The sequence below is a fragment of the Vicugna pacos genome, unplaced genomic scaffold (genome assembly GCF_048564905.1).
Source record: "Vicugna pacos unplaced genomic scaffold, VicPac4 scaffold_20, whole genome shotgun sequence".
Classification (NCBI taxonomy): domain Eukaryota; kingdom Metazoa; phylum Chordata; class Mammalia; order Artiodactyla; family Camelidae; genus Vicugna; species Vicugna pacos.
Window position 1 is genome coordinate 55,302,464 of NW_027328741.1, and position 144,179 is coordinate 55,446,642.

Consider the following 144,179-nt stretch of genomic DNA (forward strand, 5'->3'; position numbering starts at 1 on the left):
ACAACTCAGAAACGCATGTTTCTCGAATCCGTCATGCATGTATCATGTACGGAACCCGGAATGCCATGTTGATGGAATTCATGTAAATTATATATCTATTAGGTTGAATACACTCCAGAAGTTTTCTTCTGTGAAAAATGAACGAATTCGAAACTTGTGTTAGGGAAAGCTTGTGAAAATGTGTACACGAGTCTATATGAAATTATTCCTTTTATAGAGGATGAAAAATCAGTAATCCACTTGCTCACAACTCAGGAATGCATGTATGTCGAATCCGTCATGCATGTAACATGTACGGAACACGGAATATCATATTGAAGGAATCTATTCAAATTACATATCTCTAGGGTAGAATTCGCTCCAAGAGGGTTTTCCTGGGATCAAAGTGTGATTCTTGAAACTGGTGATAGGAGAAGCAACGAAGTCCAAGGAACTATTTCAAAGTGCATAAGTAACTTGTTTGGTGGTTGAAACATCTGTCATGCGCATGTTCACAGCTCAGAAATGCATGTTTGAGGAATCCGTGATGTATGAGACATGTTCGGAATACGGAATGCCATGGTTATGTAAACAATGTAAATTACATGTGTATTGGTGAGAATTCGCTCAAAGAGTGTTTTCCACTGCCAAATGTCCGAATTTAGAACCTGGTGATACAAAAAACTTATGAAGTAAGAGTAAATATTTCAAAGTGTAATATATGCCTTCTTTGGTGGATGAAAGTTCACTAATCCACATGCTCACAACTCAGAAACGCATGTTTCTCGAATCCGTCATGCATGTATCATGTACGGAACCCGGAATACCATGTTGATGGAATTCATGTAAATTATATATCTATTAGGTAGAATACACTCCAGAAGTATTCTTCTGTGAAAAATGAACGAATTCGAAACTTGTGTTAGGGAAAGCTTGTGAAAATGTGTACACGAGTCTATATGAAATTATTCCTTTTATAGAGGATGAAAAATCAGTAATCCACATGCTCACAACTCAGGAATGCATGTATGTCGAATCCGTCATGCATGTAACATGTACGGAACACGGAATATCATGTTGAAGGAATCTATTCAAATTACATATCTCTAGGGTAGAATTCACTCCAAGAGGGTTTTCCTCTGAACAAAGTGTGATTCTTGAAACTGGTGATAGGAGAAGCAACGAAGTCCAAGGAACTATTTCAAAGTGCATAAGTAACTTGTTTGGTGGTTGAAACATCTGTCATGCGCATGTTCACAGCTCAGAAATGCATGTTTGAGGAATCCGTGATGCATGAAACATGTTCGGAATACGGAATGCCATGGTTATGTAAACAATGTAAATTACATGTGTATTGGTGAGAATTCGCTCAAAGAGTGTTTTCCACTGCCAAATGTCCGATTTTAGAACCTGGTGATACAAAAAACTTATGAAGTCAGAGTAAATATTTCAAAGTGTAATATATGCCTTCTTTGGTGGATGAAAGTTCACTAATCCACATGCTCACAACTCAGAAACGCATGTTTCTCGAATCCGTCATGCATGTATCATGTACGGAACCCGGAATGCCATGTTGATGGAATTCATGTAAATTATATATCTATTAGGTTGAATACACTCCAGAAGTATTCTTCGGTGAAAAATGAACGAATTCGAAAATTGTGTTAGGGAAAGCTTGTGAAAATGTGTACACGAGTCTATATGAAATTATTCCTTTTATAGAGGTTGAAAAATCAGTAATCCACATGCTCACAACTCAGGAATGCATGTATGTCGAATCCGTCATGCATGTAACATGTACGGAACACGGAATATCATGTTGAAGGAATGTATTCAAATTACATATCTCAAGGGTAGAATTCGCTCCAAGAGGGTTTTCCTGTGATCAAAGTGTGATTCTTGAAACTGGTGATAGGGGAAGCAACGAAGTCCAAGGAACTATTTCAAAGTGCATAAGTAACATGTTTGGTGGTTGAAACATCTGTCATGTGCATGTTCACAGCTCAGAAATGCATGTTTGAGGAATCCGTGATGCATGAAACATGTTCGGAATACGGAATGCCATGGTTATGTAAACAATGTAAATTACATGTGTATTGCTGAGAATTCGCTCAAAGAGTGTTTTCCACTGCCAAATGTCCGATTTTAGAACCTGGTGATACAAAAAACTTATGAAGTCAGAGTAAATATTTCAAAGTGTAATATATGCCTTCTTTGGTGGATGAAAGTTCACTAATCCACATGCTCACAACTCAGAAACGCATGTTTCTCGAATCCGTCATGCATGTATCATGTACGGAACCCGGAATGCCATGTTGATGGAATTCATGTAAATTATACATCTATTAGGTTGAATACACTCCAGAAGTATTCTTCTGTGAAAAATGAACGAATTCGAAACTTGTGTTAGGGAAAGCTTGTGAAAATGTGTACACGAGTCTATATGAAATTATTCCTTTTATAGAGGATGAAAAATCAGTAATCCACATGCTCACAACTCAGGAATGCATGTATGTCGAATCCGTCATGCATGTAACATGTACGGAACACGGAATGTCATGTTGAAGGAATCTATTCAAATTACATATCTCTAGGGTAGAATTCACTCCAAGAGGGTTTTCCTGGGATCAAAGTGTGATTCTTGAAACTGGTGATAGGAGAAGCAACGAAGTCCAAGGAACTATTTCAAAGTGCATAAGTAACTTGTTTGGTGGTTGAAACATCTGTCATGCGCATGTTCACAGCTCAGAAATGCATGTTTGAGGAATCCGTGATGCATGAAACATGTTCGGAATACGGAATGCCATGGTTATGTAAACAATGTAAATTACATGTGTATTGCTGAGAATTCGCTCAAAGAGAGTTTTCTACTGCCAAATGTCCGATTTTAGAACCTGGTGATACAAAAAACTTATGAAGTCAGAGTAAATATTTCAAAGTGTAATATATGCCTTCTTTGGTGGATGAAAGTTCACTAATCCACATGCTCACAACTCAGAAACGCATGTTTCTCGAATCCATCATGCATGTATCATGTACGGAACCCGGAATGCCATGTTGATGGAATTCATGTAAATTATATATCTATTAGGTTGAATACACTCCAGAAGTATTCTTCTGTGAAAAATGAATGAATTCGAAACTTGTGTTAGGGAAAGCTTGTGAAAATGTGTACACGAGTCTATATGAAATTATTCCTTTTATAGAGGATGAAAAATCAGTAATCCACATGCTCACAACTCAGGAATGCATGTATGTCGAATCCGTCATGCATGTAACATGTACGGAACACGGAATATCATGTTGAAGGAATCTATTCAAATTACATATCTCTAGGGTAGAATTCACTCCAAGAGGGTTTTCCTGGGATCAAAGTGTGATTCTTGAAACTGGTGATAGGAGAAGCAACGAAGTCCAAGGAACTATTTCAAAGTGCATAAGTAACTTGTTTGGTGGTTGAAACATCTGTCATGCGCATGTTCACAGCTCAGAAATGCATGTTTGAGGAATCCGTGATGCATGAAACATGTTCGGAATACGGAATGCCATGGTTATGTAAACAATGTAAATTACATGTGTATCGGTGAGAATTCGCTCAAAGAGAGTTTTCTACTGCCAAATGTCCGATTTTAGAACCTGGTGATACAAAAAACTTATGAAGTCAGAGTAAATATTTCAAAGTGTAATATATGCCTTCTTTGGTGGATGAAAGTTCACTAATCCACATGCTCACAACTCAGAAACGCATGTTTCTCGAATCCGTCATGCATGTATCATGTACGGAACCCGGAATGCCATGTTGATGGAATTCATGTAAATTATATATCTATTAGGTTGAATACACTCCAGTAGTATTGTTCTGTGAAAAATGAACGAATTCGAAACTTGTGTTAGGGAAAGCTTGTGAAAATGTGTACACGAGTCTATATGAAATTATTCCTTTTATACAGGTTGAAAAATCAGTAATCCACATGCTCACAACTCAGGAATGCATGTATGTCGAATGCGTCATGCATGTAACATGTACGGAACACGGAATATCATGTTGAAGGAATCTATTCAAATTACATATCTCTAGGGTAGAATTCGCTCCAAGAGGGTTTTCCTGGGATCAAAGTGTGATTCTTGAAACTGGTGATAGGAGAAGCAACGAAGTCCAAGGAACTATTTCAAAGTGCATAAGTAACTTGTTTGGTGGTTGAAACATCTGTCATGCGCATGTTCACAGCTCAGAAATGCATGTTTGAGGAATCCGTGATGCATGAAACTTGTTCGGAATACGGAAAGCCATGGTTATGTAAACAATGTAAATTAAATGTGTACTGCTGAGAATTCGCTCAAAGAGTGTTTTCTACTGCCAAATGACCGATTTTAGAACCTGGTGATACAAAAAACTTATGAAGTCAGAGTAAATATTTCAAAGTGTAATATATGCCTTCTTTGGAGGATGAAAGTTCACTAATCCACATGCTCACAACTCAGAAACGCATGTTTCTCGAATCTGTCATGCATGTATCATGTACGGAACCCGGAATGCCATGTTGATGGAATTCATGTAAATTATATATCTATTAGGTTGAATACACTCCAGAAGTATTGTTCTGTGAAAAATGAATGAATTCGAAACTTGTGTTAGGGAAAGCTTGTGAAAATGTGTACACGAGTCTATATGAAATTATTCCTTTTATAGAGGATGAAAAATCAGTAATCCACATGCTCACAACTCAGGAATGCATGTATGTCGAATCCGTCATGCATGTAACATGTACGGAACACGGAATATCATGTTGAAGGAATCTATTCAAATTACATATGTCTAGGGTAGAATTCGCTCCAAGAGGGTTTTCCTTTGATCAAAGTGTGATTCTTGAAACTGGTGATAGGAGAAGCAACGAAGTCCAAGGAACTATTTCAAAGTGCATAAGTAACTTGTCTGGTGGTTGAAACATCTGTCATGCGCATGTTCACAGCTCAGAAATGCATGTTTGAGGAATCCGTGATGCATGAAACATGTTCGGAATACGGAATGCCATGGTTATGTAAACAATGTAAATTACGTGTGTATTGGTGAGAATTCGCTCAAAGAGAGTTTTCTACTGCCAAATGTCCGATTTTAGAACCTGGTGATACAAAAAACTTATGAAGTCAGAGTAAATATTTCAAAGTGTAATATATGCCTTCTTTGGTGGATGAAAGTTCACTAATCCACATGCTCACAACTCAGAAACGCATGTTTCTCGAATCCGTCATGCATGTATCATGTACGGAACCCGGAATGCCATGTTGATGGAATTCATGTAAATTATATATCTATTAGGTTGAATACACTCCAGAAGTATTCTTCTGTGAAAAATGAACGAATTCGAAACTTGTGTTAGGGAAAGCTTGTGAAAATGTGTACACGAGTCTATATGAAATTATTCCTTTTATAGAGGATGAAAAATCAGTAATCCACTTGCTCACAACTCAGGAATGCATGTATGTCGAATCCGTCATGCATGTAACATGTACGGAACACGGAATATCATGTTGAAGGGATCAATTCAAATTACATATCTCTAGGGTAGAATTCGCTCCAAGAGGGTTTTTCTGTGATCAAAGTGTGATTCTTGAAACTGGTGATAGGAGAAGCAACGAAGTCCAAGGAACTATTTCAAAGTGCATAAGTAATATGTTTGGTGGTTGAAACATCTGTCATGTGCATGTTCACAGCTCAGAAATGCATGTTTGAGGAATCCGTGATGCATGAAACATGTTCGGAATACGGAATGCCATGGTTATGTAAACAATGTAAATTACATGTGTATTGGTGAGAATTCGCTCAAAGAGTGTTTTCCACTGCCAAATGTCCGATTTTAGAACCTGGTGATACAAAAAACTTATGAAGTCAGAGTAAATATTTCAAAGTGTAATATATGCCTTCTTTGGTGGATGAAAGTTCACTAATCCACATGCTCACAACTCAGAAACGCATGTTTCTCGAATCCATCATGCATGAATCATGTACGGAACCCGGAATGCCATGTTGATGGAATTCATGTAAATTATATATCTATTAGGTTGAATACACTCCAGAAGTATTCTTCTGTGAAAAATGAACGAATTCGAAACTTGTGTTAGGGAAAGCTTGTGAAAATGTGTACACGAGTCTATATGAAATTATTCCTTTTATAGAGGTTGAAAAATCAGTAATCCACATGCTCACAACTCAGGAATGCATGTATGTCGAATCCGTCATGCATGTAACATGTACGGAACACGGAATATCATGTTGAAGGAATCTATTCAAATTACATATCTCTAGGGTAGAATTCGCTCCAAGAGGGTTTTCCTGGGATCAAAGTGTGATTCTTGAAACTGGTGATAGGAGAAGCAACGAAGTCCAAGGAACTATTTCAAAGTGCATAAGTTACTTGTTTGGTGGTTGAAACATCTGTCATGTGCATGTTCACAGCTCAGAAATGCATGTTTGAGGAATCCGTGATGCATGAAACATGTTCGGAATACGGAATGCCATGGTTATGTAAACAATGTAAATTACATGTGTATTGGTGAGAATTCGCTCAAAGAGAGTTTTCTACTGCCAAATGTCCGATTTTAGAACCTGGTGATACAAAAAACTTATGAAGTCAGAGTAAATATTTCAAAGTGTAATATATGCCTTCTTTGGTGGATGAAAGTTCACTAATCCACATGCTCACAACTCAGAAACGCATGTTTCTCGAATCCGTCATGCATGTATCATGTACGGAACCCGGAATGCCATGTTGATGGAATTCATGTAAATTATATATCTATTAGGTTGAATACACTCCAGAAGTATTCTTCTGTGAAAAATGAACGAATTCGAAACTTGTGTTAGGGAAAGCTTGTGAAAATGTGTACACGAGTCTATATGAAATTATTCCTTTTATAGAGGATGAAAATCAGTAATCCACATGCTCACAACTCAGGAATGCATGTATGTCGAATCCGTCATGCATGTAACATGTACGGATTACGGAATATCATGTTGAAGGAATCTATTCAAATTACATATCTCTAGGGTAGAATTCGCTCCAAGAGGGTTTTCCTGGGATCAAAGTGTGATTCTTGAAACTGGTGATAGGAGAAGCAACGAAGTCCAAGGAACTAATTCAAAGTGCATAAGTAACTTGTTTGGTGGTTGAAACATCTGTCATGCGCATGTTCACAGCTCAGAAATGCATGTTTGAGGAATCCGTGATGCATGAAACATGTTCGGAATACGGAATGCCATGGTTATGTAAACAATGTAAATTACATGTGTATTGGTGAGAATTCGCTCAAAGAGTGTTTTCCACTGCCAAATGTCCGATTTTAGAACCTGGTGATACAAAAAACTTATGAAGTCAGAGTAAATATTTCAAAGTGTAATATATGCCTTCTTTGGTGGATGAAAGTTCACTAATCCACATGCTCACAACTCAGAAACGCATGTTTCTCGAATCCGTCATGCATGTATCATGTACGGAACCCGGAATGCCATGTTGATGGAATTCATGTAAATTATACATCTATTAGGTTGAATACACTCCAGAAGTATTCTTCTGTGAAAAATGAACAAATTCGAAACTTGTGTTAGGGAAAGCTTGTGAAAATGTGTACACGAGTCTATATGAAATTATTCCTTTTATAGAGGATGAAAAATCAGTAATCCACATGCTCACAACTCAGGAATGCATGTATGTCGAATCCGTCATGCATGTAACATGTACGGAACACGGAATGTCATGTTGAAGGAATCTATTCAAATTACATATCTCTAGGGTAGAATTCACTCCAAGAGGGTTTTCCTGGGATCAAAGTGTGATTCTTGAAACTGGTGATAGGAGAAGCAACGAAGTCCAAGGAACTATTTCAAAGTGCATAAGTAACTTGTTTGGTGGTTGAAACATCTGTCATGCGCATGTTCACAGCTCAGAAATGCATGTTTGAGGAATCCGTGATGCATGAAACATGTTCGGAATACGGAATGCCATGGTTATGTAAACAATGTAAATTACATGTGTATTGCTGAGAATTCGCTCAAAGAGAGTTTTCTACTGCCAAATGTCCGATTTTAGAACCTGGTGATACAAAAAACTTATGAAGTCAGAGTAAATATTTCAAAGTGTAATATATGCCTTCTTTGGTGGATGAAAGTTCACTAATCCACATGCTCACAACTCAGAAACGCATGTTTCTCGAATCCGTCATGCATGTATCATGTACGGAACCCGGAATGCCATGTTGATGGAATTCATGTAAATTATATATCTATTAGGTTGAATACACTCCAGAAGTATTCTTCTGTGAAAAATGAACGAATTCGAAACTTGTGTTAGGGAAAGCTTGTGAAAATGTGTACACGAGTCTATATGAAATTATTCCTTTTATAGAGGATGAAAAATCAGTAATCCACATGCTCACAACTCAGGAATGCATGTATGTCGAATCCGTCATGCATGTAACATGTACGGAACACGGAATATCATGTTGAAGGAATCTATTCAAATTACATATCTCTAGGGTAGAATTCGCTCCAAGAGGGTTTTTCTGGGATCAAAGTGTGATTCTTGAAACTGGTGATAGGAGAAGCAACGAAGTCCAAGGAACTAATTCAAAGTGCATAAGTAACTTGTTTGGTGGTTGAAACATCTGTCATGCGCATGTTCACAGCTCAGAAATGCATGTTTGAGGAATCCGTGATGCATGAAACATGTTCGGAATACGGAATGCCATGGTTATGTAAACAATGTAAATTACATGTGTATTGCTGAGAATTCGCTCAAAGAGTGTTTTCCACTGCCAAATGTCCGATTTTAGAACCTGGTGATACAAAAAACTTATGAAGTCAGAGTAAATATTTCAAAGTGTAATATATGCCTTCTTTGGTGGATGAAAGTTCACTAATCCACATGCTCACAACTCAGAAACGCATGTTTCTCGAATCCGTCATGCATGTATCATGTACGGAACCCGGAATGCCATGTTGATGGAATTCATGTAAATTATACATCTATTAGGTTGAATACACTCCAGAAGTATTCTTCTGTGAAAAATGAACGAATTCGAAACTTGTGTTAGGGAAAGCTTGTGAAAATGTGTACACGAGTCTATATGAAATTATTCCTTTTATAGAGGATGAAAAATCAGTAATCCACATGCTCACAACTCAGGAATGCATGTATGTCGAATCCGTCATGCATGTAACATGTACGGAACACGGAATGTCATGTTGAAGGAATCTATTCAAATTACATATCTCTAGGGTAGAATTCACTCCAAGAGGGTTTTCCTGGGATCAAAGTGTGATTCTTGAAACTGGTGATAGGAGAAGCAACGAAGTCCAAGGAACTATTTCAAAGTGCATAAGTAACTTGTTTGGTGGTTGAAACATCTGTCATGCGCATGTTCACAGCTCAGAAATGCATGTTTGAGGAATCCGTGATGCATGAAACATGTTCGGAATACGGAATGCCATGGTTATGTAAACAATGTAAATTACATGTGTATTGCTGAGAATTCGCTCAAAGAGAGTTTTCTACTGCCAAATGTCCGATTTTAGAACCTGGTGATACAAAAAACTTATGAAGTCAGAGTAAATATTTCAAAGTGTAATATATGCCTTCTTTGGTGGATGAAAGTTCACTAATCCACATGCTCACAACTCAGAAACGCATGTTTCTCGAATCCGTCATGCATGTATCATGTACGGAACCCGGAATGCCATGTTGATGGAATTCATGTAAATTATATATCTATTAGGTTGAATACACTCCAGAAGTATTCTTCTGTGAAAAATGAACGAATTCGAAACTTGTGTTAGGGAAAGCTTGTGAAAATGTGTACACGAGTCTATATGAAATTATTCCTTTTATAGAGGATGAAAAATCAGTAATCCACATGCTCACAACTCAGGAATGCATGTATGTCGAATCCGTCATGCATGTAACATGTACGGAACACGGAATATCATGTTGAAGGAATCTATTCAAATTACATATCTCTAGGGTAGAATTCGCTCCAAGAGGGTTTTTCTGGGATCAAAGTGTGATTCTTGAAACTGGTGATAGGAGAAGCAACGAAGTCCAAGGAACTAATTCAAAGTGCATAAGTAACTTGTTTGGTGGTTGAAACATCTGTCATGCGCATGTTCACAGCTCAGAAATGCATGTTTGAGGAATCCGTGATGCATGAAACATGTTCGGAATACGGAATGCCATGGTTATGTAAACAATGTAAATTACATGTGTATTGCTGAGAATTCGCTCAAAGAGTGTTTTCCACTGCCAAATGTCCGATTTTAGAACCTGGTGATACAAAAAACTTATGAAGTCAGAGTAAATATTTCAAAGTGTAATATATGCCTTCTTTGGTGGATGAAAGTTCACTAATCCACATGCTCACAACTCAGAAACGCATGTTTCTCGAATCCGTCATGCATGTATCATGTACGGAACCCGGAATGCCATGTTGATGGAATTCATGTAAATTATACATCTATTAGGTTGAATACACTCCAGAAGTATTCTTCTGTGAAAAATGAACGAATTCGAAACTTGTGTTAGGGAAAGCTTGTGAAAATGTGTACACGAGTCTATATGAAATTATTCCTTTTATAGAGGATGAAAAATCAGTAATCCACATGCTCACAACTCAGGAATGCATGTATGTCGAATCCGTCATGCATGTAACATGTACGGAACACGGAATGTCATGTTGAAGGAATCTATTCAAATTACATATCTCTAGGGTAGAATTCACTCCAAGAGGGTTTTCCTGGGATCAAAGTGTGATTCTTGAAACTGGTGATAGGAGAAGCAACGAAGTCCAAGGAACTATTTCAAAGTGCATAAGTAACTTGTTTGGTGGTTGAAACATCTGTCATGCGCATGTTCACAGCTCAGAAATGCATGTTTGAGGAATCCGTGATGCATGAAACATGTTCGGAATACGGAATGCCATGGTTATGTAAACAATGTAAATTACATGTGTATTGCTGAGAATTCGCTCAAAGAGAGTTTTCTACTGCCAAATGTCCGATTTTAGAACCTGGTGATACAAAAAACTTATGAAGTCAGAGTAAATATTTCAAAGTGTAATATATGCCTTCTTTGGTGGATGAAAGTTCACTAATCCACATGCTCACAACTCAGAAACGCATGTTTCTCGAATCCGTCATGCATGTATCATGTACGGAACCCGGAATGCCATGTTGATGGAATTCATGTAAATTATATATCTATTAGGTTGAATACACTCCAGAAGTATTCTTCTGTGAAAAATGAACGAATTCGAAACTTGTGTTAGGGAAAGCTTGTGAAAATGTGTACACGAGTCTATATGAAATTATTCCTTTTATAGAGGATGAAAAATCAGTAATCCACATGCTCACAACTCAGGAATGCATGTATGTCGAATCCGTCATGCATGTAACATGTACGGAACACGGAATATCATGTTGAAGGAATCTATTCAAATTACATATCTCTAGGGTAGAATTCGCTCCAAGAGGGTTTTTCTGGGATCAAAGTGTGATTCTTGAAACTCGTGATAGGAGAAGCAACGAAGTCCAAGGAACTATTTCAAAGTGCATAAGTAACTTGTTTGGTGGTTGAAACATCTGTCATGCGCATGTTCACAGCTCAGAAATGCATGTTTGAGGAATCCGTGATGCATGAAACATGTTCGGAATACGGAATGCCATGGTTATGTAAACAATGTAAATTACATGTGTATTGGAGAGAATTCGCTCAAAGAGTGTTTTCCACTGCCAAATGTCTGATTTTAGAACCTGGTGATACAAAAAACTTATGAAGTCAGAGTAAATATTCCAAGTGTAATATATGCCGTCTTTGGTGGATGAAAGTTCACTAATCCACATGCTCACAACTCAGAAACGCATGTTTCTCGAATCCGTCATGCATGTATCATGAACGCAACCCGGAATGCCATGTTGATGGAATTCATGTAAATTATATATCTATTAGGTTGAATACACTCCAGAAGTATTCTTCTGTGAAAAATGAACGAATTCGAAACTTCTGTTAGGGAAAGCTTGTGAAAATGTGTACACGAGTCTATATGAAATTATTCCTTTTATAGAGGATGAAAAATCAGTAATCCACTTGCTCACAACTCAGGAATGCATGTATGTCGAATCCGTCATGCATGTAACATGTACGGAACACGGAATATCATGTTGAAGGAATCTATTCAAATTACATATCTCTAGGGTAGAATTCGCTCCAAGAGGGTTTTTCTGGGATCAAATTGTGATTCTTGAAACTGGTGATAGGAGAAGCAACGAAGTCCAAGGAAATATTTCAAAGTGCATAAGTAACTTGTTTGGTGGTTGAAACATCTGTCATGCGCATGTTCACAGCTCAGAAATGCATGTTTGAGGAATCCGTGATGCATGAAACATGTCCGGAATACGGAATGCCATGGTTATGTAAACAATGTAAATTACATGTGTATTGGTGAGAATTCGCTCAAAGAGAGTTTTCTACTGCCAAATGTCCGATTTTAGAACCTGGTGATACAAAAAACTTATGAAGTCAGAGTAAATATTTCAAAGTGTAATATATGCCTTCTTTGGTGGATGAAAGTTCACTAATCCACATGCTCACAACTCAGAAACGCATGTTTCTCGAATCCATCATGCATGTATCATGTACGGAACCCGGAATGCCATGTTGATGGAATTCATGTAAATTATATATCTATTAGGTTGAATACACTCCAGAAGTTTTCTTCTGTGAAAAATGAACGAATTCGAAACTTGTGTTAGGGAAAGCTTGTGAAAATGTGTACACGAGTCTATATGAAATTATTCCTTTTATAGAGGATGAAAAATCAGTAATCCACTTGCTCACAACTCAGGAATGCATGTATGTCGAATCCGTCATGCATGTAACATGTACGGAACACGGAATATCATGTTGAAGGAATCTATTCAAATTACATATCTCTAGGGTAGAATTCGCTCCAAGAGGGTTTTCCTGGGATCAAAGTGTGATTCTTGAAACTGGTGATAGGAGAAGCAACGAAGTCCAAGGAACTATTTCAAAGTGCATAAGTAACTTGTTTGGTGGTTGAAACATCTGTCATGCGCATGTTCACAGCTCAGAAATGCATGTTTGAGGAATCCGTGATGTATGAGACATGTTCGGAATACGGAATGCCATGGTTATGTAAACAATGTAAATTACATGTGTATTGGTGAGAATTCGCTCAAAGAGTGTTTTCCACTGCCAAATGTCCGAATTTAGAACCTGGTGATACAAAAAACTTATGAAGTCAGAGTAAATATTTCAAAGTGTAATATATGCCTTCTTTGGTGGATGAAAGTTCACTAATCCACATGCTCACAACTCAGAAACGCATGTTTCTCGAATCCGTCATGCATGTATCATGAACGCAACCCGGAATGCCATGTTGATGGAATTCATGTAAATTATATATCTATTAGGTTGAATACACTCCAGAAGTATTCTTCTGTGAAAAATGAACGAATTCGAAACTTCTGTTAGGGAAAGCTTGTGAAAATGTGTACACGAGTCTATATGAAATTATTCCTTTTATAGAGGATGAAAAATCAGTAATCCACTTGCTCACAACTCAGGAATGCATGTATGTCGAATCCGTCATGCATGTAACATGTACGGAACACGGAATATCATGTTGAAGGAATCTATTCAAATTACATATCTCTAGGGTAGAATTCGCTCCAAGAGGGTTTTCCTGGGATCAAAGTGTGATTCTTGAAACTGGTGATAGGAGAAGCAACGAAGTCCAAGGAACTATTTCAAAGTGCATAAGTAACTTGTTTGGTGGTTGAAACATCTGTCATGCGCATGTTCACAGCTCAGAAATGCATGTTTGAGGAATCCGTGATGCATGAAACATGTCCGGAATACGGAATGCCATGGTTATGTAAACAATGTAAATTACATGTGTATTGGTGAGAATTCGCTCAAAGAGAGTTTTCTACTGCCAAATGTCCGATTTTAGAACCTGGTGATACAAAAAACTTATGAAGTCAGAGTAAATATTTCAAAGTGTAATATATGCCTTCTTTGGTGGATGAAAGTTCACTAATCCACATGCTCACAACTCAGAAACGCATGTTTCTCGAATCCATCATGCATGTATCATGTACGGAACCCGGAATGCCATGTTGATGGAATTCATGTTAATTATATATCTATTAGGTTGAATACACTCCAGAAGTATTCTTCTGTCAAAAATGAACGAATTCGAAACTTGTGTTAGGGAAAGCTTGTGAAAATGTGTACACGAGTCTATATGAAATTATTCCTTTTATAGAGGATGAAAAATCAGTAATCCACTTGCTCACAACTCAGGAATGCATGTATGTCGAATCCGTCATGCATGTAACATGTACGGAACACGGAATATCATGTTGAAGGAATCTATTCAAATTACATATCTCTAGGGTAGAATTCGCTCCAAGAGGGTTTTTCTGGGATCAAAGTGTGATTCTTGAAACTGGTGATAGGAGAAGCAACGAAGTCCAAGGAACTATTTCAAAGTGCATAAGTAACTTGTTTGGTGGTTGAAACATCTGTCATGCGCATGTTCACAGCTCAGAAATGCATGTTTGAGGAATCCGTGATGCATGAAACATGTTCGGAATACGGAATGCCATGGTTATGTAAACAATGTAAATTACATGTGTATTGGTGAGAATTCGCTTAAAGAGTGTTTTCCACTGCCAAATGTCCGATTTTAGAACCTGGTGATACAAAAAACTTATGAAGTCAGAGTAAATATTTCAAAGTGTAATATATGCCTTCTTTGGTGGATGAAAGTTCACTAATCCACATGCTCACAACTCAGAAACGCATGTTTCTCGAATCCGTCATGCATGTATCATGTACGGAACCCGGAATGCCATGTTGATGGAATTCATGTAAATTATATATCTATTAGGTTGAATACACTCCAGAAGTATTCTTCTGTGAAAAATGAACGAATTCGAAACTTGTGTTAGGGAAAGCTTGTGAAAATGTGTACACGAGTCTATATGAAATTATTCCTTTTATAGAGGATGAAAAATCAGTAATCCACTTGCTCACAACTCAGGAATGCATGTATGTCGAATCCGTCATGCATGTAACATGTACGGAACACGGAATATCATGTTGAAGGAATCTATTCAAATTACATATCTCTAGGGTAGAATTCGCTCCAAGAGGGTTTTCCTGGGATCAAAGTGTGATTCTTGAAACTGGTGATAGGAGAAGCAACGAAGTCCAAGGAACTATTTCAAAGTGCATAAGTAACTTGTTTGGTGGTTGAAACATCTGTCATGCGCATGTTCACAGCTCAGAAATGCATGTTTGAGGAATCTGTGATGCATCAAACATGTTCGGAATACGGAATGCCATGGTTATGTAAACAATGTAAATTACATGTGTATTGGTGAGAATTCGCTCAAAGAGTGTTTTCCACTGCCAAATGTCCGATTTTAGAACCTGGTGATACAAAAAACTTATGAAGTCAGAGTAAATATTTCAAAGTGTAATATATGCCTTCTTTGGTGGATGAAAGTTCACTAATCCACATGCTCACAACTCAGAAACGCATGTTTCTCGAATCCGTCATGCATGTATCATGTACGGAACCCGGAATGCCATGTTGATGGAATTCATGTAAATTATATATCTATTAGGTTGAATACACTCCAGAAGTATTCTTCTGTGAAAAATGAACGAATTAGAAACTTGTGTTAGGGAAAGCTTGTGAAAATGTGTACACGAGTCTATATGAAATTATTCCTTTTATAGAGGATGAAAAATCAGTAATCCACTTGCTCACAACTCAGGAATGCATGTATGTCGCATCCGTCATGCATGTAACATGTACGGAACACGGAATATCATGTTGAAGGAATCTATTCAAATTACATATCTCTAGGGTAGAATTCGCTCCAAGAGGGTTTTCCTGTGATCAAAGTGTGATTCTTGAAACTGGTGATAGGAGAAGCAACGAAGTCCAAGGAACTATTTCAAAGTGCATAAGTAACTTGTTTGGTGGTTGAAACATCTGTCATGCACATGTTCACCGCTCAGAAATGCATGTTTGAGGAATCCTTGATGCATGAAACATGTTCGGAATACGGAATGCCATGGTTATGTAAACAATGTAAATTACATGTGTTTTGCTGAGAATTCGCTCAAAGAGTGTTTTCCACTGCCAAATGTCCGATTTTAGAACCTGGTGATACAAAAAACTTATGAAGTCAGAGTAAATATTTCAAAGTGTAATATATGCCTTCTTTGGTGGATGAAAGTTCACTAATCCACATGCTCACAACTCAGAAACGCATGTTTCTCGAATCCGTCATGCATGTATCATGTACGGAACCCGGAATGCCATGTTGATGGAATTCATGTAAATTATATATCTATTAGGTTGAATACACTCCAGAAGTTTTCTTCTGTGAAAAATGAACGAATTCGAAACTTGTGTTAGGGAAAGCTTGTGAAAATGTGTACACGAGTCTATATGAAATTATTCCTTTTATAGAGGATGAAAAATCAGTAATCCACTTGCTCACAACTCAGGAATGCATGTATGTCGAATCCGTCATGCATGTAACATGTACGGAACACGGAATATCATATTGAAGGAATCTATTCAAATTACATATCTCTAGGGTAGAATTCGCTCCAAGAGGGTTTTCCTGGGATCAAAGTGTGATTCTTGAAACTGGTGATAGGAGAAGCAACGAAGTCCAAGGAACTATTTCAAAGTGCATAAGTAACTTGTTTGGTGGTTGAAACATCTGTCATGCGCATGTTCACAGCTCAGAAATGCATGTTTGAGGAATCCGTGATGTATGAGACATGTTCGGAATACGGAATGCCATGGTTATGTAAACAATGTAAATTACATGTGTATTGGTGAGAATTCGCTCAAAGAGTGTTTTCCACTGCCAAATGTCCGAATTTAGAACCTGGTGATACAAAAAACTTATGAAGTAAGAGTAAATATTTCAAAGTGTAATATATGCCTTCTTTGGTGGATGAAAGTTCACTAATCCACATGCTCACAACTCAGAAATGCATGTTTCTCGAATCCGTCATGCATGTATCATGTACGGAACCCGGAATACCATGTTGATGGAATTCATGTAAATTATATATCTATTAGGTAGAACACACTCCAGAAGTATTCTTCTGTGAAAAATGAACGAATTCGAAACTTGTGTTAGGGAAAGCTTGTGAAAATGTGTACACGAGTCTATATGAAATTATTCCTTTTATAGAGGATGAAAAATCAGTAATCCACATGCTCACAACTCAGGAATGCATGTATGTCGAATCCGTCATGCATGTAACATGTACGGAACACGGAATATCATGTTGAAGGAATCTATTCAAATTACATATCTCTAGGGTAGAATTCACTCCAAGAGGGTTTTCCTCTGATCAAAGTGTGATTCTTGAAACTGGTGATAGGAGAAGCAACGAAGTCCAAGGAACTATTTCAAAGTGCATAAGTAACTTGTTTGGTGGTTGAAACATCTGTCATGCGCATGTTCACAGCTCAGAAATGCATGTTTGAGGAATCCGTGATGCATGAAACATGTTCGGAATACGGAATGCCATGGTTATGTAAACAATGTAAATTACATGTGTATTGGTGAGAATTCGCTCAAAGAGTGTTTTCCACTGCCAAATGTCCGATTTTAGAACCTGGTGATACAAAAAACTTATGAAGTCAGAGTAAATATTTCAAAGTGTAATATATGCCTTCTTTGGTGGATGAAAGTTCACTAATCCACATGCTCACAACTCAGAAACGCATGTTTCTCGAATCCGTCATGCATGTATCATGTACGGAACCCGGAATGCCATGTTGATGGAATTCATGTAAATTATATATCTATTAGGTTGAATACACTCCAGAAGTATTCTTCGGTGAAAAATGAACGAATTCGAAAATTGTGTTAGGGAAAGCTTGTGAAAATGTGTACACGAGTCTATATGAAATTATTCCTTTTATAGAGGTTGAAAAATCAGTAATCCACATGCTCACAACTCAGGAATGCATGTATGTCGAATCCGTCATGCATGTAACATGTACGGAACACGGAATATCATGTTGAAGGAATCTATTCAAATTACATATCTCAAGGGTAGAATTCGCTCCAAGAGGGTTTTCCTGTGATCAAAGTGTGATTCTTGAAACTGGTGATAGGGGAAGCAACGAAGTCCAAGGATCTATTTCAAAGTGCATAAGTAACATGTTTGGTGGTTGAAACATCTGTCATGTGCATGTTCACAGCTCAGAAATGCATGTTTGAGGAATCCGTGATGCATGAAACATGTTCGGAATACGGAATGCCATGGTTATGTAAACAATGTAAATTACATGTGTATTGCTGAGAATTCGCTCAAAGAGAGTTTTCCACTGCCAAATGTCCGATTTTAGAACCTGGTGATACAAAAAACTTATGAAGTCAGAGTAAATATTTCAAAGTGTAATATATGCCTTCTTTGGTGGATGAAAGTTCACTAATCCACATGCTCACAACTCAGAAACGCATGTTTCTCGAATCCGTCATGCATGTATCATGTACGGAACCCGGAATGCCATGTTGATGGAATTCATGTAAATTATACATCTATTAGGTTGAATACACTCCAGAAGTATTCTTCTGTGAAAAATGAACGAATTCGAAACTTGTGTTAGGGAAAGCTTGTGAAAATGTGTACACGAGTCTATATGAAATTATTCCTTTTATAGAGGATGAAAAATCAGTAATCCACATGCTCACAACTCAGGAATGCATGTATGTCGAATCCGTCATGCATGTAACATGTACGGAACACGGAATGTCATGTTGAAGGAATCTATTCAAATTACATATCTCTAGGGTAGAATTCGCTCCAAGAGGGTTTTCCTGGGATCAAAGTGTGATTCTTGAAACTGGTGATAGGAGAAGCAACGAAGTCCAAGGAACTATTTCAAAGTGCATAAGTAACTTGTTTGGTGGTTGAAACATCTGTCATGCGCATGTTCACAGCTCAGAAATGCATGTTTGAGGAATCCGTGATGCATGAAACTTGTTCGGAATACGGAAAGCCATGGTTATGTAAACAATGTAAATTAAATGTGTACTGCTGAGAATTCGCTCAAAGAGTGTTTTCTACTGCCAAATGACCGATTTTAGAACCTGGTGATACAAAAAACTTATGAAGTCAGAGTAAATATTTCAAAGTGTAATATATGCCTTCTTTGGAGGATGAAAGTTCACTAATCCACATGCTCACAACTCAGAAACGCATGTTTCTCGAATCTGTCATGCATGTATCATGTACGGAACCCGGAATGCCATGTTGATGGAATTCATGTAAATTATATATCTATTAGGTTGAATACACTCCAGAAGTATTGTTCTGTGAAAAATGAATGAATTCGAAACTTGTGTTAGGGAAAGCTTGTGAAAATGTGTACACGAGTCTATATGAAATTATTCCTTTTATAGAGGATGAAAAATCAGTAATCCACATGCTCACAACTCAGGAATGCATGTATGTCGAATCCGTCATGCATGTAACATGTACGGAACACGGAATATCATGTTGAAGGAATCTATTCAAATTACATATGTCTAGGGTAGAATTCGCTCCAAGAGGGTTTTCCTTTGATCAAAGTGTGATTCTTGAAACTGGTGATAGGAGAAGCAACGAAGTCCAAGGAACTATTTCATAGTGCATAAGTAACTTGTCTGGTGGTTGAAACATCTGTCATGCGCATGTTCACAGCTCAGAAATGCATGTTTGAGGAATCCGTGATGCATGAAACATGTTCGGAATACGGAATGCCATGGTTATGTAAACAATGTAAATTACATGTGTTTTGCTGAGAATTCGCTCAAAGAGAGTTTTCTACTGCCAAATGTCCGATTTTAGAACCTGGTGATACAAAAAACTTATGAAGTCAGAGTAAATATTTCAAAGTGTAATATATGCCTTCTTTGGTGGATGAAAGTTCACTAATCCACATGCTCACAACTCAGAAACGCATGTTTCTCGAATCCGTCATGCATGTATCATGTACGGAACCCGGAATGCCATGTTGATGGAATTCATGTAAATTATATATCTATTAGGTTGAATAAACTCCAGAAGTATTCTTCTGTGAAAAATGAACGAATTCGAAACTTGTGTTAGGGAAAGCTTGTGAAAATGTGTACACGAGTCTATATGAAATTATTCCTTTTATAGAGGATGAAAAATCAGTAATCCACTTGCTCACAACTCAGGAATGCATGTATGTCGAATCCGTCATGCATGTAACATGTACGGAACACGGAATATCATGTTGAAGGGATCAATTCAAATTACATATCTCTAGGGTAGAATTCGCTCCAAGAGGGTTTTTCTGTGATCAAAGTGTGATTCTTGAAACTGGTGATAGGAGAAGCAACGAAGTCCAAGGAACTATTTCAAAGTGCATAAGTAATATGTTTGGTGGTTGAAACATCTGTCATGTGCATGTTCACAGCTCAGAAATGCATGTTTGAGGAATCCGTGATGCATGAAACATGTTCGGAATACGGAATGCCATGGTTATGTAAACAATGTAAATTACATGTGTATTGGTGAGAATTCGCTCAAAGAGTGTTTTCCACTGCCAAATGTCCGATTTTAGAACCTGGTGATACAAAAAACTTATGAAGTCAGAGTAAATATTTCAAAGTGTAATATATGCCTTCTTTGGTGGATGAAAGTTCACTAATCCACATGCTCACAACTCAGAAACGCATGTTTCTCGAATCCATCATGCATGAATCATGTACGGAACCCGGAATGCCATGTTGATGGAATTCATGTAAATTATATATCTATTAGGTTGAATACACTCCAGAAGTATTCTTCTGTGAAAAATGAACGAATTCGAAACTTGTGTTAGGGAAAGCTTGTGAAAATGTGTACACGAGTCTATATGAAATTATTCCTTTTATAGAGGTTGAAAAATCAGTAATCCACATGCTCACAACTCAGGAATGCATGTATGTCGAATCCGTCATGCATGTAACATGTACGGAACACGGAATATCATGTTGAAGGAATCTATTCAAATTACATATCTCTAGGGTAGAATTCGCTCCAAGAGGGTTTTCCTGGGATCAAAGTGTGATTCTTGAAACTGGTGATAGGAGAAGCAACGAAGTCCAAGGAACTAATTCAAAGTGCATAAGTAACTTGTTTGGTGGTTGAAACATCTGTCATGCGCATGTTCACAGCTCAGAAATGCATGTTTGAGGAATCCGTGATGCATGAAACATGTTCGGAATACGGAATGCCATGGTTATGTAAACAATGTAAATTACATGTGTATTGGTGAGAATTCGCTCAAAGAGTGTTTTCCACTGCCAAATGTCCGATTTTAGAACCTGGTGATACAAAAAACTTATGAAGTCAGAGTAAATATTTCAAAGTGTAATATATGCCTTCTTTGGTGGATGAAAGTTCACTAATCCACATGCTCACAACTCAGAAACGCATGTTTCTCGAATCCGTCATGCATGTATCATGTACGGAACCCGGAATGCCATGTTGATGGAATTCATGTAAATTATATATCTATTAGGTTGAATACACTCCAGAAGTATTCTTCTGTGAAAAATGAACGAATTCGAAACTTGTGTTAGGGAAAGCTTGTGAAAATGTGTACACGAGTCTATATGAAATTATTCCTTTTATAGAGGATGAAAATCAGTAATCCACATGCTCACAACTCAGGAATGCATGTATGTCGAATCCGTCATGCATGTAACATGTAGGGATTACGGAATATCATGTTGAAGGAATCTATTCAAATTACATATCTCTAGGGTAGAATTCGCTCCAAGAGGGTTTTCCTGGGATCAAAGTGTGATTCTTGAAACTGGTGATAGGAGAAGCAACGAAGTCCAAGGAACTAATTCAAAGTGCATAAGTAACTTGTTTGGTGGTTGAAACATCTGTCATGCGCATGTTCACAGCTCAGAAATGCATGTTTGAGGAATCCGTGATGCATGAAACATGTTCGGAATACGGAATGCCATGGTTATGTAAACAATGTAAATTACATGTGTATTGGTGAGAATTCGCTCAAAGAGTGTTTTCCACTGCCAAATGTCCGATTTTAGAACCTGGTGATACAAAAAACTTATGAAGTCAGAGTAAATATTTCAAAGTGTAATATATGCCTTCTTTGGTGGATGAAAGTTCACTAATCCACATGCTCACAACTCAGAAACGCATGTTTCTCGAATCCGTCATGCATGTATCATGTACGGAACCCGGAATGCCATGTTGATGGAATTCATGTAAATTATACATCTATTAGGTTGAATACACTCCAGAAGTATTCTTCTGTGAAAAATGAACGAATTCGAAACTTGTGTTAGGGAAAGCTTGTGAAAATGTGTACACGAGTCTATATGAAATTATTCCTTTTATAGAGGATGAAAAATCAGTAATCCACATGCTCACAACTCAGGAATGCATGTATGTCGAATCCGTCATGCATGTAACATGTACGGAACACGGAATGTCATGTTGAAGGTATCTATTCAAATTACATATCTCTAGGGTAGAATTCACTCCAAGAGGGTTTTCCTGGGATCAAAGTGTGATTCTTGAAACTGGTGATAGGAGAAGCAACGAAGTCCAAGGAACTATTTCAAAGTGCATAAGTAACTTGTTTGGTGGTTGAAACATCTGTCATGCGCATGTTCACAGCTCAGAAATGCATGTTTGAGGAATCCGTGATGCATGAAACATGTTCGGAATACGGAATGCCATGGTTATGTAAACAATGTAAATTACATGTGTATTGCTGAGAATTCGCTCAAAGAGAGTTTTCTACTGCCAAATGTCCGATTTTAGAACCTGGTGATACAAAAAACTTATGAAGTCAGAGTAAATATTTCAAAGTGTAATATATGCCTTCTTTGGTGGATGAAAGTTCACTAATCCACATGCTCACAACTCAGAAACGCATGTTTCTCGAATCCGTCATGCATGTATCATGTACGGAACCCGGAATGCCATGTTGATGGAATTCATGTAAATTATATATCTATTAGGTTGAATACACTCCAGAAGTATTCTTCTGTGAAAAATGAACGAATTCGAAACTTGTGTTAGGGAAAGCTTGTGAAAATGTGTACACGAGTCTATATGAAATTATTCCTTTTATAGAGGATGAAAAATCAGTAATCCACATGCTCACAACTCAGGAATGCATGTATGTCGAATCCGTCATGCATGTAACATGTACGGAACACGGAATATCATGTTGAAGGAATCTATTCAAATTACATATCTCTAGGGTAGAATTCGCTCCAAGAGGGTTTTTCTGTGATCAAAGTGTGATTCTTGAAACTCGTGATAGGAGAAGCAATGAAGTCCAAGGAACTATTTCAAAGTGCATAAGTAATATGTTTGGTGGTTGAAACATCTGTCATGTGCATGTTCACAGCTCAGAAATGCATGTTTGAGGAATCCGTGATGCATGAAACATGTTCGGAATACGGAATGCCATGGTTATGTAAACAATGTAAATTACATGTGTATTGGTGAGAATTCGCTCAAAGAGTGTTTTCCACTGCCAAATGTCCGATTTTAGAACCTGGTGATACAAAAAACTTATGAAGTCAGAGTAAATATTTCAAAGTGTAATATATGCCTTCTTTGGTGGATGAAAGTTCACTAATCCACATGCTCACAACTCAGAAACGCATGTTTCTCGAATCCGTCATGCATGTATCATGTACGGAACCCGGAATGCCATGTTGATGGAATTCATGTAAATTATACATCTATTAGGTTGAATACACTCCAGAAGTATTCTTCTGTGAAAAATGAACGAATTCGAAACTTGTGTTAGGGAAAGCTTGTGAAAATGTGTACACGAGTCTATATGAAATTATTCCTTTTATAGAGGATGAAAAATCAGTAATCCACATGCTCACAACTCAGGAATGCATGTATGTCGAATCCGTCATGCATGTAACATGTACGGAACACGGAATGTCATGTTGAAGGAATCTATTCAAATTACATATCTCTAGGGTAGAATTCACTCCAAGAGGGTTTTCCTGGGATCAAAGTGTGATTCTTGAAACTGGTGATAGGAGAAGCAACGAAGTCCAAGGAACTATTTCAAAGTGCATAAGTAACTTGTTTGGTGGTTGAAACATCTGTCATGCGCATGTTCACAGCTCAGAAATGCATGTTTGAGGAATCCGTGATGCATGAAACATGTTCGGAATACGGAATGCCATGGTTATGTAAACAATGTAAATTACATGTGTATTGCTGAGAATTCGCTCAAAGAGAGTTTTCTACTGCCAAATGTCCGATTTTAGAACCTGGTGATACAAAAAACTTATGAAGTCAGAGTAAATATTTCAAAGTGTAATATATGCCTTATTTGGTGGATGAAAGTTCACTAATCCACATGCTCACAACTCAGAAACGCATGTTTCTCGAATCCGTCATGCATGTATCATGTACGGAACCCGGAATGCCATGTTGATGGAATTCATGTAAATTATATATCTATTAGGTTGAATACACTCCAGAAGTATTCTTCTGTGAAAAATGAACGAATTCGAAACTTGTGTTAGGGAAAGCTTGTGAAAATGTGTACACGAGTCTATATGAAATTATTCCTTTTATAGAGGATGAAAAATCAGTAATCCACATGCTCACAACTCAGGAATGCATGTATGTCGAATCCGTCATGCATGTAACATGTACGGAACACGGAATATCATGTTGAAGGAATCTATTCAAATTACATATCTCTAGGGTAGAATTCGCTCCAAGAGGGTTTTTCTGTGATCAAAGTGTGATTCTTGAAACTCGTGATAGGAGAAGCAATGAAGTCCAAGGAACTATTTCAAAGTGCATAAGTAATATGTTTGGTGGTTGAAACATCTGTCATGCGCATGTTCACAGCTCAGAAATGCATGTTTGAGGAATCCGTGATGCATGAAACATGTTCGGAATACGGAATGCCATGGTTATGTAAACAATGTAAATTACATGTGTATTGGTGAGAATTCGCTCAAAGAGTGTTTTCCACTGCCAAATGTCCGATTTTAGAACCTGGTGATACAAAAAACTTATGAAGTCAGAGTAAATATTTCAAAGTGTAATATATGCCTTCTTTGGTGGATGAAAGTTCACTAATCCACATGCTCACAACTCAGAAACGCATGTTTCTCGAATCCGTCATGCATGAATCATGTACGGAACCCGGAATGCCATGTTGATGGAATTCATGTAAATTATATATCTATTAGGTTGAATACACTCCAGAAGTATTCTTCTGTGAAAAATGAACGAATTCGAAACTTGTGTTAGGGAAAGCTTGTGAAAATGTGTACACGAGTCTATATGAAATTATTCCTTTTATAGAGGTTGAAAAATCAGTAATCCACATGCTCACAACTCAGGAATGCATGTATGTCGAATCCGTCATGCATGTAACATGTACGGAACACGGAATATCATGTTGAAGGAATCTATTCAAATTACATATCTCTAGGGTAGAATTCGCTCCAAGAGGGTTTTCCTGGGATCAAAGTGTGATTCTTGAAACTGGTGATAGGAGAAGCAACGAAGTCCAAGGAACTATTTCAAAGTGCATAAGTAACTTGTTTGGTGGTTGAAACATCTGTCATGCGCATGTTCACAGCTCAGAAATGCATGTTTGAGGAATCCGTGATGCATGAAACATGTTCGGAATACGGAATGCCATGGTTATGTAAACAATGTAAATTACATGTGTATTGGTGAGAATTCGCTCAAAGAGTGTTTTCCACTGCCAAATGTCCGATTTTAGAACCTGGTGATACAAAAAACTTATGAAGTCAGAGTAAATATTTCAAAGTGTAATATATGCCTTCTTTGGTGGATGAAAGTTCACTAATCCACATGCTCACAACTCAGAAACGCATGTTTCTCGAATCCGTCATGCATGTATCATGTACGGAACCCGGAATGCCATGTTGATGGAATTCATGTAAATTATATATCTATTAGGTTGAATACACTCCAGAAGTATTGTTCTGTGAAAAATGAACAAATTCAAAACTTGTGTTAGGGAAAGCTTGTGAAAATGTGTACACGAGTCTATATGAAATTATTCCTTATATAGAGGATGAAAAATCAGTAATCCACATGCTCACAACTCAGGAATGCATGTATGTCGAATCCGTCATGCATGTAACATGTACGGAACACGGAATATCATGTTGAAGGAATCTATTCAAATTACATATCTCTAGGGTAGAATTCGCTCCAAGAGGGTTTTCCTGGGATCAAAGTGTGATTCTTGAAACTGGTGATAGGAGAAGCAACGAAGTCCAAGGAACTATTTCAAAGTGCATAAGTAACATGTTTGGTGGTTGAAACATCTGTCATGTGCATGTTCACAGCTCAGAAATGCATGTTTGAGGAATCCGTGATGCATGAAACATGTTCGGAATACGGAATGCCATGGTTATGTAAACAATGTAAATTACATGTGTATTGGTGAGAATTCGCTCAAAGAGAGTTTTCTACTGCCAAATGTCCGATTTTAGAACCTGGTGATACAAAAAACTTATGAAGTCAGAGTAAATATTTCAAAGTGTAATATATGCCTTCTTTGATGGATGAAAGTTCACTAATCCACATGCTCACAACTCAGAAACGCATGTTTCTCGAATCCGTCATGCATGTATCATGTACGGAACCCGGAATGCCATGTTGATGGAATTCATGTAAATTATATATCTATTAGGTTGAATACACTCCAGAAGTATTCTTCTGTGAAAAATGAACGAATTCGAAACTTCTGTTAGGGAAAGCTTGTGAAAATGTGTACACGAGTCTATATGAAATTATTCCTTTTATAGAGGATGAAAAATCAGTAATCCACTTGCTCACAACTCAGGAATGCATGTATGTCGAATCCGTCATGCATGTAACATGTACGGAACACGGAATATCATGTTGAAGGAATCTATTCAAATTACATATCTCTAGGGTAGAATTCGCTCCAAGAGGGTTTTCCTGGGATCAAAGTGTGATTCTTGAAACTGGTGATAGGAGAAGCAACGAAGTCCAAGGAACTATTTCAAAGTGCATAAGTAACTTGTTTGGTGGTTGAAACATCTGTCATGCGCATGTTCACAGCTCAGAAATGCATGTTTGAGGAATCCGTGATGCATGAAACATGTTCGGAATACGGAATGCCATGGTTATGTAAACAATGTAAATTACATGTGTATTGGTGAGAATTCGCTCAAAGAGTGTTTTCCACTGCCAAATGTCCGATTTTAGAACCTGGTGATACAAAAAACTTATGAAGTCAGAGTAAATATTTCAAAGTGTAATATATGCCTTCTTTGGTGGATGAAAGTTCACTAATCCACATGCTCACAACTCAGAAACGCATGTTTCTCGAATCCGTCATGCATGTATCATGTACGGAACCCGGAATGCAATGTTGATGGAATTCATGTAAATTATATATCTATTAGGTTGAATACACTCCAGAAGTATTGTTCTGTGAAAAATGAACAAATTCAAAACTTGTGTTAGGGAAAGCTTGTGAAAATGTGTACACGAGTCTATATGAAATTATTCCTTTTATAGAGGATGAAAAATCAGTAATCCACATGCTCACAACTCAGGAATGCATGTATGTCGAATCCGTCATGCATGTAACATGTACGGAACACGGAATATCATGTTGAAGGAATCTATTCAAATTACATATCTCTAGGGTAGAATTCGCTCCAAGAGGGTTTTCCTGGGATCAAAGTGTGATTCTTGAAACTGGTGATAGGAGAAGCAACGAAGTCCAAGGAACTATTTCAAAGTGCATAAGTAACATGTTTGGTGGTTGAAACATCTGTCATGTGCATGTTCACAGCTCAGAAATGCATGTTTGAGGAATCCGTGATGCATGAAACATGTTCGGAATACGGAATGCCATGGTTATGTAAACAATGTAAATTACATGTGTATTGGTGAGAATTCGCTCAAAGAGAGTTTTCTACTGCCAAATGTCCGATTTTAGAACCTGGTGATACAAAAAACTTATGAAGTCAGAGTAAATATTTCAAAGTGTAATATATGCCTTCTTTGATGGATGAAAGTTCACTAATCCACATGCTCACAACTCAGAAACGCATGTTTCTCGAATCCGTCATGCATGTATCATGTACGGAACCCGGAATGCCATGTTGATGGAATTCATGTAAATTATATATCTATTAGGTTGAATACACTCCAGAAGTATTCTTCTGTGAAAAATGAACGAATTCGAAACTTCTGTTAGGGAAAGCTTGTGAAAATGTGTACACGAGTCTATATGAAATTATTCCTTTTATAGAGGATGAAAAATCAGTAATCCACTTGCTCACAACTCAGGAATGCATGTATGTCGAATCCGTCATGCATGTAACATGTACGGAACACGGAATATCATGTTGAAGGAATCTATTCAAATTACATATCTCTAGGGTAGAATTCGCTCCAAGAGGGTTTTTCTGGGATCAAAGTGTGATTCTTGAAACTGGTGATAGGAGAAGCAACGAAGTCCAAGGAAATATTTCAAAGTGCATAAGTAACTTGTTTGGTGGTTGAAACATCTGTCATGCGCATGTTCACAGCTCAGAAATGCATGTTTGAGGAATCCGTGATGCATCAAACATGTCCGGAATACGGAATGCCATGGTTATGTAAACAATGTAAATTACATGTGTATTGGTGAGAATTCGCTCAAAGAGAGTTTTCTACTGCCAAATGTCCGATTTTAGAACCTGGTGATACAAAAAACTTATGAAGTCAGAGTAAATATTTCAAAGTGTAATATATGCCTTCTTTGGTGGATGAAAGTTCACTAATCCACATGCTCACAACTCAGAAACGCATGTTTCTCGAATCCATCATGCATGTATCATGTACGGAACCCGGAATGCCATGTTGATGGAATTCATGTAAATTATATATCTATTATGTTGAATACACTCCAGAAGTATTCTTCTGTGAAACATGAACGAATTCGAAACTTGTGTTAGGGAAAGCTTGTGAAAATGTGTACACGAGTCTATATGAAATTATTCCTTTTATAGAGGATGAAAAATCAGTAATCCACTTGCTCACAACTCAGGAATGCATGTATGTCGAATCCGTCATGCATGTAACATGTACGGAACACGGAATATCATGTTGAAGGAATCTATTCAAATTACATATCTCTAGGGTAGAATTCGCTCCAAGAAGGTTTTCCTGGGATCAAAGTGTGATTCTTGAAACTGGTGATAGGAGAAGCAACGAAGTCCAAGGAACTATTTCAAAGTGCATAAGTAACTTGTTTGGTGGTTGAAACATCTGTCATGCGCATGTTCACATCTCAGAAATGCATGTTTGAGGAATCTGTGATGCATCAAACATGTTCGGAATACGGAATGCCATGGTTATGTAAACAATGTAAATTACATGTGTATTGGTGAGAATTCGCTCAAAGAGTGTTTTCCACTGCCAAATGTCCGATTTTAGAACCTGGTGATACAAAAAACTTATGAAGTCAGAGTAAATATTTCAAAGTGTAATATATGCCTTCTTTGGTGGATGAAAGTTCACTAATCCACATGCTCACAACTCAGAAACGCATGTTTCTCGAATCCGTCATGCATGTATCATGTACGGAACCCGGAATGCCATGTTGATGGAATTCATGTAAATTATATATCTATTAGGTTGAATACACTCCAGAAGTATTCTTCTGTGAAAAATGAACGAATTAGAAACTTGTGTTAGGGAAAGCTTGTGAAAATGTGTACACGAGTCTATATGAAATTATTCCTTTTATAGAGGATGAAAAATCAGTAATCCACTTGCTCACAACTCAGGAATGCATGTATGTCGAATCCGTCATGCATGTAACATGTACGGAACACGGAATATCATGTTGAAGGAATCTATTCAAATTACATATCTCTAGGGTAGAATTCGCTCCAAGAGGGTTTTCCTGTGATCAAAGTGTGATTCTTGAAACTGGTGATAGGAGAAGCAACGAAGTCCAAGGAACTATTTCAAAGTGCATAAGTAACTTGTTTGGTGGTTGAAACATCTGTCATGCACATGTTCACAGCTCAGAAATGCATGTTTGAGGAATCCGTGATGCATGAAACATGTTCGGAATACGGAATGCCATGGTTATGTAAACAATGTAAATTACATGTGTATTGCTGAGAATTCGCTCAAAGAGTGTTTTCCACTGTCAAATGTCCGATTTTAGAACCTGGTGATACAAAAAACTTATGAAGTCAGAGTAAATATTTCAAAGTGTAATATATGCCTTCTTTGGTGGATGAAAGTTCACTAATCCACATGCTCACAACTCAGAAACGCATGTTTCTCGAATCCATCATGCATGTATCATGTACGGAACCCGGAATGCCATGTTGATGGAATTCATGTAAATTATATATCTATTAGGTTGAATACACTCCAGAAGTTTTCTTCTGTGAAAAATGAACGAATTCGAAACTTGTGTTAGGGAAAGCTTGTGAAAATGTGTACACGAGTCTATATGAAATTATTCCTTTTATAGAGGATGAAAAATCAGTAATCCACTTGCTCACAACTCAGGAATGCATGTATGTCGAATCCGTCATGCATGTAACATGTACGGAACACGGAATATCATGTTGAAGGAATCTATTCAAATTACATATCTCTAGGGTAGAATTCGCTCCAAGAGGGTTTTCCTGGGATCAAAGTGTGATTCTTGAAACTGGTGATAGGAGAAGCAACGAAGTCCAAGGAACTATTTCAAAGTGCATAAGTAACTTGTTTGGTGGTTGAAACATCTGTCATGCGCATGTTCACAGCTCAGAAATGCATGTTTGAGGAATCCGTGATGTATGAGACATGTTCGGAATACGGAATGCCATGGTTATGTAAACAATGTAAATTACATGTGTATTGGTGAGAATTCGCTCAAAGAGTGTTTTCCACTGCCAAATGTCCGAATTTAGAACCTGGTGATACAAAAAACTTATGAAGTCAGAGTAAATATTTCAAAGTGTAATATATGCCTTCTTTGGTGGATGAAAGTTCACTAATCCACATGCTCACAACTCAGAAACGCATGTTTCTCGAATCCGTCATGCATGTATCATGAACGCAACCCGGAATGCCATGTTGATGGAATTCATGTAAATTATATATCTATTAGGTTGAATACACTCCAGAAGTATTCTTCTGTGAAAAATGAACGAATTCGAAACTTCTGTTAGGGAAAGCTTGTGAAAATGTGTACACGAGTCTATATGAAATTATTCCTTTTATAGAGGATGAAAAATCAGTAATCCACTTGCTCACAACTCAGGAATGCATGTATGTCGAATCCGTCATGCATGTAACATGTACGGAACACGGAATATCATGTTGAAGGAATCTATTCAAATTACATATCTCTAGGGTAGAATTCGCTCCAAGAGGGTTTTCCTGGGATCAAAGTGTGATTCTTGAAACTGGTGATAGGAGAAGCAACGAAGTCCAAGGAACTATTTCAAAGTGCATAAGTAACTTGTTTGGTGGTTGAAACATCTGTCATGCGCATGTTCACAGCTCAGAAATGCATGTTTGAGGAATCCGTGATGCATGAAACATGTCCGGAATACGGAATGCCATGGTTATGTAAACAATGTAAATTACATGTGTATTGGTGAGAATTCGCTCAAAGAGAGTTTTCTACTGCCAAATGTCCGATTTTAGAACCTGGTGATACAAAAAACTTATGAAGTCAGAGTAAATATTTCAAAGTGTAATATATGCCTTCTTTGGTGGATGAAAGTTCACTAATCCACATGCTCACAACTCAGAAACGCATGTTTCTCGAATCCATCATGCATGTATCATGTACGGAACCCGGAATGCCATGTTGATGGAATTCATGTTAATTATATATCTATTAGGTTGAATACACTCCAGAAGTATTCTTCTGTCAAAAATGAACGAATTCGAAACTTGTGTTAGGGAAAGCTTGTGAAAATGTGTACACGAGTCTATATGAAATTATTCCTTTTATAGAGGATGAAAAATCAGTAATCCACTTGCTCACAACTCAGGAATGCATGTATGTCGAATCCGTCATGCATGTAACATGTACGGAACACGGAATATCATGTTGAAGGAATCTATTCAAATTACATATCTCTAGGGTAGAATTCGCTCCAAGAGGGTTTTTCTGGGATCAAAGTGTGATTCTTGAAACTGGTGATAGGAGAAGCAACGAAGTCCAAGGAACTATTTCAAAGTGCATAAGTAACTTGTTTGGTGGTTGAAACATCTGTCATGCGCATGTTCACAGCTCAGAAATGCATGTTTGAGGAATCCGTGATGCATGAAACATGTTCGGAATACGGAATGCCATGGTTATGTAAACAATGTAAATTACATGTGTATTGGTGAGAATTCGCTTAAAGAGTGTTTTCCACTGCCAAATGTCCGATTTTAGAACCTGGTGATACAAAAAACTTATGAAGTCAGAGTAAATATTTCAAAGTGTAATATATGCCTTCTTTGGTGGATGAAAGTTCACTAATCCACATGCTCACAACTCAGAAACGCATGTTTCTCGAATCCGTCATGCATGTATCATGTACGGAACCCGAAATGCCATGTTGATGGAATTCATGTAAATTATATATCTATTAGGTTGAATACACTCCAGAAGTATTCTTCTGTGAAAAATGAACGAATTCGAAACTTGTGTTAGGGAAAGCTTGTGAAAATGTGTACACGAGTCTATATGAAATTATTCCTTTTATAGAGGATGAAAAATCAGTAATCCACTTGCTCACAACTCAGGAATGCATGTATGTCGAATCCGTCATGCATGTAACATGTACGGAACACGGAATATCATGTTGAAGGAATCTATTCAAATTACATATCTCTAGGGTAGAATTCGCTCCAAGAGGGTTTTCCTGGGATCAAAGTGTGATTCTTGAAACTGGTGATAGGAGAAGCAACGAAGTCCAAGGAACTATTTCAAAGTGCATAAGTAACTTGTTTGGTGGTTGAAACATCTGTCATGCGCATGTTCACAGCTCAGAAATGCATGTTTGAGGAATCTGTGATGCATCAAACATGTTCGGAATACGGAATGCCATGGTTATGTAAACAATGTAAATTACATGTGTATTGGTGAGAATTCGCTCAAAGAGTGTTTTCCACTGCCAAATGTCCGATTTTAGAACCTGGTGATACAAAAAACTTATGAAGTCAGAGTAAATATTTCAAAGTGTAATATATGCCTTCTTTGGTGGATGAAAGTTCACTAATCCACATGCTCACAACTCAGAAACGCATGTTTCTCGAATCCGTCATGCATGTATCATGTACGGAACCCGGAATGCCATGTTGATGGAATTCATGTAAATTATATATCTATTAGGTTGAATACACTCCAGAAGTATTCTTCTGTGAAAAATGAACGAATTAGAAACTTGTGTTAGGGAAAGCTTGTGAAAATGTGTACACGAGTCTATATGAAATTATTCCTTTTATAGAGGATGAAAAATCAGTAATCCACATGCTCACAACTCAGGAATGCATGTATGTCGAATCCGTCATGCATGTAACATGTACGGAACACGGAATATCATGTTGAAGGAATCTATTCAAATTACATATCTCTAGGGTAGAATTCGCTCCAAGAGGGTTTTCCTGTGATCAAAGTGTGATTCTTGAAACTGGTGATAGGAGAAGCAACGAAGTCCAAGGAACTATTTCAAAGTGCATAAGTAACTTGTTTGGTGGTTGAAACATCTGTCATGCACATGTTCACCGCTCAGAAATGCATGTTTGAGGAATCCTTGATGCATGAAACATGTTCGGAATACGGAATGCCATGGTTATGTAAACAATGTAAATTACATGTGTTTTGCTGAGAATTCGCTCAAAGAGTGTTTTCCACTGCCAAATGTCCGATTTTAGAACCTGGTGATACAAAAAACTTATGAAGTCAGAGTAAATATTTCAAAGTGTAATATATGCCTTCTTTGGTGGATGAAAGTTCACTAATCCACATGCTCACAACTCAGAAACGCATGTTTCTCGAATCCGTCATGCATGTATCATGTACGGAACCCGGAATGCCATGTTGATGGAATTCATGTAAATTATATATCTATTAGGTTGAATACACTCCAGAAGTTTTCTTCTGTGAAAAATGAACGAATTCGAAACTTGTGTTAGGGAAAGCTTGTGAAAATGTGTACACGAGTCTATATGAAATTATTCCTTTTATAGAGGATGAAAAATCAGTAATCCACTTGCTCACAACTCAGGAATGCATGTATGTCGAATCCGTCATGCATGTAACATGTACGGAACACGGAATATCATATTGAAGGAATCTATTCAAATTACATATCTCTAGGGTAGAATTCGCTCCAAGAGGGTTTTCCTGGGATCAAAGTGTGATTCTTGAAACTGGTGATAGGAGAAGCAACGAAGTCCAAGGAACTATTTCAAAGTGCATAAGTAACTTGTTTGGTGGTTGAAACATCTGTCATGTGCATGTTCACAGCTCAGAAATGCATGTTTGAGGAATCCGTGATGCATGAAACATGTTCGGAATACGGAATGCCATGGTTATGTAAACAATGTAAATTACATGTGTATTGGTGAGAATTCGCTCAAAGAGAGTTTTCTACTGCCAAATGTCCGATTTTAGAACCTGGTGATACAAAAAACTTATGAAGTCAGAGTAAATATTTCAAAGTGTAATATATGCCTTCTTTGATGGATGAAAGTTCACTAATCCACATGCTCACAACTCAGAAACGCATGTTTCTCGAATCCGTCATGCATGTATCATGTACGGAACCCGGAATGCCATGTTGATGGAATTCATGTAAATTATATATCTATTAGGTTGAATACACTCCAGAAGTATTCTTCTGTGAAAAATGAACGAATTCGAAACTTGTGTTAGGGAAAGCTTGTGAAAATGTGTACACGAGTCTATATGAAATTATTCCTTTTATAGAGGATGAAAATCAGTAATCCACATGCTCACAACTCAGGAATGCATGTATGTCGAATCCGTCATGCATGTAACATGTACGGAATACGGAATATCATGTTGAAGGAATCTATTCAAATTACATATCTCTAGGGTAGAATTCGCTCCAAGAGGGTTTTCCTGGGATCAAAGTGTGATTCTTGAAACTGGTGATAGGAGAAGCAACGAAGTCCAAGGAACTATTTCAAAGTGCATAAGTAACTTGTTTGGTGGTTGAAACATCTGTCATGCGCATGTTCACAGCTCAGAAATGCATGTTTGAGGAATCCGTGATGCATGAAACATGTCCGGAATACGGAATGCCATGGTTATGTAAACAATGTAAATTACATGTGTATTGGTGAGAATTCGCTCAAAGAGTGTTTTCCACTGCCAAATGTCCGATTTTAGAACCTGGTGATACAAAAAACTTATGAAGTCAGAGTAAATATTTCAAAGTGTAATATATGCCTTCTTTGGTGGATGAAAGTTCACTAATCCACATGCTCACAACTCAGAAACGCATGTTTCTCGAATCCGTCATGCATGTATCATGTACGGAACCCGGAATGCCATGTTGATGGAATTCATGTAAATTATACATCTATTAGGTTGAATACACTCCAGAAGTATTCTTCTGTGAAAAATGAACGAATTCGAAACTTGTGTTAGGGAAAGCTTGTGAAAATGTGTACACGAGTCTATATGAAATTATTCCTTTTATAGAGGATGAAAAATCAGTAATCCACATGCTCACAACTCAGGAATGCATGTATGTCGAATCCGTCATGCATGTAACATGTACGGAACACGGAATGTCATGTTGAAGGAATCTATTCAAATTACATATGTCTAGGGTAGAATTCGCTCCAAGAGGGTTTTCCTTTGATCAAAGTGTGATTCTTGAAACTGGTGATAGGAGAAGCAACGAAGTCCAAGGAACTATTTCAAAGTGCATAAGTAACTTGTCTGGTGGTTGAAACATCTGTCATGCGCATGTTCACAGCTCAGAAATGCATGTTTGAGGAATCCGTGATGCATGAAACATGTTCGGAATACGGAATGCCATGGTTATGTAAACAATGTAAATTACATGTGTATTGGTGAGAATTCGCTCAAAGAGTGTTTTCCACTGCCAAATGTCCGATTTTAGAACCTGGTGATACAAAAAACTTATGAAGTCAGAGTAAATATTTCAAAGTGTAATATATGCCTTCTTTGGTGGATGAAAGTTCACTAATCCACATGCTCACAACTCAGAAACGCATGTTTCTCGAATCCGTCATGCATGTATCATGTACGGAACCCAGAATGCCATGTTGATGGAATTCATGTAAATTATATATCTATTAGGTTGAATACACTCCAGAAGTATTGTTCTGTGAAAAATGAATGAATTCGAAACTTGTGTTAGGGAAAGCTTGTGAAAATGTGTACACGAGTCTATATGAAATTATTCCTTTTATAGAGGATGAAAAATCAGTAATCCACATGCTCACAACTCAGGAATGCATGTATGTCGAATCCGTCATGCATGTAACATGTACGGAACATGGAATATCATCTTGAAGGTATCTATTCAAATTACATATCTCTAGGGTAGAATTCGCTCCAAGAGGGTTTTCCTGGGATCAAAGTGTGATTCTTGAAACTGGTGATAGGAGAAGCAACGAAGTCCAAGGAACTATTTCAAAGTGCATAAGTAACTTGTTTGGTGGTTGAAACATCTGTCATGTGCATGTTCACAGCTCAGAAATGCATGTTTGAGGAATCCGTGATGCATGAAACATGTTCGGAATACGGAATGCCATGGTTATGTAAACAATGTAAATTACATGTGTATTGGTGAGAATTCGCTCAAAGAGAGTTTTCTACTGCCAAATGTCCGATTTTAGAACCTGGTGATACAAAAAACTTATGAAGTCAGAGTAAATATTTCAAAGTGTAATATATGCCTTCTTTGGTGGATGAAAGTTCACTAATCCACATGCTCACAACTCAGAAACGCATGTTTCTCGAATCCGTCATGCATGTATCATGTACGGAACCCGGAATGCCATGTTGATGGAATTCATGTAAATTATATATCTATTAGGTTGAATACACTCCAGAAGTATTCTTCTGTGAAAAATGAACGAATTCGAAACTTGTGTTAGGGAAAGCTTGTGAAAATGTGTACACGAGTCTATATGAAATTATTCCTTTTATAGAGGATGAAAATCAGTAATCCACATGCTCACAACTCAGGAATGCATGTATGTCGAATCCGTCATGCATGTAACATGTACGGAACACGGAATATCATGTTGAAGGAATCTATTCAAATTACATATCTCTAGGGTAGAATTCGCTCCAAGAGGGTTTTCCTGGGATCAAAGTGTGATTCTTGAAACTGGTGATAGGAGAAGCAACGAAGTCCAAGGAACTAATTCAAAGTGCATAAGTAACTTGTTTGGTGGTTGAAACATCTGTCATGCGCATGTTCACAGCTCAGAAATGCATGTTTGAGGAATCCGTGATGCATGAAACATGTTCGGAATACGGAATGCCATGGTTATGTAAACAATGTAAATTACATGTGTATTGCTGAGAATTCGCTCAAAGAGTGTTTTCCACTGCCAAATGTCCGATTTTAGAACCTGGTGATACAAAAAACTTATGAAGTCAGAGTAAATATTTCAAAGTGTAATATATGCCTTCTTTGGTGGATGAAAGTTCACTAATCCACATGCTCACAACTCAGAAACGCATGTTTCTCGAATCCGTCATGCATGTATCATGTACGGAACCCGGAATGCCATGTTGATGGAATTCATGTAAATTATACATCTATTAGGTTGAATACACTCCAGAAGTATTCTTCTGTGAAAAATGAACGAATTCGAAACTTGTGTTAGGGAAAGCTTGTGAAAATGTGTACACGAGTCTATATGAAATTATTCCTTTTATAGAGGATGAAAAATCAGTAATCCACATGCTCACAACTCAGGAATGCATGTATGTCGAATCCGTCATGCATGTAACATGTACGGAACACGGAATGTCATGTTGAAGGAATCTATTCAAATTACATATGTCTAGGGTAGAATTCGCTCCAAGAGGGTTTTCCTTTGATCAAAGTGTGATTCTTGAAACTGGTGATAGGAGAAGCAACGAAGTCCAAGGAACTATTTCAAAGTGCATAAGTAACTTGTCTGGTGGTTGAAACATCTGTCATGCGCATGTTCACAGCTCAGAAATGCATGTTTGAGGAATCCGTGATGCATGAAACATGTTCGGAATACGGAATGCCATGGTTATGTAAACAATGTAAATTACATGTGTATTGGTGAGAATTCGCTCAAAGAGTGTTTTCCACTGCCAAATGTCCGATTTTAGAACCTGGTGATACAAAAAACATATGAAGTCAGAGTAAATATTTCAAAGTGTAATATATGCCTTCTTTGGTGGATGAAAGTTCACTAATCCACATGCTCACAACTCAGAAACGCATGTTTCTCAAATCCGTCATGCATGAATCATGTACGGAACCCGGAATGCCATGTTGATGGAATTCATGTAAATTATATATCTATTAGGTTGAATACACTCCAGAAGTATTCTTCTGTGAAAAATGAACGAATTCGAAACTTGTGTTAGGGAAAGCTTGTGAAAATGTGTACACGAGTCTATATGAAATTATTCCTTTTATAGAGGATGAAAATCAGTAATCCACATGCTCACAACTCAGGAATGCATGTATGTCGAATCCGTCATGCATGTAACATGTACGGAATACGGAATATCATGTTGAAGGAATCTATTCAAATTACATATCTCTAGGGTAGAATTCGCTCCAAGAGGGTTTTCCTGGGATCAAAGTGTGATTCTTGAAACTGGTGATAGGAGAAGCAACGAAGTCCAAGGAACTATTTCAAAGTGCATAAGTAACTTGTTTGGTGGTTGAAACATCTGTCATGCACATGTTCACAGCTCAGAAATGCATGTTTGAGGAATCCGTGATGCATGAAACATGTTCGGAATACGGAATGCCATGGTTATGTAAACAATGTAAATTACATGTGTATTGGTGAGAATTCGCTCAAAGAGTGTTTTCCACTGCCAAATGTCCGATTTTAGAACCTGGTGATACAAAAAACTTATGAAGTCAGAGTAAATATTTCAAAGTGTAATATATGCCTTCTTTGGTGGATGAAAGTTCACTAATCCACATGCTCACAACTCAGAAACGCATGTTTCTCGAATCCGTCATGCATGTATCATGTACGGAACCCGGAATGCCATGTTGATGGAATTCATGTAAATTATACATCTATTAGGTTGAATACACTCCAGAAGTATTCTTCTGTGAAAAATGAACGAATTCGAAACTTGTGTTAGGGAAAGCTTGTGAAAATGTGTACACGAGTCTATATGAAATTATTCCTTTTATAGAGGATGAAAAATCAGTAATCCACATGCTCACAACTCAGGAATGCATGTATGTCGAATCCGTCATGCATGTAACATGTACGGAACACGGAATGTCATGTTGAAGGAATCTATTCAAATTACATATCTCTAGGGTAGAATTCACTCCAAGAGGGTTTTCCTGGGATCAAAGTGTGATTCTTGAAACTGGTGATAGGAGAAGCAACGAAGTCCAAGGAACTATTTCAAAGTGCATAAGTAACTTGTTTGGTGGTTGAAACATCTGTCATGCGCATGTTCACAGCTCAGAAATGCATGTTTGAGGAATCCGTGATGCATGAAACATGTTCGGAATACGGAATGCCATGGTTATGTAAACAATGTAAATTACATGTGTATTGCTGAGAATTCGCTCAAAGAGAGTTTTCTACTGCCAAAGGTCCGATTTTAGAACCTGGTGATACAAAAAACTTATGAAGTCAGAGTAAATATTTCAAAGTGTAATATATGCCTTCTTTGGTGGATGAAAGTTCACTAATCCACATGCTCACAACTCAGAAACGCATGTTTCTCGAATCCGTCATGCATGTATCATGTACGGAACCCGGAATGCCATGTTGATGGAATCCATGTAAATTATATATCTATTAGGTTGAATACACTCCAGAAGTATTCTTCTGTGAAAAATGAACGAATTCGAAACTTGTGTTAGGGAAAGCTTGTGAAAATGTGTACACGAGTCTATATGAAATTATTCCTTTTATAGAGGAGGAAAAATCAGTAATCCACATGGTCACAACTCAGGAATGCATGTATGTCGAATCCGTCATGCATGTAACATGTACGGAACACGGAATATCATGTTGAAGGAATCTATTCAAATTACATATCTCTAGGGTAGAATTCGCTCCAAGAGGGTTTTCCTGTGATCAAAGTGTGATTCTTGAAACTGGTGATAGGAGAAGCAACGAAGTCCAAGGAACTATTTCAAAGTGCATAAGTAACTTGTTTCGTGGTTGAAACATCTGTCATGTGCATGTTCACAGCTCAGAAATGCATGTTTGAGGAATCCGTGATGCATGAAACATGTTCGGAATACAGAATGCCATGGTTATGTAAACAATGTAAATTACATGTGTATTGGTGAGAATTCGCTCAAAGAGTGTTTTCTACTGCCAAATGTCCGATTTTAGAACCTGGTGATACAAAAAACTTATGAAGTCAGAGTAAATATTTCAAAGTGCAATATATGCCTTCTTTGGTGGATGAAAGTTCACTAATCCACATGCTCACAACTCAGAAACGCATGTTTCTCGAATCCGTCATGCATGTATCATGTACGGAACCCGGAATGCCATGTTGATGGAATTCATGTAAATTATATATCTATTAGGTTGAATACACTCCAGAAGTATTCTTCTGTGAAAAATGAACGAATTCGAAACTTGTGTTAGGGAAAGCTTGTGAAAATGTGTACACGAGTCTATATGAAATTATTCCTTTTATAGAGGATGAAAAATCAGTAATCCACATGCTCACAACTCAGGAATGCATGTATGTCGAATCCGTCATGCATGTAACATGTACGGAACACGGAATATCATGTTGAAGGAATCTATTCAAATTACATATCTCTAGGGTAGAATTCGCTCCAAGAGGGTTTTCCTGTGATCAAAGTGTGATTCTTGAAACTGGTGATAGGAGAAGCAACGAAGTCCAAGGAACTATTTCAAAGTGCATAAGTAACTTGTTTGGTGGTTGAAACATCTGTCATGTGCATGTTCACAGCTCAGAAATGCATGTTTGAGGAATCCGTGATGCATGAAACATGTTCGGAATACAGAATGCCATGGTTATGTAAACAATGTAAATTACATGTGTATTGGTGAGAATTCGCTCAAAGAGAGTTTTCTACTGCCAAATGTCCGATTTTTGAACCTGGTGATACAAAAAACTTATGAAGTCAGAGTAAATATTTCAAAGTGTAATATATGCCTTCTTTGGTGGATGAAAGTTCACTAATCCACATGCTCACAACTCAGAAACGCATGTTTCTCGAATCCGTCATGCATGTATCATGTACGGAACCCGGAATGCCATGTTGATGGAATTCATGTAAATTATACATCTATTAGGTTGAATACACTCCAGAAGTATTCTTCTGTGAAAAATGAACGAATTCGAAACTTGTGTTAGGGAAAGCTTGTGAAAATGTGTACACGAGTCTATATGAAATTATTCCTTTTATAGAGGATGAAAAATCAGTAATCCACATGCTCACAACTCAGGAATGCATGTATGTCGAATCCGTCATGCATGTAACATGTACGGAACACGGAATGTCATGTTGAAGGAATCTATTCAAATTACATATCTCTAGGGTAGAATTCACTCCAAGAGGGTTTTCCTGGGATCAAAGTGTGATTCTTGAAACTGGTGATAGGAGAAGCAACGAAGTCCAAGGAACTATTTCAAAGTGCATAAGTAACTTGTTTGGTGGTTGAAACATCTGTCATGCGCATGTTCACAGCTCAGAAATGCATGTTTGAGGAATCCGTGATGCATGAAACATGTTCGGAATACGGAATGCCATGGTTATGTAAACAATGTAAATTACATGTGTATTGCTGAGAATTCGCTCAAAGAGAGTTTTCTACTGCCAAATGTCCGATTTTAGAACCTGGTGATACAAAAAACTTATGAAGTCAGAGTAAATATTTCAAAGTGTAATATATGCCTTCTTTGGTGGATGAAAGTTCACTAATCCACATGCTCACAACTCAGAAACGCATGTTTCTCGAATCCGTCATGCATGTATCATGTACGGAACCCGGAATGCCATGTTGATGGAATTCATGTAAATTATATATCTATTAGGTTGAATACACTCCAGAAGTATTCTTCTGTGAAAAATGAACGAATTCGAAACTTGTGTTAGGGAAAGCTTGTGAAAATGTGTACACGAGTCTATATGAAATTATTCCTTTTATAGAGGATGAAAAATCAGTAATCCACATGCTCACAACTCAGGAATGCATGTATGTCGAATCCGTCATGCATGTAACATGTACGGAACACGGAATATCATGTTGAAGGAATCTATTCAAATTACATATCTCTAGGGTAGAATTCACTCCAAGAGGGTTTTCCTGGGATCAAAGTGTGATTCTTGAAACTGGTGATAGGAGAAGCAACGAAGTCCAAGGAACTATTTCAAAGTGCATAAGTAACTTGTTTGGTGGTTGAAACATCTGTCATGCGCATGTTCACAGCTCAGAAATGCATGTTTGAGGAATCCGTGATGCATGAAACATGTTCGGAATACGGAATGCCATGGTTATGTAAACAATGTAAATTACATGTGTATCGGTGAGAATTCGCTCAAAGAGAGTTTTCTACTGCCAAATGTCCGATTTTAGAACCTGGTGATACAAAAAACTTATGAAGTCAGAGTAAATATTTCAAAGTGTAATATATGCCTTCTTTGGTGGATGAAAGTTCACTAATCCACATGCTCACAACTCAGAAACGCATGTTTCTCGAATCCGTCATGCATGTATCATGTACGGAACCCGGAATGCCATGTTGATGGAATTCATGTAAATTATATATCTATTAGGTTGAATACACTCCAGAAGTATTGTTCTGGGAAAAATGAACGAATTCGAAACTTGTGTTAGGGAAAGCTTGTGAAAATGTGTACACGAGTCTATATGAAATTATTCCTTTTATAGAGGTTGAAAAATCAGTAATCCACATGCTCACAACTCAGGAATGCATGTATGTCGAATCCGTCATGCATGTAACATGTACGGAACACGGAATATCATGTTGAAGGAATCTATTCAAATTACATATCTCTAGGGTAGAATTCGCTCCAAGAGGGTTTTCCTGGGATCAAAGTGTGATTCTTGAAACTGGTGATAGGAGAAGCAACGAAGTCCAAGGAACTATTTCAAAGTGCATAAGTAACTTGTTTGGTGGTTGAAACATCTGTCATGCGCATGTTCACAGCTCAGAAATGCATGTTTGAGGAATCCGTGATGCATGAAACATGTTCGGAATACGGAATGCCATGGTTATGTAAACAATGTAAATTAAATGTGTATCGGTGAGAATTCGCTCAAAGAGAGTTTTCTACTGCCAAATGTCCGATTTTAGAACCTGGTGATACAAAAAACTTATGAAGTCAGAGTAAATATTTCAAAGTGTAATATATGCCTTCTTTGGTGGATGAAAGTTCACTAATCCACATGCTCACAACTCAGAAACGCATGTTTCTCGAATCCGTCATGCATGTATCATGTACGGAACCCGGAATGCCATGTTGATGGAATTCATGTAAATTATACATCTATTAGGTTGAATACACTCCAGAAGTATTCTTCTGTGAAAAATGAACGAATTCGAAACTTGTGTTAGGGAAAGCTTGTGAAAATGTGTACACGAGTCTATATGAAATTATTCCTTTTATAGAGGATGAAAATCAGTAATCCACATGCTCACAACTCAGGAATGCATGTATGTCGAATCCAACATGCATGTAACATGTACGGAACACGGAATATCATGTTGAAGGAATCTATTCAAATTACATATCTCTAGGGTAGAATTCGCTCCAAGAGGGTTTTCCTGTGATCAAAGTGTGATTCTTGAAACTGGTGATAGGAGAAGCAACGAAGTCCAAGGAACTATTTCAAAGTGCATAAGTAACTTGTTTGGTGGTTGAAACATCTGTCATGCGCATGTTCACAGCTCAGAAATGCATGTTTGAGGAATCCGTGATGCATGAAACATGTTCGGAATACGGAATGCCATGGTTATGTAAACAATGTAAATTACATGTGTATTGCTGAGAATTCGCTCAAAGAGTGTTTTCCACTGCCAAATGTCCGATTTTAGAACCTGGTGATACAAAAAACTTATGAAGTCAGAGTAAATATTTCAAAGTGTAATATATGCCTTCTTTGGTGGATGAAAGTTCACTAATCCACATGCTCACAACTCAGAAACGCATGTTTCTCGAATCCGTCATGCATGTATCATGTACGGAACCCGGAATGCCATGTTGATGGAATTCATGTAAATTATATATCTATTAGGTTGAATACACTCCAGAAGTATTCTTCTGTGAAAAATGAACGAATTCGAAACTTGTGTTAGGGAAAGCTTGTGAAAATGTGTACACGAGTCTATATGAAATTATTCCTTTTATAGAGGATGAAAAATCAGTAATCCACTTGCTCACAACTCAGGAATGCATGTATGTCGAATCCGTCATGCATGTAACATGTACGGAACACGGAATATCATGTTGAAGGAATCTATTCAAATTACATATCTCTAGGGTAGAATTCGCTCCAAGAGGGTTTTCCTGGGATCAAAGTGTGATTCTTGAAACTTTTGATAGGAGAAGCAACGAAGTCCAAGGAACTATTTCAAAGTGCATAAGTAACTTGTTTGGTGGTTGAAACATCTGTCATGCGCATGTTCACAGCTCAGAAATGCATGTTTGAGGAATCCGTGATGCATGAAACATGTTCGGAATACGGAATGCCATGGTTATGTAAACAATGTAAATTACATGTGTATAGGAGAGAATTCGCTCAAAGAGTGTTTTCCACTGCCAAATGTCCGATTTTAGAACCTGGTGATACAAAAAACTTATGAAGTCAGAGTAAATATTTCAAAGTGTAATATATGCCTTCTTTGGTGGATGAAAGTTCACTAATCCACATGCTCACAACTCAGAAACGCATGTTTCTCGAATCCGTCATGCATGTATCATGTACGGAACCCGGAATGCCATGTTGATGGAATTCATGTAAATTATATATCTATTAGGTTGAATACACTCCAGAAGTATTCTTCTGTGAAAAATGAACGAATTCGAAACTTGTGTTAGGGAAAGCTTGTGAAAATGTGTACACGAGTCTATATGAAATTATTCCTTTTATAGAGGATGAAAAATCAGTAATCCACTTGCTCACAACTCAGGAATGCATGTATGTCGAATCCGTCATGCATGTAACATGTACGGAACACGGAATATCATGTTGAAGGAATCTATTCAAATTACATATCTCTAGGGTAGAATTCGCTCCAAGAGGGTTTTCCTGTGATCAAAGTGTGATTCTTGAAACTGGTGATAGGAGAAGCAACGAAGTCCAAGGAACTATTTCAAAGTTCATAAGTAACTTGTTTGGTGGTTGAAACATCTGTCATGCACATGTTCACAGCTCAGAAATGCATGTTTGAGGAATCCGTGATGCATGAAACATGTTCGGAATACGGAATGCCATGGTTATGTAAACAATGTAAATTAAATGTGTATTGCTGAGAATTCGCTCAAAGAGTGTTTTCCACTGCCAAATGTCCGATTTTAGAACCTGGTGATACAAAAAACTTATGAAGTCAGAGTAAATATTTCAAAGTGTAATATATGCCTTCTTTGGTGGATGAAAGTTCACTAATCCACATGCTCACAACTCAGAAACGCATGTTTCTCGAATCCGTCATGCATGTATCATGTACGGAACCCGGAATGCCATGTTGATGGAATTCATGTAAATTATATATCTATTAGGTTGAATACACTCCAGAAGTTTTCTTCTGTGAGAAATGAACGAATTCGAAACTTGTGTTAGGGAAAGCTTGTGAAAATGTGTACACGAGTCTATATGAAATTATTCCTTTTATAGAGGATGAAAAATCAGTAATCCACTTGCTCACAACTCAGGAATGCATGTATGTCGAATCCGTCATGCATGTAACATGTACGGAACACGGAATATCATTTTGAAGGAATCTATTCAAATTACATATCTCTAGGGTAGAATTCGCTCCAAGAGGGTTTTCCTGGGATCAAAGTGTGATTCTTGAAACTGGTGATAGGAGAAGCAACGAAGTCCAAGGAACTATTTCAAAGTGCATAAGTAACTTGTTTGGTGGTTGAAACATCTGTCATGCGCATGTTCACAGCTCAGAAATGCATGTTTGAGGAATCCGTGATGCATGAAACATGTTCGGAATACGGAATGCCATGGTTATGTAAACAATGTAAATTACATGTGTATTGGTGAGAATTCGCTTAAAGAGTGTTTTCCACTGCCAAATGTCCGATTTTAGAACCTGGTGATACAAAAAACTTATGAAGTCAGAGTAAATATTTCAAAGTGTAATATATGCCTTCTTTGGTGGATGAAAGTTCACTAATCCACATGCTCACAACTCAGAAACTCATGTTTCTCGAATCCGTCATGCATGTATCATGTACGGAACCCGGAATGCCATGTTGATGGAATTCATGTAAATTATATATCTATTAGGTTGAATACATTCCAGAAGTATTCTTCTGTGAAAAATGAACGAATTCGAAACTTGTGTTAGGGAAAGCTTGTGAAAATGTGTACACGAGTCTATATGAAATTATTCCTTTTATAGAGGATGAAAAATCAGTAATCCACTTGCTCACTACTCAGGAATGCATGTATGTCGAATCCAACATGCATGTAACATGTACGGAACACGGAATATCATGTTGAAGGAATCTATTCAAATTACATATCTCTAGGGTAGAATTCGCTCCAAGAGGGTTTTCCTGTGATCAAAGTGTGATTCTTGAAACTGGTGATAGGAGAAGCAACGAAGTCCAAGGAACTATTTCAAAGTGCATAAGTAACTTGTTTCGTGGTTGAAACATCTGTCATGCGCATGTTCACAGCTCAGAAATGCATGTTTGAGGAATCCGCGATGCATGAAACATGTTCGGAATACGGAATGCCATGGTTATGTAAACAATGTAAATTACATGTGTATAGGAGAGAATTCGCTCAAAGAGTGTTTTCCACTGCCAAATGTCCGATTTTCGAACCTGGTGATACAAAAAACTTATGAAGTCAGAGTAAATATTTCAAAGTATAATATATGCCTTCTTTGGTGGATGAAAGTTCACTAATCCACATGCTCACAACTCAGAAACGCATGTTTCTCGAATCCGTCATGCATGTATCATGTACGGAACCCGGAATGCCATGTTGATGGAATTCATGTAAATTATATATCTATTAGGTTGAATACACTCCAGAAGTATTCTTCTGTGAAAAATGAACGAATTCGAAACTTGTGTTAGGGAAAGCTTGTGAAAATGTGTACACGAGTCTATATGAAATTGTTCCTTTTATAGAGGATGAAAAATCAGTAATCCACTTGCTCACAACTCAGGAATGCATGTATGTCGAATCCGTCATGCATGTAACATGTACGGAACACGGAATATCATGTTGAAGGAATCTATTCAAATTACATATCTCTAGGGTAGAATTCGCTCCAAGAGGGTTTTCCTGTGTTCAAATTGTGATTCTTGAAACTGGTGATAGGAGAAGCAACGAAGTCCAAGGAACTATTTCAAAGTGCATAAGTAACTTGTTTGGTGGTTGAAACATCTGTCATGCACATGTTCACAGCTCAGAAATGCATGTTTGAGGAATCCGTGATGCATGAAACATGTTCGGAATACGGAATGCCATGGTTATGTAAACAATGTAAATTACATGTGTATTGCTGAGAATTCGCTCAAAGAGTGTTTTCCACTGCCAAATGTCCGATTTTAGAACCTGGTGATACAAAAAACTTATGAAGTCAGAGTAAATATTTCAAAGTGTAATATATTCCTTCTTTGGTGGATGAAAGTTCACTTATCCACATGCTCACAACTCAGAAACGCATGTTTCTCGAATCCATCATGCATGTATCATGTACGGAACCCGGAATGCCATGTTGATGGAATTCATGTAAATTATATATCTATTAGGTTGAATACACTCCAGAAGTATTCTTCTGTGAAAAATGAACGAATTCGAAACTTGTGTTAGGGAAAGCTTGTGAAAATGTGTACACGAGTCTATATGAAATTATTCCTTTTATAGAGGATGAAAAATCAGTAATCCACTTGCTCACAACTCAGGAATGCATGTATGTCGAATCCATCATGCATGTAACATGTACGGAACACGGAATATCATGTTGAAGGAATCTATTCAAATTACATATCTCTAGGGTAGAATTCGCTCCAAGAGGGTTTTCCTGGGATCAAAGTGTGATTCTTGAAACTGGTGATAGGAGAAGCAACGAAGTCCAAGGAACTATTTCAAAGTGCATAAGTAACTTGTTTGGTGGTTGAAACATCTGTCATGCGCATGTTCACAGCTCAGAAATGCATGTTTGAGGAATCCGTGATGCATGAAACATGTTCGGAATACGGAATGCCATGGTTATGTAAACAATGTAAATTACATGTGTATTGGAGAGAATTCGCTCAAAGAGTGTTTTCCACTGCCAAATGTCTGATTTTAGAACCTGGTGATACAAAAAACTTATGAAGTCAGAGTAAATATTTCAAAGTGTAATATATGCCTTCTTTGGTGGATGAAAGTTCACTAATCCACATGCTCACAACTCAGAAACGCATGTTTCTCGAATCCGTCATGCATGTATCATGAACGCAACCCGGAATGCCATGTTGATGGAATTCATGTAAATTATATATCTATTAGGTTGAATACACTCCAGAAGTATTCTTCTGTGACAAATGAACGAATTCGAAACTTCTGTTAGGGAAAGCTTGTGAAAATGTGTACACGAGTCTATATGAAATTATTCCTTTTATAGAGGATGAAAAATCAGTAATCCACTTGCTCACAACTCAGGAATGCATGTATGTCGAATCCGTCATGCATGTAACATGTACGGAACACGGAATATCATGTTGAAGGAATCTATTCAAATTACATATCCCTAGGGTAGAATTCGCTCCAAGAGGGTTTTCCTGGGATCAAAGTGTGATTCTTGAAACTGGTGATAGGAGAAGCAACGAAGTCCAAGGAAATATTTCAAAGTGCATAAGTAAATTGTTTGGTGGTTGAAACATCTGTCATGCGCATGTTCACAGCTCAGAAATGCATGTTTGAGGAATCCGTGATGCATGAAACATGTCCGGAATACGGAATGCCATGGTTATGTAAACAATGTAAATTACATGTGTATTGGTGAGAATTCGCTTAAAGAGTGTTTTCCACTGCCAAATGTCCGATTTTAGAACCTGGTGATACAAAAAACTTATGAAGTCAGAGTAAATATTTCAAAGTGTAATATATGCCTTCTTTGGTGGATGAAAGTTCACTAATCCACATGCTCACAACTCAGAAACGCATGTTTCTCGAATCCGTCATGCATGTATCATGTACGGAACCCGGAATGCCATGTTGATGGAATTCATGTAAATTATATATCTATTAGGTTGAATACACTCCAGAAGTATTCTTCTGTGAAAAATGAACGAATTCGAAACTTGTGTTAGGGAAAGCTTGTGAAAATGTGTACACGAGTCTATATGAAATTATTCCTTTTATAGAGGATGAAAAATCAGTAATCCACTTGCTCACAACTCAGGAATGCATGTATGTCGAATCCGTCATGCATGTAACATGTACGGAACACGGAATATCATGTTGAAGGAATCTATTCAAATTACATATCTCTAGGGTAGAATTCGCTCCAAGAGGGTTTTCCTTTGATCAAAGTGTGATTCTTGAAACTGGTGATAGGAGAAGCAACGAAGTCCAAGGAACTATTTCAAAGTGCATAAGTAACTTGTTTGGTGGTTGAAACATCTGTCATGCGCATGTTCACAGCTCAGAAATGCATGTTTGAGGAATCCGCGATGCATGAAACATGTTCGGAATACGGAATGCCATGGTTATGTAAACAATGTAAATTACATGTGTATAGGAGAGAATTCGCTCAAAGAGTGTTTTCCACTGCCAAATGTCCGATTTTCGAACCTGGTGATACAAAAAACTTATGAAGTCAGAGTAAATATTTCAAAGTATAATATATGCCTTCTTTGGTGGATGAAAGTTCACTAATCCACATGCTCACAACTCAGAAACGCATGTTTCTCGAATCCGTCATGCATGTATCATGTACGGAACCCGGAATGCCATGTTGATGGAATTCATGTAAATTATATATCTATTAGGTTGAATACACTCCAGAAGTATTCTTCTGTGAAAAATGAACGAATTCGAAACTTCTGTTAGGGAAAGCTTGTGAAAATGTGTACACGAGTCTATATGAAATTGTTCCTTTTATAGAGGATGAAAAATCAGTAATCCACTTTCTCACAACTCAGGAATGCATGTATGTCGAATCCGTCATGCATGTAACATGTACGGAACACGGAATATCATGTTGAAGGAATCTATTCAAATTACATATCTCTAGGGTAGAATTCGCTCCAAGAGGGTTTTCCTGTGTTCAAAGTGTGATTCTTGAAACTGGTGATAGGAGAAGCAACGAAGTCCAAGGAACTATTTCAAAGTGCATAAGTAACTTGTTTGGTGGTTGAAACATCTGTCATGCACATGTTCACAGCTCAGAAATGCATGTTTGAGGAATCCGTGATGCATGAAACATGTTCGGAATACGGAATGCCATGGTTATGTAAACAATGTAAATTACATGTGTATTGCTGAGAATTCGCTCAAAGAGTGTTTTCCACTGCCAAATGTCCGATTTTAGAACCTGGTGATACAAAAAACTTATGAAGTCAGAGTAAATATTTCAAAGTGTAATATATTCCTTCTTTGGTGGATGAAAGTTCACTAATCCACATGCTCACAACTCAGAAACGCATGTTTCTCGAATCCATCATGCATGTATCATGTACGGAACCCGGAATGCCATGTTGATGGAATTCATGTAAATTATATATCTATTAGGTTGAATACACTCCAGAAGTATTCTTCTGTGAAAAATGAACGAATTCGAAACTTGTGTTAGGGAAAGCTTGTGAAAATGTGTACACGAGTCTATATGAAATTATTCCTTTTATAGAGGATGAAAAATCAGTAATCCACTTGCTCACAACTCAGGAATGCATGTATGTCGAATCCATCATGCATGTAACATGTACGGAACACGGAATATCATGTTGAAGGAATCTATTCAAATTACATATCTCTAGGGTAGAATTCGCTCCAAGAGGGTTTTCCTGGGATCAAAGTGTGATTCTTGAAACTGGTGATAGGCGAAGCAACGAAGTCCAAGGAACTATTTCAAAGTGCATAAGTAACTTGTTTGGTGGTTGAAACATCTGTCATGCGCATGTTCACAGCTCAGAAATGCATGTTTGAGGAATCCGTGATGCATGAAACATGTTCGGAATACGGAATGCCATGGTTATGTAAACAATGTAAATTACATGTGTATTGGAGAGAATTCGCTCAAAGAGTGTTTTCCACTGCCAAATGTCTGATTTTAGAACCTGGTGATACAAAAAACTTATGAAGTCAGAGTAAATATTTCAAAGTGTAATATATGCCTTCTTTGGTGGATGAAAGTTCACTAATCCACATGCTCACAACTCAGAAACGCATGTTTCTCGAATCCGTCATGCATGTATCATGAACGCAACCCGGAATGCCATGTTGATGGAATTCATGTAAATTATATATCTATTAGGTTGAATACACTCCAGAAGTATTCTTCTGTGACAAATGAACGAATTCGAAACTTCTGTTAGGGAAAGCTTGTGAAAATGTGTACACGAGTCTATATGAAATTATTCCTTTTATAGAGGATGAAAAATCAGTAATCCACTTGCTCACAACTCAGGAATGCATGTATGTCGAATCCGTCATGCATGTAACATGTACGGAACACGGAATATCATGTTGAAGGAATCTATTCAAATTACATATCCCTAGGGTAGAATTCGCTCCAAGAGGGTTTTCCTGGGATCAAAGTGTGATTCTTGAAACTGGTGATAGGAGAAGCAACGAAGTCCAAGGAAATATTTCAAAGTGCATAAGTAAATTGTTTGGTGGTTGAAACATCTGTCATGCGCATGTTCACAGCTCAGAAATGCATGTTTGAGGAATCCGTGATGCATGAAACATGTCCGGAATACGGAATGCCATGGTTATGTAAACAATGTAAATTACATGTGTATTGGTGAGAATTCGCTTAAAGAGGGTTTTCCACTGCCAAATGTCCGATTTTAGAACCTGGTGATACAAAAAACTTATGAAGTCAGAGTAAATATTTCAAAGTGTAATATATGCCTTCTTTGGTGGATGAAAGTTCACTAATCCACATGCTCACAACTCAGAAACGCATGTTTCTCGAATCCGTCATGCATGTATCATGTACGGAACCCGGAATGCCATGTTGATGGAATTCATGTAAATTATATATCTATTAGGTTGAATACACTCCAGAAGTATTCTTCTGTGAAAAATGAACGAATTCGAAACTTGTGTTAGGGAAAGCTTGTGAAAATGTGTACACGAGTCTATATGAAATTATTCCTTTTATAGAGGATGAAAAATCAGTAATCCACTTGCTCACAACTCAGGAATGCATGTATGTCGAATCCGTCATGCATGTAACATGTACGGAACACGGAATATCATGTTGAAGGAATCTATTCAAATTACATATCTCTAGGGTAGAATTCGCTCCAAGAGGGTTTTCCTGTGATCAAAGTGTGATTCTTGAAACTGGTGATAGGGGAAGCAACGAAGTCCAAGGAACTATTTCAAAGTGCATAAGTAACTTGTTTGGTGGTTGAAACATCTGTCATGTGCATGTTCACAGCTCAGAAATGCATGTTTGAGGAATCCGTGATGCATGAAACATGTTCGGAATACGGAATGCCATGGTTATGTAAACAATGTAAATTACATGTGTATTGCTGAGAATTCGCTCAAAGAGTGTTTTCCACTGCCAAATGTCCGATTTTAGAACCTGGTGATACAAAAAACTTATGAAGTCAGAGTAAATATTTCAAAGTGTAATATATGCCTTCTTTGGTGGATGAAAGTTCACTAATCCACATGCTCACAACTCAGAAACGCATGTTTCTCGAATCCGTCATGCATGTATCATGTACGGAACCCGGAATGCCATGTTGATGGAATTCATGTAAATTATACATCTATTAGGTTGAATACACTCCAGAAGTATTCTTCTGTGAAAAATGAACGAATTCGAAACTTGTGTTAGGGAAAGCTTGTGAAAATGTGTACACGAGTCTATATGAAATTATTCCTTTTATAGAGGATGAAAAATCAGTAATCCACATGCTCACAACTCAGGAATGCATGTATGTCGAATCCGTCATGCATGTAACATGTACGGAACACGGAATGTCATGTTGAAGGAATCTATTCAAATTACATATCTCTAGGGTAGAATTCACTCTAAGAGGGTTTTCCTGGGATCAAAGTGTGATTCTTGAAACTGGTGATAGGAGAAGCAACGAAGTCCAAGGAACTATTTCAAAGTGCATAAGTAACTTGTTTGGTGGTTGAAACATCTGTCATGCGCATGTTCACAGCTCAGAAATGCATGTTTGAGGAATCCGTGATGCATGAAACATGTCCGGAATACGGAATGCCATGGTTATGTAAACAATGTAAATTACATGTGTATTGCTGAGAATTCGCTCAAAGAGTGTTTTCCACTGCCAAATGTCCGATTTTAGAACCTGGTGATACAAAAAACTTATGAAGTCAGAGTAAATATTTCAAAGTGTAATATATGCCTTCTTTGGTGGATGAAAGTTCACTAATCCACATGCTCACAACTCAGAAACGCATGTTTCTCGAATCCGTCATGCATGTATCATGTACGGAACCCGGAATGCCATGTTGATGGAATTCATGTAAATTATACATCTATTAGGTTGAATACACTCCAGAAGTATTCTTCTGTGAAAAATGAACGAATTCGAAACTTGTGTTAGGGAAAGCTTGTGAAAATGTGTACACGAGTCTATATGAAATTATTCCTTTCATAGAGGATGAAAAATCAGTAATCCACATGCTCACAACTCAGGAATGCATGTATGTCGAATCCGTCATGCATGTAACATGTACGGAACACGGAATGTCATGTTGAAGGAATCTATTCAAATTACATATCTCTAGGGTAGAATTCACTCCAAGAGGGTTTTCCTGGGATCAAAGTGTGATTCTTGAAACTGGTGATAGGAGAAGCAACGAAGTCCAAGGAACTATTTCAAAGTGCATAAGTAACTTGTTTGGTGGTTGAAACATCTGTCATGCGCATGTTCACAGCTCAGAAATGCATGTTTGAGGAATCCGTGATGCATGAAACATGTTCGGAATACGGAATGCCATGGTTATGTAAACAATGTAAATTACATGTGTATTGCTGAGAATTCGCTCAAAGAGAGTTTTCTACTGCCAAATGTCCGATTTTAGAACCTGGTGATACAAAAAACTTATGAAGTCAGAGTAAATATTTCAAAGTGTAATATATGCCTTCTTTGGTGGATGAAAGTTCACTAATCCACATGCTCACAACTCAGAAACGCATGTTTCTCGAATCCGTCATGCATGTATCATGTACGGAACCCGGAATGCCATGTTGATGGAATTCATGTAAATTATATATCTATTAAGTTGAATACACTCCAGAAGTATTCTTCTGTGAAAAATGAATGAATTCGAAACTTTTGTTAGGGAAAGCTTGTGAAAATGTGTACACGAGTCTATATGAAATTATTCCTTTTATAGAGGATGAAAAATCAGTAATCCACATGCTCACAACTCAGGAATGCATGTATGTCGAATCCGTCATGCATGTAACATGTACGGAACACGGAATGTCATGTTGAAGGAATCTATTCAAATTACATATCTCTAGGGTAGAATTCACTCCTAGAGGGTTTTCCTGGGATCAAAGTGTGATTCTTGAAACTGGTGATAGGAGAAGCAACGAAGTCCAAGGAACTATTTCAAAGTGCATAAGTAACTTGTTTGGTGGTTGAAACATCTGTCATGCGCATGTTCACAGCTCAGAAATGCATGTTTGAGGAATCCGTGATGCATGAAACTTGTTCGGAATACGGAATGCCATGGTTATGTAAACAATGTAAATTACATGTGTATTGGTGAGAATTCGCTCAAAGAGTGTTTTCCACTACCAAATGTCCGATTTTAGAACCTGGTGATACAAAAAACTTATGAAGTCAGAGTAAATATTTCAAAGTGTAATATATGCCTTCTTTGGTGGATGAAAGTTCACTAATCCACATGCTCACAACTCAGAAACGCATGTTTCTCGAATCCGTCATGCATGTATCATGTACGGAACCCGGAATGCCATGTTGATGGAATTCATGTAAATTATATATCTATTAGGTTGAATACACTCCAGAAGTATTGTTCTGGGAAAAATGAACGAATTCGAAACTTGTGTTAGGGAAAGCTTGTGAAAATGTGTACACGAGTCTATATGAAATTATTCCTTTTATAGAGGTTGAAAAATCAGTAATCCACATGCTCACAACTCAGGAATGCATGTATGTCGAATCCGTCATGCATGTAACATGTACGGAACACGGAATATCATGTTGAAGGAATCTATTCAAATTACATATCTCTAGGGTAGAATTCGCTCCAAGAGGGTTTTCCTGGGATCAAAGTGTGATTCTTGAAACTGGTGATAGGAGAAGCAACGAAGTCCAAGGAACTATTTCAAAGTGCATAAGTAACTTGTTTGGTGGTTGAAACATCTGTCATGCGCATGTTCACAGCTCAGAAATGCATGTTTGAGGAATCCGTGATGCATGAAACATGTTCGGAATACGGAAAGCCATGGTTATGTAAACAATGTAAATTAAATGTGTATCGGTGAGAATTCGCTCAAAGAGAGTTTTCTACTGCCAAATGTCCGATTTTAGAACCTGGTGATACAAAAAACTTATGAAGTCAGAGTAAATATTTCAAAGTGTAATATATGCCTTCTTTGGTGGATGAAAGTTCACTAATCCACATGCTCACAACTCAGAAACGCATGTTTCTCGAATCCGTCATGCATGTATCATGTACGGAACCCGGAATGCCATGTTGATGGAATTCATGTAAATTATACATCTATTAGGTTGAATACACTCCAGAAGTATTCTTCTGTGAAAAATGAACGAATTCGAAACTTGTGTTAGGGAAAGCTTGTGAAAATGTGTACACGAGTCTATATGAAATTATTCCTTTTATAGAGGATGAAAATCAGTAATCCACATGCTCACAACTCAGGAATGCATGTATGTCGAATCCAACATGCATGTAACATGTACGGAACACGGAATATCATGTTGAAGGAATCTATTCAAATTACATATCTCTAGGGTAGAATTCGCTCCAAGAGGGTTTTCCTGTGATCAAAGTGTGATTCTTGAAACTGGTGATAGGAGAAGCAACGAAGTCCAAGGAACTATTTCAAAGTGCATAAGTAACTTGTTTGGTGGTTGAAACATCTGTCATGCGCATGTTCACAGCTCAGAAATGCATGTTTGAGGAATCCGTGATGCATGAAACATGTTCGGAATACGGAATGCCATGGTTATGTAAACAATGTAAATTACATGTGTATTGCTGAGAATTCGCTCAAAGAGTGTTTTCCACTGCCAAATGTCCGATTTTAGAACCTGGTGATACAAAAAACTTATGAAGTCAGAGTAAATATTTCAAAGTGTAATATATTCCTTCTTTGGTGGATGAAAGTTCACTAATCCACATGCTCACAACTCAGAAACGCATGTTTCACGAATCCATCATGCATGTATCATGTACGGAACCCGGAATGCCATGTTGATGGAATTCATGTAAATTATATATCTATTAGGTTGAATACACTCCAGAAGTATTCTTCTGTGAAAAATGAACGAATTCGAAACTTGTGTTAGGGAAAGCTTGTGAAAAAGTGTACACGAGTCTATATGAAATTATTCCTTTTATAGAGGATGAAAAATCAGTAATCCACTTGCTCACAACTCAGGAATGCATGTATGTCGAATCCGTCATGCATGTAACATGTACGGAACACGGAATATCATGTTGAAGGAATCTATTCAAATTACATATCTCTAGGGTAGAATTCGCTCCAAGAGGGTTTTCCTGGGATCAAAGTGTGATTCTTGAAACTTTTGATAGGAGAAGCAACGAAGTCCAAGGAACTATTTCAAAGTGCATAAGTAACTTGTTTGGTGGTTGAAACATCTGTCATGCGCATGTTCACAGCTCAGAAATGCATGTTTGAGGAATCCGTGATGCATGAAACATGTTCGGAATACGGAATGCCATGGTTATGTAAACAATGTAAATTACATGTGTATAGGAGAGAATTCGCTCAAAGAGTGTTTTCCACTGCCAAATGTCCGATTTTAGAACCTGGTGATACAAAAAACTTATGAAGTCAGAGTAAATATTTCAAAGTGTAATATATGCCTTCTTTGGTGGATGAAAGTTCACTAATCCACATGCTCACAACTCAGAAACGCATGTTTCTCGAATCCGTCATGCATGTATCATGTACGGAACCCGGAATGCCATGTTGATGGAATTCATGTAAATTATATATCTATTAGGTTGAATACACTCCAGAAGTATTCTTCTGTGAAAAATGAACGAATTCGAAACTTGTGTTAGGGAAAGCTTGTGAAAATGTGTACACGAGTCTATATGAAATTATTCCTTTTATAGAGGATGAAAAATCAGTAATCCACTCGCTCACAACTCAGGAATGCATGTATGTCGAATCCGTCATGCATGTAACATGTACGGAACACGGAATATCATGTTGAAGGAATCTATTCAAATTACATATCTCTAGGGTAGAATTCGCTCCAAGAGGGTTTTCCTGTGATCAAAGTGTGATTCTTGAAACTGGTGATAGGAGAAGCAACGAAGTCCAAGGAACTATTTCAAAGTTCATAAGTAACTTGTTTGGTGGTTGAAACATCTGTCATGCACATGTTCACAGCTCAGAAATGCATGTTTGAGGAATCCGTGATGCATGAAACATGTTCGGAATACGGAATGCCATGGTTATGTAAACAATGTAAATTAAATGTGTATTGCTGAGAATTCGCTCAAAGAGTGTTTTCCACTGCCAAATGTCCGATTTTAGAACCTGGTGATACAAAAAACTTATGAAGTCAGAGTAAATATTTCAAAGTGTAATATATGCCTTCTTTGGTGGATGAAAGTTCACTAATCCACATGCTCACAACTCAGAAACGCATGTTTCTCGAATCCGTCATGCATGTATCATGTACGGAACCCGGAATGCCATGTTGATGGAATTCATGTAAATTATATATCTATTAGGTTGAATACACTCCAGAAGTTTTCTTCTGTGAGAAATGAACGAATTCGAAACTTGTGTTAGGAAAGGCTTGTGAAAATGTGTACACGAGTCTATATGAAATTATTCCTTTTATAGAGGATGAAAAATCAGTAATCCACTTGCTCACAACTCAGGAATGCATGTATGTCGAATCCGTCATGCATGTAACATGTACGGAACACGGAATATCATTTTGAAGGAATCTATTCAAATTACATATCTCTAGGTTAGAATTCGCTCCAAGAGGGTTTTCCTGGGATCAAAGTGTGATTCTTGAAACTGGTGATAGGAGAAGCAACGAAGTCCAAGGAACTATTTCAAAGTGCATAAGTAACTTGTTTGGTGGTTGAAACATCTGTCATGCGCATGTTCACAGCTCAGAAATGCATGTTTGAGGAATCCGTGATGCATGAAACATGTTCGGAATACGGAATGCCATGGTTATGTAAACAATGTAAATTACATGTGTATTGGTGAGAATTCGCTTAAAGAGTGTTTTCCACTGCCAAATGTCCGATTTTAGAACCTGGTGATACAAAAAACTTATGAAGTCAGAGTAAATATTTCAAAGTGTAATATATGCCTTCTTTGGTGGATGAAAGTTCACTAATCCACATGCTCACAACTCAGAAACTCATGTTTCTCGAATCCGTCATGCATGTATCATGTACGGAACCCGGAATGCCATGTTGATGGAATTCATGTAAATTATATATCTATTAGGTTGAATACATTCCAGAAGTATTCTTCTGTGAAAAATGAACGAATTCGGAACTTGTGTTAGGGAAAGCTTGTGAAAATGTGTACACGAGTCTATATGAAATTATTCCTTTTATAGAGGATGAAAAATCAGTAATCCACTTGCTCACTACTCAGGAATGCATGTATGTCGAATCCAACATGCATGTAACATGTACGGAACACGGAATATCATGTTGAAGGAATCTATTCAAATTACATATCTCTAGGGTAGAATTCGCTCCAAGAGGGTTTTCCTGTGATCAAAGTGTGATTCTTGAAACTGGTGATAGGAGAAGCAACGAAGTCCAAGGAACTATTTCAAAGTGCATAAGTAACTTGTTTGGTGGTTGAAACATCTGTCATGCGCATGTTCACAGCTCAGAAATGCATGTTTGAGGAATCGGCGATGCATGAAACATGTTCGGAATACGGAATGCCATGGTTATGTAAACAATGTAAATTACATGTGTATAGGAGAGAATTCGCTCAAAGAGTGTTTTCCACTGCCAAATGTCCGATTTTCGAACCTGGTGATACAAAAAACTTATGAAGTCAGAGTAAATATTTCAAAGTATAATATATGCCTTCTTTGGTGGATGAAAGTTCACTAATCCACATGCTCACAACTCAGAAACGCATGTTTCTCGAATCCGTCATGCATGTATCATGTACGGAACCCGGAATGCCATGTTGATGGAATTCATGTAAATTATATATCTATTAGGTTGAATACACTCCAGAAGTATTCTTCTGTGAAAAATGAACGAATTCGAAACTTGTGTTAGGGAAAGCTTGTGAAAATGTGTACACGAGTCTATATGAAATTGTTCCTTTTATAGAGGATGAAAAATCAGTAATCCACTTGCTCACAACTCAGGAATGCATGTATGTCGAATCCGTCATGCATGTAACATGTACGGAACACGGAATATCATGTTGAAGGAATCTATTCAAATTACATATCTCTAGGGTAGAATTCGCTCCAAGAGGGTTTTCCTGTGTTCAAAGTGTGATTCTTGAAACTGGTGATAGGAGAAGCAACGAAGTCCAAGGAACTATTTCAAAGTGCATAAGTAACTTGTTTGGTGGTTGAAACATCTGTCATGCACATGTTCACAGCTCAGAAATGCATGTTTGAGGAATCCGTGATGCATGAAACATGTTCGGAATACGGAATGCCATGGTTATGTAAACAATGTAAATTACATGTGTATTGCTGAGAATTCGCTCAAAGAGTGTTTTCCACTGCCAAATGTCCGATTTTAGAACCTGGTGATACAAAAAACTTATGAAGTCAGAGTAAATATTTCAAAGTGTAATATATTCCTTCTTTGGTGGATGAAAGTTCACTAATCCACATGCTCACAACTCAGAAACGCATGTTTCTCGAATCCATCATGCATGTATCATGTACGGAACCCGGAATGCCATGTTGATGGAATTCATGTAAATTATATATCTATTAGGTTGAATACACTCCAGAAGTATTCTTCTGTGAAAAATGAACGAATTCGAAACTTGTGTTAGGGAAAGCTTGTGAAAATGTGTACACGAGTCTATATGAAATTATTCCTTTTATAGAGGATGAAAAATCAGTAATCCACTTGCTCACAACTCAGGAATGCATGTATGTCGAATCCATCATGCATGTAACATGTACGGAACACGGAATATCATGTTGAAGGAATCTATTCAAATTACATATCTCTAGGGTAGAATTCGCTCCAAGAGGGTTTTCCTGGGATCAAAGTGTGATTCTTGAAACTGGTGATAGGAGAAGCAACGAAGTCCAAGGAACTATTTCAAAGTGCATAAGTAACTTGTTTGGTGGTTGAAACATCTGTCATGCGCATGTTCACAGCTCAGAAATGCATGTTGGAGGAATCCGTGATGCATGAAACATGTTCGGAATACGGAATGCCATGGTTATGTAAACAATGTAAATTACATGTGTATTGGAGAGAATTCGCTCAAAGAGTGTTTTCCACTGCCAAATGTCTGATTTTAGAACCTGGTGATACAAAAAACTTATGAAGTCAGAGTAAATATTTCAAAGTGTAATATATGCCTTCTTTGGTGGATGAAAGTTCACTAATCCACATGCTCACAACTCAGAAACGCATGTTTCTCGAATCCGTCATGCATGTATCATGAACGCAACCCGGAATGCCATGTTGATGGAATTCATGTAAATTATATATCTATTAGGTTGAATACACTCCAGAAGTATTCTTCTGTGACAAATGAACGAATTCGAAACTTCTGTTAGGGAAAGCTTGTGAAAATGTGTACACGAGTCTATATGAAATTATTCCTTTTATAGAGGATGAAAAATCAGTAATCCACTTGCTCACAACTCAGGAATGCATGTATGTCGAATCCGTCATGCATGTAACATGTACGGAACACGGAATATCATGTTGAAGGAATCTATTCAAATTACATATCCCTAGGGTAGAATTCGCTCCAAGAGGGTTTTCCTGGGATCAAAGTGTGATTCTTGAAACTGGTGATAGGAGAAGCAACGAAGTCCAAGGAAATATTTCAAAGTGCATAAGTAAATTGTTTGGTGGTTGAAACATCTGTCATGCGCATGTTCACAGCTCAGAAATGCATGTTTGAGGAATCCGTGATGCATGAAACATGTCCGGAATACGGAATGCCATGGTTATGTAAACAATGTAAATTACATGTGTATTGGTGAGAATTCGCTTAAAGAGTGTTTTCCACTGCCAAATGTCCGATTTTAGAACCTGGTGATACAAAAAACTTATGAAGTCAGAGTAAATATTTCAAAGTGTAATATATGCCTTCTTTGGTGGATGAAAGTTCACTAATCCACATGCTCACAACTCAGAAACGCATGTTTCTCGAATCCGTCATGCATGTATCATGTACGGAACCCGGAATGCCATGTTGATGGAATTCATGTAAATTATATATCTATTAGGTTGAATACACTCCAGAAGTATTCTTCTGTGAAAAATGAACGAATTCGAAACTTGTGTTAGGGAAAGCTTGTGAAAATGTGTACACGAGTCTATATGAAATTATTCCTTTTATAGAGGATGAAAAATCAGTAATCCACTTGCTCACAACTCAGGAATGCATGTATGTCGAATCCGTCATGCATGTAACATGTACGGAACACGGAATATCATGTTGAAGGAATCTATTCAAATTACATATCTCTAGGGTAGAATTCGCTCCAAGAGGGTTTTCCTGGGATCAAAGTGTGATTCTTGAAACTGGTGATAGGAGAAGCAACGAAGTCCAAGGAACTATTTCAAAGTGCATAAGTAACTTGTTTGGTGGTTGAAACATCTGTCATGCGCATGTTCACAGCTCAGAAATGCATGTTTGAGGAATCCGTGATGCATGAAACATGTTCGGAATACGGAATGCCATGGTTATGTAAACAATGTAAATTACATGTGTATAGGAGAGAATTCGCTCAAAGAGTGTTTTCCACTGCCAAATGTCCGATTTTCGAACCTGGTGATACAAAAAACTTATGAAGTCAGAGTAAATATTTCAAAGTATAATATATGCCTTCTTTGGTGGATGAAAGTTCACTAATCCACATGCTCACAACTCAGAAACTCATGTTTCTCGAATCCGTCATGCATGTATCATGTACGGAACCCGGAATGCCATGTTGATGGAATTCATGTAAATTATATATCTATTAGGTTGAATACACTCCAGAAGTATTCTTCTGTGAAAAATGAACGAATTCGAAACTTCTGTTAGGGAAAGCTTGTGAAAATGTGTACACGAGTCTATATGAAATTGTTCCTTTTATAGAGGATGAAAAATCAGTAATCCACTTGCTCACAACTCAGGAATGCATGTATGTCGTATCCGTCATGCATGTAACATGTACGGAACACGGAATATCATGTTGAAGGAATCTATTCAAATTACATATCTCTAGGGTAGAATTCGCTCCAAGAGGGTTTTCCTGTGTTCAAAGTGTGATTCTTGAAACTGGTGATAGGAGAAGCAACGAAGTCCAAGGAACTATTTCAAAGTGCATAAGTAACTTGTTTGGTGGTTGAAACATCTGTCATGCACATGTTCACAGCTCAGAAATGCATGTTTGAGGAATCCGTGATGCATGAAACATGTTCGGAATACGGAATGCCATGGTTATGTAAACAATGTAAATTACATGTGTATTGCTGAGAATTCGCTCAAAGAGTGTTTTCCACTGCCAAATGTCCGATTTTAGAACCTGGTGATACAAAAAACTTATGAAGTCAGAGTAAATATTTCAAAGTGTAATATATTCCTTCTTTGGTGGATGAAAGTTCACTAATCCACATGCTCACAACTCAGAAACGCATGTTTTTCGAATCCATCATGCATGTATCATGTACGGAACCCGGAATGCCATGTTGATGGAATTCATGTAAATTATATATCTATTAGGTTGAATACACTCCAGAAGTATTCTTCTGTGAAAAATGAACGAATTCGAAACTTGTGTTAGGGAAAGCTTGTGAAAATGTGTACACGAGTCTATATGAAATTATTCCTTTTATAGAGGATGAAAAATCAGTAATCCACTTGCTCACAACTCAGGAATGCATGTATGTCGAATCCATCATGCATGTAACATGTACGGAACACGGAATATCATGTTGAAGGAATCTATTCAAATTACATATCTCTAGGGTAGAATTCGCTCCAAGAGGGTTTTCCTGGGATCAAAGTGTGATTCTTGAAACTGGTGATAGGCGAAGCAACGAAGTCCAAGGAACTATTTCAAAGTGCATAAGTAACTTGTTTGGTGGTTGAAACATCTGTCATGCGCATGTTCACAGCTCAGAAATGCATGTTTGAGGAATCCGTGATGCATGAAACATGTTCGGAATACGGAATGCCATGGTTATGTAAACAATGTAAATTACATGTGTATTGGAGAGAATTCGCTCAAAGAGTGTTTTCCACTGCCAAATGTCTGATTTTAGAACCTGGTGATACAAAAAACTTATGAAGTCAGAGTAAATATTTCAAAGTGTAATATATGCCTTCTTTGGTGGATGAAAGTTCACTAATCCACATGCTCACAACTCAGAAACGCATGTTTCTCGAATCCGTCATGCATGTATCATGAACGCAACCCGGAATGCCATGTTGATGGAATTCATGTAAATTATATATCTATTAGGTTGAATACACTCCAGAAGTATTCTTCTGTGAAAAATGAACGAATTCGAAACTTCTGTTAGGGAAAGCTTGTGAAAATGTGTACACGAGTCTATATGAAATTATTCCTTTTATAGAGGATGAAAAATCAGTAATCCACTTGCTCACAACTCAGGAATGCATGTATGTCGAATCCGTCATGCATGTAACATGTACGGAACACGGAATATCATGTTGAAGGAATCTATTCAAATTACATATCCCTAGGGTAGAATTCGCTCCAAGAGGGTTTTCCTGGGATCAAAGTGTGATTCTTGAAACTGGTGATAGGAGAAGCAACGAAGTCCAAGGAAATATTTCAAAGTGCATAAGTAAATTGTTTGGTGGTTGAAACATCTGTCATGCGCATGTTCACAGCTCAGAAATGCATGTTTGAGGAATCCGTGATGCATGAAACATGTCCGGAATACGGAATGCCATGGTTATGTAAACAATGTAAATTACATGTGTATTGGTGAGAATTCGCTTAAAGAGTGTTTTCCACTGCCAAATGTCCGATTTTAGAACCTGGTGATACAAAAAACTTATGAAGTCAGAGTAAATATTTCAAAGTGTAATATATGCCTTCTTTGGTGGATGAAAGTTCACTAATCCACATGCTCACAACTCAGAAACGCATGTTTCTCGAATCCGTCATGCATGTATCATGTACGGAACCCGGAATGCCATGTTGATGGAATTCATGTAAATTATATATCTATTAGGTTGAATACACTCCAGAAGTATTCTTCTGTGAAAAATGAACGAATTCGAAACTTGTGTTAGGGAAAGCTTGTGAAAATGTGTACACGAGTCTATATGAAATTATTCCTTTTATAGAGGATGAAAAATCAGTAATCCACTTGCTCACAACTCAGGAATGCATGTATGTCGAATCCGTCATGCATGTAACATGTACGGAACACGGAATATCATGTTGAAGGAATCTATTCAAATTACATATCTCTAGGGTAGAATTCGCTCCAAGAGGGTTTTCCTGTGATCAAAGTGTGATTCTTGAAACTGGTGATAGGGGAAGCAACGAAGTCCAAGGAACTATTTCAAAGTGCATAAGTAACATGTTTGGTGGTTGAAACATCTGTCATGTGCATGTTCACAGCTCAGAAATGCATGTTTGAGGAATCCGTGATGCATGAAACATGTTCGGAATACGGAATGCCATGGTTATGTAAACAATGTAAATTACATGTGTATTGCTGAGAATTCGCTCAAAGAGTGTTTTCCACTGCCAAATGTCCGATTTTAGAACCTGGTGATACAAAAAACTTATGAAGTCAGAGTAAATAATTCAAAGTGTAATATATGCCTTCTTTGGTGGATGAAAGTTCACTAATCCACATGCTCACAACTCAGAAACGCATGTTTCTCGAATCCGTCATGCATGTATCATGTACGGAACCCGGAATGCCATGTTGATGGAATTCATGTAAATTATACATCTATTAGGTTGAATACACTCCAGAAGTATTCTTCTGTGAAAAATGAACGAATTCGAAACTTGTGTTAGGGAAAGCTTGTGAAAATGTGTACACGAGTCTATATGAAATTATTCCTTTTATAGAGGATGAAAAATCAGTAATCCACATGCTCACAACTCAGGAATGCATGTATGTCGAATCCGTCATGCATGTAACATGTACGGAACACGGAATGTCATGTTGAAGGAATCTATTCAAATTACATATCTCTAGGGTAGAATTCGCTCTAAGAGGGTTTTCCTGGGATCAAAGTGTGATTCTTGAAACTGGTGATAGGAGAAGCAACGAAGTCCAAGGAACTATTTCAAAGTGCATAAGTAACTTGTTTGGTGGTTGAAACATCTGTCATGCGCATGTTCACAGCTCAGAAATGCATGTTTGAGGAATCCGTGATGCATGAAACATGTTCGGAATACGGAATGCCATGGTTATGTAAACAATGTAAATTACATGTGTATTGCTGAGAATTCGCTCAAAGAGTGTTTTCCACTGCCAAATGTCCGATTTTAGAACCTGGTGATACAAAAAACTTATGAAGTCAGAGTAAATATTTCAAAGTGTAATATATGCCTTCTTTGGTGGATGAAAGTTCACTAATCCACATGCTCACAACTCAGAAACGCATGTTTCTCGAATCCGTCATGCATGTATCATGTACGGAACCCGGAATGCCATGTTGATGGAATTCATGTAAATTATACATCTATTAGGTTGAATACACTCCAGAAGTATTCTTCTGTGAAAAATGAACGAATTCGAAACTTGTGTTAGGGAAAGCTTGTGAAAATGTGTACACGAGTCTATATGATATTATTCCTTTCATAGAGGATGAAAAATCAGTAATCCACATGCTCACAACTCAGGAATGCATGTATGTCGAATCCGTCATGCATGTAACATGTACGGAACACGGAATGTCATGTTGAAGGAATCTATTCAAATTACATATCTCTAGGGTAGAATTCGCTCCAAGAGGGTTTTCCTGGGATCAAAGTGTGATTCTTGAAACTGGTGATAGGAGAAGCAACGAAGTCCAAGGAACTATTTCAAAGTGCATAAGTAACTTGTTTGGTGGTTGAAACATCTGTCATGCGCATGTTCACAGCTCAGAAATGCATGTTTGAGGAATCCGTGATGCATGAAACATGTTCGGAATACGGAATGCCATGGTTATGTAAACAATGTAAATTACATGTGTATTGCTGAGAATTCGCTCAAAGAGAGTTTTCTACTGCCAAATGTCCGATTTTAGAACCTGGTGATACAAAAAACTTATGAAGTCAGAGTAAATATTTCAAAGTGTAATATATGCCTTCTTTGGTGGATGAAAGTTCACTAATCCACATGCTCACAACTCAGAAACGCATGTTTCTCGAATCCGTCATGCATGTATCATGTACGGAACCCGGAATGCCATGTTGATGGAATTCATGTAAATTATATATCTATTAGGTTGAATACACTCCAGAAGTATTCTTCTGTGAAAAATGAATGAATTCGAAACTTTTGTTAGGGAAAGCTTGTGAAAATGTGTACACGAGTCTATATGAAATTATTCCTTTTATAGAGGATGAAAAATCAGTAATCCACATGCTCACAACTCAGGAATGCATGTATGTCGAATCCGTCATGCATGTAACATGTACGGAACACGGAATGTCATGTTGAAGGAATCTATTCAAATTACATATCTCTAGGGTAGAATTCGCTCCTAGAGGGTTTTCCTGGGATCAAAGTGTGATTCTTGAAACTGGTGATAGGAGAAGCAACGAAGTCCAAGGAACTATTTCAAAGTGCATAAGTAACTTGTTTGGTGGTTGAAACATCTGTCATGCGCATGTTCACAGCTCAGAAATGCATGTTTGAGGAATCCGTGATGCATGAAACTTGTTCGGAATACGGAATGCCATGGTTATGTAAACAATGTAAATTACATGTGTATTGGTGAGAATTCGCTCAAAGAGTGTTTTCCACTACCAAATGTCCGATTTTAGAACCTGGTGATACAAAAAACTTATGAAGTCAGAGTAAATATTTCAAAGTGTAATATATGCCTTCTTTGGTGGATGAAAGTTCACTAATCCACATGCTCACAACTCAGAAACGCATGTTTCTCGAATCCGTCATGCATGTATCATGTACGGAACCCGGAATGCCATGTTGATGGAATTCATGTAAATTATATATCTATTAGGTTGAATACACTCCAGAAGTATTCTTCTGTGAAAAATGAACGAATTCGAAACTTGTGTTAGGGAAAGCTTGTGAAAATGTGTACACGAGTCTATATGAAATTATTCCTTTTATAGAGGATGAAAAATCAGTAATCCACTTGCTCACAACTCAGGAATGCATGTATGTCGAATCCGTCATGCATGTAACATGTACGGAACACGGAATATCATGTTGAAGGAATCTATTCAAATTACATATCTCTAGGGTAGAATTGGCTCCAAGAGGGTTTTTCTGGGATCAAAGTGTGATTCTTGAAACTGGTGATAGGAGAAGCAACGAAGTCCAAGGAACTATTTCAAAGTGCATAAGTAACTTGTTTGGTGGTTGAAACATCTGTCATGCACATGTTCACAGCTCAGAAATGCATGTTTGAGGAATCCGTGATGCATGAAACATGTTCGGAATACGGAATGCCATGGTTATGTAAACAATGTAAATTACATGTGTATTGCTGAGAATTCGCTCAAAGAGTGTTTTCCACTGCCAAATGTCCGATTTTAGAACCTGGTGATACAAAAAACTTATGAAGTCAGAGTAAATATTTCAAAGTGTAATATATTCCTTCTTTGGTGGATGAAAGTTCACTAATCCACATGCTCACAACTCAGAAACGCATGTTTCTCGAATCCATCATGCATGTATCATGTACGGAACCCGGAATGCCATGTTGATGGAATTCATGTAAATTATATATCTATTAGGTTGAATACACTCCAGAAGTATTCTTCTGTGAAAAATGAACGAATTCGAAACTTGTGTTAGGGAAAGCTTGTGAAAATGTGTACACGAGTCTATATGAAATTATTCCTTTTATAGAGGATGAAAAATCAGTAATCCACTTGCTCACAACTCAGGAATGCATGTATGTCGAATCCATCATGCATGTAACATGTACGGAACACGGAATATCATGTTGAAGGAATCTATTCAAATTACATATCTCTAGGGTAGAATTCGCTCCAAGAGGGTTTTCCTGGGATCAAAGTGTGATTCTTGAAACTGGTGATAGGAGAAGCAACGAAGTCCAAGGAACTATTTCAAAGTGCATAAGTAACTTGTTTGGTGGTTGAAACATCTGTCATGCGCATGTTCACAGCTCAGGAATGCATGTTTGAGGAATCCGTGATGCATGAAACATGTTCGGAATACGGAATGCCATGGTTATGTAAACAATGTAAATTACATGTGTATTGGAGAGAATTCGCTCAAAGAGTGTTTTCCACTGCCAAATGTCTGATTTTAGAACCTGGTGATACAAAAAACTTATGAAGTCAGAGTAAATATTCCAAGTGTAATATATGCCTTCTTTGGTGGATGAAAGTTCACTAATCCACATGCTCACAACTCAGAAACGCATGTTTCTCGAATCCGTCATGCATGTATCATGAACGCAACCCGGAATGCCATGTTGATGGAATTCATGTAAATTATATATCTATTAGGTTGAATACACTCCAGAAGTATTCTTCTGTGAAAAATGAACGAATTCGAAACTTGTGTTAGGGAAAGCTTGTGAAAATGTGTACACGAGTCTATATGAAATTATTCCTTTTATAGAGGATGAAAAATCAGTAATCCACTTGCTCACAACTCAGGAATGCATGTATGTCGAATCCGTCATGCATGTAACATGTACGGAACACGGAATATCATGTTGAAGGAATCTATTCAAATTACATATCTCTAGGGTAGAATTCGCTCCAAGAGGGTTTTTCTGGGATCAAATTGTGATTCTTGAAACTGGTGATAGGAGAAGCAACGAAGTCCAAGGAACTATTTCAAAGTGCATAAGTAACTTGTTTGGTGGTTGAAACATCTGTCATGCGCATGTTCACAGCTCAGAAATGCATGTTTGAGGAATCCGTGATGCATGAAACATGTCCGGAATACGGAATGCCATGGTTATGTAAACAATGTAAATTACATGTGTATTGGTGAGAATTCGCTCAAAGAGAGTTTTCTACTGCCAAATGTCCGATTTTAGAACCTGGTGATACAAAAAACTTATGAAGTCAGAGTAAATATTTCAAAGCGTAATATATGCCTTCTTTGGTGGATGAAAGTTCACTAATCCACATGCTCACAACTCAGAAACGCATGTTTCTCGAATCCATCATGCATGTATCATGTACGGAACCCGGAATGCCATGTTGATGGAATTCATGTAAATTATATATCTATTATGTTGAATACACTCCAGAAGTATTCTTCTGTGAAACATGAACGAATTCGAAACTTGTGTTAGGGAAAGCTTGTGAAAATGTGTACACGAGTCTATATGAAATTATTCCTTTTATAGAGGATGAAAAATCAGTAATCCACTTGCTCACAACTCAGGAATGCATGTATGTCGAATCCATCATGCATGTAACATGTTCGGAACACGGAATATCATGTTGAAGGAATCTATTCAAATTACATATCTCTAGGGTAGAATTCGCTCCAAGAGGGTTTTCCTGGGATCAAAGTGTGATTCTTGAAACTGGTGATAGGAGAAGCAACGAAGTCCAAGGAACTATTTCAAAGTGCATAAGTAACTTGTTTGGTGGTTGAAACATCTGTCATGCGCATGTTCACAGCTCAGAAATGCATGTTTGAGGAATCTGTGATGCATCAAACATGTTCGGAATACGGAATGCCATGGTTATGTAAACAATGTAAATTACATGTGTATTGGTGAGAATTCGCTCAAAGAGTGTTTTCCACTGCCAAATGTCCGATTTTAGAACCTGGTGATACAAAAAACTTATGAAGTCAGAGTAAATATTTCAAAGTGTAATATATGCCTTCTTTGGTGGATGAAAGTTCACTAATCCACATGCTCACAACTCAGAAACGCATGTTTCTCGAATCCGTCATGCATGTATCATGTACGGAACCCGGAATGCCATGTTGATGGAATTCATGTAAATTATATATCTATTAGGTTGAATACACTCCAGAAGTATTCTTCTGTGAAAAATGAACGAATTCGAAACTTGTGTTAGGGAAAGCTTGTGAAAATGTGTACACGAGTCTATATGAAATTATTCCTTTTATAGAGGATGAAAAATCAGTAATCCACTTGCTCACAACTCAGGAATGCATGTATGTCGAATCCGTCATGCATGTAACATGTACGGAACACGGAATATCATGTTGAAGGAATCTATTCAAATTACATATCTCTAGGGTAGAATTCGCTCCAAGAGGGTTTTCCTGGGATCAAAGTGTGATTCTTGAAACTGGTGATAGGAGAAGCAACGAAGTCCAAGGAACTATTTCAAAGTGCATAAGTAACTTGTTTGGTGGTTGAAACATCTGTCATGCACATGTTCACAGCTCAGAAATGCATGTTTGAGGAATCCGTGATGCATGAAACATGTTCGGAATACGGAATGCCATGGTTATGTAAACAATGTAAATTACATGTGTATTGCTGAGAATTCGCTCAAAGAGTGTTTTCCACTGCCAAATGTCCGATTTTAGAACCTGGTGATACAAAAAACTTATGAAGTCAGAGTAAATATTTCAAAGTGTAATATATGCCTTCTTTGGTGGATGAAAGTTCACTAATCCACATGCTCACAACTCAGAAACGCATGTTTCTCGAATCCATCATGCATGTATCATGTACGGAACCCGGAATGCCATGCTGATGGAATTCATGTAAATTATATATCTATTAGGTTGAATACACTCCAGAAGTTTTCTTCTGTGAAAAATGAACGAATTCGAAACTTGTGTTAGGGAAAGCTTGTGAAAATGTGTACACGAGTCTATATGAAATTATTCCTTTTATAGAGGATGAAAAATCAGTAATCCACTTGCTCACAACTCAGGAATGCATGTATGTCGAATCCATCATGCATGTAACATGTACGGAACACGGAATATCATGTTGAAGGAATCTATTCAAATTACATATCTCTAGGGTAGAATTCGCTCCAAGAGGGTTTTCCTGGGATCAAAGTGTGATTCTTGAAACTGGTGATAGGAGAAGCAACGAAGTCCAAGGAACTATTTCAAAGTGCATAAGTAACTTGTTTGGTGGTTGAAACATCTGTCATGCGCATGTTCACAGCTCAGAAATGCATGTTTGAGGAATCCGTGATGCATGAAACATGTTCGGAATACGGAATGCCATGGTTATGTAAACAATGTAAATTACATGTGTATTGGAGAGAATTCGCTCAAAGAGTGTTTTCCACTGCCAAATGTCTGATTTTAGAACCTGGTGATACAAAAAACTTATGAAGTCAGAGTAAATATTCCAAGTGTAATATATGCCTTCTTTGGTGGATGAAAGTTCACTAATCCACATGCTCACAACTCAGAAACGCATGTTTCTCGAATCCGTCATGCATGTATCATGAACGCAACCCGGAATGCCATGTTGATGGAATTCATGTAAATTATATATCTATTAGGTTGAATACACTCCAGAAGTATTCTTCTGTGAAAAATGAACGAATTCGAAACTTCTGTTAGGGAAAGCTTGTGAAAATGTGTACACGAGTCTATATGAAATTATTCCTTTTATAGAGGATGAAAAATCAGTAATCCACTTGCTCACAACTCAGGAATGCATGTATGTCGAATCCGTCATGCATGTAACATGTACGGAACACGGAATATCATGTTGAAGGAATCTATTCAAATTACATATCTCTAGGGTAGAATTCGCTCCAAGAGGGTTTTTCTGGGATCAAATTGTGATTCTTGAAACTGGTGATAGGAGAAGCAACGAAGTCCAAGGAAATATTTCAAAGTGCATAAGTAACTTGTTTGGTGGTTGAAACATCTGTCATGCGCATGTTCACAGCTCAGAAATGCATGTTTGAGGAATCCGTGATGCATGAAACATGTCCGGAATACGGAATGCCATGGTTATGTAAACAATGTAAATTACATGTGTATTGGTGAGAATTCGCTCAAAGAGAGTTTTCTACTGCCAAATGTCCGATTTTAGAACCTGGTGATACAAAAAACTTATGAAGTCAGAGTAAATATTTCAAAGTGTAATATATGCCTTCTTTGGTGGATGAAAGTTCACTAATCCACATGCTCACAACTCAGAAACGCATGTTTCTCGAATCCATCATGCATGTATCATGTACGGAACCCGGAATGCCATGTTGATGGAATTCATGTAAATTATATATCTATTATGTTGAATACACTCCAGAAGTATTCTTCTGTGAAACATGAACGAATTCGAAACTTGTGTTAGGGAAAGCTTGTGAAAATGTGTACACGAGTCTATATGAAATTATTCCTTTTATAGAGGATGAAAAATCAGTAATCCACTTGCTCACAACTCAGGAATGCATGTATGTCGAATCCGTCATGCATGTAACATGTACGGAACACGGAATATCATGTTGAAGGAATCTATTCAAATTACATATCTCTAGGGTAGAATTCGCTCCAAGAGGGTTTTCCTGGGATCAAAGTGTGATTCTTGAAACTGGTGATAGGAGAAGCAACGAAGTCCAAGGAACTATTTCAAAGTGCATAAGTAACTTGTTTGGTGGTTGAAACATCTGTCATGCGCATGTTCACAGCTCAGAAATGCATGTTTGAGGAATCTGTGATGCATCAAACATGTTCGGAATACGGAATGCCATGGTTATGTAAACAATGTAAATTACATGTGTATTGGTGAGAATTCGCTCAAAGAGTGTTTTCCACTGCCAAATGTCCGATTTTAGAACCTGGTGATACAAAAAACTTATGAAGTCAGAGTAAATATTTCAAAGTGTAATATATGCCTTCTTTGGTGGATGAAAGTTCACTAATCCACATGCTCACAACTCAGAAACGCATGTTTCTCGAATCCGTCATGCATGTATCATGTACGGAACCCGGAATGCCATGTTGATGGAATTCATGTAAATTATATATCTATTAGGTTGAATACACTCCAGAAGTATTCTTCTGTGAAAAATGAACGAATTAGAAACTTGTGTTAGGGAAAGCTTGTGAAAATGTGTACACGAGTCTATATGAAATTATTCCTTTTATAGAGGATGAAAAATCAGTAATCCACTTGCTCACAACTCAGGAATGCATGTATGTCGAATCCGTCATGCATGTAACATGTACGGAACACGGAATATCATGTTGAAGGAATCTATTCAAATTACATATCTCTAGGGTAGAATTCGCTCCAAGAGGGTTTTCCTGTGATCAAAGTGTGATTCTTGAAACTGGTGATAGGAGAAGCAACGAAGTCCAAGGAACTATTTCAAAGTGCATAAGTAACTTGTTTGGTGGTTGAAACATCTGTCATGCACATGTTCACAGCTCAGAAATGCATGTTTGAGGAATCCGTGATGCATGAAACATGTTCGGAATACGGAATGCCATGGTTATGTAAACAATGTAAATTACATGTGTATTGCTGAGAATTCGCTCAAAGAGTGTTTTCCACTGCCAAATGTCCGATTTTAGAACCTGGTGATACAAAAAACTTATGAAGTCAGAGTAAATATTTCAAAGTGTAATATATGCCTTCTTTGGTGGATGAAAGTTCACTAATCCACATGCTCACAACTCAGAAACGCATGTTTCTCGAATCCATCATGCATGTATCATGTACGGAACCCGGAATGCCATGTTGATGGAATTCATGTAAATTATATATCTATTAGGTTGAATACACTCCAGAAGTTTTCTTCTGTGAAAAATGAACGAATTCGAAACTTGTGTTAGGGAAAGCTTGTGAAAATGTGTACACGAGTCTATATGAAATTATTACTTTTATAGAGGATGAAAAATCAGTAATCCACTTGCTCACAACTCAGGAATGCATGTATGTCGAATCCGTCATGCATGTAACATGTACGGAACACGGAATATCATGTTGAAGGAATCTATCAAATTACATATCTCTAGGGTAGAATTCGCTCCAAGAGGGTTTTCCTGGGATCAAAGTGTGATTCTTGAAACTGGTGATAGGAGAAGCAACGAAGTCCAAGGAACTATTTCAAAGTGCATAAGTAACTTGTTTGGTGGTTGAAACATCTGTCATGCGCATGTTCACAGCTCAGAAATGCATGTTTGAGGAATCCGTGATGTATGAGACATGTTCGGAATACGGAATGCCATGGTTATGTAAACAATGTAAATTACATGTGTATTGGTGAGAATTCGCTCAAAGAGTGTTTTCCACTGCCAAATGTCCGAATTTAGAACCTGGTGATACAAAAAACTTATGAAGTCAGAGTAAATATTTCAAAGTGTAATATATGCCTTCTTTGGTGGATGAAAGTTCACTAATCCACATGCTCACAACTCAGAAACGCATGTTTCTCGAATCCGTCATGCATGTATCATGAACGCAACCCGGAATGCCATGTTGATGGAATTCATGTAAATTATATATCTATTAGGTTGAATACACTCCAGAAGTATTCTTCTGTGAAAAATGAACGAATTCGAAACTTCTGTTAGGGAAAGCTTGTGAAAATGTGTACACGAGTCTATATGAAATTATTCCTTTTATAGAGGATGAAAAATCAGTAATCCACTTGCTCACAACTCAGGAATGCATGTATGTCGAATCCGTCATGCATGTAACATGTACGGAACACGGAATATCATGTTGAAGGAATCTATTCAAATTACATATCTCTAGGGTAGAATTCGCTCCAAGAGGGTTTTCCTGGGATCAAAGTGTGATTCTTGAAACTGGTGATAGGAGAAGCAACGAAGTCCAAGGAACTATTTCAAAGTGCATAAGTAACTTGTTTGGTGGTTGAAACATCTGTCATGTGCATGTTCACAGCTCAGAAATGCATGTTTGAGGAATCCGTGATGCATGAAACATGTCCGGAATACGGAATGCCATGGTTATGTAAACAATGTAAATTACATGTGTATTGGTGAGAATTCGCTCAAAGAGAGTTTTCTACTGCCAAATGTCCGATTTTAGAACCTGGTGATACAAAAAACTTATGAAGTCAGAGTAAATATTTCAAAGTGTAATATATGCCTTCTTTGGTGGATGAAAGTTCACTAATCCACATGCTCACAACTCAGAAACGCATGTTTCTCGAATCCATCATGCATGTATCATGTACGGAACCCGGAATGCCATGTTGATGGAATTCATGTTAATTATATATCTATTAGGTTGAATACACTCCAGAAGTATTCTTCTGTCAAAAATGAACGAATTCGAAACTTGTGTTAGGGAAAGCTTGTGAAAATGTGTACACGAGTCTATATGAAATTATTCCTTTTATAGAGGATGAAAAATCAGTAATCCACTTGCTCACAACTCAGGAATGCATGTATGTCGAATCCGTCATGCATGTAACATGTACGGAACACGGAATATCATGTTGAAGGAATCTATTCAAATTACATATCTCTAGGGTAGAATTCGCTCCAAGAGGGTTTTTCTGGGATCAAAGTGTGATTCTTGAAACTGGTGATAGGAGAAGCAACGAAGTCCAAGGAACTATTTCAAAGTGCATAAGTAACTTGTTTGGTGGTTGAAACATCTGTCATGCGCATGTTCACAGCTCAGAAATGCATGTTTGAGGAATCCGTGATGCATGAAACATGTTCGGAATACGGAATGCCATGGTTATGTAAACAATGTAAATTACATGTGTATTGGTGAGAATTCGCTTAAAGAGTGTTTTCCACTGCCAAATGTCCGATTTTAGAACCTGGTGATACAAAAAACTTATGAAGTCAGAGTAAATATTTCAAAGTGTAATATATGCCTTCTTTGGTGGATGAAAGTTCACTAATCCACATGCTCACAACTCAGAAACGCATGTTTCTCGAATCCGTCATGCATGTATCATGTACGGAACCCGGAATGCCATGTTGATGGAATTCATGTAAATTATATATCTATTAGGTTGAATACACTCCAGAAGTATTCTTCTGTGAAAAATGAACGAATTCGAAACTTGTGTTAGGGAAAGCTTGTGAAAATGTGTACACGAGTCTATATGAAATTATTCCTTTTATAGAGGATGAAAAATCAGTAATCCACTTGCTCACAACTCAGGAATGCATGTATGTCGAATCCGTCATGCATGTAACATGTACGGAACACGGAATATCATGTTGAAGGAATCTATTCAAATTACATATCTCTAGGGTAGAATTCGCTCCAAGAGGGTTTTCCTGGGATCAAAGTGTGATTCTTGAAACTGGTGATAGGAGAAGCAACGAAGTCCAAGGAACTATTTCAAAGTGCATAAGTAACTTGTTTGGTGGTTGAAACATCTGTCATGCGCATGTTCACAGCTCAGAAATGCATGTTTGAGGAATCTGTGATGCATCAAACATGTTCGGAATACGGAATGCCATGGTTATGTAAACAATGTAAATTACATGTGTATTGGTGAGAATTCGCTCAAAGAGTGTTTTCCACTGCCAAATGTCCGATTTTAGAACCTGGTGATACAAAAAACTTATGAAGTCAGAGTAAATATTTCAAAGTGTAATATATGCCTTCTTTGGTGGATGAAAGTTCACTAATCCACATGCTCACAACTCAGAAACGCATGTTTCTCGAATCCGTCATGCATGTATCATGTACGGAACCCGGAATGCCATGTTGATGGAATTCATGTAAATTATATATCTATTAGGTTGAATACACTCCAGAAGTATTCTTCTGTGAAAAATGAACGAATTAGAAACTTGTGTTAGGGAAAGCTTGTGAAAATGTGTACACGAGTCTATATGAAATTATTCCTTTTATAGAGGATGAAAAATCAGTAATCCACTTGCTCACAACTCAGGAATGCATGTATGTCGCATCCGTCATGCATGTAACATGTACGGAACACGGAATATCATGTTGAAGGAATCTATTCAAATTACATATCTCTAGGGTAGAATTCGCTCCAAGAGGGTTTTCCTGTGATCAAAGTGTGATTCTTGAAACTGGTGATAGGAGAAGCAACGAAGTCCAAGGAACTATTTCAAAGTGCATAAGTAACTTGTTTGGTGGTTGAAACATCTGTCATGCACATGTTCACCGCTCAGAAATGCATGTTTGAGGAATCCTTGATGCATGAAACATGTTCGGAATACGGAATGCCATGGTTATGTAAACAATGTAAATTACATGTGTTTTGCTGAGAATTCGCTCAAAGAGTGTTTTCCACTGCCAAATGTCCGATTTTAGAACCTGGTGATACAAAAAACTTATGAAGTCAGAGTAAATATTTCAAAGTGTAATATATGCCTTCTTTGGTGGATGAAAGTTCACTAATCCACATGCTCACAACTCAGAAACGCATGTTTCTCGAATCCGTCATGCATGTATCATGTACGGAACCCGGAATGCCATGTTGATGGAATTCATGTAAATTATATATCTATTAGGTTGAATACACTCCAGAAGTTTTCTTCTGTGAAAAATGAACGAATTCGAAACTTGTGTTAGGGAAAGCTTGTGAAAATGTGTACACGAGTCTATATGAAATTATTCCTTTTATAGAGGATGAAAAATCAGTAATCCACTTGCTCACAACTCAGGAATGCATGTATGTCGAATCCGTCATGCATGTAACATGTACGGAACACGGAATATCATATTGAAGGAATCTATTCAAATTACATATCTCTAGGGTAGAATTCGCTCCAAGAGGGTTTTCCTGGGATCAAAGTGTGATTCTTGAAACTGGTGATAGGAGAAGCAACGAAGTCCAAGGAACTATTTCAAAGTGCATAAGTAACTTGTTTGGTGGTTGAAACATCTGTCATGCGCATGTTCACAGCTCAGAAATGCATGTTTGAGGAATCCGTGATGTATGAGACATGTTCGGAATACGGAATGCCATGGTTATGTAAACAATGTAAATTACATGTGTATTGGTGAGAATTCGCTCAAAGAGTGTTTTCCACTGCCAAATGTCCGAATTTAGAACCTGGTGATACAAAAAAATTATGAAGTAAGAGTAAATATTTCAAAGTGTAATATATGCCTTCTTTGGTGGATGAAAGTTCACTAATCCACATGCTCACAACTCAGAAACGCATGTTTCTCGAATCCGTCATGCATGTATCATGTACGGAACCCGGAATGCCATGTTGATGGAATTCATGTAAATTATATATCTATTAGGTTGAATACACTCCAGAAGTATTCTTCGGTGAAAAATGAACGAATTCGAAAATTGTGTTAGGGAAAGCTTGTGAAAATGTGTACACGAGTCTATATGAAATTATTCCTTTTATAGAGGTTGAAAAATCAGTAATCCACATGCTCACAACTCAGGAATGCATGTATGTCGAATCCGTCATGCATGTAACATGTACGGAACACGGAATATCATGTTGAAGGAATCTATTCAAATTACATATCTCAAGGGTAGAATTCGCTCCAAGAGGGTTTTCCTGTGATCAAAGTGTGATTCTTGAAACTGGTGATAGGGGAAGCAACGAAGTCCAAGGAACTATTTCAAAGTGCATAAGTAACATGTTTGGTGGTTGAAACATCTGTCATGTGCATGTTCACAGCTCAGAAATGCATGTTTGAGGAATCCGTGATGCATGAAACATGTTCGGAATACGGAATGCCATGGTTATGTAAACAATGTAAATTACATGTGTATTGCTGAGAATTCGCTCAAAGAGTGTTTTCCACTGCCAAATGTCCGATTTTAGAACCTGGTGATACAAAAAACTTATGAAGTCAGAGTAAATATTTCAAAGTGTAATATATGCCTTCTTTGGTGGATGAAAGTTCACTAATCCACATGCTCACAACTCAGAAACGCATGTTTCTCGAATCCGTCATGCATGTATCATGTACGGAACCCGGAATGCCATGTTGATGGAATTCATGTAAATTATACATCTATTAGGTTGAATACACTCCAGAAGTATTCTTCTGTGAAAAATGAACGAATTCGAAACTTGTGTTAGGGAAAGCTTGTGAAAATGTGTACACGAGTCTATATGAAATTATTCCTTTTATAGAGGATGAAAAATCAGTAATCCACATGCTCACAACTCAGGAATGCATGTATGTCGAATCCGTCATGCATGTAACATGTACGGAACACGGAATGTCATGTTGAAGGAATCTATTCAAATTACATATCTCTAGGGTAGAATTCACTCCAAGAGGGTTTTCCTGGGATCAAAGTGTGATTCTTGAAACTGGTGATAGGAGAAGCAACGAAGTCCAAGGAACTATTTCAAAGTGCATAAGTAACTTGTTTGGTGGTTGAAACATCTGTCATGCGCATGTTCACAGCTCAGAAATGCATGTTTGAGGAATCCGTGATGCATGAAACATGTTCGGAATACGGAATGCCATGGTTATGTAAACAATGTAAATTACATGTGTATTGCTGAGAATTCGCTCAAAGAGAGTTTTCTACTGCCAAATGTCCGATTTTAGAACCTGGTGATACAAAAAACTTATGAAGTCAGAGTAAATATTTCAAAGTGTAATATATGCCTTCTTTGGTGGATGAAAGTTCACTAATCCACATGCTCACAACTCAGAAACGCATGTTTCTCGAATCCATCATGCATGTATCATGTACGGAACCCGGAATGCCATGTTGATGGAATTCATGTAAATTATATATCTATTAGGTTGAATACACTCCAGAAGTATTCTTCTGTGAAAAATGAATGAATTCGAAACTTGTGTTAGGGAAAGCTTGTGAAAATGTGTACACGAGTCTATATGAAATTATTCCTTTTATAGAGGATGAAAAATCAGTAATCCACATGCTCACAACTCAGGAATGCATGTATGTCGAATCCGTCATGCATGTAACATGTACGGAACACGGAATATCATGTTGAAGGAATCTATTCAAATTACATATCTCTAGGGTAGAATTCACTCCAAGAGGGTTTTCCTGGGATCAAAGTGTGATTCTTGAAACTGGTGATAGGAGAAGCAACGAAGTCCAAGGAACTATTTCAAAGTGCATAAGTAACTTGTTTGGTGGTTGAAACATCTGTCATGCGCATGTTCACAGCTCAGAAATGCATGTTTGAGGAATCCGTGATGCATGAAACATGTTCGGAATACGGAATGCCATGGTTATGTAAACAATGTAAATTACATGTGTATCGGTGAGAATTCGCTCAAAGAGAGTTTTCTACTGCCAAATGTCCGATTTTAGAACCTGGTGATACAAAAAACTTATGAAGTCAGAGTAAATATTTCAAAGTGTAATATATGCCTTCTTTGGTGGATGAAAGTTCACTAATCCACATGCTCACAACTCAGAAACGCATGTTTCTCGAATCCGTCATGCATGTATCATGTACGGAACCCGGAATGCCATGTTGATGGAATTCATGTAAATTATATATCTATTAGGTTGAATACACTCCAGAAGTATTCTTCTGTGAAAAATGAACGAATTCGAAACTTGTGTTAGGGAAAGCTTGTGAAAATGTGTACACGAGTCTATATGAAATTATTCCTTTTATACAGGTTGAAAAATCAGTAATCCACATGCTCACAACTCAGGAATGCATGTATGTCGAATGCGTCATGCATGTAACATGTACGGAACACGGAATATCATGTTGAAGGAATCTATTCAAATTACATATCTCTAGGGTAGAATTCGCTCCAAGAGGGTTTTCCTGGGATCAAAGTGTGATTCTTGAAACTGGTGATAGGAGAAGCAACGAAGTCCAAGGAACTATTTCAAAGTGCATAAGTAACTTGTTTGGTGGTTGAAACATCTGTCATGCGCATGTTCACAGCTCAGAAATGCATGTTTGAGGAATCCGTGATGCATGAAACTTGTTCGGAATACGGAAAGCCATGGTTATGTAAACAATGTAAATTAAATGTGTACTGCTGAGAATTCGCTCAAAGAGTGTTTTCTACTGCCAAATGACCGATTTTAGAACCTGGTGATACAAAAAACTTATGAAGTCAGAGTAAATATTTCAAAGTGTAATATATGCCTTCTTTGGAGGATGAAAGTTCACTAATCCACATGCTCACAACTCAGAAACGCATGTTTCTCGAATCTGTCATGCATGTATCATGTACGGAACCCGGAATGCCATGTTGATGGAATTCATGTAAATTATATATCTATTAGGTTGAATACACTCCAGAAGTATTGTTGTGTGAAAAATGAATGAATTCGAAACTTGTGTTAGGGAAAGCTTGTGAAAATGTGTACACGAGTCTATATGAAATTATTCCTTTTATAGAGGATGAAAAATCAGTAATCCACATGCTCACAACTCACGAATGCATGTATGTCGAATCCGTCATGCATGTAACATGTACGGAACACGGAATATCATGTTGAAGGAATCTATTCAAATTACATATGTCTAGGGTAGAATTCGCTCCAAGAGGGTTTTCCTTTGATCAAAGTGTGATTCTTGAAACTGGTGATAGGAGAAGCAACGAAGTCCAAGGAACTATTTCAAAGTGCATAAGTAACTTGTCTGGTGGTTGAAACATCTGTCATGCGCATGTTCACAGCTCAGAAATGCATGTTTGAGGAATCCGTGATGCATGAAACATGTTCGGAATACGGAATGCCATGGTTATGTAAACAATGTAAATTACATGTGTATTGGTGAGAATTCGCTCAATGAGAGTTTTCTACTGCCAAATGTCCGATTTTAGAACCTGGTGATACAACAAACTTATGAAGTCAGAGTAAATATTTCAAAGTGTAATATATGCCTTCTTTGGTGGATGAAAGTTCACTAATCCACATGCTCACAACTCAGAAACGCATGTTTCTCCAATCCGTCATGCATGTATCATGTACGGAACCCGGAATGCCATGTTGATGGAATTCATGTAAATTATATATCTATTAGGTTGAATACACTCCAGAAGTATTCTTCTGTGAAAAATGAACGAATTCGAAACTTGTGTTAGGGAAAGCTTGTGAAAATGTGTACACGAGTCTATATGAAATTATTCCTTTTATAGAGGATGAAAAATCAGTAATCCACTTGCTCACAACTCAGGAATGCATGTATGTCGAATCCGTCATGCATGTAACATGTACGGAACACGGAATATCATGTTGAAGGGATCAATTCAAATTACATATCTCTAGGGTAGAATTCGCTCCAAGAGGGTTTTTCTGTGATCAAAGTGTGATTCTTGAAACTGGTGATAGGAGAAGCAACGAAGTCCAAGGAACTATTTCAAAGTGCATAAGTAACTTGTTTGGTGGTTGAAACATCTGTCATGTGCATGTTCACAGCTCAGAAATGCATGTTTGAGGAATCCGTGATGCATGAAACATGTTCGGAATACGGAATGCCATGGTTATGTAAACAATGTAAATTACATGTGTATTGGTGAGAATTCGCTCAAAGAGTGTTTTCCACTGCCAAATGTCCGATTTTAGAACCTGGTGATACAAAAAACTTATGAAGTCAGAGTAAATATTTCAAAGTGTAATATATGCCTTCTTTGGTGGATGAAAGTTCACTAATCCACATGCTCACAACTCAGAAATGCATGTTTCTCGAATCCATCATGCATGAATCATGTACGGAACCCGGAATGCCATGTTGATGGAATTCATGTAAATTATATATCTATTAGGTTGAATACACTCCAGAAGTATTCTTCTGTGAAAAATGAACGAATTCGAAACTTGTGTTAGGGAAAGCTTGTGAAAATGTGTACACGAGTCTATATGAAATTATTCCTTTTATAGAGGTTGAAAAATCAGTAATCCACATGCTCACAACTCAGGAATGCATGTATGTCGAATCCGTCATGCATGTAACATGTACGGAACACGGAATATCATGTTGAAGGAATCTATTCAAATTACATATCTCTAGGGTAGAATTCGCTCCAAGAGGGTTTTCCTGGGATCAAAGTGTGATTCTTGAAACTGGTGATAGGAGAAGCAACGAAGTCCAAGGAACTATTTCAAAGTGCATAAGTAACTTGTTTGGTGGTTGAAACATCTGTCATGTGCATGTTCACAGCTCAGAAATGCATGTTTGAGGAATCCGTGATGCATGAAACATGTTCGGAATACGGAATGCCATGGTTATGTAAACAATGTAAATTACATGTGTATTGGTGAGAATTCGCTCAAAGAGAGTTTTCTACTGCCAAATGTCCGATTTTAGAACCTGGTGATACAAAAAACTTATGAAGTCAGAGTAAATATTTCAAAGTGTAATATATGCCTTCTTTGGTGGATGAAAGTTCACTAATCCACATGCTCACAACTCAGAAACGCATGTTTCTCGAATCCGTCATGCATGGATCATGTACGGAACCCGGAATCCCATGTTGATGGAATTCATGTCAATTATATATCTATTAGGTTGAATACACTCCAGAAGTATTCTTCTGTGAAAAATGAACGAATTCGAAACTTGTGTTAGGGAAAGCTTGTGAAAATGTGTACACGAGTCTATATGAAATTATTCCTTTTATAGAGGATGAAAATCAGTAATCCACATGCTCACAACTCAGGAATGCATGTATGTCGAATCCGTCATGCATGTAACATGTACGGAACACGGAATATCATATTGAAGGAATCTATTCAAATTACATATCTCTAGGGTAGAATTCGCTCCAAGAGGGTTTTCCTGGGATCAAAGTGTGATTCTTGAAACTGGTGATAGGAGAAGCAACGAAGTCCAAGGAACTAATTCAAAGTGCATAAGTAACTTGTTTGGTGGTTGAAACATCTGTCATGCGCATGTTCACAGCTCAGAAATGCATGTTTGAGGAATCCGTGATGCATGAAACATGTTCGGAATACGGAATGCCATGGTTATGTAAACAATGTAAATTACATGTGTATTGGTGAGAATTCGCTCAAAGAGTGTTTTCCACTGCCAAATGTCCGATTTTAGAACCTGGTGATACAAAAAACTTATGAAGTCAGAGTAAATATTTCAAAGTGTAATATATGCCTTCTTTGGTGGATGAAAGTTCACTAATCCACATGCTCACAACTCAGAAACGCATGTTTCTCGAATCCGTCATGCATGTATCATGTACGGAACCCGGAATGCCATGTTGATGGAATTCATGTAAATTATACATCTATTAGGTTGAATACACTCCAGAAGTATTCTTCTGTGAAAAATGAACGAATTCGAAACTTGTGTTAGGGAAAGCTTGTGAAAATGTGTACACGAGTCTATATGAAATTATTCCTTTTATAGAGGATGAAAAATCAGTAATCCACATGCTCACAACTCAGGAATGCATGTATGTCGAATCCGTCATGCATGTAACATGTACGGAACACGGAATGTCATATTGAAGGAATCTATTCAAATTACATATCTCTAGGGTAGAATTCACTCCAAGAGGGTTTTCCTGGGATCAAAGTGTGATTCTTGAAACTGGTGATAGGAGAAGCAACGAAGTCCAAGGAACTATTTCAAAGTGCATAAGTAACTTGTTTGGTGGTTGAAACATCTGTCATGCGCATGTTCACAGCTCAGAAATGCATGTTTGAGGAATCCGTGATGCATGAAACATGTTCGGAATACGGAATGCCATGGTTATGTAAACAATGTAAATTACATGTGTATAGCTGAGAATTCGCTCAAAGAGAGTTTTCTACTGCCAAATGTCCGATTTTAGAACCTGGTGATACAAAAAACTTATGAAGTCAGAGTAAATATTTCAAAGTGTAATATATGCCTTCTTTGGTGGATGAAAGTTCACTAATCCACATGCTCACAACTCAGAAACGCATGTTTCTCGAATCCGTCATGCATGTATCATGTACGGAACCCGGAATGCCATGTTGATGGAATTCATGTAAATTATATATCTATTAGGTTGAATACACTCCAGAAGTATTCTTCTGTGAAAAATGAACGAATTCGAAACTTGTGTTAGGGAAAGCTTGTGAAAATGTGTACACGAGTCTATATGAAATTATTCCTTTTATAGAGGATGAAAAATCAGTAATCCACATGCTCACAACTCAGGAATGCATGTATGTCGAATCCGTCATGCATGTAACATGTACGGAACACGGAATATCATGTTGAAGGAATCTATTCAAATTACATATCTCTAGGGTAGAATTCGCTCCAAGAGGGTTTTTCTGTGATCAAAGTGTGATTCTTGAAACTGGTGATAGGAGAAGCAACGAAGTCCAAGGAACTAATTCAAAGTGCATAAGTAACTTGTTTGGTGGTTGAAACATCTGTCATGCGCATGTTCACAGCTCAGAAATGCATGTTTGAGGAATCCGTGATGCATGAAACATGTTCGGAATACGGAATGCCATGGTTATGTAAACAATGTAAATTACATGTGTATTGCTGAGAATTCGCTCAAAGAGTGTTTTCCACTGCCAAATGTCCGATTTTAGAACCTGGTGATACAAAAAACTTATGAAGTCAGAGTAAATATTTCAAAGTGTAATATATGCCTTCTTTGGTGGATGAAAGTTCACTAATCCACATGCTCACAACTCAGAAACGCATGTTTCTCGAATCCGTCATGCATGTATCATGTACGGAACCCGGAATGCCATGTTGATGGAATTCATGTAAATTATACATCTATTAGGTTGAATACACGCCAGAAGTATTCTTCTGTGAAAAATGAACGAATTCGAAACTTGTGTTAGGGAAAGCTTGTGAAAATGTGTACACGAGTCTATATGAAATTATTCCTTTTATAGAGGATGAAAAATCAGTAATCCACATGCTCACAACTCAGGAATGCATGTATGTCGAATCCGTCATGCATGTAACATGTACGGAACACGGAATGTCATGTTGAAGGAATCTATTCAAATTACATATCTCTAGGGTAGAATTCACTCCAAGAGGGTTTTCCTGGGATCAAAGTGTGATTCTTGAAACTGGTGATAGGAGAAGCAACGAAGTCCAAGGAACTATTTCAAAGTGCATAAGTAACTTGTTTGGTGGTTGAAACATCTGTCATGCGCATGTTCACAGCTCAGAAATGCATGTTTGAGGAATCCGTGATGCATGAAACATGTTCGGAATACGGAATGCCATGGTTATGTAAACAATGTAAATTACATGTGTATTGCTGAGAATTCGCTCAAAGAGAGTTTTCTACTGCCAAATGTCCGATTTTAGAACCTGGTGATACAAAAAACTTATGAAGTCAGAGTAAATATTTCAAAGTGTAATATATGCCTTCTTTGGTGGATGAAAGTTCACTAATCCACATGCTCACAACTCAGAAACGCATGTTTCTCGAATCCGTCATGCATGTATCATGTACGGAACCCGGAATGCCATGTTGATGGAATTCATGTAAATTATATATCTATTAGGTTGAATACACTCCAGAAGTATTCTTCTGTGAAAAATGAACGAATTCGAAACTTGTGTTAGGGAAAGCTTGTGAAAATGTGTACACGAGTCTATATGAAATTATTCCTTTTATAGAGGATGAAAAATCAGTAATCCACATGCTCACAACTCAGGAATGCATGTATATCGAATCCGTCATGCATGTAACATGTACGGAACACGGAATATCATGTTGAAGGAATCTATTCAAATTACATATGTCTAGGGTAGAATTCGCTCCAAGAGGGTTTTCCTTTGATCAAAGTGTGATTCTTGAAACTGGTGATAGGAGAAGCAACGAAGTCCAAGGAACTATTTCAAAGTGCATAAGTAACTTGTCTGGTGGTTGAAACATCTGTCATGCGCATGTTCACAGCTCAGAAATGCATGTTTGAGGAATCCGTGATGCATGAAACATGTTCGGAATACGGAATGCCATGGTTATGTAAACAATGTAAATTACATGTGTATTGGTGAGAATTCGCTCAATGAGAGTTTTCTACTGCCAAATGTCCGATTTTAGAACCTGGTGATACAACAAACTTATGAAGTCAGAGTAAATATTTCAAAGTGTAATATATGCCTTCTTTGGTGGATGAAAGTTCACTAATCCACATGCTCACAACTCAGAAACGCATGTTTCTCCAATCCGTCATGCATGTATCATGTACGGAACCCGGAATGCCATGTTGATGGAATTCATGTAAATTATATATCTATTAGGTTGAATACACTCCAGAAGTATTCTTCTGTGAAAAATGAACGAATTCGAAACTTGTGTTAGGGAAAGCTTGTGAAAATGTGTACACGAGTCTATATGAAATTATTCCTTTTATAGAGGATGAAAAATCAGTAATCCACTTGCTCACAACTCAGGAATGCATGTATGTCGAATCCGTCATGCATGTAACATGTACGGAACACGGAATATCATGTTGAAGGGATCAATTCAAATTACATATCTCTAGGGTAGAATTCGCTCCAAGAGGGTTTTTCTGTGATCAAAGTGTGATTCTTGAAACTGGTGATAGGAGAAGCAACGAAGTCCAAGGAACTATTTCAAAGTGCATAAGTAACTTGTTTGGTGGTTGAAACATCTGTCATGTGCATGTTCACAGCTCAGAAATGCATGTTTGAGGAATCCGTGATGCATGAAACATGTTCGGAATACGGAATGCCATGGTTATGTAAACAATGTAAATTACATGTGTATTGGTGAGAATTCGCTCAAAGAGTGTTTTCCACTGCCAAATGTCCGATTTTAGAACCTGGTGATACAAAAAACTTATGAAGTCAGAGTAAATATTTCAAAGTGTAATATATGCCTTCTTTGGTGGATGAAAGTTCACTAATCCACATGCTCACAACTCAGAAATGCATGTTTCTCGAATCCATCATGCATGAATCATGTACGGAACCCGGAATGCCATGTTGATGGAATTCATGTAAATTATATATCTATTAGGTTGAATACACTCCAGAAGTATTCTTCTGTGAAAAATGAACGAATTCGAAACTTGTGTTAGGGAAAGCTTGTGAAAATGTGTACACGAGTCTATATGAAATTATTCCTTTTATAGAGGTTGAAAAATCAGTAATCCACATGCTCACAACTCAGGAATGCATGTATGTCGAATCCGTCATGCATGTAACATGTACGGAACACGGAATATCATGTTGAAGGAATCTATTCAAATTACATATCTCTAGGGTAGAATTCGCTCCAAGAGGGTTTTCCTGGGATCAAAGTGTGATTCTTGAAACTGGTGATAGGAGAAGCAACGAAGTCCAAGGAACTATTTCAAAGTGCATAAGTAACTTGTTTGGTGGTTGAAACATCTGTCATGTGCATGTTCACAGCTCAGAAATGCATGTTTGAGGAATCCGTGATGCATGAAACATGTTCGGAATACGGAATGCCATGGTTATGTAAACAATGTAAATTACATGTGTATTGGTGAGAATTCGCTCAAAGAGAGTTTTCTACTGCCAAATGTCCGATTTTAGAACCTGGTGATACAAAAAACTTATGAAGTCAGAGTAAATATTTCAAAGTGTAATATATGCCTTCTTTGGTGGATGAAAGTTCACTAATCCACATGCTCACAACTCAGAAACGCATGTTTCTCGAATCCGTCATGCATGGATCATGTACGGAACCCGGAATCCCATGTTGATGGAATTCATGTCAATTATATATCTATTAGGTTGAATACACTCCAGAAGTATTCTTCTGTGAAAAATGAACGAATTCGAAACTTGTGTTAGGGAAAGCTTGTGAAAATGTGTACACGAGTCTATATGAAATTATTCCTTTTATAGAGGATGAAAATCAGTAATCCACATGCTCACAACTCAGGAATGCATGTATGTCGAATCCGTCATGCATGTAACATGTACGGAACACGGAATATCATATTGAAGGAATCTATTCAAATTACATATCTCTAGGGTAGAATTCGCTCCAAGAGGGTTTTCCTGGGATCAAAGTGTGATTCTTGAAACTGGTGATAGGAGAAGCAACGAAGTCCAAGGAACTAATTCAAAGTGCATAAGTAACTTGTTTGGTGGTTGAAACATCTGTCATGCGCATGTTCACAGCTCAGAAATGCATGTTTGAGGAATCCGTGATGCATGAAACATGTTCGGAATACGGAATGCCATGGTTATGTAAACAATGTAAATTACATGTGTATTGGTGAGAATTCGCTCAAAGAGTGTTTTCCACTGCCAAATGTCCGATTTTAGAACCTGGTGATACAAAAAACTTATGAAGTCAGAGTAAATATTTCAAAGTGTAATATATGCCTTCTTTGGTGGATGAAAGTTCACTAATCCACATGCTCACAACTCAGAAACGCATGTTTCTCGAATCCGTCATGCATGTATCATGTACGGAACCCGGAATGCCATGTTGATGGAATTCATGTAAATTATACATCTATTAGGTTGAATACACTCCAGAAGTATTCTTCTGTGAAAAATGAACGAATTCGAAACTTGTGTTAGGGAAAGCTTGTGAAAATGTGTACACGAGTCTATATGAAATTATTCCTTTTATAGAGGATGAAAAATCAGTAATCCACATGCTCACAACTCAGGAATGCATGTATGTCGAATCCGTCATGCATGTAACATGTACGGAACACGGAATGTCATATTGAAGGAATCTATTCAAATTACATATCTCTAGGGTAGAATTCACTCCAAGAGGGTTTTCCTGGGATCAAAGTGTGATTCTTGAAACTGGTGATAGGAGAAGCAACGAAGTCCAAGGAACTATTTCAAAGTGCATAAGTAACTTGTTTGGTGGTTGAAACATCTGTCATGCGCATGTTCACAGCTCAGAAATGCATGTTTGAGGAATCCGTGATGCATGAAACATGTTCGGAATACGGAATGCCATGGTTATGTAAACAATGTAAATTACATGTGTATAGCTGAGAATTCGCTCAAAGAGAGTTTTCTACTGCCAAATGTCCGATTTTAGAACCTGGTGATACAAAAAACTTATGAAGTCAGAGTAAATATTTCAAAGTGTAATATATGCCTTCTTTGGTGGATGAAAGTTCACTAATCCACATGCTCACAACTCAGAAACGCATGTTTCTCGAATCCGTCATGCATGTATCATGTACGGAACCCGGAATGCCATGTTGATGGAATTCATGTAAATTATATATCTATTAGGTTGAATACACTCCAGAAGTATTCTTCTGTGAAAAATGAACGAATTCGAAACTTGTGTTAGGGAAAGCTTGTGAAAATGTGTACACGAGTCTATATGAAATTATTCCTTTTATAGAGGATGAAAAATCAGTAATCCACATGCTCACAACTCAGGAATGCATGTATGTCGAATCCGTCATGCATGTAACATGTACGGAACACGGAATATCATGTTGAAGGAATCTATTCAAATTACATATCTCTAGGGTAGAATTCGCTCCAAGAGGGTTTTTCTGTGATCAAAGTGTGATTCTTGAAACTGGTGATAGGAGAAGCAACGAAGTCCAAGGAACTAATTCAAAGTGCATAAGTAACTTGTTTGGTGGTTGAAACATCTGTCATGCGCATGTTCACAGCTCAGAAATGCATGTTTGAGGAATCCGTGATGCATGAAACATGTTCGGAATACGGAATGCCATGGTTATGTAAACAATGTAAATTACATGTGTATTGCTGAGAATTCGCTCAAAGAGTGTTTTCCACTGCCAAATGTCCGATTTTAGAACCTGGTGATACAAAAAACTTATGAAGTCAGAGTAAATATTTCAAAGTGTAATATATGCCTTCTTTGGTGGATGAAAGTTCACTAATCCACATGCTCACAACTCAGAAACGCATGTTTCTCGAATCCGTCATGCATGTATCATGTACGGAACCCGGAATGCCATGTTGATGGAATTCATGTAAATTATACATCTATTAGGTTGAATACACGCCAGAAGTATTCTTCTGTGAAAAATGAACGAATTCGAAACTTGTGTTAGGGAAAGCTTGTGAAAATGTGTACACGAGTCTATATGAAATTATTCCTTTTATAGAGGATGAAAAATCAGTAATCCACATGCTCACAACTCAGGAATGCATGTATGTCGAATCCGTCATGCATGTAACATGTACGGAACACGGAATGTCATGTTGAAGGAATCTATTCAAATTACATATCTCTAGGGTAGAATTCACTCCAAGAGGGTTTTCCTGGGATCAAAGTGTGATTCTTGAAACTGGTGATAGGAGAAGCAACGAAGTCCAAGGAACTATTTCAAAGTGCATAAGTAACTTGTTTGGTGGTTGAAACATCTGTCATGCGCATGTTCACAGCTCAGAAATGCATGTTTGAGGAATCCGTGATGCATGAAACATGTTCGGAATACGGAATGCCATGGTTATGTAAACAATGTAAATTACATGTGTATTGCTGAGAATTCGCTCAAAGAGAGTTTTCTACTGCCAAATGTCCGATTTTAGAACCTGGTGATACAAAAAACTTATGAAGTCAGAGTAAATATTTCAAAGTGTAATATATGCCTTCTTTGGTGGATGAAAGTTCACTAATCCACATGCTCACAACTCAGAAACGCATGTTTCTCGAATCCGTCATGCATGTATCATGTACGGAACCCGGAATGCCATGTTGATGGAATTCATGTAAATTATATATCTATTAGGTTGAATACACTCCAGAAGTATTCTTCTGTGAAAAATGAACGAATTCGAAACTTGTGTTAGGGAAAGCTTGTGAAAATGTGTACACGAGTCTATATGAAATTATTCCTTTTATAGAGGATGAAAAATCAGTAATCCACATGCTCACAACTCAGGAATGCATGTATATCGAATCCGTCATGCATGTAACATGTACGGAACACGGAATATCATGTTGAAGGAATCTATTCAAATTACATATCTCTAGGGTAGAATTCGCTCCAAGAGGGTTTTTCTGGGATCAAAGTGTGATTCTTGAAACTCGTGATAGGAGAAGCAACGAAGTCCAAGGAACTATTTCAAAGTGCATAAGTAACTTGTTTGGTGGTTGAAACATCTGTCATGCGCATGTTCACAGCTCAGAAATGCATGTTTGAGGAATCCGTGATGCATGAAACATGTTCGGAATACGGAATGCCATGGTTATGTAAACAATGTAAATTACATGTGTATTGGAGAGAATTCGCTCAAAGAGTGTTTTCCACTGCCAAATGTCTGATTTTAGAACCTGGTGATACAAAAAACTTATGAAGTCAGAGTAAATATTCCAAGTGTAATATATGCCTTCTTTGGTGGATGAAAGTTCACTAATCCACATGCTCACAACTCAGAAACGCATGTTTCTCGAATCCGTCATGCATGTATCATGAACGCAACCCGGAATGCCATGTTGATGGAATTCATGTAAATTATATATCTATTAGGTTGAATACACTCCAGAAGTATTCTTCTGTGAAAAATGAACGAATTCGAAACTTCTGTTAGGGAAAGCTTGTGAAAATGTGTACACGAGTCTATATGAAATTATTCCTTTTATAGAGGATGAAAAATCAGTAATCCACTTGCTCACAACTCAGGAATGCATGTATGTCGAATCCGTCATGCATGTAACATGTACGGAACACGGAATATCATGTTGAAGGAATCTATTCAAATTACATATCTCTAGGGTAGAATTCGCTCCAAGAGGGTTTTTCTGGGATCAAATTGTGATTCTTGAAACTGGTGATAGGAGAAGCAACGAAGTCCAAGGAAATATTTCAAAGTGCATAAGTAACTTGTTTGGTGGTTGAAACATCTGTCATGCGCATGTTCACAGCTCAGAAATGCATGTTTGAGGAATCCGTGATGCATGAAACATGTCCGGAATACGGAATGCCATGGTTATGTAAACAATGTAAATTACATGTGTATTGGTGAGAATTCGCTCAAAGAGAGTTTTCTACTGCCAAATGTCCGATTTTAGAACCTGGTGATACAAAAAACTTATGAAGTCAGAGTAAATATTTCAAAGTGTAATATATGCCTTCTTTGGTGGATGAAAGTTCACTAATCCACATGCTCACAACTCAGAAACGCATGTTTCTCGAATCCATCATGCATGTATCATGTACGGAACCCGGAATGCCATGTTGATGGAATTCATGTAAATTATATATCTATTATGTTGAATACACTCCAGAAGTATTCTTCTGTGAAACATGAACGAATTCGAAACTTGTGTTAGGGAAAGCTTGTGAAAATGTGTACACGAGTCTATATGAAATTATTCCTTTTATAGAGGATGAAAAATCAGTAATCCACTTGCTCACAACTCAGGAATGCATGTATGTCGAATCCGTCATGCATGTAACATGTACGGAACACGGAATATCATGTTGAAGGAATCTATTCAAATTACATATCTCTAGGGTAGAATTCGCTCCAAGAGGGTTTTCCTGGGATCAAAGTGTGATTCTTGAAACTGGTGATAGGAGAAGCAACGAAGTCCAAGGAACTATTTCAAAGTGCATAAGTAACTTGTTTGGTGGTTGAAACATCTGTCATGCGCATGTTCACAGCTCAGAAATGCATGTTTGAGGAATCCGTGATGCATCAAACATGTTCGGAATACGGAATGCCATGGTTATGTAAACAATGTAAATTACATGTGTATTGGTGAGAATTCGCTCAAAGAGTGTTTTCCACTGCCAAATGTCCGATTTTAGAACCTGGTGATACAAAAAACTTATGAAGTCAGAGTAAATATTTCAAAGTGTAATATATGCCTTCTTTGGTGGATGAAAGTTCACTAATCCACATGCTCACAACTCAGAAACGCATGTTTCTCGAATCCGTCATGCATGTATCATGTACGGAACCCGGAATGCCATGTTGATGGAATTCATGTAAATTATATATCTATTAGGTTGAATACACTCCAGAAGTATTCTTCTGTGAAAAATGAACGAATTAGAAACTTGTGTTAGGGAAAGCTTGTGAAAATGTGTACACGAGTCTATATGAAATTATTCCTTTTATAGAGGATGAAAAATCAGTAATCCACTTGCTCACAACTCAGGAATGCATGTATGTCGAATCAGTCATGCATGTAACATGTACGGAACACGGAATATCATGTTGAAGGAATCTATTCAAATTACATATCTCTAGGGTAGAATTCGCTCCAAGAGGGTTTTCCTGTGATCAAAGTGTGATTCTTGAAACTGGTGATAGGAGAAGCAACGAAGTCCAAGGAACTATTTCAAAGTGCATAAGTAACTTGTTTGGTGGTTGAAACATCTGTCATGCACATGTTCACAGCTCAGAAATGCATGTTTGAGGAATCCGTGATGCATGAAACATGTCCGGAATACGGAATGCCATGGTTATGTAAACAATGTAAATTACATGTGTATTGCTGAGAATTCGCTCAAAGAGTGTTTTCCACTGCCAAATGTCCGATTTTAGAACCTGGTGATACAAAAAACTTATGAAGTCAGAGTAAATATTTCAAAGTGTAATATATGCCTTCTTTGGTGGATGAAAGTTCACTAATCCACATGCTCACAACTCAGAAACGCATGTTTCTCGAATCCATCATGCATGTATCATGTACGGAACCCGGAATGCCATGTTGATGGAATTCATGTAAATTATATATCTATTAGGTTGAATACACTCCAGAAGTTTTCTTCTGTGAAAAATGAACGAATTCGAAACTTGTGTTAGGGAAAGCTTGTGAAAATGTGTACACGAGTCTGTATGAAATTATTCCTTTTATAGAGGATGAAAAATCAGTAATCCACTTGCTCACAACTCAGGAATGCATGTATGTCGAATCCGTCATGCATGTAACATGTACGGAACACGGAATATCATGTTGAAGGAATCTATTCAAATTACATATCTCTAGGGTAGAATTCGCTCCAAGAGGGTTTTCCTGGGATCAAAGTGTGATTCTTGAAACTGGTGATAGGAGAAGCAACGAAGTCCAAGGAACTATTTCAAAGTGCATAAGTAACTTGTTTGGTGGTTGAAACATCTGTCATGCGCATGTTCACAGCTCAGAAATGCATGTTTGAGGAATCCGTGATGTATGAGACATGTTCGGAATACGGAATGCCATGGTTATGTAAACAATGTAAATTACATGTGTATTGGTGAGAATTCGCTCAAAGAGTGTTTTCCACTGCCAAATGTCCGAATTTAGAACCTGGTGATACAAAAAACTTATGAAGTCAGAGTAAATATTTCAAAGTGTAATATATGCCTTCTTTGGTGGATGAAAGTTCACTAATCCACATGCTCACAACTCAGAAACGCATGTTTCTCGAATCCGTCATGCATGTATCATGAACGCAACCCGGAATGCCATGTTGATGGAATTCATGTAAATTATATATCTATTAGGTTGAATACACTCCAGAAGTATTCTTCTGTGACAAATGAACGAATTCGAAACTTCTGTTAGGGAAAGCTTGTGAAAATGTGTACACGAGTCTATATGAAATTATTCCTTTTATAGAGGATGAAAAATCAGTAATCCACTTGCTCACAACTCAGGAATGCATGTATGTCGAATCCGTCATGCATGTAACATGTACGGAACACGGAATATCATGTTGAAGGAATCTATTCAAATTACATATCTCTAGGGTAGAATTCGCTCCAAGAGGGTTTTCCTGGGATCAAAGTGTGATTCTTGAAACTGGTGATAGGAGAAGCAACGAAGTCCAAGGAACTATTTCAAAGTGCATAAGTAACTTGTTTGGTGGTTGAAACATCTGTCATGCGCATGTTCACAGCTCAGAAATGCATGTTTGAGGAATCCGTGATGCATGAAACATGTCCGGAATACGGAATGCCATGGTTATGTAAACAATGTAAATTACATGTGTATTGGTGAGAATTCGCTCAAAGAGAGTTTTCTACTGCCAAATGTCCGATTTTAGAACCTGGTGATACAAAAAACTTATGAAGTCAGAGTAAATATTTCAAAGTGTAATATATGCCTTCTTTGGTGGATGAAAGTTCACTAATCCACATGCTCACAACTCAGAAACGCATGTTTCTCGAATCCATCATGCATGTATCATGTACGGAACCCGGAATGCCATGTTGATGGAATTCATGTAAATTATATATCTATTAGGTTGAATACACTCCAGAAGTATTCTTCTGTCAAAAATGAACGAATTCGAAACTTGTGTTAGGGAAAGCTTGTGAAAATGTGTACACGAGTCTATATGAAATTATTCCTTTTATAGAGGATGAAAAATCAGTAATCCACTTGCTCACAACTCAGGAATGCATGTATGTCGAATCAGTCATGCATGTAACATGTACGGAACACGGAATATCATGTTGAAGGAATCTATTCAAATTACATATCTCTAGGGTAGAATTCGCTCCAAGAGGGTTTTCCTGGGATCAAAGTGTGATTCTTGAAACTGGTGATAGGAGAAGCAACGAAGTCCAAGGAACTATTTCAAAGTGCATAAGTAACTTGTTTGGTGGTTGAAACATCTGTCATGCGCATGTTCACAGCTCAGAAATGCATGTTTGAGGAATCCGTGATGTATGAGACATGTTCGGAATACGGAATGCCATGGTTATGTAAACAATGTAAATTACATGTGTATTGGTGAGAATTCGCTCAAAGAGTGTTTTCCACTGCCAAATGTCCGAATTTAGAACCTGGTGATACAAAAAACTTATGAAGTCAGAGTAAATATTTCAAAGTGTAATATATGCCTTCTTTGGTGGATGAAAGTTCACTAATCCACATGCTCACAACTCAGAAACGCATGTTTCTCGAATCCGTCATGCATGTATCATGAACGCAACCCGGAATGCCATGTTGATGGAATTCATGTAAATTATATATCTATTAGGTTGAATACACTCCAGAAGTATTCTTCTGTGAAAAATGAACGAATTCGAAACTTCTGTTAGGGAAAGCTTGTGAAAATGTGTACACGAGTCTATATGAAATTATTCCTTTTATAGAGGATGAAAAATCAGTAATCCACTTGCTCACAACTCAGGAATGCATGTATGTCGAATCCGTCATGCATGTAACATGTACGGAACACGGAATATCATGTTGAAGGAATCTATTCAAATTACATATCTCTAGGGTAGAATTCGCTCCAAGAGGGTTTTCCTGGGATCAAAGTGTGATTCTTGAAACTGGTGATAGGAGAAGCAACGAAGTCCAAGGAACTATTTCAAAGTGCATAAGTAACTTGTTTGGTGGTTGAAACATCTGTCATGCGCATGTTCACAGCTCAGAAATGCATGTTTGAGGAATCCGTGATGCATGAAACATGTCCGGAATACGGAATGCCATGGTTATGTAAACAATGTAAATTACATGTGTATTGGTGAGAATTCGCTCAAAGAGAGTTTTCTACTGCCAAATGTCCGATTTTAGAACCTGGTGATACAAAAAACTTATGAAGTCAGAGTAAATATTTCAAAGTGTAATATATGCCTTCTTTGGTGGATGAAAGTTCACTAATCCACATGCTCACAACTCAGAAACGCATGTTTCTCGAATCCATCATGCATGTATCATGTACGGAACCCGGAATGCCATGTTGATGGAATTCATGTTAATTATATATCTATTAGGTTGAATACACTCCAGAAGTATTCTTCTGTCAAAAATGAACGAATTCGAAACTTGTGTTAGGGAAAGCTTGTGAAAATGTGTACACGAGTCTATATGAAATTATTCCTTTTATAGAGGATGAAAAATCAGTAATCCACTTGCTCACAACTCAGGAATGCATGTATGTCGAATCCGTCATGCATGTAACATGTACGGAACACGGAATATCATGTTGAAGGAATCTATTCAAATTACATATCTCTAGGGTAGAATTCGCTCCAAGAGGGTTTTTCTGGGATCAAAGTGTGATTCTTGAAACTGGTGATAGGAGAAGCAACGAAGTCCAAGGAACTATTTCAAAGTGCATAAGTAACTTGTTTGGTGGTTGAAACATCTGTCATGCGCATGTTCACAGCTCAGAAATGCATGTTTGAGGAATCCGTGATGCATGAAACATGTTCGGAATACGGAATGCCATGGTTATGTAAACAATGTAAATTACATGTGTATTGGTGAGAATTCGCTCAAAGAGTGTTTTCCACTGCCAAATGTCCGATTTTAGAACCTGGTGATACAAAAAACTTATGAAGTCAGAGTAAATATTTCAAAGTGTAATATATGCCTTCTTTGGTGGATGAAAGTTCACTAATCCACATGCTCACAACTCAGAAACGCATGTTTCTCGAATCCGTCATGCATGTATCATGTACGGAACCCGGAATGCCATGTTGATGGAATTCATGTAAATTATATATCTATTAGGTTGAATACACTCCAGAAGTATTCTTCTGTGAAAAATGAACGAATTAGAAACTTGTGTTAGGGAAAGCTTGTGAAAATGTGTACACGAGTCTATATGAAATTATTCCTTTTATAGAGGATGAAAAATCAGTAATCCACTTGCTCACAACTCAGGAATGCATGTATGTCGAATCCGTCATGCATGTAACATGTACGGAACACGGAATATCATGTTGAAGGAATCTATTCAAATTACATATCTCTAGGGTAGAATTCGCTCCAAGAGGGTTTTCCTGGGATCAAAGTGTGATTCTTGAAACTGGTGATAGGAGAAGCAACGAAGTCCAAGGAACTATTTCAAAGTGCATAAGTAACTTGTTTGGTGGTTGAAACATCTGTCATGCGCATGTTCACAGCTCAGAAATGCATGTTTGAGGAATCTGTGATGCATCAAACATGTTCGGAATACGGAATGCCATGGTTATGTAAACAATGTAAATTACATGTGTATTGGTGAGAATTCGCTCAAAGAGTGTTTTCCACTGCCAAATGTCCGATTTTAGAACCTGGTGATACAAAAACTTATGAAGTCAGAGTAAATATTTCAAAGTGTAATATATGCCTTCTTTGGTGGATGAAAGTTCACTAATCCACATGCTCACAACTCAGAAACGCATGTTTCTCGAATCCGTCATGCATGTATCATGTACGGAACCCGGAATGCCATGTTGATGGAATTCATGTAAATTATATATCTATTAGGTTGAATACACTCCAGAAGTATTCTTCTGTGAAAAATGAACGAATTAGAAACTTGTGTTAGGGAAAGCTTGTGAAAATGTGTACACGAGTCTATATGAAATTATTCCTTTTATAGAGGATGAAAAATCAGTAATCCACTTGCTCACAACTCAGGAATGCATGTATGTCGCATCCGTCATGCATGTAACATGTACGGAACACGGAATATCATGTTGAAGGAATCTATTCAAATTACATATCTCTAGGGTAGAATTCGCTCCAAGAGGGTTTTCCTGTGATCAAAGTGTGATTCTTGAAACTGGTGATAGGAGAAGCAACGAAGTCCAAGGAACTATTTCAAAGTGCATAAGTAACTTGTTTGGTGGTTGAAACATCTGTCATGCACATGTTCACCGCTCAGAAATGCATGTTTGAGGAATCCTTGATGCATGAAACATGTTCGGAATACGGAATGCCATGGTTATGTAAACAATGTAAATTACATGTGTTTTGCTGAGAATTCGCTCAAAGAGTGTTTTCCACTGCCAAATGTCCGATTTTAGAACCTGGTGATACAAAAAACTTATGAAGTCAGAGTAAATATTTCAAAGTGTAATATATGCCTTCTTTGGTGGATGAAAGTTCACTAATCCACATGCTCACAACTCAGAAACGCATGTTTCTCGAATCCGTCATGCATGTATCATGTACGGAACCCGGAATGCCATGTTGATGGAATTCATGTAAATTATATATCTATTAGGTTGAATACACTCCAGAAGTTTTCTTCTGTGAAAAATGAACGAATTCGAAACTTGTGTTAGGGAAAGCTTGTGAAAATGTGTACACGAGTCTATATGAAATTATTCCTTTTATAGAGGATGAAAAATCAGTAATCCACTTGCTCACAACTCAGGAATGCATGTATGTCGAATCCGTCATGCATGTAACATGTACGGAACACGGAATATCATATTGAAGGAATCTATTCAAATTACATATCTCTAGGGTAGAATTCGCTCCAAGAGGGTTTTCCTGGGATCAAAGTGTGATTCTTGAAACTGGTGATAGGAGAAGCAACGAAGTCCAAGGAACTATTTCAAAGTGCATAAGTAACTTGTTTGGTGGTTGAAACATCTGTCATGCGCATGTTCACAGCTCAGAAATGCATGTTTGAGGAATCCGTGATGTATGAGACATGTTCGGAATACGGAATGCCATGGTTATGTAAACAATGTAAATTACATGTGTATTGGTGAGAATTCGCTCAAAGAGTGTTTTCCACTGCCAAATGTCTGAATTTAGAACCTGGTGATACAAAAAACTTATGAAGTCAGAGTAAATATTTCAAAGTGTAATATATGCCTTCTTTGGTGGATGAAAGTTCACTAATCCACATGCTCACAACTCAGAAACGCATGTTTCTCGAATCCGTCATGCATGTATCATGAACGCAACCCGGAATGCCATGTTGATGGAATTCATGTAAATTATATATCTATTAGGTTGAATACACTCCAGAAGTATTCTTCTGTGAAAAATGAACGAATTCGAAACTTCTGTTAGGGAAAGCTTGTGAAAATGTGTACACGAGTCTATATGAAATTATTCCTTTTATAGAGGATGAAAAATCAGTAATCCACTTGCTCACAACTCAGGAATGCATGTATGTCGAATCCGTCATGCATGTAACATGTACGGAACACGGAATATCATGTTGAAGGAATCTATTCAAATTACATATCTCTAGGGTAGAATTCGCTCCAAGAGGGTTTTCCTGGGATCAAAGTGTGATTCTTGAAACTGGTGATAGGAGAAGCAACGAAGTCCAAGGAACTATTTCAAAGTGCATAAGTAACTTGTTTGGTGGTTGAAACATCTGTCATGCGCATGTTCACAGCTCAGAAATGCATGTTTGAGGAATCCGTGATGCATGAAACATGTCCGGAATACGGAATGCCATGGTTATGTAAACAATGTAAATTACATGTGTATTGGTGAGAATTCGCTCAAAGAGAGTTTTCTACTGCCAAATGTCCGATTTTAGAACCTGGTGATACAAAAAACTTATGAAGTCAGAGTAAATATTTCAAAGTGTAATATATGCCTTCTTTGGTGGATGAAAGTTCACTAATCCACATGCTCACAACTCAGAAACGCATGTTTCTCGAATCCATCATGCATGTATCATGTACGGAACCCGGAATGCCATGTTGATGGAATTCATGTTAATTATATATCTATTAGGTTGAATACACTCCAGAAGTATTCTTCTGTCAAAAATGAACGAATTCGAAACTTGTGTTAGGGAAAGCTTGTGAAAATGTGTACACGAGTCTATATGAAATTATTCCTTTTATAGAGGATGAAAAATCAGTAATCCACTTGCTCACAACTCAGGAATGCATGTATGTCGAATCCGTCATGCATGTAACATGTACGGAACACGGAATATCATGTTGAAGGAATCTATTCAAATTACATATCTCTAGGGTAGAATTCGCTCCAAGAGGGTTTTTCTGGGATCAAAGTGTGATTCTTGAAACTGGTGATAGGAGAAGCAACGAAGTCCAAGGAACTATTTCAAAGTGCATAAGTAACTTGTTTGGTGGTTGAAACATCTGTCATGCGCATGTTCACAGCTCAGAAATGCATGTTTGAGGAATCCGTGATGCATGAAACATGTTCGGAATACGGAATGCCATGGTTATGTAAACAATGTAAATTACATGTGTATTGGTGAGAATTCGCTTAAAGAGTGTTTTCCACTGCCAAATGTCCGATTTTAGAACCTGGTGATACAAAAAACTTATGAAGTCAGAGTAAATATTTCAAAGTGTAATATATGCCTTCTTTGGTGGATGAAAGTTCACTAATCCACATGCTCACAACTCAGAAACGCATGTTTCTCGAATCCGTCATGCATGTATCATGTACGGAACCCGGAATGCCATGTTGATGGAATTCATGTAAATTATATATCTATTAGGTTGAATACACTCCAGAAGTATTCTTCTGTGAAAAATGAACGAATTCGAAACTTGTGTTAGGGAAAGCTTGTGAAAATGTGTACACGAGTCTATATGAAATTATTCCTTTTATAGAGGATGAAAAATCAGTAATCCACTTGCTCACAACTCAGGAATGCATGTATGTCGAATCCGTCATGCATGTAACATGTACGGAACACGGAATATCATGTTGAAGGAATCTATTCAAATTACATATCTCTAGGGTAGAATTCGCTCCAACAGGGTTTTCCTGGGATCAAAGTGTGATTCTTGAAACTGGTGATAGGAGAAGCAACGAAGTCCAAGGAACTATTTCAAAGTGCATAAGTAACTTGTTTGGTGGTTGAAACATCTGTCATGCGCATGTTCACAGCTCAGAAATGCATGTTTGAGGAATCTGTGATGCATCAAACATGTTCGGAATACGGAATGCCATGGTTATGTAAACAATGTAAATTACATGTGTATTGGTGAGAATTCGCTCAAAGAGTGTTTTCCACTGCCAAATGTCCGATTTTAGAACCTGGTGATACAAAAAACTTATGAAGTCAGAGTAAATATTTCAAAGTGTAATATATGCCTTCTTTGGTGGATGAAAGTTCACTAATCCACATGCTCACAACTCAGAAACGCATGTTTCTCGAATCCGTCATGCATGTATCATGTACGGAACCCGGAATACCATGTTGATGGAATTCATGTAAATTATATATCTATTAGGTAGAATACACTCCAGAAGTATTCTTCTGTGAAAAATGAACGAATTCGAAACTTGTGTTAGGGAAAGCTTGTGAAAATGTGTACACGAGTCTATATGAAATTATTCCTTTTATAGAGGATGAAAAATCAGTAATCCACATGCTCACAACTCAGGAATGCATGTATGTCGAATCCGTCATGCATGTAACATGTACGGAACACGGAATATCATGTTGAAGGAATCTATTCAAATTACATATCTCTAGGGTAGAATTCACTCCAAGAGGGTTTTCCTCTGATCAAAGTGTGATTCTTGAAACTGGTGATAGGAGAAGCAACGAAGTCCAAGGAACTATTTCAAAGTGCATAAGTAACTTGTTTGGTGGTTGAAACATCTGTCATGCGCATGTTCACAGCTCAGAAATGCATGTTTGAGGAATCCGTGATGCATGAAACATGTTCGGAATACGGAATGCCATGGTTATGTAAACAATGTAAATTACATGTGTATTGGTGAGAATTCGCTCAAAGAGTGTTTTCCACTGCCAAATGTCCGATTTTAGAACCTGGTGATACAAAAAACTTATGAAGTCAGAGTAAATATTTCAAAGTGTAATATATGCCTTCTTTGGTGGATGAAAGTTCACTAATCCACATGCTCACAACTCAGAAACGCATGTTTCTCGAATCCGTCATGCATGTATCATGTACGGAACCCGGAATGCCATGTTGATGGAATTCATGTAAATTATATATCTATTAGGTTGAATACACTCCAGAAGTATTCTTCGGTGAAAAATGAACGAATTCGAAAATTGTGTTAGGGAAAGCTTGTGAAAATGTGTACACGAGTCTATATGAAATTATTCCTTTTATAGAGGTTGAAAAATCAGTAATCCACATGCTCACAACTCAGGAATGCATGTATGTCGAATCCGTCATGCATGTAACATGTACGGAACACGGAATATCATGTTGAAGGAATCTATTCAAATTACATATCTCAAGGGTAGAATTCGCTCCAAGAGGGTTTTCCTGTGATCAAAGTGTGATTCTTGAAACTGGTGATAGGGGAAGCAACGAAGTCCAAGGAACTATTTCAAAGTGCATAAGTAACATGTTTGGTGGTTGAAACATCTGTCATGTGCATGTTCACAGCTCAGAAATGCATGTTTGAGGAATCCGTGATGCATGAAACATGTTCGGAATACGGAATGCCATGGTTATGTAAACAATGTAAATTACATGTGTATTGCTGAGAATTCGCTCAAAGAGTGTTTTCCACTGCCAAATGTCCGATTTTAGAACCTGGTGATACAAAAAACTTATGAAGTCAGAGTAAATATTTCAAAGTGTAATATATGCCTTCTTTGGTGGATGAAAGTTCACTAATCCACATGCTCACAACTCAGAAACGCATGTTTCTCGAATCCGTCATGCATGTATCATGTACGGAACCCGGAATGCCATGTTGATGGAATTCATGTAAATTATACATCTATTAGGTTGAATACACTCCAGAAGTATTCTTCTGTGAAAAATGAACGAATTCGAAACTTGTGTTAGGGAAAGCTTGTGAAAATGTGTACACGAGTCTATATGAAATTATTCCTTTTATAGAGGATGAAAAATCAGTAATCCACATGCTCACAACTCAGGAATGCATGTATGTCGAATCCGTCATGCATGTAACATGTACGGAACACGGAATGTCATGTTGAAGGAATCTATTCAAATTACATATCTCTAGGGTAGAATTCACTCCAAGAGGGTTTTCCTGGGATCAAAGTGTGATTCTTGAAACTGGTGATAGGAGAAGCAACGAAGTCCAAGGAACTATTTCAAAGTGCATAAGTAACTTGTTTGGTGGTTGAAACATCTGTCATGCGCATGTTCACAGCTCAGAAATGCATGTTTGAGGAATCCGTGATGCATGAAACATGTTCGGAATACGGAATGCCATGGTTATGTAAACAATGTAAATTACATGTGTATTGCTGAGAATTCGCTCAAAGAGAGTTTTCTACTGCCAAATGTCCGATTTTAGAACCTGGTGATACAAAAAACTTATGAAGTCAGAGTAAATATTTCAAAGTGTAATATATGCCTTCTTTGGTGGATGAAAGTTCACTAATCCACATGCTCACAACTCAGAAACGCATGTTTCTCGAATCCATCATGCATGTATCATGTACGGAACCCGGAATGCCATGTTGATGGAATTCATGTAAATTATATATCTATTAGGTTGAATACACTCCAGAAGTATTCTTCTGTGAAAAATGAATGAATTCGAAACTTGTGTTAGGGAAAGCTTGTGAAAATGTGTACACGAGTCTATATGAAATTATTCCTTTTATAGAGGATGAAAAATCAGTAATCCACATGCTCACAACTCAGGAATGCATGTATGTCGAATCCGTCATGCATGTAACATGTACGGAACACGGAATATCATGTTGAAGGAATCTATTCAAATTACATATCTCTAGGGTAGAATTCACTCCAAGAGGGTTTTCCTGGGATCAAAGTGTGATTCTTGAAACTGGTGATAGGAGAAGCAACGAAGTCCAAGGAACTATTTCAAAGTGCATAAGTAACTTGTTTGGTGGTTGAAACATCTGTCATGCGCATGTTCACAGCTCAGAAATGCATGTTTGAGGAATCCGTGATGCATGAAACATGTTCGGAATACGGAATGCCATGGTTATGTAAACAATGTAAATTACATGTGTATCGGTGAGAATTCGCTCAAAGAGAGTTTTCTACTGCCAAATGTCCGATTTTAGAACCTGGTGATACAAAAAACTTATGAAGTCAGAGTAAATATTTCAAAGTGTAATATATGCCTTCTTTGGTGGATGAAAGTTCACTAATCCACATGCTCACAACTCAGAAACGCATGTTTCTCGAATCCGTCATGCATGTATCATGTACGGAACCCGGAATGCCATGTTGATGGAATTCATGTAAATTATATATCTATTAGGTTGAATACACTCCAGAAGTATTGTTCTGTGAAAAATGAACGAATTCGAAACTTGTGTTAGGGAAAGCTTGTGAAAATGTGTACACGAGTCTATATGAAATTATTCCTTTTATACAGGTTGAAAAATCAGTAATCCACATGCTCACAACTCAGGAATGCATGTATGTCGAATGCGTCATGCATGTAACATGTACGGAACACGGAATATCATGTTGAAGGAATCTATTCAAATTACATATCTCTAGGGTAGAATTCGCTCCAAGAGGGTTTTCCTGGGATCAAAGTGTGATTCTTGAAACTGGTGATAGGAGAAGCAACGAAGTCCAAGGAACTATTTCAAAGTGCATAAGTAACTTGTTTGGTGGTTGAAACATCTGTCATGCGCATGTTCACAGCTCAGAAATGCATGTTTGAGGAATCCGTGATGCATGAAACTTGTTCGGAATACGGAAAGCCATGGTTATGTAAACAATGTAAATTAAATGTGTACTGCTGAGAATTCGCTCAAAGAGTGTTTTCTACTGCCAAATGACCGATTTTAGAACCTGGTGATACAAAAAACTTATGAAGTCAGAGTAAATATTTCAAAGTGTAATATATGCCTTCTTTGGAGGATGAAAGTTCACTAATCCACATGCTCACAACTCAGAAACGCATGTTTCTCGAATCTGTCATGCATGTATCATGTACGGAACCCGGAATGCCATGTTGATGGAATTCATGTAAATTATATATCTATTAGGTTGAATACACTCCAGAAGTATTCTTCTGTGAAAAATGAATGAATTCGAAACTTGTGTTAGGGAAAGCTTGTGAAAATGTGTACACGAGTCTATATGAAATTATTCCTTTTATAGAGGATGAAAAATCAGTAATCCACTTGCTCACAACTCAGGAATGCATGTATGTCGAATCCGTCATGCATGTAACATGTACGGAACACGGAATATCATGTTGAAGGGATCAATTCAAATTACATATCTCTAGGGTAGAATTCGCTCCAAGAGGGTTTTTCTGTGATCAAAGTGTGATTCTTGAAACTGGTGATAGGAGAAGCAACGAAGTCCAAGGAACTATTTCAAAGTGCATAAGTAACTTGTTTGGTGGTTGAAACATCTGTCATGTGCATGTTCACAGCTCAGAAATGCATGTTTGAGGAATCCGTGATGCATGAAACATGTTCGGAATACGGAATGCCATGGTTATGTAAACAATGTAAATTACATGTGTATTGGTGAGAATTCGCTCAAAGAGAGTTTTCTACTGCCAAATGTCCGATTTTAGAACCTGGTGATACAAAAAACTTATGAAGTCAGAGTAAATATTTCAAAGTGTAATATATGCCTTCTTTGGTGGATGAAAGTTCACTAATCCACATGCTCACAACTCAGAAACGCATGTTTCTCGAATCCGTCATGCATGTATCATGTACGGAACCCGGAATGCCATGTTGATGGAATTCATGTAAATTATATATCTATTAGGTTGAATACACTCCAGAAGTATTCTTCTGTGAAAAATGAACGAATTCGAAACTTGTGTTAGGGAAAGCTTGTGAAAATGTGTACACGAGTCTATATGAAATTATTCCTTTTATAGAGGATGAAAATCAGTAATCCACATGCTCACAACTCAGGAATGCATGTATGTCGAATCCGTCATGCATGTAACATGTACGGATTACGGAATATCATGTTGAAGGAATCTATTCAAATTACATATCTCTAGGGTAGAATTCGCTCCAAGAGGGTTTTCCTGGGATCAAAGTGTGATTCTTGAAACTGGTGATAGGAGAAGCAACGAAGTCCAAGGAACTAATTCAAAGTGCATAAGTAACTTGTTTGGTGGTTGAAACATCTGTCATGCGCATGTTCACAGCTCAGAAATGCATGTTTGAGGAATCCGTGATGCATGAAACATGTTCGGAATACGGAATGCCATGGTTATGTAAACAATGTAAATTACATGTGTATTGGTGAGAATTCGCTCAAAGAGTGTTTTCCACTGCCAAATGTCCGATTTTAGAACCTGGTGATACAAAAAACTTATGAAGTCAGAGTAAATATTTCAAAGTGTAATATATGCCTTCTTTGGTGGATGAAAGTTCACTAATCCACATGCTCACAACTCAGAAACGCATGTTTCTCGAATCCGTCATGCATGTATCATGTACGGAACCCGGAATGCCATGTTGATGGAATTCATGTAAATTATACATCTATTAGGTTGAATACACTCCAGAAGTATTCTTCTGTGAAAAATGAACGAATTCGAAACTTGTGTTAGGGAAAGCTTGTGAAAATGTGTACACGAGTCTATATGAAATTATTCCTTTTATAGAGGATGAAAAATCAGTAATCCACATGCTCACAACTCAGGAATGCATGTATGTCGAATCCGTCATGCATGTAACATGTACGGAAAACGGAATGTCATGTTGAAGGAATCTATTCAAATTACATATCTCTAGGGTAGAATTCACTCCAAGAGGGTTTTCCTGGGATCAAAGTGTGATTCTTGAAACTGGTGATAGGAGAAGCAACGAAGTCCAAGGAACTATTTCAAAGTGCATAAGTAACTTGTTTGGTGGTTGAAACATCTGTCATGCGCATGTTCACAGCTCAGAAATGCATGTTTGAGGAATCCGTGATGCATGAAACATGTTCGGAATACGGAATGCCATGGTTATGTAAACAATGTAAATTACATGTGTATTGCTGAGAATTCGCTCAAAGAGAGTTTTCTACTGCCAAATGTCCGATTTTAGAACCTGGTGATACAAAAAACTTATGAAGTCAGAGTAAATATTTCAAAGTGTAATATATGCCTTCTTTGGTGGATGAAAGTTCACTAATCCACATGCTCACAACTCAGAAACGCATGTTTCTCGAATCCGTCATGCATGTATCATGTACGGAACCCGGAATGCCATGTTGATGGAATTCATGTAAATTATATATCTATTAGGTTGAATACACTCCAGAAGTATTCTTCTGTGAAAAATGAACGAATTCGAAACTTGTGTTAGGGAAAGCTTGTGAAAATGTGTACACGAGTCTATATGAAATTATTCCTTTTATAGAGGATGAAAAATCAGTAATCCACATGCTCACAACTCAGGAATGCATGTATGTCGAATCCGTCATGCATGTAACATGTACGGAACACGGAATATCATGTTGAAGGAATCTATTCAAATTACATATCTCTAGGGTAGAATTCGCTCCAAGAGGGTTTTTCTGTGATCAAAGTGTGATTCTTGAAACTGGTGATAGGAGAAGCAACGAAGTCCAAGGAACTAATTCAAAGTGCATAAGTAACTTGTTTGGTGGTTGAAACATCTGTCATGCGCATGTTCACAGCTCAGAAATGCATGTTTGAGGAATCCGTGATGCATGAAACATGTTCGGAATACGGAATGCCATGGTTATGTAAACAATGTAAATTACATGTGTATTGCTGAGAATTCGCTCAAAGAGTGTTTTCCACTGCCAAATGTCCGATTTTAGAACCTGGTGATACAAAAAACTTATGAAGTCAGAGTAAATATTTCAAAGTGTAATATATGCCTTCTTTGGTGGATGAAAGTTCACTAATCCACATGCTCACAACTCAGAAACGCATGTTTCTCGAATCCGTCATGCATGTATCATGTACGGAACCCGGAATGCCATGTTGATGGAATTCATGTAAATTATACATCTATTAGGTTGAATACACTCCAGAAGTATTCTTCTGTGAAAAATGAACGAATTCGAAACTTGTGTTAGGGAAAGCTTGTGAAAATGTGTACACGAGTCTATATGAAATTATTCCTTTTATAGAGGATGAAAAATCAGTAATCCACTTGCTCACAACTCAGGAATGCATGTATGTCGAATCCGTCATGCATGTAACATGTACGGAACACGGAATATCATGTTGAAGGAATCTATTCAAATTACATATCTCTAGGGTAGAATTCGCTCCAAGAGGGTTTTCCTGGGATCAAAGTGTGATTCTTGAAACTGGTGATAGGAGAAGCAACGAAGTCCAAGGAACTATTTCAAAGTGCATAAGTAACTTGTTTGGTGGTTGAAACATCTGTCATGCGCATGTTCACAGCTCAGAAATGCATGTTTGAGGAATCTGTGATGCATGAAACATGTTCGGAATACGGAATGCCATGGTTATGTAAACAATGTAAATTACATGTGTATTGGTGAGAATTCGCTCAAAGAGTGTTTTCCACTGCCAAATGTCCGATTTTAGAACCTGGTGATACAAAAAACTTATGAAGTCAGAGTAAATATTTCAAAGTGTAATATATGCCTTCTTTGGTGGATGAAAGTTCACTAATCCACATGCTCACAACTCAGAAACGCATGTTTCTCGAATCCGTCATGCATGTATCATGTACGGAACCCGGAATGCCATGTTGATGGAATTCATGTAAATTATATATCTATTAGGTTGAATACACTCCAGAAGTATTCTTCTGTGAAAAATGAACGAATTAGAAACTTGTGTTAGGGAAAGCTTGTGAAAATGTGTACACGAGTCTATATGAAATTATTCCTTTTATAGAGGATGAAAAATCAGTAATCCACTTGCTCACAACTCAGGAATGCATGTATGTCGAATCCGTCATGCATGTAACATGTACGGAACACGGAATATCATGTTGAAGGAATCTATTCAAATTACATATCTCAAGGGTAGAATTCGCTCCAAGAGGGTTTTCCTGTGATCAAAGTGTGATTCTTGAAACTGGTGATAGGGGAAGCAACGAAGTCCAAGGAACTATTTCAAAGTGCATAAGTAACATGTTTGGTGGTTGAAACATCTGTCATGTGCATGTTCACAGCTCAGAAATGCATGTTTGAGGAATCCGTGATGCATGAAACATGTTCGGAATACGGAATGCCATGGTTATGTAAACAATGTAAATTACATGTGTATTGCTGAGAATTAGCTCAAAGAGTGTTTTCCACTGCCAAATGTCCGATTTTAGAACCTGGTGATACAAAAAACTTATGAAGTCAGAGTAAATATTTCAAAGTGTAATATATGCCTTCTTTGGTGGATGAAAGTTCACTAATCCACATGCTCACAACTCAGAAACGCATGTTTCTCGAATCCGTCATGCATGTATCATGTACGGAACCCGGAATGCCATGTTGATGGAATTCATGTAAATTATACATCTATTAGGTGAATACACTCCAGAAGTATTCTTCTGTGAAAAATGAACGAATTCGAAACTTGTGTTAGGGAAAGCTTGTGAAAATGTGTACACGAGTCTATATGAAATTATTCCTTTTATAGAGGATGAAAAATCAGTAATCCACATGCTCACAACTCAGGAATGCATGTATGTCGAATCCGTCATGCATGTAACATGTACGGAACACGGAATGTCATGTTGAAGGAATCTATTCAAATTACATATCTCTAGGGTAGAATTCACTCCAAGAGGGTTTTCCTGGGATCAAAGTGTGATTCTTGAAACTGGTGATAGGAGAAGCAACGAAGTCCAAGGAACTATTTCAAAGTGCATAAGTAACTTGTTTGGTGGTTGAAACATCTGTCATGCGCATGTTCACAGCTCAGAAATGCATGTTTGAGGAATCCGTGATGCATGAAACTTGTTCGGAATACGGAAAGCCATGGTTATGTAAACAATGTAAATTAAATGTGTACTGCTGAGAATTCGCTCAAAGAGTGTTTTCTACTGCCAAATGACCGATTTTAGAACCTGGTGATACAAAAAACTTATGAAGTCAGAGTAAATATTTCAAAGTGTAATATATGCCTTCTTTGGAGGATGAAAGTTCACTAATCCACATGCTCACAACTCAGAAACGCATGTTTCTTGAATCTGTCATGCATGTATCATGTACGGAACCCGGAATGCCATGTTGATGGAATTCATGTAAATTATATATCTATTAGGTTGAATACACTCCAGAAGTATTGTTCTGTGAAAAATGAATGAATTCGAAACTTGTGTTAGGGAAAGCTTGTGAAAATGTGTACACGAGTCTATATGAAATTATTCCTTTTATAGAGGATGAAAAATCAGTAATCCACATGCTCACAACTCAGGAATGCATGTATGTCGAATCCGTCATGCATGTAACATGTACGGAACACGGAATATCATGTTGAAGGAATCTATTCAAATTACATATGTCTAGGGTAGAATTCGCTCCAAGAGGGTTTTCCTTTGATCAAAGTGTGATTCTTGAAACTGGTGATAGGAGAAGCAACGAAGTCCAAGGAACTATTTCAAAGTGCATAAGTAACTTGTCTGGTGGTTGAAACATCTGTCATGCGCATGTTCACAGCTCAGAAATGCATGTTTGAGGAATCCGTGATGCATGAAACATGTTCGGAATACGGAATGCCATGGTTATGTAAACAATGTAAATTACATGTGTATTGGTGAGAATTCGCTCAAAGAGAGTTTTCTACTGCCAAATGTCCGATTTTAGAACCTGGTGATACAAAAAACTTATGAAGTCAGAGTAAATATTTCAAAGTGTAATATATGCCTTCTTTGGTGGATGAAAGTTCACTAATCCACATGCTCACAACTCAGAAACGCATGTTTCTCGAATCCGTCATGCATGTATCATGTACGGAACCCGGAATGCCATGTTGATGGAATTCATGTAAATTATATATCTATTAGGTTGAATACACTCCAGAAGTATTCTTCTGTGAAAAATGAACGAATTCGAAACTTGTGTTAGGGAAAGCTTGTGAAAATGTGTACACGAGTCTATATGAAATTATTCCTTTTATAGAGGATGAAAAATCAGTAATCCACTTGCTCACAACTCAGGAATGCATGTATGTCGAATCCGTCATGCATGTAACATGTACGGAACACGGAATATCATGTTGAAGGGATCAATTCAAATTACATATCTCTAGGGTAGAATTCGCTCCAAGAGGGTTTTTCTGTGATCAAAGTGTGATTCTTGAAACTGGTGATAGGAGAAGCAACGAAGTCCAAGGAACTATTTCAAAGTGCATAAGTAATATGTTTGGTGGTTGAAACATCTGTCATGTGCATGTTCACAGCTCAGAAATGCATGTTTGAGGAATCCGTGATGCATGAAACATGTTCGGAATACGGAATGCCATGGTTATGTAAACAATGTAAATTACATGTGTATTGGTGAGAATTCGCTCAAAGAGTGTTTTCCACTGCCAAATGTCCGATTTTAGAACCTGGTGATACAAAAAACTTATGAAGTCAGAGTAAATATTTCAAAGTGTAATATATGCCTTCTTTGGTGGATGAAAGTTCACTAATCCACATGCTCACAACTCAGAAACGCATGTTTCTCGAATCCATCATGCATGAATCATGTACGGAACCCGGAATGCCATGTTGATGGAATTCATGTAAATTATATATCTATTAGGTTGAATACACTCCAGAAGTATTCTTCTGTGAAAAATGAACGAATTCGAAACTTGTGTTAGGGAAAGCTTGTGAAAATGTGTACACGAGTCTATATGAAATTATTCCTTTTACAGAGGTTGAAAAATCAGTAATCCACATGCCCACAACTCAGGAATGCATGTATGTCGAATCCGTCATGCATGTAACATGTACGGAACACGGAATATCATGTTGAAGGAATCTATTCAAATTACATATCTCTAGGGTAGAATTCGCTCCAAGAGGGTTTTCCTGGGATCAAAGTGTGATTCTTGAAACTGGTGATAGGAGAAGCAAGGAAGTCCAAGGAACTATTTAAAAGTGCATAAGTAACTTGTTTGGTGGTTGAAACATCTGTCATGTGCATGTTCACAGCTCAGAAATGCATGTTTGAGGAATCCGTGATGCATGAAACATGTTCGGAATACGGAATGCCATGGTTATGTAAACAATGTAAATTACATGTGTATTGGTGAGAATTCGCTCAAAGAGAGTTTTCTACTGCCAAATGTCCGATTTTAGAACCTGGTGATACAAAAAACTTATGAAGTCAGAGTAAATATTTCAAAGTGTAATATATGCCTTCTTTGGTGGATGAAAGTTCACTAATCCACATGCTCACAACTCAGAAACGCATGTTTCTCGAATCCGTCATGCATGTATCATGTACGGAACCCGGAATGCCATGTTGATGGAATTCATGTAAATTATATATCTATTAGGTTGAATACACTCCAGAAGTATTCTTCTGTGAAAAATGAACGAATTCGAAACTTGTGTTAGGGAAAGCTTGTGAAAATGTGTACACGAGTCTATATGAAATTATTCCTTTTATAGAGGATGAAAATCAGTAATCCACATGCTCACAACTCAGGAATGCATGTATGTCGAATCCGTCATGCATGTAACATGTACGGATTACGGAATATCATGTTGAAGGAATCTATTCAAATTACATATCTCTAGGGTAGAATTCGCTCCAAGAGGGTTTTCCTGGGATCAAAGTGTGATTCTTGAAACTGGTGATAGGAGAAGCAACGAAGTCCAAGGAACTAATTCAAAGTGCATAAGTAACTTGTTTGGTGGTTGAAACATCTGTCATGCGCATGTTCACAGCTCAGAAATGCATGTTTGAGGAATCCGTGATGCATGAAACATGTTCGGAATACGGAATGCCATGGTTATGTAAACAATGTAAATTACATGTGTATTGGTGAGAATTCGCTCAAAGAGTGTTTTCCACTGCCAAATGTCCGATTTTAGAACCTGGTGATACAAAAAACTTATGAAGTCAGAGTAAATATTTCAAAGTGTAATATATGCCTTCTTTGGTGGATGAAAGTTCACTAATCCACATGCTCACAACTCAGAAACGCATGTTTCTCGAATCCGTCATGCATGTATCATGTACGGAACCCGGAATGCCATGTTGATGGAATTCATGTAAATTATACATCTATTAGGTTGAATACACTCCAGAAGTATTCTTCTGTGAAAAATGAACGAATTCGAAACTTGTGTTAGGGAAAGCTTGTGAAAATGTGTACACGAGTCTATATGAAATTATTCCTTTTATAGAGGATGAAAAATCAGTAATCCACATGCTCACAACTCAGGAATGCATGTATGTCGAATCCGTCATGCATGTAACATGTACGGAAAACGGAATGTCATGTTGAAGGAATCTATTCAAATTACATATCTCTAGGGTAGAATTCACTCCAAGAGGGTTTTCCTGGGATCAAAGTGTGATTCTTGAAACTGGTGATAGGAGAAGCAACGAAGTCCAAGGAACTATTTCAAAGTGCATAAGTAACTTGTTTGGTGGTTGAAACATCTGTCATGCGCATGTTCACAGCTCAGAAATGCATGTTTGAGGAATCCGTGATGCATGAAACATGTTCGGAATACGGAATGCCATGGTTATGTAAACAATGTAAATTACATGTGTATTGCTGAGAATTCGCTCAAAGAGAGTTTTCTACTGCCAAATGTCCGATTTTAGAACCTGGTGATACAAAAAACTTATGAAGTCAGAGTAAATATTTCAAAGTGTAATATATGCCTTCTTTGGTGGATGAAAGTTCACTAATCCACATGCTCACAACTCAGAAACGCATGTTTCTCGAATCCGTCATGCATGTATCATGTACGGAACCCGGAATGCCATGTTGATGGAATTCATGTAAATTATATATCTATTAGGTTGAATACACTCCAGAAGTATTCTTCTGTGAAAAATGAACGAATTCGAAACTTGTGTTAGGGAAAGCTTGTGAAAATGTGTACACGAGTCTATATGAAATTATTCCTTTTATAGAGGATGAAAAATCAGTAATCCACATGCTCACAACTCAGGAATGCATGTATGTCGAATCCGTCATGCATGTAACATGTACGGAACACGGAATATCATGTTGAAGGAATCTATTCAAATTACATATGTCTAGGGTAGAATTCGCTCCAAGAGGGTTTTTCTGTGATCAAAGTGTGATTCTTGAAACTGGTGATAGGAGAAGCAACGAAGTCCAAGGAACTATTTCAAAGTGCATAAGTAACTTGTTTGGTGGTTGAAACATCTGTCATGCGCATGTTCACAGCTCAGAAATGCATGTTTGAGGAATCCGTGATGCATGAAACATGTTCGGAATACGGAATGCCATGGTTATGTAAACAATGTAAATTACATGTGTATTGCTGAGAATTCGCTCAAAGAGAGTTTTCTACTGCCAAATGTCCGATTTTAGAACCTGGTGATACAAAAAACTTATGAAGTCAGAGTAAATATTTCAAAGTGTAATATATGCCTTCTTTGGTGGATGAAAGTTCACTAATCCACATGCTCACAACTCAGAAACGCATGTTTCTCGAATCCGTCATGCATGTATCATGTACGGAACCCGGAATGCCATGTTGATGGAATTCATGTAAATTATATATCTATTAGGTTGAATACACTCCAGAAGTATTCTTCTGTGAAAAATGAACGAATTCGAAACTTGTGTTAGGGAAAGCTTGTGAAAATGTGTACACGAGTCTATATGAAATTATTCCTTTTATAGAGGATGAAAAATCAGTAATCCACATGCTCACAACTCAGGAATGCATGTATGTCGAATCCGTCATGCATGTAACATGTACGGAACACGGAATATCATGTTGAAGGAATCTATTCAAATTACATATGTCTAGGGTAGAATTCGCTCCAAGAGGGTTTTTCTGTGATCAAAGTGTGATTCTTGAAACTGGTGATAGGAGAAGCAACGAAGTCCAAGGAACTAATTCAAAGTGCATAAGTAACTTGTTTGGTGGTTGAAACATCTGTCATGCGCATGTTCACAGCTCAGAAATGCATGTTTGAGGAATCCGTGATGCATGAAACATGTTCGGAATACGGAATGCCATGGTTATGTAAACAATGTAAATTACATGTGTATTGGTGAGAATTCGCTCAAAGAGTGTTTTCCACTGCCAAATGTCCGATTTTAGAACCTGGTGATACAAAAAACTTATGAAGTCAGAGTAAATATTTCAAAGTGTAATATATGCCTTCTTTGGTGGATGAAAGTTCACTAATCCACATGCTCACAACTCAGAAACGCATGTTTCTCGAATCCATCATGCATGAATCATGTACGGAACCCGGAATGCCATGTTGATGGAATTCATGTAAATTATATATCTATTAGGTTGAATACACTCCAGAAGTATTCTTCTGTGAAAAATGAACGAATTCGAAACTTGTGTTAGGGAAAGCTTGTGAAAATGTGTACACGAGTCTATATGAAATTATTCCTTTTACAGAGGTTGAAAAATCAGTAATCCACATGCTCACAACTCAGGAATGCATGTATGTCGAATCCGTCATGCATGTAACATGTACGGAACACGGAATATCATGTTGAAGGAATCTATTCAAATTACATATCTCTAGGGTAGAATTCGCTCCAAGAGGGTTTTCCTGGGATCAAAGTGTGATTCTTGAAACTGGTGATAGGAGAAGCAACGAAGTCCAAGGAACTATTTCAAAGTGCATAAGTAACTTGTTTGGTGGTTGAAACATCTGTCATGTGCTTGTTCACAGCTCAGAAATGCATGTTTGAGGAATCCGTGATGCATGAAACATGTTCGGAATACGGAATGCCATGGTTATGTAAACAATGTAAATTACATGTGTATTGGTGAGAATTCGCTCAAAGAGAGTTTTCTACTGCCAAATGTCCGATTTTAGAACCTGGTGATACAAAAAACTTATGAAGTCAGAGTAAATATTTCAAAGTGTAATATATGCCTTCTTTGGTGGATGAAAGTTCACTAATCCACATGCTCACAACTCAGAAACGCATGTTTCTCGAATCCGTCATGCATGTATCATGTACGGAACCCGGAATGCCATGTTGATGGAATTCATGTAAATTATATATCTATTAGGTTGAATACACTCCAGAAGTATTCTTCTGTGAAAAATGAACGAATTCGAAACTTGTGTTAGGGAAAGCTTGTGAAAATGTGTACACGAGTCTATATGAAATTATTCCTTTTATAGAGGATGAAAATCAGTAATCCACATGCTCACAACTCAGGAATGCATGTATGTCGAATCCGTCATGCATGTAACATGTACGGATTACGGAATATCATGTTGAAGGAATCTATTCAAATTACATATCTCTAGGGTAGAATTCGCTCCAAGAGGGTTTTCCTGGGATCAAAGTGTGATTCTTGAAACTGGTGATAGGAGAAGCAACGAAGTCCAAGGAACTAATTCAAAGTGCATAAGTAACTTGTTTGGTGGTTGAAACATCTGTCATGCGCATGTTCACAGCTCAGAAATGCATGTTTGAGGAATCCGTGATGCATGAAACATGTTCGGAATACGGAATGCCATGGTTATGTAAACAATGTAAATTACATGTGTATTGGTGAGAATTCGCTCAAAGAGTGTTTTCCACTGCCAAATGTCCGATTTTAGAACCTGGTGATACAAAAAACTTATGAAGTCAGAGTAAATATTTCAAAGTGTAATATATGCCTTCTTTGGTGGATGAAAGTTCACTAATCCACATGCTCACAACTCAGAAACGCATGTTTCTCGAATCCGTCATGCATGTATCATGTACGGAACCCGGAATGCCATGTTGATGGAATTCATGTAAATTATACATCTATTAGGTTGAATACACTCCAGAAGTATTCTTCTGTGAAAAATGAACGAATTCGAAACTTGTGTTAGGGAAAGCTTGTGAAAATGTGTACACGAGTCTATATGAAATTATTCCTTTTATAGAGGATGAAAAATCAGTAATCCACATGCTCACAACTCAGGAATGCATGTATGTCGAATCCGTCATGCATGTAACATGTACGGAAAACGGAATGTCATGTTGAAGGAATCTATTCAAATTACATATCTCTAGGGTAGAATTCACTCCAAGAGGGTTTTCCTGGGATCAAAGTGTGATTCTTGAAACTGGTGATAGGAGAAGCAACGAAGTCCAAGGAACTATTTCAAAGTGCATAAGTAACTTGTTTGGTGGTTGAAACATCTGTCATGCGCATGTTCACAGCTCAGAAATGCATGTTTGAGGAATCCGTGATGCATGAAACATGTTCGGAATACGGAATGCCATGGTTATGTAAACAATGTAAATTACATGTGTATTGCTGAGAATTCGCTCAAAGAGAGTTTTCTACTGCCAAATGTCCGATTTTAGAACCTGGTGATACAAAAAACTTATGAAGTCAGAGTAAATATTTCAAAGTGTAATATATGCCTTCTTTGGTGGATGAAAGTTCACTAATCCACATGCTCACAACTCAGAAACGCATGTTTCTCGAATCCGTCATGCATGTATCATGTACGGAACCCGGAATGCCATGTTGATGGAATTCATGTAAATTATATATCTATTAGGTTGAATACACTCCAGAAGTATTCTTCTGTGAAAAATGAACGAATTCGAAACTTGTGTTAGGGAAAGCTTGTGAAAATGTGTACACGAGTCTATATGAAATTATTCCTTTTATAGAGGATGAAAAATCAGTAATCCACATGCTCACAACTCAGGAATGCATGTATGTCGAATCCGTCATGCATGTAACATGTACGGAACACGGAATATCATGTTGAAGGAATCTATTCAAATTACATATGTCTAGGGTAGAATTCGCTCCAAGAGGGTTTTTCTGTGATCAAAGTGTGATTCTTGAAACTGGTGATAGGAGAAGCAACGAAGTCCAAGGAACTAATTCAAAGTGCATAAGTAACTTGTTTGGTGGTTGAAACATCTGTCATGCGCATGTTCACAGCTCAGAAATGCATGTTTGAGGAATCCGTGATGCATGAAACATGTTCGGAATACGGAATGCCATGGTTATGTAAACAATGTAAATTACATGTGTATTGCTGAGAATTCGCTCAAAGAGTGTTTTCCACTGCCAAATGTCCGATTTTAGAACCTGGTGATACAAAAAACTTATGAAGTCAGAGTAAATATTTCAAAGTGTAATATATGCCTTCTTTGGTGGATGAAAGTTCACTAATCCACATGCTCACAACTCAGAAACGCATGTTTCTCGAATCCGTCATGCATGTATCATGTACGGAACCCGGAATGCCATGTTGATGGAATTCATGTAAATTATACATCTATTAGGTTGAATACACTCCAGAAGTATTCTTCTGTGAAAAATGAACGAATTCGAAACTTGTGTTAGGGAAAGCTTGTGAAAATGTGTACACGAGTCTATATGAAATTATTCCTTTTATAGAGGATGAAAAATCAGTAATCCACATGCTCACAACTCAGGAATGCATGTATGTCGAATCCGTCATGCATGTAACATGTACGGAACACGGAATGTCATGTTGAAGGAATCTATTCAAATTACATATCTCTAGGGTAGAATTCACTCCAAGAGGGTTTTCCTGGGATCAAAGTGTGATTCTTGAAACTGGTGATAGGAGAAGCAACGAAGTCCAAGGAACTATTTCAAAGTGCATAAGTAACTTGTTTGGTGGTTGAAACATCTGTCATGCGCATGTTCACAGCTCAGAAATGCATGTTTGAGGAATCCGTGATGCATGAAACATGTTCGGAATACGGAATGCCATGGTTATGTAAACAATGTAAATTACATGTGTATTGGTGAGAATTCGCTCAAAGAGAGTTTTCTACTGCCAAATGTCCGATTTTAGAACCTGGTGATACAAAAAACTTATGAAGTCAGAGTAAATATTTCAAAGTGTAATATATGCCTTCTTTGGTGGATGAAAGTTCACTAATCCACATGCTCACAACTCAGAAACGCATGTTTCTCGAATCCGTCATGCATGTATCATGTACGGAACCCGGAATGCCATGTTGATGGAATTCATGTAAATTATATATCTATTAGGTTGAATACACTCCAGAAGTATTCTTCTGTGAAAAATGAACGAATTCGAAACTTGTGTTAGGGAAAGCTTGTGAAAATGTGTACACGAGTCTATATGAAATTATTCCTTTTATAGAGGATGAAAAATCAGTAATCCACATGCTCACAACTCAGGAATGCATGTATGTCGAATCCGTCATGCATGTAACATGTACGGAACACGGAATATCATGTTGAAGGAATCTATTCAAATTACATATCTCTAGGGTAGAATTCGCTCCAAGAGGGTTTTTCTGGGATCAAAGTGTGATTCTTGAAACTCGTGATAGGAGAAGCAACGAAGTCCAAGGAACTATTTCAAAGTGCATAAGTAACTTGTTTGGTGGTTGAAACATCTGTCATGCGCATGTTCACAGCTCAGAAATGCATGTTTGAGGAATCCGTGATGCATGAAACATGTTCGGAATACGGAATGCCATGGTTATGTAAACAATGTAAATTACATGTGTATTGGAGAGAATTCGCTCAAAGAGTGTTTTCCACTGCCAAATGTCTGATTTTAGAACCTGGTGATACAAAAAACTTATGAAGTCAGAGTAAATATTCCAAGTGTAATATATGCCTTCTTTGGTGGATGAAAGTTCACTAATCCACATGCTCACAACTCAGAAACGCATGTTTCTCGAATCCGTCATGCATGTATCATGAACGCAACCCGGAATGCCATGTTGATGGAATTCATGTAAATTATATATCTATTAGGTTGAATACACTCCAGAAGTATTCTTCTGTGAAAAATGAACGAATTCGAAACTTCTGTTAGGGAAAGCTTGTGAAAATGTGTACACGAGTCTATATGAAATTATTCCTTTTATAGAGGATGAAAAATCAGTAATCCACTTGCTCACAACTCAGGAATGCATGTATGTCGAATCCGTCATGCATGTAACATGTACGGAACACGGAATATCATGTTGAAGGAATCTATTCAAATTACATATCTCTAGGGTAGAATTCGCTCCAAGAGGGTTTTTCTGGGATCAAATTGTGATTCTTGAAACTGGTGATAGGAGAAGCAACGAAGTCCAAGGAAATATTTCAAAGTGCATAAGTAACTTGTTTGGTGGTTGAAACATCTGTCATGCGCATGTTCACAGCTCAGAAATGCATGTTTGAGGAATCCGTGATGCATGAAACATGTCCGGAATACGGAATGCCATGGTTATGTAAACAATGTAAATTACATGTGTATTGGTGAGAATTCGCTCAAAGAGAGTTTTCTACTGCCAAATGTCCGATTTTAGAACCTGGTGATACAAAAAACTTATGAAGTCAGAGTAAATATTTCAAAGTGTAATATATGCCTTCTTTGGTGGATGAAAGTTCACTAATCCACATGCTCACAACTCAGAAACGCATGTTTCTCGAATCCATCATGCATGTATCATGTACGGAACCCGGAATGCCATGTTGATGGAATTCATGTAAATTATATATCTATTATGTTGAATACACTCCAGAAGTATTCTTCTGTGAAACATGAACGAATTCGAAACTTGTGTTAGGGAAAGCTTGTGAAAATGTGTACACGAGTCTATATGAAATTATTCCTTTTATAGAGGATGAAAAATCAGTAATCCACTTGCTCACAACTCAGGAATGCATGTATGTCGAATCCGTCATGCATGTAACATGTACGGAACACGGAATATCATGTTGAAGGAATCTATTCAAATTACATATCTCTAGGGTAGAATTCGCTCCAAGAGGGTTTTCCTGGGATCAAAGTGTGATTCTTGAAACTGGTGATAGGAGAAGCAACGAAGTCCAAGGAACTATTTCAAAGTGCATAAGTAACTTGTTTGGTGGTTGAAACATCTGTCATGCGCATGTTCACAGCTCAGAAATGCATGTTTGAGGAATCTGTGATGCATGAAACATGTTCGGAATACGGAATGCCATGGTTATGTAAACAATGTAAATTACATGTGTATTGGTGAGAATTCGCTCAAAGAGTGTTTTCCACTGCCAAATGTCCGATTTTAGAACCTGGTGATACAAAAAACTTATGAAGTCAGAGTAAATATTTCAAAGTGTAATATATGCCTTCTTTGGTGGATGAAAGTTCACTAATCCACATGCTCACAACTCAGAAACGCATGTTTCTCGAATCCGTCATGCATGTATCATGTACGGAACCCGGAATGCCATGTTGATGGAATTCATGTAAATTATATATCTATTAGGTTGAATACACTCCAGAAGTATTCTTCTGTGAAAAATGAACGAATTAGAAACTTGTGTTAGGGAAAGCTTGTGAAAATGTGTACACGAGTCTATATGAAATTATTCCTTTTATAGAGGATGAAAAATCAGTAATCCACTTGCTCACAACTCAGGAATGCATGTATGTCGAATCCGTCATGCATGTAACATGTACGGAACACGGAATATCATGTTGAAGGAATCTATTCAAATTACATATCTCAAGGGTAGAATTCGCTCCAAGAGGGTTTTCCTGTGATCAAAGTGTGATTCTTGAAACTGGTGATAGGGGAAGCAACGAAGTCCAAGGAACTATTTCAAAGTGCATAAGTAACATGTTTGGTGGTTGAAACATCTGTCATGCGCATGTTCACAGCTCAGAAATGCATGTTTGAGGAATCCGTGATGCATGAAACATGTTCGGAATACGGAATGCCATGGTTATGTAAACAATGTAAATTACATGTGTATTGCTGAGAATTCGCTCAAAGAGTGTTTTCCACTGCCAAATGTCCGATTTTAGAACCTGGTGATACAAAAAACTTATGAAGTCAGAGTAAATATTTCAAAGTGTAATATATGCCTTCTTTGGTGGATGAAAGTTCACTAATCCACATGCTCACAACTCAGAAACGCATGTTTCTCGAATCCGTCATGCATGTATCATGTACGGAACCCGGAATGCCATGTTGATGGAATTCATGTAAATTATACATCTATTAGGTGAATACACTCCAGAAGTATTCTTCTGTGAAAAATGAACGAATTCGAAACTTGTGTTAGGGAAAGCTTGTGAAAATGTGTACACGAGTCTATATGAAATTATTCCTTTTATAGAGGATGAAAAATCAGTAATCCACATGCTCACAACTCAGGAATGCATGTATGTCGAATCCGTCATGCATGTAACATGTACGGAACACGGAATGTCATGTTGAAGGAATCTATTCAAATTACATATCTCTAGGGTAGAATTCACTCCAAGAGGGTTTTCCTGGGATCAAAGTGTGATTCTTGAAACTGGTGATAGGAGAAGCAACGAAGTCCAAGGAACTATTTCAAAGTGCATAAGTAACTTGTTTGGTGGTTGAAACATCTGTCATGCGCATGTTCACAGCTCAGAAATGCATGTTTGAGGAATCCGTGATGCATGAAACATGTTCGGAATACGGAATGCCATGGTTATGTAAACAATGTAAATTACATGTGTATTGCTGAGAATTCGCTCAAAGAGAGTTTTCTACTGCCAAATGTCCGATTTTAGAACCTGGTGATACAAAAAACTTATGAAGTCAGAGTAAATAATTCAAAGTGTAATATATGCCTTCTTTGGTGGATGAAAGTTCACTAATCCACATGCTCAAAACTCAGAAACGCATGTTTCTCGAATCCATCATGCATGTATCATGTACGGAACCCGGAATGCCATGTTGATGGAATTCATGTAAATTATATATCTATTAGGTTGAATACACTCCAGAAGTATTCTTCTGTGAAAAATGAATGAATTCGAAACTTGTGTTAGGGAAAGCTTGTGAAAATGTGTACACGAGTCTATATGAAATTATTCCTTTTATAGAGGATGAAAAATCAGTAATCCACATGCTCACAACTCAGGAATGCATGTATGTCGAATCCGTCATGCATGTAACATGTACGGAACACGGAATATCATGTTGAAGGAATCTATTCAAATTACATATCTCTAGGGTAGAATTCACTCCAAGAGGGTTTTCCTGGGATCAAAGTGTGATTCCAGAAACTGGTGATAGGAGAAGCAACGAAGTCCAAGGAACTATTTCAAAGTGCATAAGTAACTTGTTTGGTGGTTGAAACATCTGTCATGCGCATGTTCACAGCTCAGAAATGCATGTTTGAGGAATCCGTGATGCATGAAACATGTTCGGAATACGGAATGCCATGGTTATGTAAACAATGTAAATTACAAGTGTATCGGTGAGAATTCGCTCAAAGAGAGTTTTCTACTGCCAAATGTCCGATTTTAGAACCTGGTGATACAAAAAACTTATGAAGTCAGAGTAAATATTTCAAAGTGTAATATATGCCTTCTTTGGTGGATGAAAGTTCACTAATCCACATGCTCACAACTCAGAAACGCATGTTTCTCGAATCCGTCATGCATGTATCATGTACGGAACCCGGAATGCCATGTTGATGGAATTCATGTAAATTATATATCTATTAGGTTGAATACACTCCAGAATTATTGTTCTGTGAAAAATGAACGAATTCGAAACTTGTGTTAGGGAAAGCTTGTGAAAATGTGTACACGAGTCTATATGAAATTATTCCTTTTATACAGGTTGAAAAATCAGTAATCCACATGCTCACAACTCAGGAATGCATGTATGTCGAATGCGTCATGCATGTAACATGTACGGAACACGGAATATCATGTTGAAGGAATCTATTCAAATTACATATCTCTAGGGCAGAATTCGCTCCAAGAGGGTTTTCCTGGGATCAAAGTGTGATTCTTGAAACTGGTGATAGGAGAAGCAACGAAGTCCAAGGAACTATTTCAAAGTGCATAAGTAACTTGTTTGGTGGTTGAAACATCTGTCATGCGCATGTTCACAGCTCAGAAATGCATGTTTGAGGAATCCGTGATGCATGAAACTTGTTCGGAATACGGAAAGCCATGGTTATGTAAACAATGTAAATTAAATGTGTACTGCTGAGAATTCGCTCAAAGAGTGTTTTCTACTGCCAAATGACCGATTTTAGAACCTGGTGATACAAAAAACTTATGAAGTCAGAGTAAATATTTCAAAGTGTAATATATGCCTTCTTTGGAGGATGAAAGTTCACTAATCCACATGCTCACAACTCAGAAACGCATGTTTCTCGAATCTGTCATGCATGTATCATGTACGGAACCCGGAATGCCATGTTGATGGAATTCATGTAAATTATATATCTATTAGGTTGAATACACTCCAGAAGTATTGTTCTGTGAAAAATGAATGAATTCGAAACTTGTGTTAGGGAAAGCTTGTGAAAATGTGTACACGAGTCTATATGAAATTATTCCTTTTATAGAGGATGAAAAATCAGTAATCCACATGCTCACAACTCAGGAATGCATGTATGTCGAATCCGTCATGCATGTAACATGTACGGAACACGGAATATCATGTTGAAGGAATCTATTCAAATTACATATGTCTAGGGTAGAATTCGCTCCAAGAGGGTTTTCCTTTGATCAAAGTGTGATTCTTGAAACTGGTGATAGGAGAAGCAACGAAGTCCAAGGAACTATTTCAAAGTGCATAAGTAACTTGTCTGGTGGTTGAAACATCTGTCATGCGCATGTTCACAGCTCAGAAATGCATGTTTGAGGAATCCGTGATGCATGAAACATGTTCGGAATACGGAATGCCATGGTTATGTAAACAATGTAAATTACATGTGTATTGGTGAGAATTCGCTCAAAGAGAGTTTTCTACTGCCAAATGTCCGATTTTAGAACCTGGTGATACAAAAAACTTATGAAGTCAGAGTAAATATTTCAAAGTGTAATATATGCCTTCTTTGGTGGATGAAAGTTCACTAATCCACATGCTCACAACTCAGAAACGCATGTTTCTCGAATCCGTCATGCATGTATCATGTACGGAACCCGGAATGCCATGTTGATGGAATTCATGTAAATTATATATCTATTAGGTTGAATAAACTCCAGAAGTATTCTTCTGTGAAAAATGAACGAATTCGAAACTTGTGTTAGGGAAAGCTTGTGAAAATGTGTACACGAGTCTATATGAAATTATTCCTTTTATAGAGGATGAAAAATCAGTAATCCACATGCTCACAACTCAGGAATGCATGTATGTCGAATCCGTCATGCATGTAACATGTACGGAACACGGAATGTCATGTTGAAGGAATCTATTCAAATTACATATCTCTAGGGTAGAATTCACTCCAAGAGGGTTTTCCTGGGATCAAAGTGTGATTCTTGAAACTGGTGATAGGAGAAGCAACGAAGTCCAAGGAACTATTTCAAAGTGCATAAGTAACTTGTTTGGTGGTTGAAACATCTGTCATGCGCATGTTCACAGCTCAGAAATGCATATTTGAGGAATCCGTGATGCATGAAACATGTTCGGAATACGGAATGCCATGGTTATGTAAACAATGTAAATTACATGTGTATTGCTGAGAATTCGCTCAAAGAGAGTTTTCTACTGCCAAATGTCCGATTTTAGAACCTGGTGATACAAAAAACTTATGAAGTCAGAGTAAATATTTCAAAGTGTAATATATGCCTTCTTTGGTGGATGAAAGTTCACTAATCCACATGCTCACAACTCAGAAACGCATGTTTCTCGAATCCATCATGCATGTATCATGTACGGAACCCGGAATGCCATGTTGATGGAATTCATGTAAATTATATATCTATTAGGTTGAATACACTCCAGAAGTATTCTTCTGTGAAAAATGAATGAATTCGAAACTTGTGTTAGGGAAAGCTTGTGAAAATGTGTACACGAGTCTATATGAAATTATTCCTTTTATAGAGGATGAAAAATCAGTAATCCACATGCTCACAACTCAGGAATGCATGTATGTCGAATCCGTCATGCATGTAACATGTACGGAACACGGAATATCATGTTGAAGGAATCTATTCAAATTACATATCTCTAGGGTAGAATTCACTCCAAGAGGGTTTTCCTGGGATCAAAGTGTGATTCTTGAAACTGGTGATAGGAGAAGCAACGAAGTCCAAGGAACTATTTCAAAGTGCATAAGTAACTTGTTTGGTGGTTGAAACATCTGTCATGCGCATGTTCACAGCTCAGAAATGCATGTTTGAGGAATCCGTGATGCATGAAACATGTTCGGAATACGGAATGCCATGGTTATGTAAACAATGTAAATTACATGTGTATCGGTGAGAATTCGCTCAAAGAGAGTTTTCTACTGCCAAATGTCCGATTTTAGAACCTGGTGATACAAAAAACTTATGAAGTCAGAGTAAATATTTCAAAGTGTAATATATGCCTTCTTTGGTGGATGAAAGTTCACTAATCCACATGCTCACAACTCAGAAACGCATGTTTCTCGAATCCGTCATGCATGTATCATGTACGGAACCCGGAATGCCATGTTGATGGAATTCATGTAAATTATATATCTATTAGGTTGAATACACTCCAGAAGTATTGTTCTGTGAAAAATGAACGAATTCGAAACTTGTGTTAGGGAAAGCTTGTGAAAAAGTGTACACGAGTCTATATGAAATTATTCCTTTTATACAGGTTGAAAAATCAGTAATCCACATGCTCACAACTCAGGAATGCATGTATGTCGAATGCGTCATGCATGTAACATGTACGGAACACGGAATATCATGTTGAAGGAATCTATTCAAATTACATATCTCTAGGGCAGAATTCGCTCCAAGAGGGTTTTCCTGGGATCAAAGTGTGATTCTTGAAACTGGTGATAGGAGAAGCAACGAAGTCCAAGGAACTATTTCAAAGTGCATAAGTAACTTGTTTGGTGGTTGAAACATCTGTCATGCGCATGTTCACAGCTCAGAAATGCATGTTTGAGGAATCCGTGATGCATGAAACTTGTTCGGAATACGGAAAGCCATGGTTATGTAAACAATGTAAATTAAATGTGTACTGCTGAGAATTCGCTCAAAGAGTGTTTTCTACTGCCAAATGACCGATTTTAGAACCTGGTGATACAAAAAACTTATGAAGTCAGAGTAAATATTTCAAAGTGTAATATATGCCTTCTTTGGAGGATGAAAGTTCACTAATCCACATGCTCACAACTCAGAAACGCATGTTTCTCGAATCTGTCATGCATGTATCATGTACGGAACCCGGAATGCCATGTTGATGGAATTCATGTAAATTATATATCTATTAGGTTGAATACACTCCAGAAGTATTGTTCTGTGAAAAATGAATGAATTCGAAACTTGTGTTAGGGAAAGCTTGTGAAAATGTGTACACGAGTCTATATGAAATTATTCCTTTTATAGAGGATGAAAAATCAGTAATCCACATGCTCACAACTCAGGAATGCATGTATGTCGAAACCGTCATGCATGTAACATGTACGGAACACGGAATATCATGTTGAAGGAATCTATTCAAATTACATATGTCTAGGGTAGAATTCGCTCCAAGAGGGTTTTCCTTTGATCAAAGTGTGATTCTTGAAACTGGTGATAGGAGAAGCAACGAAGTCCAAGGAACTATTTCAAAGTGCATAAGTAACTTGTCTGGTGGTTGAAACATCTGTCATGCGCATGTTCACAGCTCAGAAATGCATGTTTGAGGAATCCGTGATGCATGAAACATGTTCGGAATACGGAATGCCATGGTTATGTAAACAATGTAAATTACATGTGTATTGGTGAGAATTCGCTCAAAGAGAGTTTTCTACTGCCAAATGTCCGATTTTAGAACCTGGTGATACAAAAAACTTATGAAGTCAGAGTAAATATTTCAAAGTGTAATATATGCCTTCTTTGGTGGATGAAAGTTCACTAATCCACATGCTCACAACTCAGAAACGCATGTTTCTCGAATCCGTCATGCATGTATCATGTACGGAACCCGGAATGCCATGTTGATGGAATTCATGTAAATTATATATCTATTAGGTTGAATAAACTCCAGAAGTATTCTTCTGTGAAAAATGAACGAATTCGAAACTTGTGTTAGGGAAAGCTTGTGAAAATGTGTACACGAGTCTATATGAAATTATTCCTTTTATAGAGGATGAAAAATCAGTAATCCACTTGCTCACAACTCAGGAATGCATGTATGTCGAATCCGTCATGCATGTAACATGTACGGAACACGGAATATCATGTTGAAGGGATCAATTCAAATTACATATCTCTAGGGTAGAATTCGCTCCAAGAGGGTTTTTCTGTGATCAAAGTGTGATTCTTGAAACTGGTGATAGGAGAAGCAACGAAGTCCAAGGAACTATTTCAAAGTGCATAAGTAATATGTTTGGTGGTTGAAACATCTGTCATGTGCATGTTCACAGCTCAGAAATGCATGTTTGAGGAATCCGTGATGCATGAAACATGTTCGGAATACGGAATGCCATGGTTATGTAAACAATGTAAATTACATGTGTATTGGTGAGAATTCGCTCAAAGAGTGTTTTCCACTGCCAAATGTCCGATTTTAGAACCTGGTGATACAAAAAACTTATGAAGTCAGAGTAAATATTTCAAAGTGTAATATATGCCTTCTTTGGTGGATGAAAGTTCACTAATCCACATGCTCACAACTCAGAAACGCATGTTTCTCGAATCCATCATGCATGAATCATGTACGGAACCCGGAATGCCATGTTGATGGAATTCATGTAAATTATATATCTATTAGGTTGAATACACTCCAGAAGTATTCTTCTGTGAAAAATGAACGAATTCGAAACTTGTGTTAGGGAAAGCTTGTGAAAATGTGTACACGAGTCTATATGAAATTATTCCTTTTATAGAGGTTGAAAAATCAGTAATCCACATGCTCACAACTCAGGAATGCATGTATGTCGAATCCGTCATGCATGTAACATGTACGGAACACGGAATATTATGTTGAAGGAATCTATTCAAATTACATATCTCTAGGGCAGAATTCGCTCCAAGAGGGTTTTCCTGGGATCAAAGTGTGATTCTTGAAACTGGTGATAGGAGAAGCAACGAAGTCCAAGGAACTATTTCAAAGTGCATAAGTAACTTGTTTGGTGGTTGAAACATCTGTCATGTGCATGTTCACAGCTCAGAAATGCATGTTTGAGGAATCCGTGATGCATGAAACATGTTCGGAATACGGAATGCCATGGTTATGTAAACAATGTAAATTACATGTGTATTGGTGAGAATTCGCTCAAAGAGAGTTTTCTACTGCCAAATGTCCGATTTTAGAACCTGGTGATACAAAAAACTTATGAAGTCAGAGTAAATATTTCAAAGTGTAATATATGCCTTCTTTGGTGGATGAAAGTTCACTAATCCACATGCTCACAACTCAGAAACGCATGTTTCTCGAATCCGTCATGCATGTATCATGAACGCAACCCGGAATGCCATGTTGATGGAATTCATGTAAATTATATATCTATTAGGTTGAATACACTCCAGAAGTATTCTTCTGTGAAAAATGAACGAATTCGAAACTTCTGTTAGGGAAAGCTTGTGAAAATGTGTACACGAGTCTATATGAAATTATTCCTTTTATAGAGGATGAAAAATCAGTAATCCACTTGCTCACAACTCAGGAATGCATGTATGTCGAATCCGTCATGCATGTAACATGTACGGAACACGGAATATCATGTTGAAGGAATCTATTCAAATTACATATCTCTAGGGTAGAATTCGCTCCAAGAGGGTTTTCCTGGGATCAAAGTGTGATTCTTGAAACTGGTGATAGGAGAAGCAACGAAGTCCAAGGAACTATTTCAAAGTGCATAAGTAACTTGTTTGGTGGTTGAAACATCTGTCATGCGCATGTTCACAGCTCAGAAATGCATGTTTGAGGAATCCGTGATGCATGAAACATGTCCGGAATACGGAATGCCATGGTTATGTAAACAATGTAAATTACATGTGTATTGGTGAGAATTCGCTCAAAGAGAGTTTTCTACTGCCAAATGTCCGATTTTAGAACCTGGTGATACAAAAAACTTATGAAGTCAGAGTAAATATTTCAAAGTGTAATATATGCCTTCTTTGGTGGATGAAAGTTCACTAATCCACATGCTCACAACTCAGAAACGCATGTTTCTCGAATCCATCATGCATGTATCATGTACGGAACCCGGAATGCCATGTTGATGGAATTCATGTTAATTATATATCTATTAGGTTGAATACACTCCAGAAGTATTCTTCTGTCAAAAATGAACGAATTCGAAACTTGTGTTAGGGAAAGCTTGTGAAAATGTGTACACGAGTCTATATGAAATTATTCCTTTTATAGAGGATGAAAAATCAGTAATCCACTTGCTCACAACTCAGGAATGCATGTATGTCGAATCCGTCATGCATGTAACATGTACGGAACACGGAATATCATGTTGAAGGAATCTATTCAAATTACATATCTCTAGGGTAGAATTCGCTCCAAGAGGGTTTTCCTGGGATCAAAGTGTGATTCTTGAAACTGGTGATAGGAGAAGCAACGAAGTCCAAGGAACTATTTCAAAGTGCATAAATAACTTGTTTGGTGGTTGAAACATCTGTCATGCGCATGTTCACAGCTCAGAAATGCATGTTTGAGGAATCCGTGATGCATGAAACATGTTCGGAATACGGAATGCCATGGTTATGTAAACAATGTAAATTACATGTGTATTGGTGAGAATTCGCTTAAAGAGTGTTTTCCACTGCCAAATGTCCGATTTTAGAACCTGGTGATACAAAAAACTTATGAAGTCAGAGTAAATATTTCAAAGTGTAATATATGCCTTCTTTGGTGGATGAAAGTTCACTAATCCACATGCTCACAACTCAGAAACGCATGTTTCTCGAATCCGTCATGCATGTATCATGTACGGAACCCGGAATGCCATGTTGATGGAATTCATGTAAATTATATATCTATTAGGTTGAGTACACTCCAGAAGTATTCTTCTGTGAAAAATGAACGAATTCGAAACTTGTGTTAGGGAAAGCTTGTGAAAATGTGTACACGAGTCTATATGAAATTATTCCTTTTATAGAGGATGAAAAATCAGTAATCCACTTGCTCACAACTCAGGAATGCATGTATGTCGAATCCGTCATGCATGTAACATGTACGGAACACGGAATATCATGTTGAAGGAATCTATTCAAATTACATATCTCTAGGGTAGAATTCGCTCCAAGAGGGTTTTCCTGGGATCAAAGTGTGATTCTTGAAACTGGTGATAGGAGAAGCAACGAAGTCCAAGGAACTATTTCAAAGTGCATAAGTAACTTGTTTGGTGGTTGAAACATCTGTCATGCGCATGTTCACAGCTCAGAAATGCATGTTTGAGGAATCTGTGATTCATCAAACATGTTCGGAATACGGAATGCCATGGTTATGTAAACAATGTAAATTACATGTGTATTGGTGAGAATTCGCTCAAAGAGTGTTTTCCACTGCCAAATGTCCGATTTTAGAACCTGGTGATACAAAAAACTTATGAAGTCAGAGTAAATATTTCAAAGTGTAATATATGCCTTCTTTGGTGGATGAAAGTTCACTAATCCACATGCTCACAACTCAGAAACGCATGTTTCTCGAATCCGTCATGCATGTATCATGTACGGAACCCGGAATGCCATGTTGATGGAATTCATGTAAATTATATATCTATTAGGTTGAATACACTCCAGAAGTATTCTTCTGTGAAAAATGAACGAATTAGAAACTTGTGTTAGGGAAAGCTTGTGAAAATGTGTACACGAGTCTATATGAAATTATTCCTTTTATAGAGGATGAAAAATCAGTAATCCACTTGCTCACAACTCAGGAATGCATGTATGTCGCATCCGTCATGCATGTAACATGTACGGAACACGGAATATCATGTTGAAGGAATCTATTCAAATTACATATCTCTAGGGTAGAATTCGCTCCAAGAGGGTTTTCCTGTGATCAAAGTGTGATTCTTGAAACTGGTGATAGGAGAAGCAACGAAGTCCAAGGAACTATTTCAAAGTGCATAAGTAACTTGTTTGGTGGTTGAAACATCTGTCATGCGCATGTTCACAGCTCAGAAATGCATGTTTGAGGAATCCGTGATGCATGAAACATGTTCGGAATACGGAATGCCATGGTTATGTAAACAATGTAAATTACATGTGTATTGGTGAGAATTCGCTCAAAGAGTGTTTTCCACTGCCAAATGTCCGATTTTAGAACCTGGTGATACAAAAAACTTATGAAGTCAGAGTAAATATTTCAAAGTGTAATATATGCCTTCTTTGGTGGATGAAAGTTCACTAATCCACATGCTCACAACTCAGAAACGCATGTTTCTCGAATCCGTCATGCATGTATCATGTACGGAACCCGGAATGCCATGTTGATGGAATTCATGTAAATTATATATCTATTAGGTTGAATACACTCCAGAAGTATTCTTCGGTGAAAAATGAACGAATTCGAAAATTGTGTTAGGGAAAGCTTGTGAAAATGTGTACACGAGTCTATATGAAATTATTCCTTTTATAGAGGTTGAAAAATCAGTAATCCACATGCTCACAACTCAGGAATGCATGTATGTCGAATCCGTCATGCATGTAACATGTACGGAACACGGAATATCATGTTGAAGGAATGTATTCAAATTACATATCTCAAGGGTAGAATTCGCTCCAAGAGGGTTTTCCTGTGATCAAAGTGTGATTCTTGAAACTGGTGATAGGGGAAGCAACGAAGTCCAAGGAACTATTTCAAAGTGCATAAGTAACATGTTTGGTGGTTGAAATATCTGTCATGTGCATGTTCACAGCTCAGAAATGCATGTTTGAGGAATCCGTGATGCATGAAACATGTTCGGAATACGGAATGCCATGGTTATGTAAACAATGTAAATTACATGTGTATTGCTGAGAATTCGCTCAAAGAGTGTTTTCCACTGCCAAATGTCCGATTTTAGAACCTGGTGATACAAAAAACTTATGAAGTCAGAGTAAATATTTCAAAGTGTAATATATGCCTTCTTTGGTGGATGAAAGTTCACTAATCCACATGCTCACAACTCAGAAACGCATGTTTCTCGAATCCGTCATGCATGTATCATGTACGGAACCCGGAATGCCATGTTGATGGAATTCATGTAAATTATACATCTATTAGGTTGAATACACTCCAGAAGTATTCTTCTGTGAAAAATGAACGAATTCGAAACTTGTGTTAGGGAAAGCTTGTGAAAATGTGTACACGAGTCTATATGAAATTATTCCTTTTATAGAGGATGAAAAATCAGTAATCCACATGCTCACAACTCAGGAATGCATGTATGTCGAATCCGTCATGCATGTAACATGTACGGAACACGGAATGTCATGTTGAAGGAATCTATTCAAATTACATATCTCTAGGGTAGAATTCACTCCAAGAGGGTTTTCCTGGGATCAAAGTGTGATTCTTGAAACTGGTGATAGGAGAAGCAACGAAGTCCAAGGAACTATTTCAAAGTGCATAAGTAACTTGTTTGGTGGTTGAAACATCTGTCATGCGCATGTTCACAGCTCAGAAATGCATGTTTGAGGAATCCGTGATGCATGAAACATGTTCGGAATACGGAATGCCATGGTTATGTAAACAATGTAAATTACATGTGTATTGCTGAGAATTCGCTCAAAGAGAGTTTTCTACTGCCAAATGTCCGATTTTAGAACCTGGTGATACAAAAAACTTATGAAGTCAGAGTAAATATTTCAAAGTGTAATATATGCCTTCTTTGGTGGATGAAAGTTCACTAATCCACATGCTCACAACTCAGAAACGCATGTTTCTCGAATCCATCATGCATGTATCATGTACGGAACCCGGAATGCCATGTTGATGGAATTCATGTAAATTATATATCTATTAGGTTGAATACACTCCAGAAGTATTCTTCTGTGAAAAATGAATGAATTCGAAACTTGTGTTAGGGAAAGCTTGTGAAAATGTGTACACGAGTCTATATGAAATTATTCCTTTTATAGAGGATGAAAAATCAGTAATCCACATGCTCACAACTCAGGAATGCATGTATGTCGAATCCGTCATGCATGTAACATGTACGGAACACGGAATATCATGTTGAAGGAATCTATTCAAATTACATATCTCTAGGGTAGAATTCACTCCAAGAGGGTTTTCCTGGGATCAAAGTGTGATTCTTGAAACTGGTGATAGGAGAAGCAACGAAGTCCAAGGAACTATTTCAAAGTGCATAAGTAACTTGTTTGGTGGTTGAAACATCTGTCATGCGCATGTTCACAGCTCAGAAATGCATGTTTGAGGAATCCGTGATGCATGAAACATGTTCGGAATACGGAATGCCATGGTTATGTAAACAATGCAAATTACATGTGTATCGGTGAGAATTCGCTCAAAGAGAGTTTTCTACTGCCAAATGTCCGATTTTAGAACCTGGTGATACAAAAAACTTATGAAGTCAGAGTAAATATTTCAAAGTGTAATATATGCCTTCTTTGGTGGATGAAAGTTCACTAATACACATGCTCACAACTCAGAAACGCATGTTTCTCGAATCCGTCATGCATGTATCATGTACGGAACCCGGAATGCCATGTTGATGGAATTCATGTAAATTATATATCTATTAGGTTGAATACACTCCAGTAGTATTGTTCTGTGAAAAATGAACGAATTCGAAACTTGTGTTAGGGAAAGCTTGTGAAAATGTGTACACGAGTCTATATGAAATTATTCCTTTTATACAGGTTGAAAAATCAGTAATCCACATGCTCACAACTCAGGAATGCATGTATGTCGAATGCGTCATGCATGTAACATGTACGGAACACGGAATATCATGTTGAAGGAATCTATTCAAATTACATATCTCTAGGGTAGAATTCGCTCCAAGAGGGTTTTCCTGGGATCAAAGTGTGATTCTTGAAACTGGTGATAGGAGAAGCAACGAAGTCCAAGGAACTATTTCAAAGTGCATAAGTAACTTGTTTGGTGGTTGAAACATCTGTCATGCGCATGTTCACAGCTCAGAAATGCATATTTGAGGAATCCGTGATGCATGAAACTTGTTCGGAATACGGAAAGCCATGGTTATGTAAACAATGTAAATTAAATGTGTACTGCTGAGAATTCGCTCAAAGAGTGTTTTCTACTGCCAAATGACCGATTTTAGAACCTGGTGATACAAAAAACTTATGAAGTCAGAGTAAATATTTCAAAGTGTAATATATGCCTTCTTTGGAGGATGAAAGTTCACTAATCCACATGCTCACAACTCAGAAACGCATGTTTCTCGAATCCATCATGCATGAATCATGTACGGAACCCGGAATGCCATGTTGATGGAATTCATGTAAATTATATATCTATTAGGTTGAATACACTCCAGAAGTATTCTTCTGTGAAAAATGAACGAATTCGAAACTTGTGTTAGGGAAAGCTTGTGAAAATGTGTACACGAGTCTATATGAAATTATTCCTTTTATAGAGGTTGAAAAATCAGTAATCCACATGCTCACAACTCAGGAATGCATGTATGTCGAATCCGTCATGCATGTAACATGTACGGAACACGGAATATTATGTTGAAGGAATCTATTCAAATTACATATCTCTAGGGCAGAATTCGCTCCAAGAGGGTTTTCCTGGGATCAAAGTGTGATTCTTGAAACTGGTGATAGGAGAAGCAACGAAGTCCAAGGAACTATTTCAAAGTGCATAAGTAACTTGTTTGGTGGTTGAAACATCTGTCATGTGCATGTTCACAGCTCAGAAATGCATGTTTGAGGAATCCGTGATGCATGAAACATGTTCGGAATACGGAATGCCATGGTTATGTAAACAATGTAAATTACATGTGTATTGGTGAGAATTCGCTCAAAGAGAGTTTTCTACTGCCAAATGTCCGATTTTAGAACCTGGTGATACAAAAAACTTATGAAGTCAGAGTAAATATTTCAAAGTGTAATATATGCCTTCTTTGGTGGATGAAAGTTCACTAATCCACATGCTCACAACTCAGAAACGCATGTTTCTCGAATCCGTCATGCATGTATCATGAACGCAACCCGGAATGCCATGTTGATGGAATTCATGTAAATTATATATCTATTAGGTTGAATACACTCCAGAAGTATTCTTCTGTGAAAAATGAACGAATTCGAAACTTCTGTTAGGGAAAGCTTGTGAAAATGTGTACACGAGTCTATATGAAATTATTCCTTTTATAGAGGATGAAAAATCAGTAATCCACTTGCTCACAACTCAGGAATGCATGTATGTCGAATCCGTCATGCATGTAACATGTACGGAACACGGAATATCATGTTGAAGGAATCTATTCAAATTACATATCTCTAGGGTAGAATTCGCTCCAAGAGGGTTTTCCTGGGATCAAAGTGTGATTCTTGAAACTGCTGATAGGAGAAGCAACGAAGTCCAAGGAACTATTTCAAAGTGCATAAGTAACTTGTTTGGTGGTTGAAACATCTGTCATGCGCATGTTCACAGCTCAGAAATGCATGTTTGAGGAATCCGTGATGCATGAAACATGTCCGGAATACGGAATGCCATGGTTATGTAAACAATGTAAATTACATGTGTATTGGTGAGAATTCGCTCAAAGAGAGTTTTCTACTGCCAAATGTCCGATTTTAGAACCTGGTGATACAAAAAACTTATGAAGTCAGAGTAAATATTTCAAAGTGTAATATATGCCTTCTTTGGTGGATGAAAGTTCACTAATCCACATGCTCACAACTCAGAAACGCATGTTTCTCGAATCCATCATGCATGTATCATGTACGGAACCCGGAATGCCATGTTGATGGAATTCATGTTAATTATATATCTATTAGGTTGAATACACTCCAGAAGTATTCTTCTGTCAAAAATGAACGAATTCGAAACTTGTGTTAGGGAAAGCTTGTGAAAATGTGTACACGAGTCTATATGAAATTATTCCTTTTATAGAGGATGAAAAATCAGTAATCCACTTGCTCACAACTCAGGAATGCATGTATGTCGAATCCGTCATGCATGTAACATGTACGGAACACGGAATATCATGTTGAAGGAATCTATTCAAATTACATATCTCTAGGGTAGAATTCGCTCCAAGAGGGTTTTCCTGGGATCAAAGTGTGATTCTTGAAACTGGTGATAGGAGAAGCAACGAAGTCCAAGGAACTATTTCAAAGTGCATAAGTAACTTGTTTGGTGGTTGAAACATCTGTCATGCGCATGTTCACAGCTCAGAAATGCATGTTTGAGGAATCCGTGATGCATGAAACATGTTCGGAATACGGAATGCCATGGTTATGTAAACAATGTAAATTACATGTGTATTGGTGAGAATTCGCTTAAAGAGTGTTTTCCACTGCCAAATGTCCGATTTTAGAACCTGGTGATACAAAAAACTTATGAAGTCAGAGTAAATATTTCAAAGTGTAATATATGCCTTCTTTGGTGGATGAAAGTTCACTAATCCACATGCTCACAACTCAGAAACGCATGTTTCTCGAATCCGTCATGCATGTATCATGTACGGAACCCGGAATGCCATGTTGATGGAATTCATGTAAATTATATATCTATTAGGTTGAGTACACTCCAGAAGTATTCTTCTGTGAAAAATGAACGAATTCGAAACTTGTGTTAGGGAAAGCTTGTGAAAATGTGTACACGAGTCTATATGAAATTATTCCTTTTATAGAGGATGAAAAATCAGTAATCCACTTGCTCACAACTCAGGAATGCATGTATGTCGAATCCGTCATGCATGTAACATGTACGGAACACGGAATATCATGTTGAAGGAATCTATTCAAATTACATATCTCTAGGGTAGAATTCGCTCCAAGAGGGTTTTCCTGGGATCAAAGTGTGATTCTTGAAACTGGTGATAGGAGAAGCAACGAAGTCCAAGGAACTATTTCAAAGTGCATAAGTAACTTGTTTGGTGGTTGAAACATCTGTCATGCGCATGTTCACAGCTCAGAAATGCATGTTTGAGGAATCTGTGATTCATCAAACATGTTCGGAATACGGAATGCCATGGTTATGTAAACAATGTAAATTACATGTGTATTGGTGAGAATTCGCTCAAAGAGTGTTTTCCACTGCCAAATGTCCGATTTTAGAACCTGGTGATACAAAAAACTTATGAAGTCAGAGTAAATATTTCAAAGTGTAATATATGCCTTCTTTGGTGGATGAAAGTTCACTAATCCACATGCTCACAACTCAGAAACGCATGTTTCTCGAATCCGTCATGCATGTATCATGTACGGAACCCGGAATGCCATGTTGATGGAATTCATGTAAATTATATATCTATTAGGTTGAATACACTCCAGAAGTATTCTTCTGTGAAAAATGAACGAATTAGAAACTTGTGTTAGGGAAAGCTTGTGAAAATGTGTACACGAGTCTATATGAAATTATTCCTTTTATAGAGGATGAAAAATCAGTAATCCACTTGCTCACAACTCAGGAATGCATGTATGTCGCATCCGTCATGCATGTAACATGTACGGAACACGGAATATCATGTTGAAGGAATCTATTCAAATTACATATCTCTAGGGTAGAATTCGCTCCAAGAGGGTTTTCCTGTGATCAAAGTGTGATTCTTGAAACTGGTGATAGGAGAAGCAACGAAGTCCAAGGAACTATTTCAAAGTGCATAAGTAACTTGTTTGGTGGTTGAAACATCTGTCATGCGCATGTTCACAGCTCAGAAATGCATGTTTGAGGAATCCGTGATGCATGAAACATGTTCGGAATACGGAATGCCATGGTTATGTAAACAATGTAAATTACATGTGTATTGGTGAGAATTCGCTCAAAGAGTGTTTTCCACTGCCAAATGTCCGATTTTAGAACCTGGTGATACAAAAAACTTATGAAGTCAGAGTAAATATTTCAAAGTGTAATATATGCCTTCTTTGGTGGATGAAAGTTCACTAATCCACATGCTCACAACTCAGAAACGCATGTTTCTCGAATCCGTCATGCATGTATCATGTACGGAACCCGGAATGCCATGTTGATGGAATTCATGTAAATTATATATCTATTAGGTTGAATACACTCCAGAAGTATTCTTCGGTGAAAAATGAACGAATTCGAAAATTGTGTTAGGGAAAGCTTGTGAAAATGTGTACACGAGTCTATATGAAATTATTCCTTTTATAGAGGTTGAAAAATCAGTAATCCACATGCTCACAACTCAGGAATGCATGTATGTCGAATCCGTCATGCATGTAACATGTACGGAACACGGAATATCATGTTGAAGGAATGTATTCAAATTACATATCTCAAGGGTAGAATTCGCTCCAAGAGGGTTTTCCTGTGATCAAAGTGTGATTCTTGAAACTGGTGATAGGGGAAGCAACGAAGTCCAAGGAACTATTTCAAAGTGCATAAGTAACATGTTTGGTGGTTGAAATATCTGTCATGTGCATGTTCACAGCTCAGAAATGCATGTTTGAGGAATCCGTGATGCATGAAACATGTTCGGAATACGGAATGCCATGGTTATGTAAACAATGTAAATTACATGTGTATTGCTGAGAATTCGCTCAAAGAGTGTTTTCCACTGCCAAATGTCCGATTTTAGAACCTGGTGATACAAAAAACTTATGAAGTCAGAGTAAATATTTCAAAGTGTAATATATGCCTTCTTTGGTGGATGAAAGTTCACTAATCCACATGCTCACAACTCAGAAACGCATGTTTCTCGAATCCGTCATGCATGTATCATGTACGGAACCCGGAATGCCATGTTGATGGAATTCATGTAAATTATACATCTATTAGGTTGAATACACTCCAGAAGTATTCTTCTGTGAAAAATGAACGAATTCGAAACTTGTGTTAGGGAAAGCTTGTGAAAATGTGTACACGAGTCTATATGAAATTATTCCTTTTATAGAGGATGAAAAATCAGTAATCCACATGCTCACAACTCAGGAATGCATGTATGTCGAATCCGTCATGCATGTAACATGTACGGAACACGGAATGTCATGTTGAAGGAATCTATTCAAATTACATATCTCTAGGGTAGAATTCACTCCAAGAGGGTTTTCCTGGGATCAAAGTGTGATTCTTGAAACTGGTGATAGGAGAAGCAACGAAGTCCAAGGAACTATTTCAAAGTGCATAAGTAACTTGTTTGGTGGTTGAAACATCTGTCATGCGCATGTTCACAGCTCAGAAATGCATGTTTGAGGAATCCGTGATGCATGAAACATGTTCGGAATACGGAATGCCATGGTTATGTAAACAATGTAAATTACATGTGTATTGCTGAGAATTCGCTCAAAGAGAGTTTTCTACTGCCAAATGTCCGATTTTAGAACCTGGTGATACAAAAAACTTATGAAGTCAGAGTAAATATTTCAAAGTGTAATATATGCCTTCTTTGGTGGATGAAAGTTCACTAATCCACATGCTCACAACTCAGAAACGCATGTTTCTCGAATCCATCATGCATGTATCATGTACGGAACCCGGAATGCCATGTTGATGGAATTCATGTAAATTATATATCTATTAGGTTGAATACACTCCAGAAGTATTCTTCTGTGAAAAATGAATGAATTCGAAACTTGTGTTAGGGAAAGCTTGTGAAAATGTGTACACGAGTCTATATGAAATTATTCCTTTTATAGAGGATGAAAAATCAGTAATCCACATGCTCACAACTCAGGAATGCATGTATGTCGAATCCGTCATGCATGTAACATGTACGGAACACGGAATATCATGTTGAAGGAATCTATTCAAATTACATATCTCTAGGGTAGAATTCACTCCAAGAGGGTTTTCCTGGGATCAAAGTGTGATTCTTGAAACTGGTGATAGGAGAAGCAACGAAGTCCAAGGAACTATTTCAAAGTGCATAAGTAACTTGTTTGGTGGTTGAAACATCTGTCATGCGCATGTTCACAGCTCAGAAATGCATGTTTGAGGAATCCGTGATGCATGAAACATGTTCGGAATACGGAATGCCATGGTTATGTAAACAATGCAAATTACATGTGTATCGGTGAGAATTCGCTCAAAGAGAGTTTTCTACTGCCAAATGTCCGATTTTAGAACCTGGTGATACAAAAAACTTATGAAGTCAGAGTAAATATTTCAAAGTGTAATATATGCCTTCTTTGGTGGATGAAAGTTCACTAATACACATGCTCACAACTCAGAAACGCATGTTTCTCGAATCCGTCATGCATGTATCATGTACGGAACCCGGAATGCCATGTTGATGGAATTCATGTAAATTATATATCTATTAGGTTGAATACACTCCAGTAGTATTTTTCTGTGAAAAATGAACGAATTCGAAACTTGTGTTAGGGAAAGCTTGTGAAAATGTGTACACGAGTCTATATGAAATTATTCCTTTTATACAGGTTGAAAAATCAGTAATCCACATGCTCACAACT